The following is a 144,179-nucleotide window of genomic DNA, read 5'->3' as shown; positions in this document are numbered from 1 at the left end:
ACATCATCTAAATTTGAGAGCTCAACATTGTCCCTGATCCCTCGTATTGCGGCCAGTGTAGTTTCATCTTTCGATGCTTTCCATACACTTCTTGCAGAAGGACCCTCTCCGAGCTTAACGGGTCTAGGAATTCGATCCCAAACTCGTCTTTTCCCGATATGTTCATTTCCACTACCTTCCATATCAATATTTGACAGATGGCTAGTAGATGTGGCATAGCCATTCAACATATAAGCTCCCCCTATCTTTCCTAGGGGACCCCAATGCATCGTCTCATCTACATCCTCATGTATTGAATCTTCGAAGTGCATGTAAGCTTTCTTCACAACCTGAGGTGTGGAGATTCTGTCCGAAAAGAGGCGACCGCTATCGGAGTTCTTGGTAGATCTAACACCATCATTGTTACCATAATGTTCTTTGACACCAATATTAAATTTATTGCCAGAAGAAACTCCTAACTCATTCTCCAATTCACGAATCCTCTCCTGAAGCACGAGGTTATTTTGCTCCGAACTCACCATGATATGCTGCAAAGAGGAAACATTAAAAGTGTTTTGACAACATATTGAAGGATATATATATATAGGCAATGTCACATATCAGCTCCTACTTGCAAGTACAAAGTTATCAACAAGAAGATCCAGAAGACTGAACAAATAAAACAAAATTCCATAAAAATACAATATACTGTAATGTTAAAACATCCAAACGTGGCCAAGAGCATTCATTCTACACATAATTCATCATTGTTCAAATACCTGAATCATTTGCATGAGAGTTGATTGTTGTTGCTCTATTTGGACAAGCCTATTGTGGATGAATTGCCAATTTGATTCTTCATTTGCTTTCTCACTCATGGATAATATTGAACAAGAGTCATTATTCAGGTTTTCACCATTCTGTCCACCACTTTTAATCTCTTTGCCTTGCTCAAATGGATTGTTTTCTGATTCTTGTGATATTGATGGTGGAGAATTATGCGGCACTGCAACTTCAATCTCTGTGGCAAGCTTCTGGAAGAATTCTGGATTCAACTTTTTGTCAATAAGAGAAGGTGCTCTTTTCTTCACAGCTTCTAAGGGTTTGTCGAGAGATGAGACTTGTTCTTCATTCTTGTTCATCCCTCCTCTGGAAACTGGAGTATGCAACTCAAGTTTTTGCATTGCAAGAGCCAATTCAGGACCATCTGTAACAAGAGTATACATTCCCATTATCACTTAAAAACAATCCCAAGTATTTGGAATATCTATCAGAATACAACTCCAGTTAAAGAAATTTAACAGAATACATTGTACTACAGAGAGATAGCCTACTAAAATTTCAAAACCAAGGGGTATCATTATTGCATATACCAAAAGTTCAGAGTAGTTTTGGTAATTTTTTCCAAAGATGGCTATTCCCTATTTACTGCAAGTCCAAAGTAGTACCAGAATTATCTGCTGAATGAGGGGAATCTGGCCCACTCCCAGGCAAAGTCTTCCACAATTGAATGGCATCATGCACACTATCCCTTACTGGCTTGACCTGCAAAGCATTAGAAAACAATCACGGCCCAAGCTGAAGAAGAATTCTAGCAATCTGTTGAATTTTTTTGTCTTTCAAGTATATGATATTTTTCTTGTTGTAAGACCAAAAACCCTAAATTTCATCATTTTGGTAACAAAGGTAATTGAACATCATTGTCTTAATAGAAAGATTTTGCAAAGAGTTCAAGGCATTTCAGCAGTAACTAGCTGACCTTATCAAACCGACATGATTCCAATGCAGAAAGAGTTTTTGATTTGTAAAATGCTAATGCGGATCCAAGGTTGGAGCCGATACGGCTAAGAGTTTCCGCTGAAGCTTTCCGCGTTGCCCAATCACTGTTTTCCAAGGCCTCATAAAGACAGGGCATCAAGATGGCTAATTGTTGTTGTCCAAGAGCTCCAACCTAAAAATTGACAAAGATAATGCAGAAAAAATAGTTACACCTTTCTTCATGTCATCCTTAAGCTATGAATAGCAATATGCTCTTCAAATTAGCCTTAAAATTTATGTGCAAGAACATGTACACTACATATATACATCTACATTTATAATTTCGAAACAGGTACAATCCCATAGATAAAAGACCACAAAAGTAATTTTACCATTAACAATGATTATGCTCTCTCTTCTAAGCAAAAGACAGAAGCAAATTTGAGTGACAAATCACAGATACAATTGGGCAGCACAACAAATAATGTGGTGGTAACGGAAACATGCATATCAAAAACATAGGTCCTTGATGCATCATGTTTTATAATGAGGTGGACTACATATAGAGAATTCTATACACATGTGTATGCATGTATCCAAAATTCTAAATTCCTTAGAATTGTTTTTATGCAATAATTGGCAAATATGTGTTCCACATAGAACTGTATGTATCTCACCCATGCCATTGAATTTCTTTCATGCAATAACTATCACCTATGTGGGGTTGTACATATCTTGTCTCGCTCTCCATGATGATTGACCATTGATCATTGATCATCAATTATTGATCATTGAGAATTGAGTATTGAGGATACAAAGATTCAGGATTGATGATTGACAATTGATGACTGAGGATTGACAATTGACAATTACCTGAGATAAGCTTCCAATTACACCAAGAATAGCTGGTCTAGCCAAGAAATTAGGGTTACTTAGAAGCTTCCCTACACGAGGACAGAGCCGAGCCATGGCAGAGAAAGGTGGGTTTTTTGCACTCTCGATAACACCAGCGAGACACATTGCAGCACCTGTTTGAACACCTTTATTCTGCTCACTTAATGCATCAAAAAGAGGTTTGGAGAACGTAGATATAGTTATTATAGGAACCAAATGTGATGAGCCATTTTCCTTCTGAGTCAATTGGGATGACCCATTTGAACTATTTTCTTTTTTAACCAATTTTGATGACCCGTTTGAGACATTGTCTTTTTTAATCAGATTTGATGATCCATTATCCTTATGGACCAAATGTGACCCATTTTCTGAGCCATTTTCTTTCTCTTGTAAAGAAGAAGAGGAAGAAGAAGGGAGAAGATGTGAAGACAGCGTAGACATGGTCTCAACGCAAGCATCTCTCACACTGCTATCTGGATCTCTGAGCCTCCTCATGATACTAGCTATGATTTTGCCCACATGAGGAGTAACCAAGTCCGAATGTAACGATGCTAGAGAAGCAAAAAGCTTCACGCATTCCTTCTTCACCACACTTTTCTGATGAATGTCTGAGTCGTAGAAGCAAGAAAGACAGACAGAAACACAGTCAGAAGAAGGAGGGATGGTCTCTACTATCTTCTCGAGCTCTTCTGATGCGATCTGGTGTGTATCTCTGTCTTCAAGCTTGGCCATAGCTGTGAGGATCCTCTGCTTGAGTTGTATCAGGGAGTGTTGAGAATTAGGGTTAGGGCGAGGGAGCTTGAGGGGGCGAGATGGAGCAGGGACAGGGGGAGAAGGATCCGATGGGGAGATGAGGGGTTTTAGGAGAGATGGAGATGGAGATGGTGAGAGCTTCTGATGAGGGAACGCCATAGCCAGACCAGAGGGACAGAAGGAGAAAGGAGAAGTTTGAAAAACAACAAGCGAGAGGATGAAGAAGAAGAACGAAGAAAGAAAAGAGAGAGAGAGAGAGAGAGAGAGAGAGAGAGAGAGAGAGGTGGGAATTTTGTAGAGGTCAAAAATCAAAAGCCAACGCCCACTTGTCTCCTTCCTTCCAACTCTTTTCTTCTGTTCTGCTCTCTCTCTCTCTCTCTCTCATTACTAATTTAGCCATGACCCCATCCATATAAGACACTCAGCTATGGCTTGACTCTGAAAGCCCACTACAAGGCCCACGATATGATCTCTCGCACGCAATATACATTTTGCGACCAACCAACTAAACTTGTACAAATCTCAAAATTGTCCTTGTATGGTCTGCCTGATACAATGGCAAATACTCGCACACGGAGTCCGAAAGTATGCAGATCGAAAACACCAAACAGTTCTTGATCTCGTTTCAACAAATTCTGTCAGGACGGAGATCGTGTTTATGCGTCATTTAGTTTCAATACAATCAGCGATAAACAAGGAAAGGTGAAGATTTTAGGGCACGAATTATCGTTGTTGTGAATGAGAGCCTTAAGTAAATAGTTGCTAAATTCAATGATGAAGTTAGAGTGTACAATAGCTTGTTTAGAAACAAATGAGTGTTTCAACAGGTTTTGAACTAAAGGAAGCATTGATGAAGTATGCGCAACAAAGTCATAGGTTGATGGATGTGGTAGTGACAGTGACTCTAACACTCGTTTAATGCATGTGATGAATCGAGAAAATAATGTAGAAAATATGGGTGTCCAAGAATTGAACGAATGTGAACTCTAACTCTCGTTTAATGCATGTGATGAATCGAGAAAATAATGTAGAAAATATGGGTGTCCAAGAATTGAACAACAATCAAAGAACATTGTCATTTGTGGGATTGAAGGGAAGAGTATAGAAACATCCACATCCCTCATCAAAGAATTCTTTAATATCCATTGTGACATGTTAAATATGAGCATGAATAAGACACGCTAAGTTGGAAAACAAGGTGTTGTTCATTTAGGAGAAAGGTTTATTCCTTGCACAATGCTTGAGACACAAAGAGGATGATCATACTCAAAAAATAGGTTGGTGTATCTCAAAGGTACGCAATGCTTTGTGAGTGTATTATTTTGCAACAAAATGCTTGTCATAAAGCATATGAAGAAACATGGAAAAATAAGGTTACAAATGTGTCCAAAGGGGGAAATCTAGGTAAATCAGTATTAGGGACGTAGCGGAGAACAAGATAGAATGAAAGAAAAGAATAAGGAAAAAACAAAGATATAAGATTATAATGTGCCCAAGACTAACATTGAACCATAATGGTTTTTTTTTCATAAAACATATCCTCCATTGGTATTAAGGAAACTATATACATATATTGTGTCGCATCTATTGAAAACTAATACAACCCCTCCTCGGCATATCCATAGTCTCTATAACCTCTTTTTAGTGCATTCCATGAGACGATATTTGAAAGCATAATCGTGCTAAACGTTGACCCATAATGGTTCAACAATAACTAATGCATTTACTTATATAGCATCATTGGGAACATGCATGGTTGCCATCTTGCATTTATGCTTCATCATCACTTGCCATTCAGGCAAGCATGGGCGATCATGCATTAGCTTGCATGAGGTGGCGACATCTATAACCAAGAGTATGTATAAAATTTAATATTGTATGTAAATTAATAGTCTATTGGTTAGATGTATATAATGGAGATTGTAAGTTCAAGTATTTTCATGACTTTTTTGTGATCACATGAGGACTATGGTATTATGTATCTATGTTAATGACACTACCTCCTTCATATGACAATGAGTTCTATGAGTCCCAATGCATAAACTAGAACTTGTCTTATTAAGATACCAATGATGAAATTCAACGGTAACAACCTTTGTGGCGTTGATGAGGTTTTCCATAGGCTCCCAAGTTCAATCATAAGGTGCATAACTTAACCAATTAACCAAGTAATATCATATATTGAGTATAATATTAGAGTTCAAAATGAATTTCACCTTGTATTATGCACCATCAATGAGCAAAGAGGAACATCATAACTTGGAATAGAGCTTGAACATAAGGTCCAAAGGTGACACATGAAACATGGTGTCACGTAAACACACATGCATGTGCTACTCGAATGGGAGCTGTGGGGTCTTGAACTAGTGAGCACATGAAGATGTGTCAAAAGGGCATCGTGAATCGTATTTCAAACAAAGGTTATGTGGCAACTAGTCTAACGAGACGAACAAAGGAGGTGAACGTTGGAAACAAATGAAGGAAGGAGGAGAAATGAAGGAGAATGAAGGAGGCGAATGAAGAAAGAGGTGAACAAGGAAGGAGGTGAACGAATGAAGGCAAATGAAGGAAGGAGGAGAACGAATGAAGGAGGCCAATGAAGAAAGAGGTGAATGAAGGAAGGAGGCGAAGGCTCGTCAATTGACAATCTTTTAACCCTCCTCACTCACACACTCTCTCAAGGTAGTTAACATATAATTAACATCAATCATACAAGATTAGCACTAATGCGCTTGACTAACTCACACACAAGAATGACTTATGTGTGAGCTAGTTGGAACCTTCCTCGAAGTCGTCAACATGTGGTGAGCTCGATGGTGATGAAGATTGGAAAACCCTCGAAGTAGAAGTAGAAGAGGAGGTAGAGAAGAAGAAGTGAAAACAATAACAAAAGTATACCTTAACCCCTCAAACTCCTAAGGTAGAGCTCCCAAAATACAAAAATGATGGACTCACTGGCACTTCATTTTGCATTTAATGCATACCTACCCCTCTTACATCGAAAATGAAAAAGTAATAATTCCTTTATATGCACTATAGAGATTTAAACACAATACCCCTTTATACATAGTTAATTGCACTATATCTTATATTTATTTTCATAGTTAATGGCATTAAGCACAAACCCGTTTATTTTAATAGTCAATGCCCTTAACCAATAACATATGGATCAAGTCTTTGATGTAAAATGTTGCAAACTTGAGGTTTTTCTATTGATGAATTGAAATTTGAGATAATGACAATATACAAATTTTGATGTGTGTCTTAAGCATCGTTTGATTGGTGAGAAAGCGTAGTGTGAATTACTTTGAGTTGAAGTAGACAATTGTCAACAACAAGATTCAAGATTTTTAGATGTTCAAGCACCGTCTAACAAGGATGAGATCCCTAGGTGGCAAAGAAGGGATTAAATCTAATAGAAGAATTAACCAAAATATTGTAAGCAAACTCAATTAAGTGCAAGAAGTCACCCCAATCATCATGTTGATAGTTAATGAAATAACAAAGATATTGTTCCAATGTTTACTTGGTACATTCAATTTGACCATCGATATCTAGATCATAGCTTAAAGAGAGTTTACAAGAATTTTAGAGGAGCCAAGCAAATGTTTCCAAAATTAAGAGATAAATCATGAGCCTTGACCATTGATAATATCATTGGGAAGATCATCAATAACAACGACGATAATTTTGTTTGAATTGGACCAAAGCACGAAACCATAGCATAACTGCGTAAAGGTTTAAACAGTTAGTTAGGTTTAATTCAACTTTGGATTTCTATCAACTTAATTGTTTTAGTTAAAACAATTTGAAACTCTGGTTTAAATGGTTTAGGGTGACACTTTTTAAATATTTTCTTGAACCACTTTTTTTAAAGGTTACTATCATTTTAGGAAAAATTGAATCTTGATTTGAAACTTTTTGAACTAACTTGGGAAAACACATAAACGCTTATTCTTCTTTTGGAAAAAAAGTATCTCCTCTTCTTCTCCTTCTTGTGCAGGCACCAACATGCTAAGTTCTTTCTCTTCTTCATCTTGTTGTGTAGGCAACAATGTGCTAAATTCTATCTCCGTTTCTTCTTCTTCCTGTGGTAAGTATTTTGATTCATTACTGTATATACATTTTTTCCCCTTGACGATTTGCATAGTTCGTCACTTGTGTTATACATCCTCGTCACTTGTGTTATATATCCATAGCCTTCTCGATACCTATATATACATGTGTTATATTTTTTGTGTTTCTTTGTAATCGCCATAAAAAAAGTTGCTCTTCTTCTTCTTCTTCTTCTTGTCCATGCAACAACATGTTAAGTCCTTTGTCTTCTTCTTGTGTAGGCACTAGCGTGCTAAGTTCTTTCTCCTCCTCCTCTTCTTGTATAGTTCAACGATGTGCTAAATTCTATCTCTTGGTCTTCTCCTTCATGTGCGCACATATATTCTTCCTCTTGATTGTTTGTATAATTCATCACTTGTATTATTTGTCACATATGACTATACCAAAGAAAGATATGATAATGGAAGCAACTGAAAAATACTCTGTATTGATGATGAAATGAATGCATCTCAAGGCTAATTGTCAATATGTTTTTGCATGTTGATCAATGTGCAAAACTTAACCTTTTAACTACTTATTTTCAGTAGCCTTTTTATTGGTACATGCATTTAGATTCTACTCTATTACTCTGTTCTGTTGAGTGTCTGTATATGTGAGGGTTCAAATAGTAAATATTCAAAAACCTGAAATATTTTGTTAGTAATATATGCTCTCCATTTTATATATCTCATCCAAATATACCACTAATAATTGTCTTCATTTTCTTTAATCCATTTTTCTAATTCGTTGTATAACATGGAGTCAAGTGTGGACATTCCTTTATTGAACTCTTTATCGCCCATGAACTCAATGGCCTCAACTTCTACAAGAAACACATCCTATAAAAGTGCTCTTTGAGCACATTGTTTGTACAGAGTGATAATTTGAAATTGAGTTTATGTTGTTTTGCTCTCTCTATCTCTCATGTGTACTCTCTATGTGATTTTAAGCTTCCATTAAACCTGTGTATATTTTCTTTTAACATCCGATTCAAGCTTATGCACGTAATTCTTTTCATGGTATCAAAGCGCGAGGGTTGAGAATCCTCTACTGCCGACAGAAAGCCGAAATAGACCCAAAAAATAGGTAGAGGGGAGACAATGTAGTGTGATTTAAGGAATTTTATTCCTTTTTCATTGAAGACAAAATTGGCGACCCCCCTTTCTTTTTTCCTATAAAAGGAGGTCGAGGGGGGCTCATTCGGGAGGACGTTTTGGGAGGAAGAGACTATCGCCAATTTTCCTTCGAAGCTCTTCATCTTCTTATTCACCACTTCTCTTCATCTCATACCCCTCATCCCCCCATTGCCACGTGCTCGTCTTCTTTGCGTCGGCACTCGAAGTGCTCATGAGCCCAAGCTTCGTTGGTTCGACGTTGCTCCGCCCCATTCATCGTTGCGAGCCCGTGTGTTCGTCATTCGGAAGGTTGAGGTTTGTTGGGATTGGCATTTTGGTGGTGCTCATGTGTTCATCTTCGTCGTCATCAGATTTGCTTTTGTCTCTAAGGGCATTTAATATTTATGTTTTGATTGAGCTTATGGTTAACTATAAGTTGCCATTGTAAACAAAACCCTATTTTATAAAGGGCCCTCTTGCGTTGGAATCGAACACGTATTTATCTCTTTGGTCGATATCATTCGTGTTTCTTTCTCTCCTTCTTTCTTTATTCGTGTCTTCCTTGTACATTTGGCCGTCTTGTGATGAGGGAGTGTTTCGGGCGTGCCCATGAACCTCTCCTCCTTATAAAGACGTACGAGCATTTGTGTGTGTGTTTGTGTCTTCCGTGTACGTTCGACCGTCTTGTGACGAGGGACCGTTTCAGGCTCGCCCATGCACCTCTCCTCCTCATAAAGGCGTACGAGCATTTTGTGCGTGTGTTTGTGTCTTTCTTGTACGTTCGACCGTCTTGTGACGAGGGGACCGTTTGGGCTTGCCCATGCACCTCTCCTCCTCATAAAGGCGTACGAGCATTTGTGCTTGTGTTTGTGTGTTTCTTGTACGTTCGGCCATCTTGTGGTGAGGGGACCGTTTAGGCTTGCCCATGCACCTCTCCTCCTCATAAAGGCGTACGAGCATTTGTGCGTGTGTTTGTGTCTTCCTTGTACGTTCGGCCGTCTTGTGACGAGGGACCGTTTCGAGCGTGCCCATGCACCTCTCCTCCTCATAAAGACGTACGAGCATTTGTGTGTGTGTTTGTGTCTTCCTTGTACGTTTGACCGTCTTGTGACGAGGGACCGTTTCAGGCTTGCCCATGCACCTCACCTCCTCATAAAGGCGTACGAGCATTTTGTGCATGTGTTTGTGTCTTCCTTGTACGTTCGGTCGTCTCGTGACGAGGGAGTGTTCGGGCTTGCCCATGTACCTCTCCTCCTCATAAAGACGTACGAGCATTTTGTGTGTGTGTTCGTATCTTCCTTGTACGTTCGGCCGTCTTGTGATGAGGGGGCGTTTCGAGCGTGCCCATGCACCTCTCCTCCCCATAAAGGCGTACGAGCATTTGTGCATGTGTTTTGTGTCTTCCTCGTACGTTCGACGTCTTGTGACGAGGGAGCGTTCGGGCGTGCCCATGCACCTCTCCTCCCCATATAGACGTACGGACCTTCGTGTTTGTGTTATCGTCTCCTTGTGCGTTCATGTTGCGTGCTCATCTTGCTTGTACCCTTTTGGTCACTTGGCTCGTGCGGTGATCTCGAAAGGTCGACGAGTCGTGATCAACGAGAGCTATCGGCCTCACAAAACAAAGGGCAACGAGACCTTGCTCGGGAAGGGGTCGGGAAGTAGTATTGTCGTAAAGCAAACCTCGAGTTTTCTCTATCCCTTGAGTACTCCCTAGTCCAAGACCCTCGTGGTCCCGCCCAAGTAACACACGTGCGCGAAACTTCGCAACACCAGAAAAGAGAACGAACCGAAGAAAGAATGGACAAAGGGATGGCAAGCTCGCTTCCGACAGAGAAGCTCGATAGAAGCCATTATGCATCTTGGTCTTAGAAGATGCACCATTACCTGCTCGGACATGGTTATTGGAGCTATGTCGAGGGAGCGAATGAAGTGGCATCGGAGCCGGCACACAAGGACTTCCCGGTTTGGGAGCAAGGAGTGAGCAAAGTGTTTAAGTGCATCGTGTCTTGTGTGCACGACCAGATGCTCGACTACATCAAGGATGCAAAAACGGCGAACAAAGCTTGGGATGATCTGAAGAAAATTTCTCGTTAAGCACAACGGCCCAGAAGTTGCAGTTTCGACAAGAACTCAACAACATCCGGCAAAGGGACATGTCAGTTACCAACTACATCACCAAGATCAAGGAGATCTGCACGCATTGGGTTCCATCAACACGACAATAGACGAAGACGAGATGGTCCAGATCTGCCTCGGTGGTCTAACACAATAATACTGGCCAATCTAGATGACGATTTGCACCAAGGAGAAACCACTGTCCTTCTTTGACCTGCAATCGATGCTGATGGTTGAAGAAAACCACACGAGTGGGTCAAGGACCACTCAACCGGACAACCAGATGTTGTACACGGAGGTGGATCGGCCCCGTGGGCGTGGAGGACGAGGTGGGTCGGCACGCAATAATGGAGGCACCAGTTTATTCGCAAAAGGACAGAAGGTTGAGTTGGATATCGACCTGTGGCATAACCGGCTTGGCCACATCAATTATCAAAGGCTTCAAGACCTGCAATTGAAACATGTTTTTTTCAGATTGCCAAAATTTAGTGGCCTTAAGGCCCAAATTTATGAAGCCCACTAGCTTGGGAAGCAACATCGGCTTCCATTCCCCAATGAAAGAAACTGGCATCGTAACAAGCTTGACTTGATACATTCGGATGTATGGGGATGACACAAAACGTTAGTCTTGGCTGGAGTCGATAATTCATCTCCTTTGTCGACAACTATAGTCAACACACATGGATCTACCTGATCGAAAGGAAAAGCGAAGTTTTTGATTGTTTTCGAATCTTGTAGAGGTTAGCTGAACGGGAAACGGAAAGGAAGATCAAGTGCCTACAATCGGATGGCGGAAAAGAGTATTCTTCCAGCCAATTCAATAGATATCTGCAACACAAAGAAATTAGGAGGGAATTCAACTACCGATATACGCCGGAGCAAAATGGTGTCGTGAAGATTTTCGGCAACGGTGTGAAAATTGCATGGAACGTACAAAATCAAGCGTGGTTCTTTACACGAGACATGAAACAATAATAGGGATGATACTATTTTAGATTAGCTTAATATCTTGGTACGGGAAGATGGAGGTCTTCAAGAGCTTTCGAATGCTTTCTACTACATAAGAAACAGACATCTAAGTGTCAAGTTATGTGGGTATAAAGTTTTGCAAAAGAAAAAAAAGAGAAAAAGAAAACTGTGAAATATCCCACATAGATAAGAAAAGTTTAGGCTCCAGCTATATAAGCAGATTGAGATCCATCATATTTTATCTATGTCTTAAGAGCACATAAGAAATAGTTGGACTTGAGCCACTTTTGTCTAGATGGACATATGTGGCTAAGTCGCTGGATGTGGCTAAGTGCCCGAACCGGCCGGTGAAGAAACTCAAACTGGCTGACGATAGAACCGGAAATCGGATGCATCCGGCAACTGGCGACCGATGAATGGCAACCGGCGACAGAGCCGGTGACCTGGCGGCAACCGATGACGGAGCCGGTGACCCGACATTTGGCGAGGTTTTAGCCAACCAAAACTGGTGGCAACCGGTGACCGGCATCCGGCGACGGATCCGGTAACGGACGATGACGACATTCGACGACGGAACCGGTGACCCGGCATCCGGCATCCGGCGACCTTGGGATGTGGACCAAACCGGCTCGGGATGTGGACCATACCGGGCCAAACTGAACGAATGCAAATCGGTCGGGTCGGTTGATCACGATGCATGGTGTTTTAAAGATATTTGGTCCTGTTGAGAGATCAAGCTCAACTTAGTTTAGTTAGTTAGTCATCCATGTAACTTCGTAGTTACCTAGATAGAATCTAGTTAGAAGTGTTGACTATAACACCTTAAATAGGACCTTGTACTTAAGTGGGATATTGTAAATCCTCCACTCCTAAGTACATTTAATATAGGACTTACACATTAGTACATATATTCTATTCACACATGTGCACCTTTGCACATGAGATGTATATATACCTAATTGTGGGTATTTTTGTATTTGATGATGATAAAGCTAATTTAATATAGTTACTCATCCCCCATCTTGTGTTGTTCATAAGTGTATCTCTCTCTCTCTCTCTCTCTCTCTCTTCCTCTCACACACATACACACACATATCACATAATCTTTCGCTTATCAACTAATTATATAATTAGGTACTAATTAATCCCTGCTTAATTACTTACCTAATTCTTAACAGGTCCAAAAGCCTAATAGTATTTTGTGCTTTAAAAAGGATCCGTAGAAATGTTTTTCCTATCATTATACTTTTCATGTAAATTCTCATATTAGAGCTTGATTGAGTGACATGTGATGCATGAGCGCCAAATGGCAAACATGCATCACATGCATTCCATGCATTGTATGCATGTCTTGTACCTTCACATGCATCATATGCATGGGAGCATCTATAAAAGGATGGATGAAAAAGATCAAGGGGGCTATGTAGTATTCAAGAATTTAAGAAGAAGAAAATTCGTTATCCAATTGATGTATTAATCTTGTTCTTCAAATCTAAAGTCAAGAGTTCAATCTTAATCTCTCGTTCTATTTCAATCGTTCTGAATCTGTTTTAAAATTGGAATCTTAATCTCAATTTTTCTCTTTCAATCTATCTTAAATACTTTCTCGCTAAAGCTTGTGCAAACGTCGAATCCTTCTGGTCCAGAACCCCGGCGGTTCCGCCTCACGATCCGCGCGTAGTGACGGATCTTCATGACATAATTAAGTGGTGAACCCGATGTGAAAGAGGCGACATGAAGGATCAAATCGAGGATAAACCGATACTTGGAGATGGAATCCTCAAGCAACCAAGAGGGAAAGTTCGAAAGGATGATGCTGATTGTCGAACAAATGATGAGATCTCGAGACAACGATGCGAGCGCGGAGAAGGCTGTCGACCGTGTCATTGAGCTCGAGGGTTAATTTGACGGAAGGAACATTACGAAGTTCCTTGACGCATATAGAATGGAGATGAATCAAAGGGACATGTTTGAAGCGCGTCAAATCACAAGTTTCAAGAGAGTGGTCGCCAACAACATCCAAAGGCGCGTCATCGAGCTTCAAGAAGGGAAGACAACGTGGTCGGAGTTCGAGAAAGCGATATTAGCGGAGTTCGCGACGGAAGAATGGTCGAGGATGACTCAACATGTCTTGATGAAGTGGATAGAAAAGAAGAATAAGAAGATGAGCGCCTCGAGGGTGTACAACGAATTCGACCAAATGTTTCGTCGTCTCCCCACCACAGACCAAGTGCTACTTGAGGAGTACAAAACTTTGTACTTCCTAAAGGCTGTGGATATAAAGGATAGACGAGAACCGGGTACTCTCCTCGAAGATGATACCCAAGCGAATGAGCTTGTGGCATGCAATAGGCTCGACACGCGTCGTCAGTTGGTTGATGACACCGACTTGGCGGGATTGACTGTCGCGGAGAAAACAAGACAACCGAAAGTAGCTGAGCCGCCCAAACGAAGAAGCCCAGAAGAAAATAAAATTGATGACGACATCATCGAAGAGCTAGCGAAGAAGTTCGAGATGGTCACGCTAGCCAACATGAATCGTCGGGGCCCCAAAGGAAAAGAACCCTTTAGATGCGTGTGGTGCGATAACATGGACCACATGAGAAGGGATTGCGCGAGCCTTCGAGAGGCGATTCGACAAAATATCGTATACATAGATGACAACATGATCTGCTCGACTGAAACTCGAAGACCCTTGCGGGTGAATTTCGGAAGAGGGGGAATGAAGAAATCTATGGAAGATGTTGAGGCAACTCATGTGGATGCGATGCACTATGCTGCAACGGCCAGAATAAGAGCCGGGAAAGACAAAAATGAAGCTGCGAAAGTGGGAGCAAAGTTTTGGTCTCCTGTTCTCGAGTATGAGAAGATGGGGAAGGTCACATCGAATGAGGTAGAGCTTGCGAATTGAAGCATGCAAAGCATAACTGGGTGGATGACAACACCATACTCGCGGAAGTGATGTGCGACAACCACGAGGTGTGCGTCGAATAAAAGAGAAAAATAATAGAAGAGCAAGGCCCATAAAAAAGACATGGAACAAGGAACGTGAAAAAGAAAGAAGATGCAGAAACAAGTCGATCTTTACAAATGGAGGAAGGAGATGCTAGTCGAAAAGCGGAGTCGGTCAAACGAGTCGAAGAAACGATTCGGCCTGTGAAAATTGGTGTCGAAGACCCCACTCGAAAGACAAGGACTATGCCTACCTATAAGCTAAGGTGGGACATAGAGCAGACGACAGACTTGAAGAAGATTCTCGAGGAACGCATTCTTGATAGCCATGTGACTTTGTCCTTGAGGGAACTACTCAGCATTATGAAGGAGTTCCATGACACGATCGTGGACCTTGTAAAAAGAAAGAGGCAACAATCAGACGAGGAAGAAGAGAAGCCACAAAGAGCAAAAACAAATGCCATAACGATGGCAAGAGACGAAGTCGATGAAGATATGGTGGACAACCACTATACTCGACCTCATTGGGCACGAGTGACAATGAAGACGCTGGTGAAGATCGAGGAGAAGAAAGAGACCGTGGTAGCCTTGATCAACCATGGCTCGGAGATCAACCTCATGTCAACCGAGTTCTACAAAAAAGGAAGATGGCCAATCAATACAAACCACGGATGGAAGATTCGAGCGGCAGCAAAGTCTATGGAGGACTTGTACGGAGCTTGTCCCAATGTTAAAGTCACGATCGGGGATGTGGAGATGGATCAACACTTCTTCATGCAAGAATCAACGTCGCATCCTGTCATCCTAGGAAAACCATATATCACATCATCCCGGATGGAGACCAAGGTGTTCGATAATGGAGCAGCCTTCGCGCGAATCAAGAGTCTTGACAATCAAAGATCTGTTCAATTCCTAACGGTGTGAGCTAATCATGAAAGAAATCGAGATAGTCTTGGCGGCGAATCCCCGGATTTTTAGAGCGGACTATTGAAGCACGGGGCACAAATAGTCCGAGCGATCAAAAGTCCCCACAAAGGAGTAGAGCTCATGGATTGCGAGGAGAAGCAACATGTGTCACACCTAGTGGCGCATGTAAACTAGTACTACCTGACAAGAAGGACAAGCATCGGATACAAGACTTTGAGAAGATGCTTAAAGAAGAAAACATAATAGAAGAAGAAGAGTTCGTGACTCATATTATGGAAGAAGCCTCATTTAACGACACCATAGACAAAATCGAGGAAGTCGTGGACTTGAGCTATCTTCATGATCAACACGTGATTTCAGTTAACTCCATCAACATGTACGCTACCATCGATGAATACCATCATGGCATCTTGATGGAGGAAGTTGAAGTTAACACAAAATATAAAACGGTGGATAAGAAGATCAAGCCAATTGCGGTTCCGCTACCGGAAGATAGCTAGCAAAAGATGAAGGAAGTCGCGAATGATCCAAGCTTTAAGGGATTTGAAGGCAATAGGTCATGTCTTCACCGAAGAGACGAAGGGAAAGCTACGAGTTGGAAAGGAGGATTTCCTCCTCCTTGAATAAGAGCGAATGTTTCGCGACATGCTTGAGAGACATGGGAAAGTTTTCGCATTTTTCCCACAAGAAATCAGATGTGCTGATCCAAGGACGATAGAGCCGATGGTGATCTTCACGGTACCGCACGTACCTTGGAATTTGAAACCGATACTGGTTTCGAGAACACACCTACCAAAGCTGATCGAGCTCTTAAAGGAGAAGGTGAATATGGGAATTCTGGAACCGTTGAATGCTCCTTATGATGGGAACTACATGCTCCCTATGCGCAATGCTCGACCACAACCGAGCTTAGAATCATAAACAGAAAACGGGAATGAATGCACAACACAAAGGAGAGAAGAGTACACAAGATGTTTTACGTGGAAAACCCAAGCATACGGCCGGAAGCCTTTGCCATCCAAGGTGAACGCGATCCAAGATATGAAAGAAGAATGAGTAAACCAAACGGAGGTTCAAAGGTTCCTTGGAGCATGCGCGTTTTATCATGTCTGGATTCCGCACTACGCCCATGTCGCCAAGCCTTTATATGGGTTGCTAAAGCAATGAATGAAGTTCGAATGGTGAGACGAGCACACAAACGCGATGCGAAGATTGAAGAAACTACTTCTTGAAGCTCCAGCACTAAGAAAGGCCGACTATACCAAAGGGAGGCCGATTTATGTAGGTATAGATACGAGCCCAACTGGAATTGGGTGGGTCATCAACCAAGAAGGAGAAGATAATGCGTGGTATGCCATCCGGTTTGGAGCAAAGGTTCTCAGCAAACGACAACAAAGATATGCCCAATTCAAGCGGGAACTTTGGGGTATTGTGTCGGCAGTGAAGACAGACAAAGACTACCTGATCGGATCGGAAGTAATAATTGAGACAGATTGTCTCCCAATCCTCGGGATGATCTCAGGATGTGTGACACCAGATCTAGTTATGCTAAGGTGGATCACTTATATCAAATCTTTAAACCCAGAGATCCGCCATATTGTAGGGAAGAAGAATGCCATGGCTGACATGCTGTCGAGGGCAAGAATTGAGAATGAAAGTGACATGGTTTTGGAAGATGAAGACGTCACCCTCGACTTCTTCAAGATGGCTCGACTATAGGCGGAAGACAAGGACACGCTAACCCTCCACGCCTTCAACGAGGTCGAGTACGAAGGAGAGTGGTTATTGATCGGCCGATTCCTAAAAACAATGACGGCGGATACTTCGTTGACGAAGGAGGAGGCCCTACGAATCCGGAAGAAAGCTTATCAATTCTTCTTGAAGGGAGGCTTCCTTTGGCGATACCCAAAAAGAAGGACAAGAATATCACGTTGAGTGGTGGTGAAGAAAGAAGAGCAAGTGATGTTAACGACCGAATTCCACGAGAGTGCCTAGACAGGTCATAGAGGAACATGGGTGACGTTCGAGAAGTTGAAGGAGAAGTATTGGTGGCCAAGCATGTACAAAGATGTACTCCATTTTGTGTCCACATGCGAAACATGCCAAGTATATTCGAATATACGTCATCGTGTTGAGCTACGACCGACATACCCGCTCATCATATACTTCAAATGGATGGTGGATCTGGTCTCAATGCCAATGGGAGTGGGACAAATGAAGTACTTAGCTCTGGCAAGAGAAGACTTGACAAATCAAGTGGAAGGACGGGCCTTGACAAATAAGACAACATCAGCTGTTTGCAAATTTCTACTCGAAGAGGTTGTCTACCAATACGGATGCGTGGGAAAGATAGTTGCCGATGGAGGGGAGTTGGATGCACACGAAGCAATGGAGCTTTTCGAACGACTAGGCATGAAGCTCTCCCTCACGACTGCCTACAATCCAGAAGCGAATGGGAAGATCGAGCGAGGGCATGGACCTCTCGTCAAAGCCATCATACGAGCATGCAACGGTCGAGTCGGGAATTGGCCACGACTATTGCCCTATGCCTTGTGGGCTGACAGAACGACACACAGCTCGGTGACAGGGTATATGCCAACGGAGGTTATGTATGGACAAAAGCCGGTAATTCCCATCGAAAGGACGATCGCCTCATGGGTAGCGAAACCATGGGAGAACGAGATGAACCGAGAAGAGTTATTAGTGGCACGGATAAGGCAACTTGAAAGAAAACCTGAAGATCTAGAAAAAGCGCGAAAGATGATGGAGGCAACCTGAGTGAAGAACAAAATTTGGTTCGACAAGATGCATTGATTGCGTCCCAAGAAGATCGAAGAAGGAGATTGGGTATTTGTCTACGACAACAACCTTGACAATCAACACAGTACAACAAGAAAGTTCGCAAGAAGATGGTTTAGACCGTATGTGGTGACAAGTGCCAACGATAATGCCACATACCACCTTGCGGAGCTAGACGGATCAAAGTTGGCCGTATCCATTGCGAGGAAAAGAGTAAAGATTTTCAAGAAAAGACAAGACGAGGATCTTGACCTCGATCACCTCGACGATGAAGATAATAGGGCGAATGTGAATGAACACGTGGAGGAATCTGATTGATCACCGTTGCCGAAATCTCACACTCTCTCTTCTTGGCACATACCGAAGGATGTGCGGTTTGGAGGGGCTGGATGTCGTGAAGATTTTTGGCAACGGTGTGAAAATTGTGTGGAACGTACAAAATTAAGCGTGGTTCTTCACACGAGACATGAAACAATAATAGGGAAGATACTATTTTAGATTAGCTTAATATCTTGATACGGGAAGATGGATGTCTTCAAGAGCTTTCAAATGCTTTTTACTACATAAGAAACAAACATCTAAGTGTCAAGTTATGTGGGTATAATGTTTTGCAAAAGAAAAAAAAGAAAAAAAGAAAACTGTGAAATATCCCACATAGATAGAAAAAGTTTAGGCTCCAGCTATATAAGCAGATTGAGATCCATCATATTTTATCTATGTCTTAAGAGCACATAAGAAATAGTTGGACTTGAGCCACTTTTGTCTAGATGGACATATGTGGCTAAGTCGCCGGACGTGGCTAAGTGCTTGAACCGGCCAATGAAGAAATTCAAACCGGCTGTCGACAGAATTGGAAACTGGATGGAGCTGACAATTGGTGACTGGACGGAGCCGGCGACCGGCGGCCGGATAGATCCGGCAACCGGTGTCCGATGACCCGGCATTCGGCGAGGTTTTGGCCAACCAAAACCGGCAGCAACCGGTGACCGGCATTCGACAACGGATCTGGTAATGGACGGTGACGACATCCGGCGATGGAACCGGTGACCTGGCATCCGACATCCGGTAACCTCGGGATGCAGACCGAATCGGGCCAAACCGAACGAATGCAAATCGGTTGGGTCGGTTGATCGCGGTGCATGGTGTTTTAAAGATATTTGGTCCAAAAGCGTAATAGTATTTTGTGTTATAAAAAGGATGTAAGCAAGACTTGAACCTTGCACCTCCAAGATAGGAGGCAATAGACTTACCACTAGGCTATGTTATTTCCTTAGAAATGTTTTTCCTATCATTATACTTTTCATGTAAATTCTCATATTAGAGCTTGATTGAGTGACATGTGATGCATGAGCGCCAAATGGCAAACATGCATCACATGCATTCCATGCATTGTATGCATGTCTTGTACCCTCACATGCATCATATGCATGGGAGCATCTCTAAAAGGATGGATGAAAAAGATCAAGAGGGCTATGTAGTATTCAAGAATTTAAGAAGAAGAAAATTCGTTATCCAATTGATGTATTAATCTTGTTCTTTAAATCTAAAGTCAAGAGTTCAATCTTAATCTCTCTTTCAATTTCAATCGTTCTGAATCTGTTTTAAAATTGGAATCTTAATCTCAATCTCTCTCTTTCAATCTCTCTTAAATACTTTCTCGCTAAAGCTTGTGCAAACGTCGAATCCTTCCGGTCTAGAACCCCGACGGTTCTGCCTCACAATCCGCGCGTAGTGACGAATCTTCATGACAACGGCGTTGCCGAGAGGAAGAAACAATCAATTATGGAGGCGGCACAGGCGATGATGGAAGAGAAGAGCATGCCCAAGTTCTACTAGATCGAGGCGGCCTGGACGACCGTCTATATCCAAAACCAGATCGGGGATAAAGTGTTAGCACACAAGCTATATTTTGGGTGTAAGCTGAATTTACGACACCTTAGGGTATTCTTTAGCATTCCCTATGTGTATGTGCTGGATGAGAGACGGAGAAAGTTGGACCCGAAGTCAGAGAAGTGTATCCTTGTCGTCTACTCACATGAGCAAAAGGGTTATAAGTGCTATAACCCCCGAATAAAACAAGTTCGAGTGAGCCAAGATCTTGAATTTGACGAGTCGACATCATGGTATTGGTTACCGACTCCGAGCCCCAACTCCGACCCATCCGGAATATGAGGCCAGTGAGCCCGAATCGATCCGGGGCAGAAGAAGAAGAAGATTTCGGTACTCTGGAAGAGAGTCAGATCTCATTCCGGGTGAGCGGGTCGTATGGTGATTGAGTCAGAACGACCGGTTAGACGATGAGCCGGTGAGTAGTAGAGACTCGACCATGCTCTCCTTGCACAAGGAATCGAGGAGATGGTTCACGCGCAAAGAGAGGGGGAAGAAGAAGATGTCAATATATGACATCAACAGGGAAGAGACAGATCAAAGCGAATTCGACTCTTGAAAGAGTGAAGATGGACCTTCGGAGACAGAGTCCGAGTCGACCAAGAGGGCCTTGAAATTGGCTAATGAGAAATTATGCCAATCGACCCGCCCGAAATGGTATGGGTATAATGAGTACATGGCGCATCACTATGCGTACATGACAAAAGTGGCGGAAGTGCGTGAGCGGGAGAGCTACGTAGAAGCGACGAAGGACGCAAACTAGCATGTTGCAATGGAAGAAGAAATGCGGTTACTCGATGCCAACAACACATGGGATCTTGTTGACCCTCCCCGACACCGATCGGTTGTAAGTGGGTATACAAGGTGAAGTATAATGCCGACGGTTCGGTCAATTGGTACAAGGCCCAATTAGTGGCCAAAGGATATGTGCAGACCCGTGGAATCGACTACGACGAGACCTTCCCTCCAGTAGATGACAACGGTTCCTGTGGTACTAGCGGTTGCTGCAACAAGGAGGTGGCATCTTCAACAAATGGACGTGAAGAATGCGTTTCTTCAAGGTGACCTTGAAGAACGGGTCTACATGATCCATCCCTCGGTTTTCAGTCGGAGATGAACAAGTCGGTAGTGTGCGACTCAAGAAGTCACTTTATGTCTTGAAGCAAGCCCCCCGAGCTTGGAATTCGAAGATCACGCACCCTTGTGTCAGACGGGGTTTGTGGCCTTCAAGTCTGACTTGTCGTTGTTCATCCGGAAAGGTCCGGAAGGTCTGATATGTATCCTGCTATATGTGGATGATCTAGTCATCACCGGACCCAAACTCCCTGAATTTGGTCGAGTGAAGTCCCAATTGTTGGATGCATTTTAAATGAAGGACCTGGGGGACCTTCATTATTTCCTCGGGATCGAAGTGATCCACACCCCCGACGACATATTTCTCTCACAACGACAATATGTGTTGAATATGTTGTACATGTTCGGCATGACCGACTGCCGACCAGTGTCCACACGCCAAGACCGGAACCTGAAGCTTCGTCCTGATTCCGGTCCGGCCTGCAATGAGAAACGGTTTCGACAAATTGTTGGAAGCCAAATCTATCTAGTTATCAGCCGACCCGACATCAGCTATCCGGTTAGGGTGATCAGTCAGTTTATGCAGAAGCCGACCGTGGAGCACCTTTAGTGCGCACACTAAATATTTAGGTATGTTAGCAGCACTAAGGATCGGGGATTGTTATACCGACGCGGTATAACCGAAAAGCTAGTCGGATATACAATTGTCGACTGGGCCGGTGATGTGTCCGATTGTCTCTCAACATCCGGTTTTTTGTTCTCTCTTGGTAGAATGGTTGTTGTGTGGAGCAGCAAGAAACAACCAACAATGGCCCTATCAAGCACTTAGGCTGAGTATCGGGGTGCTACCATTGCCACTTGTGAAGCCATTTGCCTTCAGCGGTTGCTGCAAGACCTCTGGATCGAAGTACTGACTCCGATCCCGATCTACTGCGACAACATCAGCAGCATGCAACTCGCCAAAAATCCTGTGTTCCATGCTCGGACAAAGCACATAGAAGTGCACTATCACTTAGTGCGCGAGCAAGTCCTCAATGGTGAAGTCGAACTTCGGTATGTTCGGAGGGATTGGCAAGTTGCTGACATCTTCACCAAGGCACTTGGAACCGACAAGCTGCAGCATTGTTCGGAGATGCTTGGGCAACATCATCTCGACATGTCGCACTTGAGGGGGAGAACCAGAACGAAAACCGGGAAAACTAGCAAAGACACCGGATAAGTAGCTGGAGAAAAGGAAACCGAAACGAGGGGAGACAAGAAGAAAAAGGGAGCCGAGTCGACTGAAGAAGTCGGCACACCCGAACAAGTTGGAACAAGCGGCGATGGCAGCACAGTCAAGAAGGACAAAGTTGACAGAAAGACGAAGGCCAAAACTTGGACGTGGTCCGATGTTGTGAAGTGCCAGATGGTTGAGGATGAATTGGAGACAACCAATTCAAACAAGAGCTGGAACGAATCGGAGGCACCCGATTCGGAGGAGTCGGATCAACAGAGGGCCAAACGTACTAGAAGGTAGTAGAAATTGACACCGACATGGAGGAACCGATGGGTCGAGAAGCACAAAAGTCAAAGCACCAAAGGAGCTGAGATGGGCCTTTTGAGCAGACGTGTCACGAACACACCAACCCTAGACTACGACGGAGCATGAATGATGAGGCTATGACCGATAAGGTTACAAACATGGAACTCAACGTGATGAGGCTAGAAACTCGGGAAGTTGGGAGCAACAAGATGAGGAACTTAAGACGCTAGGAACAATACAAGAGCATAAAGACATACATGTAAATCAAGGAGAGAAGATAGGGCTAAACAAGAATACTAGATTGATGTGCAGTGACTGGTGTTGAATCCTTTGAAAGGGACCAAGAAGGTTACAAGTATTTATACTCTAAGTTGAAGTACATGCATTAGAATATTTTGAAGACTATTCTAGAACCTTCTAGAACTGTGGAACTTTCTAGAACTTTGTAGATGTCTAGAGAGTATACCTAGATCATGTACATCTTACACAATGATATGTAGATCAAATGTATTTTATACAATACTTATATGAAGATGGTTGAGCATGATGTATTGTTCATGTGAGGTTGTAAGTTCAATCCTCACCAACCATATATTTCATGTCATTGTATCGTGACATTATCCTCCCCTTTACGACCGCCTTTTCGAAAGTGTAGTGTAGGGGTGAACGGAGACTGGAACACCAACCAGCATGAGCCACCATGTGTTGTTCTCACCGGAGACTGGAACACCAATGGACGCGAGTGACCATGTGTGGTTCTCACAGGAGACTGGAACACCAATGGATGTGAGTGACCATGTGATGTCCTCACCGAGAAGTGGAACACCAATGGACGTGATCGACCATGTACGGTCCTCACTGGGAACTAGAACACCAACGAGTGTGAGCGACCATGTGTGGTCCTCACCGGAGACACAAACACCAACGGATGTGACCGACCATGTACGGTCCTCACTGGGAACTAGACACCAACGGGCGTGAGTGACCATGTGCGGTCCTCACCAGGCACTAGAACACCAATGAGCATGAGAGACCATGTACGGTACTCACCGGGAATGCGAACACCAACAGGCGTGAGCGACCATGTGCGGTCCTCACTAGGAACTGGAACACCAACGGATGTGAGCAATCATGTATGGTCCTCACGGGGAACTGGAACACCAACGGGCATGAGCAACCATGTACGGTCCTCACCGGAGACGATGTTGCGGTAATCCGCGCTTGTAATGTTGGATCCAGGTGGGACCACCGAAGTCATGGACCAGGAAGGGAGGACTTCCCGAGAACCCGAATCCTCCGAAGCTTGCCGGGTTGCCGGCCGGTTCGACCCCAGATACTCTTCGGACACGACCGGTAACCGCACAGGAAGTGAGAGAACGCGCCCTCGTCCTTGCCGCCCCTTTCGCCCATATGTACAAGGGGCCCAAAAGAGGCTCGGGACACGGCCCGGTTAACTGCGCCCGCGCACATGCACACACACACATATACACCCGGTTACAATCGGCACCTTTGCACCGGCGACCATGCACGCACCCTCTCTCGTATCCTACGCTAACCGGAAACACACACACGCGCGCGCGCGCGCGCGACGCTCGCTGTGACGCCAGTTCCACACGGAGAGGAAGAGGGAGCCTGCATCCTAGGGCTGGTCGGGGAGCTCTCAGGGTCGTTCGCGTGATGGGACCCTCCTGAGCCTCTTCCAGAACGACCGCCTCCTGAGCCAAGTCGCCTTCAGGGAGCGCACGGGTTTACTGAACTGAGTTGGGTCTTGCGTGCCAAGAAGGGGAAACTGCCAACAAACCACCTAGCGCGCGGGCTCTTCACAAGCGACAGAAGCCAACACCCACGCACACACTGACATACCGGACCGTGGAGTGTTGAGAACCAACAAACAGGAGCTCAGGGGAGGCGCAAACAACCCGCACACCGCCTGCCACAACCGAACACACCACCTACGCATGCACACAGATGGCACCGAAACCCTAACAGAAAAATAGAGACAACACACACACCAAGATGAAGAGAAGACAGAAATAGATGTTATACACAGAAGTTTATTAACAAAAAAAATGGAACCCACAAAGGGGAACAATGAAGAACAAAACAGTTTGGGACCCAACGGGTGGGAACCCCTGTACAAGAAGCGCACCCTCCCTTTTATAGAACAAGGTGAGGGTCGTGTGGCTATGTGGGATAAATCCCGTGATACATGGGATCTTCCGTCCCGACTTTATTGCCGCTCGGCGTCATAAAGGCGCCCCCACATTCCCCTATACAAGTTTACAAGAGTGGGTGCACATGGTGCACCTTGCCGATTCCTCTGATATTCCCCGGTTTCTCACTATGGCCCGGAATCTTTATGACAACGTGAACACCAACAAGCATGAGCAACCATGTGCGGTCCTCGCCGGAACCTAGAACACCAATGGGAGAGAGCGATCATGTGTAGTTCTCACCGGGAACTGGAACACCAATGGGTGTGAGCGACCCTGTATGGTCCTCATTGAAGAAACAAACACCAATGGATGTGAGTGACCATGTGTGGTCCTGACAAGAGACACGAACACCAACGGGCATGAGCGACCCAATATGGTCCTCACTGGGAATTGGGACACCAATGGGCGTGAGCGACCATGTGCGGTCCTCACTGGGAATTCGAACACTTCATGTCGATGAAGGCTAGGCAAAATAGTGTTGATGACGACACCAAGAGGTGCTGAAGATAATGATGTCAAAGACGAAGCAATGAAGACAATGATGTTGAGGAAGCGTCTCTAGAAGCAATGACCGTGACTATGGCAATGATGGAAATAGAGACATAGATGAAGAGGAGAAGAAACACAGAGTTCGAGACATTGAGGATAAAAACAAACACAAAGACAGAGATATAGAGGATGATAGAAAACACAGTGACATGGACGAAGATAATAAGAAACACATAGATAGGGATGATGATGATAAGAAACACATCGATAGAGATGAAACTGGTAGGAAACACAGGGAGAAGGATGACAATGACAAAAAATGCAGAGATAGGGATGATGATTATAAGAAACACGCAGGTAGATATTGAAGGATGAGAAGAAACTAAAAAACAGTGAGGATGACGAGGAGAAACTAAAAGACAGAGACAACGATGAGAAGGAACTAGGAGATAGAGATGATGAGGAAGATAGGAAACAAAGGGATGTTGATGTTGAAGATAGGGACGATGACGAAGATGGGCGATGATTCTAGTTGGAAGGGATTCAAATTGTCACGGAGACACCAACCCTAGACTATGATGGAGCACAAATTATGAGGCTATGACCGATAAGGTTACGAATGTGGAACTCAATGTGATGAGGCTAGAAACTCGGGAAGTTGGGAGTGACAAGATGCAGAACTTAAGATGCTAGGAACAATACAAGAGCATAAAGACAGAGATGTAAATCAAGGAGAGAAGATGGGGCTAAACAAGAATACTAGATTGATGTGTCAGTGATTGGTGTTGAATCCCTTGAAAGGGACCAAGAAGGTTACAAGTATTTTTACTCTATGTTGAAGTACATGCATTAGAATATTTTGAAGAATATTCTAGAGCCTTCTAGAACCTTGGAACTTTCTAGAACTTTGTAGATGTCTAGAGAGTATACCTAGATCATGTACATCTTATACAATGATATGTAGATCAAATATATCTTATACAATGCTCATATGAAGATGGTTGAGCATGGTGTATTGTTCATGTGAGGTTTAAGTTCAATCCTCAACAACTATATATTTTATGTCATTGTATCGTGACAAGACGAGCCGACCGAGAAGGTCGAGGTGCGCGGAATCAGACGGGTCGTGGAAAGCGGGGCCGGACGGTTCGAGCAGTGGGAGCAAGGTGGGAAGATGCTAGGAGCTTGAGAAAAGGACCAGTAGACACTGACACCATGATCTGACCTCAAGTTGAGCTTGAGGGGGAGTGTTGAGCGGACACACTCAACCGGATCCGAATTGAAGTCCAGAACAGAGAACCGGATCGATATCCGAAACCAAGAGCCATATCTAATTGTAATTGGTGGGTTGTTAGAGGCATACGGTCCTAGCCTAGTACGTAGGCATATTTCTTGGAGTTAGTGTCAGTTGCTCGTATGAGCATTGAAGTACATGCCAGTACTTCTATCAATCTTTTTAAGGACTTGTATAAAAGTGCTCTCTGAGCACATTGTATGTAAAAAGTGATATTTTGAAATTGAATTTATGTTGTTCTTCTCTCTCTGTCTCTCCCGTTTACTCTTTGTGTGATTTGAAGCTTCCATTAAACATGTGTATATTTTCTGTTAACATCTGGTGAAGTCGGTTAGGTCTTCAAGCTTCTGCACGAAATTCTTTTCACATCCAAAGGCAAATCAAAGAGACAATGAACTTCATGGACGAACCACACAATGCATATCATAGAGAAGGTGTGTTGAGTCGTTGATGCTCACATTGTTGTAGTACTTGGTCCAACAATACATCCAAGGATACTGCTACAAAACATTTATAAGAAAAACATCTTATTACTAATGTATCTCGACCACATGGTTCAAATATTATGAATCCAACGTTTGTGATCCAATATCTTTTCTTCCTTTCTTTTTTTCCAAAAAAGATCGAGTATCTTTTAGATACTTTTAAGTTATTAATATTGTGGTGTGCATATGTTCCTTTGTGCCACCCTTTTAGCACACCCTTTTTAGCTAAGCCAACCCAAATGGGTACCTTTGTATCAACTACAAATTGAGTAAGATGTAAGAAGCTAACTAGGTTGGTTTTGATCTCTTATATGCATTTCACATATTGGTGGAGATGACGGCACCAGTACCCCACATCCAAGTATCCACCTCTTCCCCCTCACCTTAGGTTGCCCACTAACTTCTTGTCCCACGAGTTTCTCCGATCCCCTTCCTACATGATAGGCCTCCTGTCCCCCACCTTAGTCAAGTCCAGGTGGCCCTCAGTCCACAGGAGCGATTGATCTCTATCCGCCTATAACCCTCCTGTCCCCCATCTCAGCCAAGTCTAGGTGGCCCTTAGTCCACAGGAACGATTGATCTCTATCCGCCTATAGCCCTCCTGTCCCCCACCTCAGCCAAGTCCAGGTGGCCCTCAGTCCACAGAAATGATTGATCTTTATCTGCCGATTGCTAGCTCGTACACGATAGCCCTCATGTCCCCCACCTCAACCAAGTCCAGGTGGCCCTCAGTCCACAGAAACGATTGATCTTTATCTGCCAATTGCTAGCTCGTACACGATAGCCCTCCTATCCCCCACCTTAGCCAAGTCTAGGTGGCCCTTAGTCCACATGAGCGATTGATCTCTATCCTCCTATAGCCCTCATGTCCCCCACCTCAACCAAGTCCAGGTGGCCCTCAGTCCATATCTGAAATGATTGATCTTTATCTGCCAATTTCTAGCTTGTTTTCCGTCACTAGCCCCGTCCAACTATCATCTGATCAGGGTCGCCAGTTCCACGGGGATATCCTCAACGTCATTCCAACTCAACTAGGTGTCCAATAGGTGTTTATATCCTAATACTGAACGCCTCAACTAGGTGTCCAATGGCCTCACCGAACGCCTCAACAAGACCCTCAAGCATGAGGTTGCCGCACGAATTAGCCCTTTTCAAGCACTTTATGGGCGTGATCCTCACCTCCCACAAGAATCGTCCATTGATGTCCATTCAAAACATGCCACCATGATAATGCCACTTGGGAGCTCTATCTCCAACAGATGCACCTGCTCCTTCGACAAGCCACTGCTCCTATTCCTGCTCCTTAGTCTCTTGTTTTTCTCAAGGGGGAAATGTGGTGTGCATGTGTTCCTTTGTGCCACCCTTTTAGCACACCCTTTTTAGCTAACCCAACCCAAATGGGCACCTTTGTATCAACTACAAATTGAGTAAGACGTAAGAAGCTAAGTAGGTTGGTTTTGATCTCTTATGTGCATTTCACAATATTTCGTACATTGGAGAAGAAAACTCATAACTCTATAACAAAATATATAATCACAAAAATATTACCTCATGTGCATGTTGAGTCCTTAGGTTTTAAGCAATTCATGCATGATGGCTTACCAGGTTATGGGCTTAGGTCAACCTGTACATTAAAACGATCAATATGGCAAGTGTAAGTTAAGTTATCATTTGTTAATTAGTTATGTTTGATGGGTGGTCAAATAGTAGTTTGAAAGGATTTTGTCCAATGACATTACAATGGATATGTAGAGAATATGCTAAGACAATTGCTCATTTATTTTTTTCATGTATTTCACGGTGATGGTGTAGGTAAGCTTTGTGATCAAGCTTTCTTTATGCGCATGAAATCCTTTAGTATTTCTTCGCATATTTTATCCATAACATCAGATGGTGCTAGTGATGCTATTATGGCCTCAAATGAGTTGGGTAGATTAATACATGATATGCATGCAAATGTTTTTTGTCATTTCCGCGGATATCCACGCCTTGCGGGTCGGCTCGGGCGGGACCTCAGGGGTCTCAGACCAAGGAGGTGAGGATGAGCAACTACTAAGCTTGCAATGGCTTGTCCGGCCTGGTTACCAAAGGTCGGATACTAACCACATGGGCTTAGAGAACTGTATCTGATTCGACACTCCTACCATGATCGAGCAAGAAAGCGCAGAACAGAGAAGGGAAGGACGATACCTTCCCGCACCGCAAACCAGTTAGGAATAAGGACACGACTTAGAGAAAGGGCACCTGGATACGACAATGCCAAAGTTAATCGATTATAATAGAAACGAATACAAGAATGGCCTTGGGCCGGAAATAGAGCTTCGAGCTCGGTGTACACGCACACACTCCACAGACAAGTGAGCCTCTGGTTGAGAGCACAGGGGCTTCCTATGAGAGTAGTGCCCTCACACCACCGATCCAAAAAAGAAGAACAAAAACTCTTTGTGCTCAAGATCACAATCCGGAAACATCTACCTCCTCCCAAATATTGGATCCCTTTTACAGTTTCAATCCTCTCCTTTTATAGCACAAGGAGAGGTCGTTACATCCGTAGTAATGACAACCGCTTCTGTTCGAGATTCCCTCACGATTTTCTGCCATCAGTCACTATGATTCCCCTCTATTCGCATGATCATGAAGTACTTATTAAATACTCCTACCTTGTACTTATTAATACTCTCTTTATTACATTATTTTAATACAAAGACCGAGTTCATGTGCATACTTGCACACCCTTGTTCACACGCTTCCGACGGTCCTTTCTCCTAGTGGCTGAAATCCTCCATGACACCGTCATCAAATATGTTGGGATGTATGGTTCATGTATTTCAATTTGGCATTAAGCTTGCATTAGAGATCATCTCACCTTACATTATGAAGTTTAGAAATACTTTGTTATCCATATGTTCTAGTAAAGTTCATTATCTATATTTAGAAAATATTCCAGACCAATGTATGAGCATGGAGAGTGAGAACGACCTTGCCTTGATGTTATTACTAGATGTAATTCCACCTTAACAATGTACAAAGAAGCCTTGAAACTCAAATATGTTTTTAGTTGCACTTTAACCAACTCTATTATTGTTGTGGATTTCATTGATACTGTAGAAAGTAGCATGCGGAAGCAAGTATGAAGACCAGACAGAAGGAAGAATGCTCAGGTTTAATGGAGAGCTTGAGCTTATGTAGTATACGCGGGAGAGACAGAGAGAGTGAGAGAGAAAGAAAAACACAAGAACTATATTCAACAAAGAAGTACTCAATCTCTATTCACTATTCTATACAGATGTGTGCTCAATGAACACTTTTATACAAGTCCTAGAAGGACTGACCGAAGTACTGACAATACTTCAATGCTCATTAAGAGCTCCTACACTAACTCCCAAATATATTCCTCACGGAATATCTTTCCTAACGGCCTCCCGGTTTACGCACCGATCCGGCCCTACCTACGCACCGGTCTTCGTACCGGTTTACGCATTCGGTCTAACCGATCGGTCTCAACCGATCCGGTCCTCGGCTTCTTTAGCCGATCCGGACGATGTTGAGCTTGTCTCTCAACACTCCCCCTCAAGCTCAACTTGAGGATCTTCGGGATCTTTGGGCTCATAGCTCCGGTTCCTCCTGGCTTCACGCCTCGCTCACGCTCCTCGACCTGTTCGACTCCGCGCGCTTCGACCCTTCCGGTCGACTTGTCTGCTCATGTGGCCCTTATCAGCTCTTTTGCTATTGCGGTGTTGACGCTTCTCCTGCTGCCTTTTCTTCCGCTTGGGCCTCGGTTGATTTAGCGTATCTGAATCAAACATCCAAACCGACTCAACTACCTCCGATCGGTTTTCGCTCTCGTCTGAGTTGGCTGTCTCCAACTTGTCTTCAGTCTTCTTGCCCTCGATGGCGTCATCTTCCCCATGCGTGGTTGGCTTCGGCTCTCTCCTTCGGCTGCTCCCCTTCTGTCCGCTTCCGAACTTTTCCGCGGGTCTGCCCTCGGTTGATTCTCCAGCTGATCCGAAGTTGAACTCGACAACCGAGTCAACCGACTCGGTGTCGCGGTCTCCGCTCTTTTCCTGCTGCCTTGCTTGGTCGTTCGAGACTGTTCTCCCCCTCAAATTTGGCACGTCAAGGTGACACAATTCGAGCGCACCCGAGAATTGCCGCAACTTGTCCAGACCAAGAGGCTTAGTGAAGATGTCGGTAGTCTGCCGATCCGTCAGAACGTACTGAAGTTCGACTTCACTGGAAAGGACACGCTCACGGACGAAATGGTAGTGCACCTCAATGTGCTTGGTCCGTGCTCGGAAAACGGGGTTTTTCGCGAGCTGGATGCTACTGAGTTTGTCGCAGTAGATCGTCGTCGGATCTGACACCTCCTCTTGCAGGTCCTTAAGTAGCCGCTTCAACCATATGACTTCGCATGTCGCGACAGCCGCTCCTCGGTACTCAGCTTCGGTGCTCGACAGGGCAACTGTTGGCTGCTTCTTACTGCTCCACGCGATCGCGGCACTCCCGAGGGAGAACGCGTATCCGGACGTGGATCGGCGATCGACGGCATTGCCAGCCCAATCAACATCGGTGTAGCCGACTAACGGCGCGGCTGCACCGGTCCGATATAGCAGTCCTCGGTCCTTAGTTTTGGTGACATACCGAAGTATGCGTTGCGCACATTGAAGGTGCTCCTCGGTAGGTCGCGCCATGAACTGACTGATCACTCCGACCGAATAACTGAGGTCGGGTCGGGTGATGGTCAAGTATATGAGGCTTCCAACAATTTGTCGGAACCTCGTCGGGTCGCATACCTTTCCCGTATCGGGACGAAGCTTGACGGTTCTGTCCAGAGGAGTCGAGACGGACTTACAGTCGGCCATCCCGAGTTTGAAGAGCATACTTAGCACGTAATGACGTTGGCTGATCAATATGCCTTCGGGGGTACGGATCACTTCGATCCCGAGGAAGTAGTGAAGGTCCCCTAGATCCTGTTGAGATTTCGGTCCCTCCGGATGGGATGTCCGGAGATGAATGACGGCAAGCCCGGTTGCGGTTACGGAGCCGGATGATGAAGACCCCGGCTACGGAGCCGGATGACGAAGACCCTGGCTACGGTGCCGGATGATGAAGACCCCGGCTACGGAGCCGGATGATGAATACCCCGGCTACGGAGCCGGATGCTGAAGACCCCGGCTACGGAGCCGGATGATGAATACCCCGGTTACGGAGCCGGATGATGAATACCCCGGCTACGGAGCCGGATGCTGAAGACCCCGGTTACGGAGCCGGATGACGAATGTACCCGGAGGGAGATCCGGATGCGGGGACATATTTTTGAATATGTTTTGCCAAGAGCCCTTGAGGCTATATTTGTAAATAGCCCGAAAGTCATATGTGTATAAATATGACTTAGGGCAAACAGTTTTTGTTGTTGCTCATCTTTCTGTTTTCACTCAGAGGGAGCGAAGTGAGAGCAGCCGCTAGAGAGAGAAACGAAGAGGTCGACGCCTCTGTGTAATACCGCCGCTTGTGGCGAGGACAGCGAGCTCAAGGTCGTCGCCTTGCAGCTCGCCATTGTATATTCCAGTGTAGAGTGATAGTTGGAGTCGTGCACTCCTGTGGTTTTTCCCGTTTAGGGTTTTCCACGTTATACCCTGTGTATTCGTCTCTCTCTGTGTCTTTTTCCCATTTTCTGCTGCATTGATCCGTGTTGTCTCGGTTGTGGCCGAGAGGCGAAAGATTTGATAGCGTCAAATCCTTACAAATTGGTATCAGAGCACGGTAACACAGAAAATGGAAGGCGGCGGTAGTGGGCCTCCGGGCATGATGGTGTTGAACTCACAGAACTACGCCGACTGGAAGATAAAGATGGAAGACCTCCTCATCGTCCGAGACCTGTACGAACCGATCGACAATGCCGAGATACCCAAGGGGGTAATAGAGTCGGAGTGGAAGCTCCTGAACCGGAAAGCCGTAGCGACGATCCGGCAATATGTAGATGTAAGTGTTCTGCAACATGTGGCGAACGACACCAACGCATATGAGATGTGGAAGAAGCTGTCGGGCCTCTACGAGAGGAAGAATGCGTTGAACCGGACCTCCCTGATGAGGAAGATAGTGAACCTCAAGTACCGGGACAGCGAGAATATGGTGGAACACGTGAGCACGTTCATGGGATTCGTGAACCAGCTTGCGGCGATCAAGTTCCCGTTGGAGGATGCAATGCAAGCCATCATTCTGATGTGTACATTGCCGGAAAGCTGGGAGAACTTGGTGGTGACACTCAGCACCTCCTGCACGGAAGATAACTTGTCCCTACAAACGGTAAAGACAAGTATTTTGAACGAAGAAGCGCGTCGGAGAGATAAAGAACCGGCCTCCGACTCGAAGGCGCTGCTTACCGAATCGGAACGGGGAAGACAATGGAACCGGAGTCCGCAAAGACGGGAGAAGTCGGGGACCCGGTCGCAGTCAAGAGGAAGGCCCACGTGCTTCCACTGTGGGAAGCCGGGGCACTTCCGGAAGAATTGTCGGCATTACCGAAAGGACAACGGAGCCGACGACACCGATTCGAAGAAGTCACCGGAGAGAAACGGTGCATACCGGGGAGCCACGGACCGGAGAGGTCCGGATCGGCGAGGGCAGGACCGGAAAGGAACGACGGCACTCGCGGCAAGTGAAGAAGAAATCATGCTCATTACCGAAGAGAGGGAGCTGAACCTTGCCGGTGTAGAGATGACCTGGGTGGTCGATTCCGGAGCGTCGTTCCACCTGACCCCGGAGAAGAAATACTTCTCATCCTACACAACCGGTGAGCACGGCTGTGTCCGGATGGGAAATGAAGGCACATGCCGGATTGCCGGCATAGGAGACGTGTGGCTGATGACATCAACCGGATGCAAGATGCTGCTGAAGGATGTGCGACACGTTCCGGAGGTCCGATTGAACTTGATCTCGGCCGGGAGGCTAGATGATGAAGGCTACACGGGTAGCATCCGGAACGGTGTCATGAAGTTCAGCAAGGGGAGCCTGATAGTGGCTCGGGCCCGGAAGGTCAACACACTGTACCTGATGAATTCCCGGCTATGTCCGGAGGAGCTGAACGTGGCAGCCGACACTGCCGGTGAGCTGTGGCACAAGAGACTGTGCCACATGAGTGAGAAGGGGATGAAGAGGCTTGCAGAAGACAACCTTATTCCGGTGAAGCATGTGCACCTGGAGAAGTGCACCGACTGCCTGGCCGGTAAGCAAAACCGGACCTCCTTCCACTCAAGGCCACCGACGAGACGTAGTGTACCATTGGAGTTGGTGCACACTGATGTGTGTCAGGTAGAAACGAAGTCACATGGCGGAGCCCAATACTTCGTAACATTCATAGATGACCATAGCCGAAAGTTGTGGACGGCACCGTTGAAGACAAAGGACCAAGTATTGTCCGTCTTCAAAGAACTCCACGCGAGAGTGGAAAGGGAATCCGGCAAGAAGCTGAAAGCGATACGAGCGGATAACGGAGGGGAATACCGGGGGCAGTTCCAGGAGTACTGTCGCTCGAAGGGAATCCGGCTCGAGTTTACTGTGCCGAAGACGCCGGAACTGAACGGGCTGGCCGAGAGGATGAACCGGACCATAATGGAGAGGGTCCGGAGTATGCTGGCGCATGCGAAATTACCCAAGGGGTTTTGGGCTGAGGCAATGTCGACGGCGACATACGTGATAAACAGATCACCCTCAGTACCTTTGGACGGGGACACGCCGCAGAAAGTGTGGACCGGTAAGGAAGTGTCCTACCGGCATCTGAAGGTGTTCGGGTGTCTCGCATACGTGCATGTGGCAAAGGACCGGAGAGGAAAGCTAGATCCAAAGACCCGGCCATGCATATTCCTCGGTTACGGCGAGACGAGTTCGGCTACCGAGTATGGGACCCGGTCGACAAGAAGATATTCAGGAGTCGAGACATCATCTTCATGGAGGACAAGACACTCGCCGACTGGGAGTCGGAGAAGAAGATGAAGAGCTCCAAGTCGACCGGTGAGGATCAACTCTACGAGGAGCAGTCCCGACCGGCATGGGACCGGTTAACACTCGAGGATCCGGCCGAAGACTATGAAGAAACAGAACCGGCCGAAGAAGATGAAAATGATACCGGAACCGGCCCCGATCCCGAAATGGATTTGGACGAAGAAGAATCGGAAGAACCGGTTGCCGAAGCTCCGGAACGGAGATATCCTCTAAGAGAGAGAAGGGCCCCCCGGAGATTTCCGGAACCAGAGCACGTGCTGCTAACCGACGAAGGGGAGCCGGAGAGCTTTGAAGAAGCAAAGCATGACACCCAGAGCCGCAGGTGGTTGAGTGCCATGCAGGACGAGATGGATTCCCTGCATGAGAACCACACATATGAACTTGTGGAGTTGCCAAACGGAAAGCGGGCACTACGAAACAAGTGGGTGTTCAAGCTGAAACCGGGAGATGCCGGAAACCCCCCGAGATACAAAGCCAGGATCGTGGTGAAGGGGTTCCAGCAAAAGAAGGGCGTCGATTTCGACGAGATATTTGCCCCGGTAGTGAAGATGACCTCCATCCGGACGGTGCTGAGCATAGCGGCAAGCATGGACCTCGAGGTAGAACAGATGGACGTGAAGACGGCATTCCTTCACGGTGACCTCGAAGAAGAGATCTACATGCAACAACCGGAAGGATTCGAGAAGAAAGGGAAGGAGCACCTGGTATGCCGGTTGAAGAAGAGTCTTTACGGACTGAAGCAGGCTCCCCGGCAATGGTACCGGAAGTTCGACTCCTTCATGACCGACGAAGGGTACCACAAAACGCAGTCCGATCACTGCGTGTTTGTGAAGAAGTTCGAAGGAGGAGACTCTCTAATACTCCTCCTGTACGTGGACGACATGTTGATCGTCGGACGGGACCAGGGCAAGATACGGATGCTGAAGAAAGCACTTCACCGAACCTTCTCAATGAAGGACCTGGGTCCGGCGAGGCAAATACTAGGGATGCACATCATCCGAGACCGGAAGAAGAAGCAGTTGTGGCTGTCACAGGAGAAGTACGTAACAAAGGTGCTTCACCGGTTCAACATGTCGGAAGCAAGACCAGTCGGATCAACTCTCCCGGCAAACTGCAAGTTGTCCAGCAAGCAAAGCCCCAAGACAAAGGCTGAGAAAGAGGACATGATGAAAGTACCATATGCCTCTGCCATCGGAAGCTTGATGTACGCAATGGTGTGTACAAGACCGGACATAGGATACGCAGTCGGAGTGGTGAGCCGGTACATGAGCAATCCCGGCAAAGAGCACTGGAACGCGGTCAAGTGGATACTCCGATACCTGAAGGGCACGGCAAACGTGTGCCTCCGATTCGGCTCCGGTAAGCCCGAACTCGACGGCTTTACCGATTCGGATATGTCGGCTGATGTAGATACCAGCCGGTCCACATCAGGGTATGTGATGACGTATGCAGGGGGAGCTGTTTCGTGGCAGTCGAGGCTGCAGAAGACGGTTGCGTTGTCAACCACGGAGGCGGAGTACATGGCGGCTGTTGAAGCCGGCAAGGAAATGATATGGATGAAGGACTTCATTAGAGAGCTCGGTATCCGGCAGGAGGAGTACCGACTCTACTGCGACAGTCAGAGTGCCATCCACCTTGCGAAGAACGCGGCCTATCACTCCCGGACGAAGCACATCCAGCGAAGATATCACTGGATCCGGGAAAGGATAGAAGACCAGGAGTTCGTGCTGACGAAGATCCACACGGACGAGAACGGCTCAGATATGCTGACCAAAGTGCTCACACCCGACAAGCTGGAAGCATGCCGGAAGAGGATCGGATTGGAGAGACATCCCATGCCGAAGTGAAGGGGGAGTTTGTTGGGATTTCGGTCCCTCCGGATGGGATGTCCGGAGATGAATGACGGCAAGCCCGGTTGCGGTTACGGAGCCGGATGATGAAGACCCCGGCTACGGAGCCGGATGATGAATACCCCGGCTACGGAGCCGGATGACGAAGACCCTGGCTACGGTGCCGGATGATGAAGACCCCGGCTACGGAGCCGGATGATGAATACCCCGGCTACGGAGCCGGATGCTGAAGACCCCGGCTACGGAGCCGGATGATGAATACCCCGGCTACGGAGCCGGATGCTGAAGACCCCGGTTACGGAGCCGGATGACGAATGTACCCGGAGGGAGATCCGGATGCGGGGACATATTTTTGAATATGTTTTGCCAAGAGCCCTTGAGGCTATATTTGTAAATAGCCCGAAAGTCATATGTGTATAAATATGACTTAGGGCAAACAGTTTTTGTTGTTGCTCATCTTTCTGTTTTCACTCAGAGGGAGCGAAGTGAGAGCAGCCGCTAGAGAGAGAAACGAAGAGGTCGACGCCTCTGTGTAATACCGCCGCTTGTGGCGAGGACAGCGAGCTCAAGGTCGTCGCCTTGCAGCTCGCCATTGTATATTCCAGTGTAGAGTGATAGTTGGAGTCGTGCACTCCTGTGGTTTTTCCCGTTTAGGGTTTTCCACGTTATACCCTGTGTATTCGTCTCTCTCTGTGTCTTTTTCCCATTTTCTGCTGCATTGATCCGTGTTGTCTCGGTTGTGGCCGAGAGGCGAAAGATTTGATAGCGTCAAATCCTTACAGATCCTTCATGTCGAACGATGCCGCAAGCTGGAGCTTCACGCGGTCGATTTCACCTAGGTCGGCGCCGGTGATGACCAAGTCATCAACATATAGTAAAATACTAACCGGTCCGAGTCGACCTTTCGGGATGAACAGGGAAGAGTCCGATTTTGACGTGGCGAAGCCCATCCGACGCAGTTGTTGCGTGATCTTTGTGTTCCAGGCACGCGGGGCTTTCTTCAGTCCTTAAAGGGACTTCTTCAGTCGGCATACTGCCGAGGAGTTCGATCCAGAGTGAAATCTGGGGGGCTGTACCATGTACACCTGTTCCTCAAGGTCACCTTGCAGGAACGCATTCTTTACATCCATCTGATGTAAGTGCCACCCCTTCGCCGTAGCTACTGCGAGCAAAACACGGACAATCGTCATTTTCGCGACCGGCGCAAACGTTGTCGTGAAGAAAACCGTCCCTTAGCGCAATCGGTGCGTAGCGCGCGTGAACCGGCTCTTCATGCGTGCACGCCCTTAATGTATATAATAGGGATTAAGTACGTAGGTATATCCTGGGAAGTTAGATTCGGTAGGTGGGACGTAAATGAGGGAGACGGCTCCCTTCTTGACTCTATAAAGGAGAGGGAGACGCAGGGAGAAGGCATTGCGCATTAAGGAGGACGAAGTGCTGTCGGACTGTAACCGAACGCTTCTCCTCTGTTCGTTCTCGATCGCTCTTCTCTGTAGGGTTTCGGGAGGCTCGCGCTGCTTCGAGGAACGCCCGTGTGCTTCCGGCAGCACCTCCACCCCTTTTCTCCTTTCGTGCGCAGACGAACAGGCATTGGCATCTGTTCGCCGGCCTGTTCGCTTGTAACCGCTCGCGTGCTCTGTTGTGTATTTGTTATTAGTTAATCTACAAAAACTTGTGTCTCCCTGTCTCCATGTCCATTTGCGTCTTCTGTGTTGACGGGCCGTGCCCCTGTGTTTCTTTGCCCATACGTGACCGGGCATCTCTCTCTTTCTCTTTCCCCTTCTATCACCTGCTCTTTGGTTCAAGACCCCGGTGGTCCCGCCTCGTTTCTCCACGCACGCGCGTAGTAACGCGACATATTTGGTGAACCCGACGTGAATGGCCGATCAACACTAAGCACGGGTGGAAGATACGGGCGGCGACGCGCGCCACCGAGGAACTACACGGGGCTTGCCCAAACGTGCGAGTCAAGATCGGCGACGTTGAGATAGACCAACACTTCTTTGTGCAGGAGACGTCCACGCACCCGGTCATACTGGGAGAACCGTACATTACGGCTGCGCGAATGGAGACCAAGGTGCTGAACAACGGGTCGGCTTACGCGAGGGTCAAGAGTCAGGACGGGCGTCATTCGGTCCAGTTCTTGACGGTGCGACCGAACCACGAGCGAAACCGCGAGTCCCTCGGTGGCGAGAACCGAGAGGATTTTTAGAGAGGGTTGCCAAGGCGTGGGGCCGCGGCAGTTCGGACACTCCGGGAAAACCCCACAAATGTACGATAGAGGCGAAACTGAAGAAACCTTGTACCATAAGTAGGAAGTTTTGTTTCTCCGACAACGGAGGGTGTACGATAGTCGGCATCGTTGGCCGAGAAAAGACAAGGGCGGAAGAGCGACTTCGGGCGTGCGGAGTTCTCGAGCCCAGCGAGGAAATCAATGGTGCCATGGAGGCGGTCTCCTTCGACGACACCTTGGGAATGCTGCGAGAGGTGGTCGGAGAGGGCCTTAAAGAGGACTGGACGATACCGGTTTGTTCAGAAGAGATGTACGAAGTCATCGCGGACTTCAGTCGAGGGCTTGAGTCGGATCGGACGGCCCGGGTTAACACGAAGTACAAGACTGTGGACCGGAAGGTAAGGCCAGTCGCGGCACCCTTACCGGAGGGCAGCGAGTTGCGAATCAAGGGGGTCGCGTCGGACCCCAATTTACGAGATCCGTCCTGCATAGGGCATGCCTTCACCGACAGAACACTACGGGAGCTCAAAATCGGTGGGGGCGGGTTCCTACTGCCGGCGGAAGAAGACCGGTTTCGGAGAATGCTCGGAAGGCACGAGAAAGCCTTCGCATTCTCACCGGAGAGATCGGGTGCGTAGACCTGACAGTCGTGAAGCCGATGGTGATATTCACGGTACCGCATGTGCCGTGAATCTCAAGCCAATTTCGGTACCGAGAGCTCACATCCCGGAGCTGATGGAGCTATTGAGGCAGAAAGTCGATATGGGCATCCTCGAACCGTCGAGTGCCCCGTACTCGAACCGGTGGTTTACCGTACCGAAGAAGAACGGGACGTTGCGCTTCATTCAAGACCTGCAACCGGTCAACAGAGTGACCATTCGGAACACAGGAATCGGACCAACGATAAACGAGTACGGAGGCCTTCGCCGGAAGGTCGATCTACTCGGTCGGTGATCTGTACTCGGGGTACGATCAGTTCCAACTAGCCGTAGAGAGCAGAGACATTACGCCGATGCGGACTCCTCTCGGCCTAGTGCGGATGTGTACCCTGCCACAAGGAGGGACGAACTCGGTGGCCCACATGGTGAATGCGATGAACAAGGTGCTGAGGGATTGTCCCGGACATCACCATGCCATTCTTGGACGACATCCCGATCAAGGGATGTCCGGTGGAGGAAAAGGACGAAACGATCGGACCGGATGGATGCCGGAGATTCGTGGCGACACACATTGACGACTGCGAGAAGGTGCTGCAGAGGCTAGAGGACGCGAGGCTCACCTTCTCTGGGGAGAAATCGGCCTTCGGGCAATCAGAGATCATGGTCGTCGGACATCTATGCGGACCGTATGGCCGGAAACCGTCTCCGGCTAAGGTGGAAGCCATCTCCGCAATGAAGCCCGACTGTAACTCGGTCACGGAGGTACGGAGGTTCTTGGGAGCATGCGCGTTCTACCACATATGGATCCCGCACTACGCCCACGTTGCCGAGCCGCTATACGGATTGTTGAAAAAGGGGCGAAAATTCGAGTGGTGAGACGAGCATACGGAGTCAGTCCGAAAGATGAAGGAGGCTCTTGCTGCAGCTCCAGCACTCCGGAAGGCTGTCTACGAGAAAGGCACTCCCATCTACATAACGGTAGATACAAGTCCGACCGGGATCGGATGGGTCGTCAACCAAGAAGATGAGGATGGCATTCGGTTCCCAATCCGGTTCGGCGCGAAGGTCCTCAGCGAGCGACAGCGAGGATACGCCCAGGTTAAACGCGAACTCTAGGGTATCGTTTCGGCGGTGAAGGCCGACAAAGACTATCTAATCGGGACAGAGGTGATTATCGAGACGGACTGCCTGCCGATTCTCGGCATGGTTTCCGGATGCGCAACCCCGGACCTGGCAATGCTCAGGTGGATAGTGTAAATCAAGTCCCTGGATCCGGAAATACGACACATTTCCGGGAAAGACAATGCCATGGCCGACATGCTTTCGAGGGCGCGATTCGACGACGAGGGCGGAATGGTTTCGGAGGACAAGGAAGTCGGCGTAGACTTCTTCGAGGCGGGTTACGTAACAACCGAGGGAGGGAGCACTCCGGCGCTTAACGATTTCGACGAGAGCAAGTACAACGGGGAGTGGCTGCAGATTGGGGAATTCTTGAGGACGATGACGCCGGACGCGTCATGGACAAAGGACGAGGCCAACCGGATCCGGAAGAAAGCGTACCGATTCTTTCTCCGGGACGGACACTTGTGGAAGCACCCGAAGAAGAGAAACGGCATCCCGCTCCGAGTAGTGGCGATGAAGGAGGAACAGGAGGAGTTGCTGAAGGCCTACCACGACAGCCCCTGGGCTGGACACCGCGGGACGTGGGCCACGTTCGAGAAACTAAAGGGGAAGTACTGGTGGCCAGGACTGTACCGGGACGTACATTGGTTCGTGACAACTTGTGAGAGCTATCAGATGCACTCCATAGTCCGACATCGGGACGAGCTTCACCCTACATACCCTCCGGCCATCCACTTCAAATGGATGGTAGATTTGGTGACGATGCCGATGGGCGTAGGGCAGATGCGATATCTGGTGCTGGCCCGGGAGGACCTGACGAACCAGGTGGAAGGCCAAGCCCTGCAGAACAAAACGACCACGGCCGTGTGTCGGTTCCGGATCGAGGACGTGATATGCCGGTACGGGTACGTCGGAAAGATCGTGGCTGACCACGGGGAGTTGGACGCTGAAGAGGCCGAGGAGCTATTCGACCGGTTAGGGGTCAAGCTCTCGCTCACCACAACGTACAATCGGGAGGCAAACGGGAGGGTGGAGCGCGGGCACGGACCGATCGTCAAAGCGCTAGTCCGGGCGTGCGAAGGACAGGTCGGGAACTGGCCACGACTGTTACCCTATGCCTTGTGGGCGGACCGGACAACGCATAGTTCGGTAACCGGGTTCATGCCGTCAGAGCTCATGTTCGGACAGAAGCCGATCATGCCGATGGAACGGACGATCTCCTCTTGGGTGACAGTAGACTGGAGAGACGAGATGAGTCGGGAAGAACTGCTAGCCGCGCGTATACGGCAGCTCGAGCGGAGGCCAGAGGACGTGGAACGAGCGGCGGAGAGACTTCGGACGGCGAGGATGAAGAACAAAGCCCGGTTCGACCGAACGCACCGGCTCCGACCGAAGAAAATCGAGGAAGGCGACTGGGTGCTAGTCTACGATAGCAGCCTCGACAACCAGCACCGAGCAACACGGAAGTTTGCGAAGCGGTGGTTCGGGCCTTACACAGTAACGAGCGCCAATGACAACGGGACGTATCACCTAGCGGAACTCGACGGTACGAGGATGGCGATACCGGTAGCAGGGAAGCGGATCAAAGCGTTCAAGAAGCGCCACGACGGCGAACCAGATCTAAGAGGCCTGGACAGCGACGACGAACAGTCCGAAACGGAGGACGAACCGATGGACGAAGAGCCGGAACCCGGACCGGTTTTCTCCAACCAGAACCCAATTTTGGCGCATACCGGTGGATGCGCGGTTAGGTGGGGGCGAATGTCGTGAAGAAAACCGTCCCTTAGCGCAATCGGTGCGTAGCACACGTGAACCGGCTCTTCACGCGTGCGCGCCCTTAATGTATACAATAGGGATTAAGTACGTAGGTATATCCTGGGTAGTTAGATTCGGTAGGTGGGACGTAAATGAGGGAGACGGCTCCCTTCTTGACGCTATAAAGGAGAGGGAGACGCAGGGAGAAGGCATTGCGCATTAAGGAGGATGAAGTGCTGTCGGGCTGTAACCGAACGCTTCTCCTCTGTTCGTTCTCGATCGCTCTTCTCTGTAGGGTTTCGGGAGGCTCGCGCTGCTTCGAGGAATGCCCGTGTGCTTCCGGCAGCACCTCCACCCCTTTTCTCCTTTCGTGCGCAGACGAACAGGCATCAACATCTGTTCGCCGGCCTGTTCGCTTGTAACCCCTCGCGTGCTCTGTTGTGTATTTGTTATTAGTTAATCTACAAAAACTTGTGTCTCCCTGTCTCCCTGTCCATTTGCGTCTTCTGTGTTGACGGGCCGTGCCCCTGTGTTTCTTTGCTCATACGTGACCGGGCGTCTCTCTCTTTCTCTTTCCCCTTCTATCACCTACTCTTTGGTTCAAGACCCCGGTCGTCCTGCCTCGTTTCTCCACGCACGCGCGTAGTAACGCGACAACCTCTCATCGTAGTCGATGCTGTGTTTCTGCGCGTAGCCCTTTGCCACTAACCGAACCTTGTACCGGTTGACCGAGCCATCGATGTTGTACTTGACCTTGTACACCCATCTACACCCGATCGGTTTTACCCCTCTTGGTGCGTCAACCAGGTCCCAGGTCTCGTTCTCCGCCAATGCGTGCATCTCTTCCTCCATCGCGGCACGTCAATTCGCGTCTTTAGCCGCTTCTGCGTAGCTCTCTAGCTCACGCACTTCCGCTACACGGGTCATGTACGCATAATGATGCGCCATGTACTCGTTGTATTCGAACCGCACAATAGGATTCTTCTGGCGGGTAGATCGGCGTAATCTCCCATTAGCCGATGTCGAGGCCTTCTCGGTCGACGCGGACTTCACCTTTAAGGACCTGTCACCGGTTCCCTCGGAGTCGGACTCGCGTCGGTCTGACTCGATCCTATCCGTGTCGGAATCCGACACCTTCTTCTTCCCTTTCTCTTTGCACGTAAGCCATCTCCTCGGCTTCCTGTGCGGGGAATGCACGGCCGAGTCTCCACTATTCACCAGCTCTTCATCGGACTGGTCGTACCGACTTAGTCGTCCAATCAGTCCACTTAAACTGAGTGAAATTGGACTCTCTTCGCGGGTCTCGATTTCGGGCTCATCCGGAGGCATCTCGGCCTCGCTGACCTCATCGCTAGAGCTCTGATTGGAGTCGGGTTTCGTAGTCGGGGGTTGGTACCAGGACGCGGACTCGTCAAACACAACGTCGTGGCTAACACGCGCTTGTTTGGTGCGAGGGTTATAGCACTTATAACCCTTCTGCTCATCCAAGTAACCGACGAAGATGCATTTCTCGGCCTTTGTGTCCAGCTTCCTCCTTTTCTCCTTCGGTACATGCACATACGCGATGCTACCGAACACCCTCAAGTGTCGCAAGTTTGGCTTTGTTCCGAAATATAGCTCGTGCGCCGACACTTTATCTCCGATCCGGTTCTGGATGTATACCGCGGTCCTTATGGCCTCGGCCCAGTAGAACTTGGGCAAGCTCTTCTCCTCCAGCATTGCCCGTGCCGCTTCCACAACTGACCGATTCGTCCTCTCGACCACACCGTTCTGCTCCGGCGTGTATCTACAACTGAATTCGCGCCGAATTCCCATTTGTTGTAGATAACCGTTGAATTGACCAGAAAAGTACTCTTTCCCGCCATCCGACCGCAGGCACTTGATCTTTCGTCCCGTTTCCGTTTCCACGAACCCTTTGAGGTCCCGGAAACAGTCGAAGACTTCGCTCTTCCTCTCAATGAGGTAGATCCATGTGTGCCGCGTGTGGTCGTCGATGAAGGAGACGAAATATCGGCTCCCGCCAAGACTAACGTTTTGTGTTGGCCCCCATACATCGGAGTGTATAAGGTCGAGCTTGTTCCGGCTCCGGTTTCGCTCGTTGGGGAAAGGAAGTCGGTGTTGCTTCCCGAGCTGGCAGGCTTCACAAATTTGTGCCTTTCAGCCACTAAATTTGGGCAATCCGAACACTACCTGTTTCGATTGCAGATCTTGAAGCCGCTGCTAGTTGACGTGGCCTATCTGCTTGTGCCACAAGTCGATGTCCAACTCGGATTTTTGTCCCTTCGCGAACATTGCGGTGCCGCCATCAGTGGAGTCGAGGATGAACATCCTCCCGTCTCTGCGCCGTTGCGCAATCACACGGCCTTCTTCCTCAATGAAGCACCCGAGGTGTGTAAACCGTACCTCCATCCCTTGGTCGACGATCTGTCCGACCGAGACCAAGTTTTTCGTGATTGTCGGAACGTGCAACACGTTCATGAGTTTCCCTTTCTGCCCGACATGGCTAAGGGGAACTTCTTCGACATTCGCGATCGGATGCGGAGTGTCGTCTCCAGTTGCGACTACTCCAAGTTGTATCGGTTTTTCAAGGTACGAGAACCACTCCTTATGGCTCGTCATGTGGTTTGCCGCGCCGGAGTCTACGTACCACACATCGTCCGATCTCGGGGTGGTCTGTTTCATTGAGTTTGCTTCGTGTCTCGTCACGAAGGCAGACCCTTCTCCAGCTCTCCCGGAGTCTTTGGCGTAGTGTGATCGCTGCCGATTTCCCTTGTCGGTATGTCCGGAGCCGTTTCCGGAACCGGTTCTCTCCGAATCGGCGCGCTTCTTCCAGCACTCACTTTCCCTGTGGCCTTTCTTGCCACAGTACCAGCACTCCGCGATGGCCTTCCCTTGCCGGTTCTCATCACTTCAACTCCCCCTGTTTCCGGAGGGTTCAGAGTTGCTGTCGGCATCACTTCGGTGCCTTCTTTCTTGATCTCGTTGGCCGCCTCCATTGCGTGCCGACTCGCCTCGTCCTCCACGTCCACGAGGCCTATCTCCCTCCGTGTACAACATTCTGCTATCGGTGTGCGTGCTTGTAGACGCACCCGCGTGGTTCTCCTCTACTAGGAGCATTGTCTGTAAGTCGAAAAAGGACGGCGTATTCTCCCAGGTACACACAACCGTTCGGAACGCTCCAAACTTCGACGCCAAACCTCCGAGACAAATCTGGACCATCTCGATCTCCTCGATGTTCACCTCTATGGAGGCGAGGGAGTCGTAGATATCCTTGATCTTCGAGGTATAGTCCGCCACCGACAAGTCGCGTTGTCGTAGGTTGCTCAACTCCTGTCGGAGCTGAAGCTTCCTGGCTGTGGTGCTCGCGGCGAAAATCTTCTTCAGATTTTCCCACGCACCCTTCGGCGTCTTTGCATCCCGAACATAGCTCAATAGTTGTTCGCCCACACACGACGCGAAGCAGTATAATACCCTGCTCGCCGATTGCTCCCACGACGGGAAGTCTCTGTGTGTCGATTCGGGTGCCGCGTCATTAGCTCCTTCGACATAACTCCAGTAGTCGTGCCCGAGCAGGTACTAGTGCATCTTGTAGGACCAAGACGCGTAGTTGGTTCTGTCGAGCTTCTCTGTTGGAAGCGAGCTCGCCATGCCTCTATCCATCGGTCTTCTTGTTCTTCTTCGTCAAGTTGTGTCGGCTGCAGAGAGGTTTTCAACCCTCGCGCTCTGATACCATGTAGAAAGTAGCGTGCGGAAGCAAGTATGAAGACCAGACAGAAGGAAGAACGCTCAGGTTTAATGGAGAGCTTGAGCTTACACAGTATACGCGGGAGAGACAGAGAGAGTGAGAGAGAAAAAAAACACAAGAACTATATTCAACAAAGAAGTACTCAATCTCTATCCACTATTCTATACAGATGTGTGCTCAATGAACACTTTTATACAAGTCCTAAAAGGACTGACCGAAGTACTGACAATACTTCAATGCTCATTAAGAGCTCCTACACTAACTCCCAAATATATTCCTCATGGAATATCTTTCCTAACGGCCTCCCGGTTTACGCACCGATCCGGCCCTACCTACGCACCGGTCTGCGTACCGGTTTACGCATTCGGTCTAACCGATCGGTCCCAACCGATCCAGTCCTCGGCTTCTTTAGCCGATCCGGCCGATGTTGAGCTTGTCTCTCAACAGATACTATGCTTACTATAGATGATTTGAACTAGATAGAAACAATGTAATAATGGCTACTTCTACATGCTAGAATTGGTAGGAGTGAAAGGATATGAATATTTAGTGCTTAGCATTTATCATTGTACTCAAGTGAAATATTAAGGGGGAGAAGAAAACTCAAGTTTGAGTTATAGGAGGAGATCAAAACTCAATAGGGAAGAGGAGCTACAAAGGTCAACACAAGTGGCTTTCATAGCATTTTACAAGGATGTTTGGGCTATCAATTTAGGGTGGCCATTTTATTTAAAGCTTTGAAGAAAGTTTTGTTCTTTCCCCCTTTTTCCTCTAAGTGTTTCTTGGAGATTGGTGTCCTCATCGGTGTTGATGTCTTCATGAATCATTTTGCGAGTGGTGAGTATTTAACATATGGACATCCAAAGTATCTACTAGGGTTTCTTACGTAAGGCCATTAGGGGTTTAGAAGTAAAAGGCATGCTCACTAGGTGTTATCATTCATTTACTTGTGTGACACCAATCTTGTGCCAAGGGACACGATTGACTTTGTGGGGTAGTAACCATGCATGAACAAAAATATGACTTGTTGTTAGAGTCTAACTAATTAATTAAACAAAACATAAGGAGTTCTAGGCCAAAGAACGGAAAGAAGGGTGGAAAACCACCGAACAACCCCCTAGCAACGACATTAGATGGACCCTATGTTGCGAAGTTACGTGCATGCATGTGAAATATGAGCGGGACCCCTGCAAGGACTTGAACTAGAGAGAATAGGTTTATTCGAGTTTTCCAAATCCAATGTTCAAGGATGCTGATGTCCTGATTAGTTTAAGGTAAGTGAGTGTTTTAAATTGTAGGTTGATTGTGTAGGTATTTGACGATGGGATAGGTAGGTCTCAAATTTTTAATCTTAATATTTAATTTAATTTATTTGATTTATTTATTATTATTACTACTACTACGTTACCATTGTTGTAGATGTTATTGTTATTATTATTATTATTTAATAATAATGATAATAATTAACTTTGCTTCTAGTACTATTCTTGACAGTATGTTAGGATGGTTGAATATGGTGAAAGGGAACCCCCAAGGCTTGATGTTGTTACCAGATAGAATTCTACCTTGGAAATGTTTAGGCAAGTTATCGAGGATAGAGATGTATTGCATTTTACAATTTCATATTTAACAATTTTAAGTGATTTCAATGTTATGTTTTGATTGGAGAAGATTGGAGTCACATACATACCATGGGGGAATGGCTAGATACACCTGTAGAGGTTTCTACCTTTCTGGGAGGATCAAGATATCCCACATTATCACTAGTATCGCTAGCATATACTTGTTTACTAAATCATTGTAATTACTTTTTAGATTCTGCAGTTCTAGGATCATCTAAATTCACACAAGAAAGAGCATCTGAGAACTGTTTACAATGTTCAATCAAGTATCAAGGATCTCTAAACTCTATTCCATCTCACATAGCAATGTTTCTTAATCCCAAGTAAAGCTTACATTTATGTCTTACAATTGTCATAATTCTTTTTGAAGTTTTTTTTGAGTTTAAAAATATTTTTTATTTGTTGCATAAATTGCCTCTTCCAAATGATTATATTGAAAGAGAGTTAGATATTAAGTTCATTGAAAGCATGATTCAATCCCATTACCAATTGTTCTCGAGTGATGTCGAACCACCTTCAACCACAATACATCCAAATGATACTAGCTCTAAGATTTCGAGGTTAATGGGTGTAAGTAATAAAAGTCTTATTTCTAATTCACGATCAAATAAATAGCACTTCATAAGACTTCCGTTAGCTAGCATAGAAAATGATCCTTTAAAATGGTGGCATGATAATAAATCTACAATGCCACAACTATATAGGATGACATATGATTACCTTGTTATACCAACATCATCAATACCGGCTAAATAGGCTAATTCAGTAGCAAAAATGACCTATGATGACAGGAGCAAACTACATTAAACCGAAACGTGTATTCGATCATGGGTGGAAGTTTTACAAGAATTTGAAGTTCAGCTAATAAATCATTTTCACACGGCTTATGAAGAACTAAAATTAATTTGGATGATCTTGTTGGTGAAGATGAGGTAATGGATTACATATATATATATATTTCCAAAATGAAGCTACTTTCCCATTAGTTAGGATAATGGATTACATATTACGTGATAATCATGGGAGATAATGTGTGCATACTTTTTTGTTATTTTGTTATTTATTTCATTATTTGATTTTATTTTTTATTACTAATTTATTACTTATTTTACGTATTTTATACGTACATGGTATAGGAATCATGTTACTTCTTAACAAGTTAATGACAATGTAGATTGCAATTGGAGATCCTCGAAGACATTGTAATTTTCCAGTGCATACTTCTTAACAAGTTAATGACAAGGCTGTGATGGAATGGTGAGTGGTGGAAAAAACCCATGTCCTTCGAAAAACATCATCGACACAAAATCCTCCATCGCCTATGAGCCCCAATCGATTTGATCTACTACAAGCGCTCCCCCCCACAGACGAGCATTTCCCTAGTTCTTTCTTAAGCCCCAAGGAACGGCCTAAACTGACACCAAGCACACAAGAGAAAGTTCTCGTTAAAGCTTACAAAACAGGGAAGCGAAGACTAATAAGTCATGTAAAGACCTTAATAAGGAGCTTGAGTGGAACGACACCCAATGCAAAAGCAACAAACCAAGGCAGAAGTGTGAATGTGATGCCTCAAGTCATAGTCGTCTCAGACACAAATGAGTGTGCTTCCTCTGGCCAAGGCCTTGAACCACACCTACAAAACGCTTTGAAATGGCTAGGTATAGGGCTCAAGACAGTGGAAAAAATAAGGGTACATGTATCAGCGGTCCACAATAATGGAGTTCCGACAACCTCAATCTCCTTTCCACTCTTGCTTCCGACACAGGAAGATTGGTCAAAATCCAAGATTAAAGATACTTTATGTAGCCAACCAACGTGCTTTGTAGCACAAATAAGAGATGAAGAGCTCATGAATGAACTAAAGCAACATTGGCATAACACTGAATTCTGGTGCACCATGGATGAAGAGGAACCTCATCTTTGCCACATCCACCTGCGGACTATCATAGACACCCAACTAACTCCAAGTTTTTTCTATTTCCATGAGAAGCATGAAGGGGAGATTGAAGCTCATAGGATAGCCCACAAACTCCACTCATGGATGTGGACCACTATTCCATCCCTGGAAATGACTGGATGTCTAAATGGTGAGTGCTCCCCACTCATGATCTGTTGTACAAAGCACCAGGAACAACTAGCAATCTCCCACCCCATTCCATGAGTATGAAGATTATAACATGGAACGTGCAAGGACTCAGAAGTAGACTAGACTAGCAAAATAGATGGAAGCTGAGAAGGGATCTTGAAGAATATTTACTAGGGAGTGGTGCTGACATCATCATGTTGCAGGAACACCACCTCGATAGCACACAGTTAAAGGAAGTCGGAGACCTTCTACCAGGATCATGGCGAACGATTTGGGAGCCAACAATTGGGGATGATGGAAATCATGGTGGTATTTGCACTTTGATTCTGGAACATCTAGCCCAAGGCTTAATACACCAAGAATCACTTATACCTGGTAGGGCACATTTTTGCACGTTGGCCATCCAAGGGCAACGATGGAACTTCATGAATGTTTATGCTCCAAATAGCAGAACAAAAAGGGCAACATTCTGGGACCGCATCTGCCTACAAATAGTGGGTGCGGAAGAGTGGTGCATTGGAGGGGATTTTAATATGATCGAATCCATTCACGATAGCTCCAACAACAACCCCATAGTTCTACAAGGAAGGGAACATAAACAATGGGAGAAGCTATGTGTCCACCTTAACCTGTGAGACATCTGGCATTTTGCCAACTTCCAACGAAAAAGGGATTCTCTCCTATTCTCCCAATTAGACGGGTGGAATAGTGGACCCACCCTATCTCGCATTGACCGCATTTATGTGGGGGAGGCTCTAGAAGCGAAGGGAGGGTGGTGTCGCATAACTCCAAGCACGACTTTCTCTGACCATTACCCGGTAGCTGGTCATTTTCAATTGCACCGAAAATGGGGCCCATTCCAGACTCGCATCCCACACACTATTTATAGATTTATAGACGTGAAGGACCAACTATCCAGCCAATGGTCATTACCCGTCAATGGCTCATCAGCATCGGACAAACTTTTAGCTAAATTAACAAGATCTTCTACTCTCCTATATGAGATTGTCAAGACTAGAAGCAAGAATGCTCAGGAAAACGACAGAGGACAAAACGGGGACTAATAGCCTTACAATGACTCCAATAGAGATACCCGTCCTGTATTTGGATCGCAAGACAAGTCGCCACGGTGAAACATGAACTTAGCATGGCGGAAAAGGAAATATATGACATGGAGTTTCATGGAAGCATGGCGCGATGGATTCGAGTAGGGGACAAAACCACAAAGGAATTCTTCCGCTCCAAAGGCATGAGGCACGCTAGAACTGTGATGTGCAACCTCAACCGAGAGGATGGAAGGACCATTGAGGATGGCGCCTACTTACCGAAGACATTATAGCTACAGGGGAAGACATAAGAGAAGATATTATCCTCCAAAGCATACCCGAGAAAGTCACACTGGAAATGAATACATGGCTCATGCGTCCCTATCAATCATCGAGATATGGGAGGCCCTCACTTATTTAGATTCCGATAGCTACCCCGGAATCGACGGTCTCACCCCACACTTTTTCACATGCCTTTGGGGCACTATTAAAGAAGACCTTCTCCAGGCATATGAGGAGATCATCACCTCTGGAAGCATGCCACAGGAATTTGGATAGGGGATGATACATCTCATTCCTAAAAGTGGTGGGAATGCCAACGACATTAGCCAATGACATTAGCAAGTGGCGGCCCACAACTCTTCTCAATACTGTCTATAAGTTGCTCGCAAAAATCTTGGCACGCCGTTTAACATCACTTCTCCCTCAACTCATTCATCCGTCCCAAACAGGTTTCGTTAGAAATCGGAGCATCCTAGACAACCTTTTCTCATTCTGGGAAGCAGTAGCCCTTGCCAAACGTACCAACAACAAGGTAGCGGTGGTGCTACTAGATTTTGAGAAAGCATATGACATGGTATGCTGGAACTTTCTAGAAAGTGTGATGAGAAAACTCGTCTTTCAAGAGACATGGATCAAAGGCATTGCAGGACTTTATAGGAATGCCAGCAGTTGCGTTTCACTGGTAGGTGAAAGGGGCCCCTTTTTCCGAATATCCCGATCTGTACGGTGGGATGCCCACTAGCTCCATCCTTATTTCTATTATACTCCGAAGCACTCTCTTGCTTTCTCAACTCGCGACATCTCAACCTACGTGGTCTTCCCATACCTCATTCTCACCAAAGCATCCTCAATATAGAATTTGCAGATGACACAATAGTCTACTTGCAAGGGGACTTGGAAAACCTCCAAAAGCTAGAAAGTGGGCTAGCTGTATTTTGCAAGAGATCCAACGCCATGATCAATTGGCACAAATCCTACGCAATATGGCTCTCTCAGCAAACACATCCGACGTGGCACCCACATCCCGCTTTCAAATGGATCAATCAAGGTGCGAGCACCAAATATTTGGGTTTCCAAATTGGTTTCAACATACTTCTGGAGACTATGATTGCACACGTTATCCATTCCATTCGACAAAAGTTGATACATTGGAGCTCGAAAAAATTGTCGCTAGCGGGTCGCATCATAGTGGCAAATCAAGTACTACTCGCAACAACATGGTACAGTCTATCATGCTGGACAATCTCCAAGGAAAGTATACATCGGATTCAACGACTGGTCCGCAACTACATTTGGTCTCGTAAGGAAGACCATGTAGCTCGCACCAAGGTGGCGTGGGCTATACTCACATCGCCTAAGTCGAGAAGGGGATTGGGACTTATTGATCCCCTTTCACAATCAAAAGCCTTACTTGCCAAATTTGTGGTGTGAGGACTTCAACCAAGAAATGATTGTTGGAAAATGTTATTGAGGTTATGTTTCGTTTACTTTAGGCCACGAAAAGGGGTCAATTGGGCCCCCCAAACCGGATAGATTCTAAACATGGATCTCAAACCTAGTTTCTCCCGCCAATTGGAGGATAGATTCAGTGCATCCATGTGGAAGGCATGGTGTGACATTCGTCGAGGGCTCAAGTGTGATCAACCGAGATTCGAACCTGCCTGGCTTAGTCAACGTATCCTATGGAACCCATGTCTCAAGGATGAATCTAATCAACTACTGGGATCACGTAAGGGGTTGTCATGGGGATACATTGCAGAAGGTCCAAGAAAAAGTATAGAATGTTGGTGACGGTCTATGTCAATGCCACTACAAGATCAGGCGAACATACTCCATGGAATCAGGGGCGGATGGACTATGAGATCGGAAATCATTAACGCTCTACTGATTAGGGAATCTGCTACTCAAAGGACGACAATGGAGAAATGGATAGGCCACGAGGAGGAGGGATCTCTGATCCCGAGAGGTAGGGGACCACCAGACAGACTCGAAGGCTCTGAATTGCGAGACACTGAGACACCAACACAGAATAACGCAATTCGAGTACTTGCGTATACTGGTCATAAATGTATTGTAGATCTTGATCTGATCAAAGTACAACCCGATTGGCATATATGTACTCATGAAAACACATGGCTATGTAAGGCCAGTTGGGACCCTTTGCAATGGACATGGCGTGATCCCTACGCAAGGCAAGGAAGCAAACCCATCCCTTTCTTCCAATTCACAACTAGATTGGGTCGCCACATTCTAGCTACTCAAACCGCCCGAGAACCGGCTGCTGCGAAGGTTTGGCACACATTTCAAGTTCCTTCCACAATAATCACCAAGTTTTGGCAGAAAATCTGGAAACAACAACACCCGAGGTGAATTACCACGTTCCAATGGCTATTAATACATAAGTCCCTACCGGTGGGAGCATGGCAACGTGGGAACCTTAGCTCTCCTAATTGTGTAGAGTGCCCCCATGCAGTAGAATCAATACCACACGCTCTGTGGGACTGTCCAACGTCCCATCGAATATGGCGGGGGGTTTGCTGCTTGTTGCAATTATGCCAGGTGCACGGCTCAATCAAGTGGGGAAATATATGTTGGCTATCATGGCAGACCGCAATTGGCAGATACGAGCATTAGGAGGAGGGGATGACTTTGGTGATAAAAGCACAAGAAGTCCTTGTTAGGATTTCGGTCCCTCCGGATGGGATACGAGTACCCGACAAGGAAGACCCGGTGAGAACCGGATGACGCAGGCCCGGTGAGAACCTCTCACCGGATGAAGGGACATATATGTAAATATGTTCTAGAGAGCCCAGTAGGGCTATATTTGTAAATAGCCCGAAAGTCATATTAGTATAAATATGACCTAGGGCAAACTCTTCGTGTGTGGGGTTGTTATTATTTTGTATAGTGTTATCGGTGTAACTACGGTATAGAGTGTAGGAGAGAGAGAGAGAGAGAGAGAGAGAGAGAGAGAGAGAGAGAGAGAGAGAGAGCGATACAGAGCGTGTCTCTGTTGCAACCGCCGCCAAGCGAAGATCGAGAGCACGAGGTCGTTTCCTCTATGCTCTTCTTGTTGTATTCTTCTTACATAGTGATAGTTTGGAGCCAGTGGGTTCCCGTGGTTTTTCCCTCTCAGGGTTTTCCACGTTAACATATTGTGTACCCTCTCTCATATTGACTGTGTATATGTGCATTTACCCTCATTGCCCATTTCTTCTGTGGTTATGATTCTAACGAAGTGATTGAAGTCTCGGTTGTGGCCGCGCATTATTCCGCACATTCCTGTCAATCTGGTATCAGAGCGAACGACACAGAAAAATGGAAGATTCGTTTGGAGGCATGTTCAAGCTCACCGGCTCCAACTACTCAGTGTGGAAGTCGAAGATGAGGGACATGCTCGTGGTTAAAGATCGTTGGTTTCCGGTTCAGTTCGGGGACAAGAGACCGGACAAAATCGATGCCATGATATGGGAGGTGATGCACATGAAGACAACAACATACATACGGTGCTTCATCGACATGAGCCTGTACAAGAACTTCAATTAGGAGAGTAAGGCTCATGAGCTCTGGGAGAAGATCGGCATTATGTTTCAAAACAAAAATGATGTTAATCAGGTTTCAATATTTCGGATGCTAGTAAGACTCCGGTATCAAGATGGCTTCAGTATGGCGGAGCACATGAATGCCTTCCAGGGGCTGATTCACCAGGCAACATCGTTGGAAGTACCTCTCCCGATGAGGTACTAGCATTGCTCCTGCTCGGTTCCCTCCCAGATAGCTGGGAGACGTTAGTTGTCACTTTGGGCAAGTCGAGGTTGTTAGATGAGGAGTCGCGTCGGAATGACAAGGATACAAGCTCTGACTCCAAAGCGCTCCTTACCGAATCGGAACGCGGAAGACAAAGTAACCGGGGTCCCTAGAACCGGGATAAGTCGGGGACACGGTCAAAGTCAAGGGGAAGGCCCACTTGCTTCTACTGTGGAAAACCGGGGCACTTCCAGAAGAACTGTCGGCATTTCCGGAAAGAGAAGGAAATGGTAAAGACCGGAGAGGACCGGACCGGAAGGGAACGACGGCAATCGCGGCAAGTGAAGAAGAGTTGATGCTCATCACCGAGGAGAGTGAGTAGAACCTTGCTGGCGACGAGACAACGTGGGTTGTTGATTCCGGAGCGTCATTCCACCTTACCCCGGACCGAAAATGCTTCTCATCCTACACAACCGGTGATCACGGATGTGTCCGGATGGGGAATGAAGGCACATGCCGAATTGTCGGCATAGGAGACGTGTGGTTGACAACACCAACCGAATGCAAGTTGTTGTTGAAGGATGTCGGACATGTTCTAGAGGTTCGATTGAACTTGATATCAGTCGGTCGGCTAGATGATGAAGGCTACACTGGTAGCAGCCGAAACGGTGTCATGAAATTCAGCAAAGGGAGCCTGATAGTGGCTCGGGCCTCGAAAGTCAACACGTTGTACCTGATGAATGCCCGGTTAAGCTCGGAAGAAGTGAATGTGGCATCCGACAGAACTGGTGAATTGTGGCACAAGAGATTGTGTCACATGAGTGAGAAGGGGATGAAGAGGCTTGCTGATGACAACCTCATTCCGGTGAAGAACGTGCATCTTGAGAGATGCACCGACTGCCTGGTCGGTAAGCAGAACTGGACCTCCTTTCGATCAAGGCCACCGATGAGACGTAATGCACCATTGGAGTTGGTGCACACCGATGTGTGTCAAGTGGACACAAAGTCACATGCTGGATTGCAGTACTTCGTGGCGTTCATAGATGACCACACCCGGAGGCTATCGGCCACACCGTTGAAGACGAAGGATCATGCGTTATCCGTCTTCAAGGAGGTCCACGTGAGAGTGGAAAGAGAAACCGGCCGAAAGCTGAAGGCGGTTCGAGCAGATAATAGAGGAGAAAGGGGGGGGGGGGGGGGGAGTTTGAGGAGTATTGCCGCTCGAAGGGAATCCGGCTCGAATTGACCGTGCCGAAGACACCGGAACTCAACGGGCTGGCCGAGAGGATGAACCAGACGATAATGGAGAGGGTCTGGAGTATGCTAGCACATGCTAAGCTACCCAAGATGTTTTGGGTTGAGGTGTTGTCGACAACGACGTATGTAATAAACAGATCACCCTCAGTGCCCTTGGATGGAGACACGCCGCAAAATATGTGGACCGGTAAGGAAGTGTCCTACCGGCATCTGAAGGTGTTCAGGTGTCTCGTGTACGTGCATGTTTCTAAGGACCGGAGAGGAAAGTTGGACCCAAAAACCCGGCCATGCATATTCGTCGGATACGGCGATGATGAGTTCAGCTACCGAGTGTGGGATCCGGTCGACAAGAAGGTTTTCCGGAGTCGAGATATTATCTTCATGGAGGACAAAACCCTTGCCGACTGGGAGCTAGAGAAGAAGATAATGAGCTCTGAGTCGACCGGTAAGAATCAGACCGATGAGATTCGAACCTACCTGGCTAAGAGTCGGTTGACACTCGAAGAACTGGCCGGTTACGGTGAGGATACCGAACCGGCAGAAGAACAAGAGGAAGATGAAATCGGAACCGGCCAAGACCCCGAATCGGATTCAGATGAAGAACAAATAGAGGAGCCGGTTGCCGAATACCAAAGACGGAGATATCCTCTCCGGGAAAGAAGAGCCCCCCGGAGATTTCCGGTTGCTGACCGATGAGGGGGGGCCGGAAAGCTTCGAAGATGCGAAGAATGACACCCATAGCCGCAAATGGTTGAGTGCCATGCAGGACGAGATGGATTCCTTGCATGAGAACCACACGTATGAATTGGTGGAGTTTCCGAAAGGGAAGAGGGCACTCCGAAACAAGTGGGTGTACAAGCTAAAACCGGGAGATGCCGGTAACCCCCACAGATACAAAGCCAAGATCGTAGTGAAGGGGTTCCAGCAAAAGAAGGGTGTGAACTTTGACGAGATATTTGCCCCGGTAGTAAAGATGACGTCCATCCGGACGGTGTTGAGCATAGCGGCAAGCATGGACCTCAAGGTAGAGCAGTTAGACGTGAAGACGACATTCCTTCACAGCGACCTCGAAGAGGAGATCTACATGTAGCAACCGGAGGGATTTGTGAAGAAAGGGAAGGAGCACTTGGTTTGCCGGTTGAAGAAGAGCCTCTATGGTTTGAAGCAGGCTCCCCAGCAATGGTACCGGAAGTTCGACTCCTTCATGACGGATCAAGGATACCACAAGACACAGACTGATCACTGCGTATTTGTGAAGAAATTCGACGGAGGAGACTTCTTGATATTGCTCCTGTACATGGAAGCCATGTTGATCGTCGGACGACACCAAGTCAACATACAGATGTTGAAGAAGGCTCTGAACCGGACCTTCTCAATGAAAGACTTGGGTTCGGCAAGACAGATATTGGGGATGCATGTCATCTGCGACTAGTCAAAGAAGCAATTGTGGCTGTCATAGGAGAAGTACGTGACAAAGGTGCTTCAGCGGTTCAACATGTCAGATGCTAAACCGGTCGGATCGACACTCCCGACAAACTGCAGGTTATCCGGTAAGCAAAGCCCGAAGTCGAAGGCAGAGAAGGCGGATATGATGAAAATACCATATGCCTCTGACGTCGAGAGCTTAATGTACGCAATGGTGTGTACCCGACCGGATATCGGATAAGCAGTCGGAGTGGTGAGCCGGTTTATGAGCAACCTCGGCAAGGAGCACTGGAATGCGGTAAAATGGATACTCTGGTACTTGAAAGGCATCTCAAGTATGTGCCTCTGATTCGGCTCTGGTAAACCCCAACTTGACGGTTTCACAGATTCGGATATGTCGGCTGATGTGGATACCAGACGGTCAACATCCGGATATGTTATAACATATGCAAGGGGAGTTGTTTCGTGGCAGTCAAGGCTGCAGAAGACGGTTGCGTTGTCAACCACGGAAGCAGAGTACATGGCAGCTATGGAAGCTGGCAAGGAAATACTATGGATGAAGGACTTCATCAAAGAGCTAGGGATCCGGCAAGAGGAATACCGGCTCTATTGCGACAGTCAAAGTGCCATCCACCTTGCAAAGAACGCGGCGTATCATTCCAGGACCAAGCACATCCAGCGGAGGTACCACTGGATCCGGGAGCGAGTGGAAGATCGAGAGTTCGCGCTGATGAAGATCCACACGGAGGAGAAAGGGTCAGATATGCTGACCAAAGTGCTAACACCCGAAAGCTGGATGCATGCCGGAAGCGGATCGAATTGACGAGGCATCCCATGTCAGAGTGAAGGAGGAGTTTGTTAGGATTTTGGTCCCTCCGGATGGGATACGAGTACCCGGCAAGGAAGACCCGGTGAGAACCGGATGATGCAGGCCCAGTGAGAACCTCTCACCGGATGAAGGGACATATATGTAAATATGTTCCAGGGAGCCCACTGGGGCTATATTTGTAAATAGCCCGAAAGTCATATTAGTATAAATATGACCTAGGGCAAACTCTTCGTGTGTAGGGTTGTCATTATTTTGTATAGTGTTATCGGTGTAACTGCGGTATAGAGTGTAGCAGAGAAAGAGAGAGAGAAAGAGAGAGAGAGAGAGAGAGAGAGAGAGAGAGAGAGCGATACAGAGCGTGTCTCTGTTGCAACCGCCACCAGGCGAAGATCGAGAGTACGAGGTCGTTGCCTCTATGCTCTTCTTGTTGTATTCTTCTTACATAGTGATAGTTTGGAGCCAGTGGGCTCCCGTGGTTTTTCCCTCTCAGGGTTTTCCACGTTAACTTACTGTGTACCCTCTCTCATATTGATTGTGTATATGTGCATTTACCCTCATTGCCCATTTCTTCTGTGGTTGTGATTCTAACGAAGTGATTGAAGTCTCAGTTGTGGCCGAGCATTATTCCGCACATTCCTGTTAGTACTTTTCTCCTCTAGCGGCAATGTCCACTCCACTCCTCTTAATGACAAATCTCAAGAGGTGCTGGAATTGGTCAACCCAATAACCCTTTGGATTCTATGGAAACAACGATGTAGGCAAGTCTTCTCCAACCAAACCGCAAATCCAACAAGGTTACTACAAGAGATATGGAGTGAAATTGTATCCACTCTAAAGAGCCAATATGATGGCCTTAAGGGCGGCCCCGAGGGAGTTCAATGACAATGAATAGCCTTCATCCAACAATGGTCGTCCTCTCCCTTTCTTGAGTCAGTGGGCATCCACATAAGATGGAACTATCGCGTCCCTTCAGGGATTTGTACATAATCATCTCATTTGTAAAATTTTATAACTAATGGAAGGAGTTTTTTTTGGAAGAAAAAAAAAACATTGAAAATGTGGTGTAAATTTTTGTTTTTCTGTCTCCGCCGCTCTCTAGTACTAATCTTTGGTTCTGTTTATTATGTATAATCTTTGATTCTGTTTTAGATAGAGCATACAAATCAATCTTGAAACTGTTTACCATAAGCTGAACTAGGCAAACAACTAAAAGCATAGTCAAATAGAATTCTTATGCTGATATTTAATATTCGTATTAGACCAAAGAGATCAATATCTTGCATCTTTCGGGTCATTCTTACACAAATTTATAATAAATATGATGATCTTATTAGTCATGAGTGTGAAAGAAAGATTTCACTTGCTTCTCATTGTTGTATACTTCTCACTTTTTGTATGCATTAGGGTAGCTTGTATGGAATGCACAATAAAATATCATGTTATATCGAGTGTAACATTAGATAATCCTTTGTTCATCTCATTCTAAAAAACTTTGCAAAAACATTGATGTGTTAAAGGTTTTTGGTTGCATTCAGTAAAATGGGTTCGTTTGGTTTTGATTTATGGTAAAATGGTTTGGTTTAGGTCTAAATTTTTTGTAAACGGTTTAGTTTAAATGGCTTCATAGTTTTTAAATGGTTTGGTTTGGTTTTTATTATGAATAAATGGTGTGGTTTGGTTTCAAGACCAAAAACCTGAACCAAGCCCGTTGCTACTTCCAAATGTTGTTTCTTTTTTTCTTTTTTCTTTTGTTAATTGAGTTTTTTTTGTATTATTTTTTGTATTTTATTGTGATTGTTTTTACTTTTTAACCCTCTTGAGGGGAGGGTGGGGGTTGAATTTTTTTTGTAATAATTTAACCCTCCCTCATGGAGTAGGGTAGTTACGGAAATTATGTCCCGCTCTTGCCCATGGGTGCCTTCCAATGGACACGACATGTCGGTTTCAACTCCCCCCAGTTGTAACTTTGCCTCCCAAGCTCATAATTCTTTGCCGAAAATCCTAACACACTCCCAATAATGATTTTAAACAAGGATTGGCACAAGATAATGGAAATATAAATTACGTTAAAATTTTGTAAATAACAATAAGTTCATGGGGTGTAAGCACAACAAGAAAATCTTGGCTCTGTTACATAGAATGTTCTCGAAGGCAAAAGACAGATAAGTAGATTGAAAATTATATAGAAGAAAAGATCTTAATCGGAGCTCCAAGAGGGGAGAGATCTTCGAGTTTCGGTGTCATAAAGATTGTGGTCGTGTGTCACAACCGTCGGGGTTTTGTGACTCAGGAATGATCAGTATGACAAAGCATAATCACAGATGGTGCAATGGGAGGGAGATAAATGCGAAGTTGTCGAGGAAAGATAATTAATTGATTAAAAAATGCTTATATAATTTGAACTTGCCAAAGTTGCTTTGACAAGACTTGAACCTACGCCCTCCTCTCTTTTAGGAATAAGTGCTTTTGTGGTAAATTAAATCAACTCTTTGATGAAACATCAAGTTGTCTAATACACATATTTATTACATGGTTACATAATATCATAATCGGTAGTACCCTAGAACATTCTAGAACTTCCTAGAATTTCCTCGAACATTCTAGAAAACCTTTGAATGCTCCATGACCCACTATATAATGAAGCCCCCTCACTCTTGTCGAACCATTCTGGTTCGAAACCACTCTCGAGTCCTCTAAGTAAGTTATAGCTTGTATTTGTTTATCTTAATACATACTTCCTTTGCAAATATCTAAGAAATCCTTTAGAAGAAAGACACATGTGGTGGTGAGGAACTACACTCACACACTTGAGAATCAAGGTTCATCTTTACGGGTTAATGCTTCAATGCTCTCTTCAGTCTTAGAAGCCTAGAAAAGGGTGCGTAGAGGCTCATAGGTGGACATTTACAAAGATGGATCAAATTTAGATATTAGTCTTCATGCAAATAAGCATGGCGGTGATACTAATATGCAATCAGCTTAGTATTTTGCTTTGTTTTATATCTTCAACCATATTAATCATGCATCAACAAGTCAAATGTGTCTCCTTCAATATACGGGGTCTTTGTAACCCTAGTAAATGGAAACTATTTTGGAACTATATTACCTCTTCTCAAGCAGATGTAATTTGTGTTCAAGAACATAAACAAGTTGAATTCAGTGGTCAAGTTGGTTCATTTGGAGGTTTTGACATCTCCTATGCAAGTCAAGGTACAACATCTAGAGTGCTTATGATAAGAAAACATGAGCTAAATCCTACAGATGCCTATAATGATCAACGTGGGAGGTTGATGGTTATGCAATGCATGATAAATGGTGAGACATATGATTTTGTTCGAATATATGCCCCGAATGCCTCAAGGGATAGAGCTTTAAGGGTTATATTTTTATCACCAATGTTACATGTAAATTCTCATGTGTGAGAGCTTTGATGATGACATGTCAAGCATGCATTGTGCGCATTGCATGCATTTCATGCATTGTGTGCAAGTCTTGCACCCTCACATGCACCATATGCATGGGGGCATCCATGAAAGAGTGGAGGAATCAAGCAGGGAGCTATGTATTAATCAAGAATTTAAGAAGAAGAAAATTCATTATCCAATTGATGGTATATCTTGTTTCTTAAGTCTAAAGTCAAGGGTTCAATCTTAATCTCTCTCTCTACCTCTCTCTCGCCATATCAATCTCTCTCTTTCAATCTATCTTAAATACTTTCTCGCTAAACTAGTGGAAGCTTCGAATCCTTCTGGTCCAGGACCCCGATGGTTCCACCTCATGATCCGCACCTAGTGACGGATCTTCACGACACCGAAACTCGGAAGGTATAGGTTGTCCCGATCAGTCTTCCACGTAACAGTTAGAGAAAGAGAGAGAAGAATATTCATATAACTTAGGGGAGATGTTAAGAGGAAATAAATCGATATCTAATTGCGATGGGTTCATTATGTTCAATATATTATTGTAAATGGTTGTACTCACTAACTTTTCATATGTATTATCTAACCATGAAAGCTTAGTTTATAATCTTCTAATATTTATTATTTCTAATTAAATAATGTATAGCTTAAGTAAATAAAATTTTATATTATTTCGGTTTATGAAATTCATGTCAAAACAATTATATTGGGAGATGGCGAGGTGATAGAAAAATGGGATTTATTCAAGAGATCTTAATGTGATTGCACTATCACGTTATTTATGTTCTCAGATACTTTTGTCTACAACTTAAGAACTAGGGACGATGAGGTGATAAAAAATTGTTTTTATTCATGACATCATAATGTGATGGCATCGTCCAAATTTATTCATTTATTTAATACATTTACGATAGAGACAATCCCACCTATATAGAATACATGAAGGTTCCAGTTAGAAATGTTTGATTAAACACTTGAAAATTGAAGCTATCTGTGTAATGAGTACCATCCCAGGATATGTAGTTTATTGGGTTCGGACAGACATACAATGATTCTGTCACATTTGAGCATTCGAAAATTGTGTCATTATATCCGTATGGATATCTATTCCCAGCACCACAACAAGCATCGAAGGGATTGGTGAATCCTGCAATGCGAAGGGAAATGTTATGATTCAAAATCACGTACTTAAAGATTAATTTAGAGGGCATTATTTTCTTTACGTGATACCTTAATCTGATCATTTATTTACAAGTATAAAACATGTACGACTATCCAAATTAGTGTAAATTGCCAAACACTTGAGGCATGGGATTAGTGTCAAGCATTACTTATTCGAAAAGAGTCAGGTTTGTTTGTTTTCAAAATGGGAGTAGTCGTCGTAATCAATAATAAAAAACTAATGTATCATTTTTTAGCTTGTATTACACAAGTGTAATGGCATAAAGTATGCATAATTGGGACATCCCACAACGAACTACATGTATTCCATACATATATGTAAGTCTTTAGGAATGAGCACATCATCTAGGGCAATATATGCCAAAATGACAACATAGGAATATACCATTGCAAATGTGAACCTCCCAATGTAAATTTTACTACTGGCATTAGAGTCTTTAACACATTTTGAAACTTGGTCACATAAAGTTAGGTGTTAAGGTAGCATCATGGCATCATCACCCTAATGTGAAGAATGCAATGAAAACCTACTAGTAGCGTCAGAGGATGATGATGATGAATATTACTTACTTCTTGCATGCTCAGTGAATAAGATAATTCACGAGAATGACTCGGAACTAGATGTGCATGACAATTTAAGAGTCATACGCAAATAGCCACCTATGGGAACACGTGCATGTTTTCATGTACTACAGAGTCATAGCCCCCCCCCCCCCCCCCTTCTTCTAAAAGAGAAACATATAAGATGATTATTACATATGTTTATTTGGTTCCATACCTTGGATGCTAGAAAACCTAGTCTAGTCTTCTCTATATGGTATTGATCTATCTTGCTAGATATAGTAGATACATTTCCCTTATTGGTCGATATCATTACCTATTGTACATGACAATGATGAATAACATATGCTTGAAATGTATGGATGGAAGTGCATGATTACCAAACTCGTCTCTATGGTCAATGATATAGTGGGTGGCCGAGTACAAATCAACAAAATTGTAATTGGCGTCGGGGTGTAGTTGGTGAAGGTTTTCAAGCATCACGAGCGTTTGTTGGCGGCTGTTCCATGAGATGTCGTCAATGGGCTTAACACAACCACGAGAATCTCGGGGCATATTCGGGAAAAGGGCCAATGTGACAGAATGGCATCCTTTGGCTCCCACGCCGACGACCACAAACTTCTTGGCATCCCCTCCATTGTAGAGTGTCTGTCTTTCATGGTTATCAGCCAAAAGCATTTGAACAACAAAATAAAACCCAAGGTTTTAGGTCAATTCTCAATTATTGGACTCCCTAAGGGAGGGAGCAACCACTTTTATATGCCCATACATACATACATACATACATACATACATTATAATTTATACATATATATATATATACATACCTTTAGGGCCTTCCTCAAATTAAAAGTCACACTAACTAATACATAATGATGTCTATAAAATAAATACAAATATATAAGAAGTGGAGAACCCAACATTACAATTTACAATAATATAGTAAGTAGTATGTAGTATGTATAAATAAATCATCATCATTATATATATATTGATTTATACCTCCAACGCTATTCGTATTTCGTCCACAACGAGGGGCACAATTGTGGCATTTACCAGCTCCGGAGAAGAATAAGCGACATCAGACTCGTCAATCCTGTAATCTAATCCTCCGATCTCTATCACGTACAGTGCGTCGCCCAGTGATTCAACAGTGGGTAACCATTTCCGACGTTCTTGGCTCTCATGTTTCTGTTTCTGGAGCTCCAACAGCATCATCCTCGTTGATGAGGAGGATGTGGTCCTGTTGTTGTACACCTCATGAACGAGGTCCAGGTGCCATGCGACCTGCGTCGCCAGCGGAAATGGCATTGATGCTAAGGCGGTTGCCCCAGGGATCGCATAATTTGCGCCATGCTCAAAGTTGAGGAAGACGTTAAGCCATGGATTTACAGGCGGAAGCCCCAGATGCTCGGCTGCACAGCACAGTACAGCACACAGCACACAGACAGATATATATATAAACAACAAATAGTCCAGATAGGCATCAGAAAATATAAATATAGACTTGCAGACTGACTAGCCTGCTACATATAGATATATATATATCATTCAACTCACTGAGATGGATGCATTCATTCCTTCATGAGCCGGTGTACAATAATAATAATTTATGAGTTATATACCTAGGAAGTCGGAGACAAAGGTCCGACCGTCAGAGAATCGGCCATAGGGATATCCAGGGAATGTCTCCCCGAAAGGAGGAATGAAGGCGGTGAGACGGTTAACAAACCATCCGTTCCCGGTATCGCTCTGCGAGTCACCGAATACGAAAACTGCCGGAATGTTGTTGTTGTTGTTGTTGGTACCTCCTCCTCCTCCAAAAGAAGGCATAGTTACAGCTGATGATGATATAATGCGGGCATCAGCAATCGTGGATCCATCAACAACAATAACAGATTCAGCACTAAGGATGGAGGGTGGTGGTAAGAGTAGTAGAATTAACAGATTCACATGAGGAGGGAGTAGGAGTAGTAGTAGGGTGCGACTTTTACCACTATTCTGGCCTCCCATTTTCTATTATAGATCCACGAGATAGCGGCTATGATGCACGCCGCATGGTCTGTATTATACATACATACATTCATACATATACAATCGTCAAACACATAGACACAGAGAGAGAGAGAGAGAGAGAGAGAGAGAGAGAGGGGGCAGAAAAAGGGAATGGAGTAATTTCCGTTCAAATGTGGTTGGTGGGTGAGACTGACTTCCCGATGTAATTTAACATGTGGTTGCTTGCTTTTAATAAATTTAACCTTTTTTGTACGAGGAGAGGGAGGGAGGCTGCTGTTTCTCCGTCCCTCTCTTTTTTTTTTCACTACATACTCTTTTCTTCTCTTTTTGGCGAGCTACTAGAGTGGTGAGTAAGTGAGTGAGTGAGTGTGTGTGTGTGTGTGTGTGTGTTTTGTCCCTAAACCGGCTGCTAATTCATTTTGCGTTACTTCCTTGGTTCAAGCTTCCATGGAAGGAAGGAAGGAAGGATGCAAGGACGGGTGGCGCAGTAGTAACTGCTGATGATATATTTATTCTGTATGTATTTATGCATGATATGATATGATATGATATGCGACTGAGAGTAACAACTACATAGTATACATGTACATACTAATACTCCCTCCCTCCAGTCCATGCATATATGCATAGTAATAAGAGCAATCATGCCCAAGAACCACCCTAATTATCATTGTGATGGGTTTGTTTGAAAAAATCAGTCATCCCTCACGCCTTCAATCAATCTACATCCATAACTTTATATGCATTCTTTGGAAACTTTCTTCTGGCAGATCAAAGGGAACGTAAAGCCAACTAAATGCACAACACTCTCTCCACACGCAACTTTATTGTCCACAAGAAACGTGAAATACCATCCATTATGTGATTGAATATGATGGGGTGGTAAATATTTACCCACTCATTCCTTGAAATTCCTGTACACGTGTCGTATTCTTCTTTAAATGACCGACATAGAAACCTCCATGAGGCTGTCACTAAACAAACATTTCATCAAACTATTAACGGGCCCCAATGCACAGTGCCGAAGTTAGATAGTAGTAAGGGTGGAATCAGAACAACAAAAGAGTGTTAAGACTTATTTAAAATTACTACCCTTCCATTTTTCACACATCCATAATATAATTGTCATAGATGATGCCCTATATCCAGTTTCCAAACACGCGCGCACACACAAACACACACCGCCACAAAAGAGGTTGAGATGTGGAGATACCAAGCAGGAGGATAGTTAGTTATGACACGTTCATAAAAAAAGGTCCTTTACGCACGCGCACACACAAAGTTATTTTGTATTTGGGACGATCTCGACGTTCTATTTTGAGAGAGAGAGAGAGAGAGAGAGAGAGAGAGAGAGAATCCCAGATGGATGTAGCTCAATTGGTAAGGTTGCCCAATGGAGACCAGGTGGTCATGGGTTCAACCCCTACATTCCACAGTGGCATCTAGTGAATTAAGAGATAGAGAGAGAGAGAGAGAATCCCAGATGGATGTAGCTCAATTGGTAAGGTTGCCCAATGGAGACCACGTGGTCATGGGTTCAACCCCTACATTCCACAGTGGCATCTAGTGAATTAAGAGATATATAAGAAGTATATAATAGAGAGGTGAGGAAGTTGGGTTTCGAACCTAGAACACAATGCTTGTAGTGCTAACAACTTACCACTAAGGCGATAAAAAGAGAGAGAGAGAGAGAGCAATTTTAGAGAGGAACTTCTTCTATTGTTATATTTCATGTCCCATGGGTGGGGTTTTTATATGTACATTGTTAGCTGGTCGGATCGACCGACCAAGCTAGTCAAAATATATAGGTCGAAAAAATAGTATAATGATAGTCGAAATAGTAGTCGTAGTCATAGTCTTCGTCATAGTAGATAAACGTGAAAGGAGATAGTCGAACAATTATTATTATCGCCAAGTAGAAAAAATATCTTGCCGAACGACAATTGTAATATCTTGGTAAAGTCTCTCAGACCACCTATAAAATAGGGCCGAGAGCACTGTAACAATATCGGTCTGTATTGTTATAAGTTTTCAATATAATTTTGCTAGTTAGAGTATATTCTATGTCTTGAAGTACTATTTCATGTCTTGAATTTCTCTTGCTCTGAATACGTATAGTTGACCATCGATCGTACTTTAGTTAGTATTTTCGTAACAACAGTGATTAAGTATGGTAATCTGAGTATATGTGTTTATGTTGATTGTGTTTAAGTAATCATTTAGCAAAGTTGAACGACTCCAATCTCCAACCACAATCTCATTGACAGAATGTGTTCGATCCTTTGTATTTGTTGACCAAGACAACAGAAAATTTGGCACGCCCGGTGGGACGACAACTGCACATAATCACAGATCTCAGAATGCAAATTAATGTTCAATAAGGCATTTGTATAGAGCATTATGAATGATTCAATAGGGGTCTTGAGCAATGTTGGCAAGAATTAGACTTGGAGCAACAACGTTTTAGCCGGCAACTACAAATGCTCAACGAAGCCCAAGAAAAAGAAAGAGATTGCATGGACACATCGGTTCAACTGATCAAAGCCCAACATGATCATAAATTTGATACCTTGAACGAGCGGATTAAGGCGCTAGAACATCTGCTGGGTTTAGGCAATGGGTGAATTTGGTCGATCATCCAAGCACAGAGACAATGGATGAATAAGCGGGTTGCCGAAACATTAGACAAAGGGTGGAAAGACTAGTCTAAGCATGTGGTCGAACTTCAGTTATTTCATGCCGACCAAGAAAACCGACGAAAGGAAGGCCACGACTTTTACAAGCTCGACGAGGCAAGCATCACTTCCATTCGTTAAGAAATGCTAGAGGACTTTCAAGCTCTCGCTCAAGGCCATTGTACCGAAATTCGGAGGATGTTGGAGGAATTTGAAGACAAACACCTCCAACTTGCTTTCACTCCTGAAACATACAAAAAGGAGCACCTACACGCTAACAAAGACGAAAGAGAGGACGAAGACAAGGTCACCCACCGACTGCCGACACCACCATTGGAACCGGGGACACAATCAAAAGGGTTAAGAACAACTGATGGAGGCAACATTAGATATCAAATCGGAAGCAAGTATCCTAGAGGAACCAAGGCCATAGCCTTTTGAGCCACCACACCTTCCTAGTCCCCAACCGGCCTACAATCAAGAGGAGCCATTGGTCAAAACCACTCAAGACGACTAGCAAGCTGAATATGACCTCATACCAACGATGGAACTAGAGGAAGTAGAAGATACAGAGCAGTCGGCACCAACACAGCAACAAGAGTCAAAGGAGGAGAGACAAGATCACGACGAGCAAGAAGAGCTCCATTTTGGGGACGACGAGGATTCGACATAGGATGAGTCGAATATTTTGGAAATTTTTGAGGAGGTCGGCGACTAGGCCATTTTTGTAGGTTCGACCATGCAACACACTGTCCCATAGGCTTGCCATGTGTTAGCTGGTTGGATCAATCGACCAAGCTAGTCAAAGTCTACAAACTAACTAGTATAATGATAGTCGAGATAGTAGTTGTAGTTGTAGTTGTAGCGAACAAGTGTGAAAGGAGATAGTCGAACAATTATTAATATCACCAAGTAGAAAAAATAGGACAATTAATATAGGATCTTTTCGAACGTCAACTGTAATACCTTGGTAAAGTCTCTCAGGTCGCCTATAAAAAGGGATTGAGAGCATTGTAACAATATCGTTCTGTATTGCTATAATAAGTTTTAATATAGTTTTGTTAGTTAGAGTATATTCTATGTCTTCCTGTCTATCTTCATCCGCTCCTTGTTTGTCTGCTCCTCTTTCTGTCTCCTTGTGCAATTTCTTCTTCATCATCTTTTTCTTGTTCTTTTCTAAGAACACTTTTCTTCAAGGTTAATTAGAAGAAGAGGTGTACATGGTACAACCACCCGACTTCAAGTTGAGTACGCATTCGACTGTTATATGCCAACTCGAAAAGCTTCTCTCTACATCCTCAAGCAAGCTTCAAAATGTTCAAATCTAACAATTCCCTGTTCATTTGGAGCGATTCTAGAGGACATCTATTCATTATAATATATGTTGACGAGTTGGTCATTGAAGGAGAGCACATTGCCGATATCAATAACACCAAGAAGCTCCTCTTCAGTCGATTCGAAATGAAAGATATGACGGAGCTCCATTACTTCCTTGGTCCCGGGGGCTTCACTGTCAAAAATTGTATGATAGCACATGAGTTCATCAAAAGGGGTTTAAATTAATCACTGATATACAAAATGTATATATAAGGGTATTAATAAAGATTTGAAAATAAACACTACACCCATTTATACATGCATATTGATTAAACATAAATATATATACAAATATATATTACCATATGTACTATCTATCCTTTAGGGATTGGGACCCAAGGAAGAGTGTAACATACTAAGGGAAACTTGACGATAGGTCAACATTCTTGTAACAACTGTTTTTTTTTAAAGATTCTTGTAACAATTGTTTATAACTAATGAAAGGATATTTTCAGGAGAATCAACCATATATATTGACATTCATATATGCATATTACATATTACAAATTTACATATATACTTACACATTCTTACAAACATATTTTATATAGGGAAAAGTACCGGGATACCCCTGAAAGTTCGTCTATTTACCAGAATGCCCCTGAAAGTTCCAAATTTACCAAACTACCCCGATGTCCAATAAAATACACTTTATAAAATACACTTCAGCCGAGGGCACATGCGATTTGCACCGTCCGATGTGGGGAAAAAAAACGCGCGAAGAAATCGTCACTTATTGGGGAGCCCGACTAGGAGCCTTGTTGTCTGACAACCTTCGTAACTAGGAGCCCGACTCTGTCAAAGGGAGCCCCGCTACCTGACAACCTCTGTCACCAAGAGCCCGACTCTGTCAAAAGGAGCCTCGTTCATTATTAATGAGCACTTATTATAAAATCCCTGAACCACTCATTTTGAACCTATTTTGAAAAGAGAGTTTTAGGGTATTTGGAGGGAAGATTCAAAGAGGAGCACCACTTTCCACCAAAATCAGAGAGGCACACCACTTTCCACCAGCGAGCACTTCCCAACCTCCTACATTCAATCAAAATGAAGGCAATAATAGGTATGTATTTTCATGGTTACTTTTATGTTTTACATCGTTTAGGGTTTCTTTTCATTTACATTTGATCACAAGGTTCCATATTCTAACATGGTGAGAGACTTAGTTGTTCCATTTTTCAAATGTATCATATAAATGCATTGTTATAATTTCAACATCAATATGAAGAAATGTTGAGGAGGAGCCCAATAGTCTATTGTGACCAATTGAATAATCCACCGACGGTCAGCTTGAAGACATCGGGTGATTTGGATCCGATTCAACAGATTTTGTAAGTATGGCCCAAGCATTGAATAATGGCATTTGTTATTGTAAGAGCTGCAATAAATGTGTGCATTGGTGTAGGGTAAGGAGCAATGGTTCAGATTCGAAGATGTGGAGCTCCTTCGAAAACGTTGGCCAAATGGGCATGCCGGATTTTGGGCTTTCCCATATATTAACCGGAGGAAATGTTATACTTCGTAACATAAAATATATGATATCGGTGTATTATCAAGCTTTTTTGTATCAATTTTTTGTAACAATGCTATAAATCTTTTTAGTACGTTGGAACCAAGGCTGCCAACCTTTTTTGCATATTGTAACCAAGGCAACTTGAATGATCGTGGCCTGTTGTAAATGGTTGATTTTGTAATATGGCATCTATACGTCTTGTGTATCTTCTTCTTGCCTCTTATTTGTAACATGGATGTAAAGCTTGTTTATATGAAATTGTTTGTATACATGTTGATGAGTTTTGATTCTGTTCAGAGGATGAAGTTTTGATTTTTCGGTTTTTGTATGTAGTGGATTTTGTTTAGAGGATATGATTAATGCAATGGATTTACTTATGATACACTCTTATGCCAATGGATTTACTTATGATCTACTCTAAGGGTGATGATCTACTTTTGTATAACCAAAACTGATGATGATGTATATGGATTTTGTAATATCAAAATCAATATTTGAATCTCATTTTGGTTGTATCTGACTCAATGTGGAGTCTGATCTGTTTTATAGTTTTGTTTGGTGTTCTTTGATAGGAAAGTCCAATAACTTGTGCCTTCATATATTTGTCTTTATTAAACATTAAATTGAGTAAGATCTTGAGGAGTTTGAGATATTGGATTAAGCCTTCTATTTGATTATCACTTTATTATACTTAGTCCATGATACATATTGTTAATATAGTCTCATAGGTTATCAATCTCTATGCATAAAAAATGTCACTAGATCTTCAATGGCATTACGTTTCAAGTTTCAAATAAGGGTTAATGTTGAAAATTCTGTTTGAAATCCTCAAAAATCATTATGTTCTGTGTATATTTTTTTTACACAAGTTTGTATCTATGAACTAAAACTACATATTGGGGCATCTTTATATGACACCTTTTTGGTCATTTTTTCTCACATTGTTATATTTCTTTGTGAAGCGAACATAAATCACAACTTTGTTACGTTATACATGTAGCTGCACTGAAAAGGCCATCATGGTAATATCTCAATGTTCTTATATGAATAGCCATTAATTTACTGTATGGATCTTGGGTGTGTTAAACCAAGGATTTTCTGTTCAATGCTCAAAAAGGGTCACAATTCAATCTTATAGACAATCCTACAAGAATACTAACATATGAGTTCAATACATGCTAAACTTGTCCTATTATCATGAGATATTGTAGTTGAGTAATGTTAAGAGAGAATGGAGTATAATAGAATCTATTCTTATTTTCCATTCAACAATTAAACATGTCATCATATATGTGATCCCTTGTGAAGGGGGTTTGCTATTTTGTAGTTAAAAATTGTGTGAAGGTAATTAATGTGCTTATATGCTCATCCTTCTTGGTGGGATTTGAGTATCATGCTTCTCTAGTACGGCATCATACTTATTGCATCCGATGAGCATGTGAGAATGATATTCACCATCCGCAAGGTTTTCTATGCATACCTTGTATATATTCAAAATTGGGTAGTATTATGTATATTGATACTAGTACTCTAGAGGGATGTATGTATGGAAATTTATTTTTACACCCTAATAGGGAATCTTTCATGTGGAATTAAAACGTTATAAGTGCCACTCTTTTTTGTACTCTTTAGTAGTTGTTTGCTATGTCTATTTAACCTTGGAAATTCCAAGTGGTGTCCAATGCTTCCTACAAGTTTGAAAATGTGAATGTGTTATTGTGTCATTTCTTCTTGTGTTGATTGATGATCCATAGGTAGTAGTATTCCATGGTAGAAAGTCAAAGAACCAAGAAAATGCCCAAATTATGAAAGCTAACTTTACATGGAACATGAGTGAGTTGCATACTATTGTGAATAGAGTGAACGAGTGAGTTTGAAAATGTGAATGTGTCATTGTGTCATTTCTTCTTGTTTTGGCTCATGATCCATAGGTAGAGTATTCCATGGTATAAAGTCAAAGAATCAAGAAAAAGCCCAAATTACGAGAGTTAACTTAACTTGGAACATGAGTGAGTTGCATATTAAAGTGACAATCAACATAGCCCAAATGGTAAGAGCTAATTTTACTTAAGCAAAAGTGTTAAGGGCAAGATGCGGATTAGAAGGATCATAGGGTAAAAGATCTACAATTGCAAAAGACAAGAATTCATCACATTGTAACTTGTAAAGATGACAATTCAATACCACTATTACGACCCTTAAATGTAAATGAAGTGTAAAGTGACTAACCAAATGTTGAAACCCTAATAAAGAAAGTAATCAAAGAAGAAAAAAAACCAAAGAGAAAGAATTAAAAAGAAGAAGGATTTGAACCATAAACCTAGCAAAACTTAGGGATAACTCTAACCAATACCCTATTCATTTTTATTTTGTTGTATTGCTATATTATTCTTTATTACTTTTACTTTTTTGAGAGTCAGGCTTCTACTCATAGTTGGTCAAGCTCCTGGTGACAGAGGCTATCATACAACGGGGCTCCTTATGACAGAGTCGGACTCCTGGTGGTAGAGGTTGTCAGAGAGTTGGGCTCCTTGTGTCAGAGTCGGGCTCTTAGTGACAGACGTTGTCAGCTTTTTATCCAGATTGGACGGTGGAGATCGCACGCGCCATCAGCTGAGTGACTTGCACCGTCCGCGCCCGCGATTCCCTCACTTGCCCTCTTTAATTTTTGGTAGTAGTTAGTCACGAGCCAATACAATACATACATATGCACACATACATAAACACACACACACACACACACACACACACACACACACACACGTGTAGAATATATGTACATACACATATGCACACATATATATATGTTGTATGTGTCACGACACAATGGTGTGTCCGTGACAGTATGGAACATACACACACACATACAAACATAATACACATCACACATGCCATACATACAATAATATATACAATAAATGCAATTAATAAAATACAATACATTATGTACATACACGCACATACCTACATACACATGTAATAAAATACATGCAATACCTATATACACATATACACACATTCCATACATATAATACAATACAATATGCATACATACACACATAGAAACATAACACACATCACACATGCATCCCACATACAAATATATATGATGTATGGAACATATATCATTAGTATTGGTTGTACAATGTACATGTAATTGCTTCTATTCAGATTTTGTAAAATGCCAATGGAATGAAGTGGAAACTCTATGATAAAAACACCTCTCCACAAGTATTGGGCCAAATTTTGGACATGCATCGGATGGAGATAGTAGGAGAAGAAAGATTATGCTTCAAGTTTACTTAACCCAAGCATATGCTTAAGATATAAGTTGCCTTGGGATGGTTGGATCTTCACAAGTAAAATGCATAATGATATGGTAAGTTGTCTTCATGATCAAGATTTCATCCATAATGGAAAGAAACTTGTGAATGCACTAGATAATCCCTCAAGACAATTAGTAATCAGAGATGTATGGATCATATTGAATCATGTGTCATTGGTATATAATAACATCTCCATCGATGCACATGGCTTAAGGGAATGTGATATTACGAGAGAAGATAAACAAAATTGGGCTAGAACCCAAAGAATTGCAAGTAGGAATGTTACTTATAGTTTAAAGATGTTTTGAATTATATACTTGCATACATGTACATATATAGTATGTATATATTAAAGTAACTTAATGTTCATGCTTTTTATTTTATTATAATAGGAAAAGGAGAAAAGAGTAGAAACCAAATATAAATCTAGGGTATTCCGAATATATTTTCTGATTTCTTTAAGGTATGGTTTACTTCCTTGTATATTAAGATTTATTGCCTTTGTTGTTATATGTTATAATACATGTCCAACATTGAAGATGGAAACAATATGAAATTGATAGCCTAAAATCAACTTCCTAGGGTTTTCTATTTATATAGTTTGTATTTTTTTTCCACATAAAATTATCCTCCATTGGTATTAAAATTAGAGTAGCTAGAGGCAATATACAAAATAGTCCACTATTACAATGAACATTGAATATCTTGTAACCTTTTTCCCATATCTCCTAAGCTACCACAAGGCTTCAAGAGGCCTATGAAGGTGATAATGTCTCGGGAAATATATAGTTTGTATTTATGAGGGTAACCTTTATTTTAATATGTTTTTTAAGTAGACATTGAAATAACAAAATGATTTATTTTATTTCATTTTGATTTGGGTAAGAATATTTGCATAGATTATTACATTTCAAATGGAAATATAAAATATATTGTCATTCGTTTGATCAATGTGATTAAGAAAAAATAATGTTGTGGCTTCGTATGAGTCTATCCATGAAACCAAACATAATGTTAATTTGTTAGTAATTTCATTATTGATATGCATTTGGATTGTTCCATGTGTGCTCTTTGAGATATATATGTCAAGTTCAAGATTGTTTTTTCTTAAATTACATTGTTTTTTATCGTGACTTTATATTCTTCATATGTCTCAATAAACTATAAAAATAAACTTCTATGTGGCTTATATATGTTATACCTCTAGTGTTTTTGGGTAATGTTTCCTAATTGTGTGTGCATTACTTTGTACTTTACACATTGTTGTTTCAATTTATATGGTACTTGATGAAGCATTTCTAGGAATTTGCATATGATGTTTAATGTTCATTCATAATTTTGCGAGTCATGAATTGTAAGGAGGTTCATTGATCCCTTCTAGGATTGGAAACTATGTGTGCATGTATATGTATTTATATGTAAGGGTATTTAAAATGGGTGGTTATAAAAAAAAACATTGGTAATAAGGGGTATTTTTATTAATATTTTTTCTACAAATAGGTCACTAAAATAGTAAAAAGCATACGTATAAGGGGTTTATAAATGATATATCATGAATGCACGTGATACAACCTTCTTATATATAGTGGAGTCCCTGGGTCCTTGGTATAGAAGTAATTGAGACCTCGAACAACATCATTATCTCCCAATGACACTGCATTTTGAACTTAATGTATAAGTTCCGAATGATTGAGTGCAAATCTGTGGCAACCCCTCTTGATCGAAACCTGAAACTAGATGTCGACTTTGGCATAGAAGAGTGCGAGCTAACTTGTTAATGGCAACTAGTCGGAAGCCTCATTTACCTTACCATTACACGACCTGATATCAGCTATCCGATCGGCCTCCTTAGCCAATTCATTAAAACATCTTGCGACATTCGTCTAGATTGTGCCAAGCGAGTGCTAAGGTATGTAAGTGGTACTATGAGTTACAACATCCTCTACAAATTGGCAATGCCGATTTGACTCGAGGGGTACACAGATGCCAATTGGGCCGGCTACAAAGTCAATAGATGATTGACTTCTGGATTCGTCTTCTCCCTTGGCAGCGGAGCCATATCATGGAGCAGCAAAAAGTTGTCGATAGTCGTATTGTCGAGCATAGAGGCAGAATACAGGGGCGCAATCGTTGCTGCATGTGAAGTCATTTGGCTTAAAAGGATACTGAAGGATTTGAACATCTACATTGCTGATCCAATCCTCCTATACAACGACAACCTCAGTAGAATTCATTTGGCTTGAAACCCGGTGTTCCAGGCCCAGACTAAGCACATCGATGTGCATTGCCACTTTATATGAGAATGCGTGCATCCTATCCAGAGATGTTGACTTGCAACATATCAACGCTAACCTCTAAATTGCCAACATCTTCACTAAAGCCCCCACCTCTTTCCCAAGAGCTAGTAAGAGAAATTAGAGAGATGGTGACTATATAATCACCTTCTCCTCTCCTTGTATTATGGTTGGTTGGTATTTTATTGTGATTATAGTTTTCTTGTTTTCTGTCTATTATGTGTCGACTCTCTCTCTCTCTCTCTCTCACACACACACACACACACGCACCACACACATTGGAATAACATATGTGTGTGTCCTATTGGTATGAAAACTTAAGTGACAAAAGCACGAAGTGGTCACATATATATTGGTATGAATCATTACTAGTCACTTATTGTTGAACAAATGGAGTTTTGGATAGTGTGGTGCCCTTGGAAATGAGAGGACTGAAGAGTATGTGAAAAGAGAAATGGCAAAATTTAGATCTATCCTTAGATTGAATGAACCTTGTCAAAAGGAGTTTCGGAATGTGGATGGTAAGGTAGTATGCATTCTTAGAGTAGTAAATTTGCACTGGCCGGGAATCGAACCCGGGTCTGTACCGTGGCAGGGTACTATTCTACCACTAGACCACCAGTGCCCTACAATGTTCTTCTCAAAAAACTCTAACTATATTTACAGAAACAATAGAACCACAAACAACAAAAGGCCAAAAAAAGACGAAAGGAATACCGAGAATGAATGAATGAATGAATTTGTAGCGATTGAGACGCTTGGCAAGGCACAAAGAGACGAAACTCAATTTGAAGGTGACTTGGCACCTCTCTCACCCCTCCATGACCTCTTCCATTTTCATTCTTCTCCGGGTGCATCGAAAGTGCTCCACTGCAATTCCAATCCGCAAACTATAGCTTTCATTCTAATGTCTGAGAAGCTATGAATCCCTATTCCATGGCCTTCTCATTGATAACAACATGGCTACCTTGGTAAACAACCTTCTCATATTCTTGCATGCTTGTGTCATCCCAGCATTATAGCATATATATTTTCTATGGTTAATTTACATTGAAAATAATGCGATCATCCAAACCTTAAATAGTATTGACTCATTGTTTAAGAAAGGCGATTCTTCCTATATTAAAACTTTGTAATATATATGACTGCTCAAGCTTTAGTGGGGTCTTTTCCGACTGTCTGTAGTGGGGTCTTTAGTGAGATCATTTGTGAATGGAGTTGCTTCTTCCTGCCTGTACTCGAAGCTTGCTTAATTGAGGGTGGAATTCGGTGAGTTGGGGATGCTCCCGACTCAAAGGCCGAGTCATCTCACTTGCCTACTCCACTCTTTATCAATTGTAGTCTGCATAAGAGCGATTGCTGATCCTTATACATGTTCTTTAATGACCTCCATCCACCTCTCTTTTGCTTCGATTTACATTTAAGTGCAACCAAGAACATGTTATAGCACCAAAAATAATCATGAATGCAAAAAGCCAACTAAGATTTTAATGACAAGTGCAACTCAGATATGAATCCAAATGATATCTTCTCTCCATTGATGATGTTAATCTCCATCTATATACACATAGATCTAAGCTATATATCTATATATACATATATCTACACACACACACACAAGGCATCTATTTCATGGGGTCTTAGATGGGTCCAAATGATATCCTTCCTCCATTGATGAATACAGAAAGGAAAACCGAAGTACCTGTATAGGAATACAACTCATATATGGATACTGAAGGAACACAAGTGAACAGAATCAAGTAAGTATACACACAAATAGATGTGTCTATTTCTGTGAATGAATATGCAAAGGTGAAAGAGTAGGTGGAGGAAGGAACAAAACATAAAGACAAAAACTTAATAGATTAACTAGTATGGATGAACATACATGAACGATAAATCTGATTTGCAATATGTCTTTCAAGCTACAACTGAATCCTAACTCACATAAGTCACTCAAGCTACTACAGAGCTTGTATATATCATATAGGAACTCAATATAAAGCATACATTGATTGTATCAAAAACTCTAACCAACACACTGGTAGCATATATTGCTATCTGAAATAACAACCAGAGAGAACTAAGATATGCCTATACAACCAGAGAGAACTAAGATATGCCTATGACCTAAAAGGGGGATTCACTACCGGATGCACAGAGAGCATTTGCAAGGCTCTGCCTTTTTCGTCTTCATAAACCGCCCTTTTATACCTTTATGCAATTTGGACGAAAAAGGAAAGAGAGAAAGAAAAGCCAATTGAGGGCTATGATTTAGGGAGGAGAGGAGATTTAGATTCTGCGGTGGCACACCTTTAATCTTGGCATCATCCACGGCAAAAAGGTGCTTCAGATACAGATGGGAAAACAACTGATACAAGGTCTTTTACTTGATGATTAATGCAAATCCATGTTTCAAGTCTCTTTTATAACTATTACTCAAACCTTGTATCAACTTAAACAATCAGTCCAATATGGACAGGACAAAAAAAGACTCCATCAAACATAAGTTGGCATGAGCCCAATTTCGGTGAGGATTCTCCAACACATACATATACAACAGAATAAATGTTTACTCAATGAATTTCTTTGATCCACCTTGCATTCTAATGTTTTTTCACCTTGCAAACAAACGTCCAAGAGTGATGCACTCTTGGAGGGTGATTAATCATTCATGTCAATCTGAAAATTAAATGTAAATTGGACATATTCGTCGTTCCACCCTGACATCTTATAAAATGGGATTTGACAGATGATCTGGTAAAATCTTCTTTGGTTTCAGTTGCGTTTTTAGTTGGGGCCTCCGAACAGCCATGAAAGTAAGCGCCTCACTTGCAATCTGGTAGAAGAAACAATCCCAGACTGCATTATTTGGGGTATGCCATATCTCCTCATCTTCAAAATGTGCATCTCCTACCAAGCTCAAATGGGCACACCAAACATCTTTAATGTCAGGTTCAATAAATGCAGCAATAGCAATACAACCAAGTGCTGTATATCCATCCGGAGCTCTAGGAGCCCAGATACAAATAGGATCAAGAAATCCCTCCTTCCAGCTTCTCCATACCTGCATTCATTATGAAAGGAAAAGGAAAAATGAACATCTTCATTGGAAATGCAATTGCGTCTCTTGTAGTAAGGTTTGGTCTCCATACAAATGGCATTGGTAGTAACGAATGGAAATCAAAGATAAATATACCCAAACATGAACAGGGACATCTTATTCGTTAGTCCATTTCAAGGCTAGATGATGTGTGAATTAATTTTCCTGCATTTTCATGCTACCTCCCATTGAATCACAGACCCGAGATATGTTTAGAGAAAGTTGCTATGCATATGAGCGAGGAATGTTTATATTCATAGGTCAACATCTGACTTACAAGATCAAATCCAATTGGGTGTGCAAACATTCCAGGTTTGTCAATGTATGAGATAGAAAGCAACGGTTGATGTCTCCCTTTGTGTGCAATATCTCCAATAGAAATGTAACTGTGCAAGAAGACAAATTACAAATAAGAAATAGCCAGCATGGAAAAGACATGAAGGTTATTTATCTTTTATGTAAAACAACTATAGTACTGTAAATCTCGCATACCCTTCTGGCACAATGGGCCGCCAAATGGTGATGATGTTTTCTTTTGTGGAAATCTACATCAGTGCAAAATAAATAACCAGGGACGAATCTCACAATTTTACACAAAATATACTACAGAAAAGTTGCATACCGAGTCAACACAGCATGATGCATCTTTCTGCTCACTTGTCCATATCACCATGAAGTTGAAAACTTGTTTAGTATTTCCAGAATCAGGAATGAACATTTTCCCTGGAATCATTTCACTTGATGATCCAGGAGCAGTCATTTCATTGCTTTCACCATGTTCACTACTTTCATCTTTATGAACTGATCGTATAACCCAGTTTGATGTTGAAGGTACAGAGGATACTCTATGTTGATGCTTTGTTATCAACTTTATAAAAATAATACCAAAACTGAATTAATTTAGCAAGAAAAATTATAATATGAAGGTGCAACATTTTTTAGTTAGCCACATAAATAACAATAATAGCCTGCTATAATTTTCTTTCTAAACAAACGTTCTTTTAATATATAGACTTTCTAAACAATAATACAGTGTGAGAAAACCTCTTGTAATATAGCTTCTCTTGATGGACGATATTTTTTCCATGACTCTGAAATGGATCCAAGGATCACTCTTGTATGTTCATATTCATCTTCTGAATTGTTGGATGAACATTTTACAATATGTACATGCGATGCGGTCGCACCACGCAGATGAAGAACTGCATATATTGGGCTATGCGGGATTCCTGAGCATGCCATCTCCAAAGCCAGGAGATCTTCCCATTGAACATCCCACAAAATAAATGAATGTAGTGGTATCTGAGAATTCTTCAATACCTTTGGGCACTGTATTTTGAGATTTAAAGGTAAAGAATAGAGAGGTCATATACTATTAGTAATAACATCTTTAAAATCTATGTAGCTTAAAACTTACCTGCAACAACATTATACGCTTAGTTGTGATCATGACAATTCTTTGATTCATGATGTAGAAATGGTCCTCATACATATCCGACCATGCAAACTTGGAAGGCTCTCTAAAAAGTAGTCCCTGAACAAAACCTGCTCTCCCTTCAGCAAGTTGCAGAATGAACTGCACATAATTTACAGTCACAAGGAAGTTTCAGAATGAATTATCATGTTGCTGTCAAAATTCAATAGCTGAAAAAACAGAGGATGAAACCATTGCTTCAGATAGACATCATTTTAAGATGGGCGACCTTACAATTACAAGAAAATGTCAATATTAAAAAAGATAACAAAAAGCAGGTGCCGTACCACCATCACAAGTTCCACCACCACTGCCACTACTGCCACCACTGCAACCATACTACTATACTACTGCCACTAGCACTACTACTAAATAATAAAGCAGAATTCTGTGCCATCAACAATACGTGATATCTATACTACAATTCAATAGAGGTTGAAACACTTGAAGAGTTTGGTATTAATGAATCTCGTATGGATGTTAAAAAGAATATCCTTCTATTATACTACTACCACTATTACTTCTATCACTACAAAATAGTAGATTAGAATTCTCTGCACAATCAATAATATATGCCATCTATATTAGAATTCTATAGAGGTTGAAAGATTTCAAGAATTCAGTATCTTGGGTGTACCTGTCCTTTTGCTGCCTTCTCATCATAGCAATGTAAAATCCCATCTGGAGAAACAGACCTTGGAGGACGTATCCTATCATAGGCCGGTTTCTGTTGGAAAATATCTAGACACCTCGTGTAGCTTGCACCAACTCCATTGACAGTTAATGACACAAAATCAAGTACACCACTCATGGGTTCCATCACAACACCAATAGCAGCTTTTCCAAGACCTTGAACAAACCCTGCAAGACCTTTTTCTTTTGCATTTTCTATTGGTTTACTTAACATTCCTGATACACCAAATGCAACACCCTGTGCAATTGCTTCAGTTCCTTGTACAATCCCATCCCCAACACCAGCAATGCGCCTTGACCGATCCTGTAATATTTAGAGCACATGAATAATACCCTGTAAAAATACAAATAGACAGTGACATTATAATTTAAACTTGCCTGCTTTGAACGCAGTTGGAGGAACTTTCCGTCACTAGAAAGCTGCGCTACAGTTCCACTCAATGTTGCCAATGTGGAGCTAGTAATACCAAGTACATCGAGCCCAGAAAGAAGCATCAGTGGATTGTGTATTAAATCTCTGCGGAGACGGTCCAATATAGCTGCTGTAATTGCACTTTTATGCATATATCTGTTCTTTCGATTGATAGCCCTCAAATGGATCTGAAATTGGTGTTAGCTCACTCTCTCTCTCTCTCTCTGTCTCTGTCTCTCTCTCTCTCTCTCTCTCTCTCTCTCTCTCTCTCTCTCTCTCTCCTCTCTCTCTCTCTCTCTCTCTCTCTCTCTCTCTCTCTCTCTCTCTCTCTCTCTCTCTTTCTCTACCTCGCACAAAGTCATTTAGCAAGTAAGATATGAATTGAACCTATGCAGAAGTTAGGTATGATGATGGCCCTTACTGACACTATCTTCTCTACATCAACGAGGATAGATTTATACTACAGCAGTCACAAATGTATAAAACTGACATAATTGTATCTCATCACAAACAAATAGATACAAATTAAAAACTAAAATTGGATAGATACAATGCATGTCTCTCATTGCTAAATTTTAGAACAAAAGGGTTGTAACAGTGGCCTACAATGGGCAATGTAGATTTTGGCCAAAAATTTACTTATTTTAGAAAGAAAAAAAGAATTAACCTATTTTAAGAGGCCAAAAATGGCCTATAAGACCAAACAAGAGATTACATCCCGAGCGTTGTCTCGTCTTTGAGAACAAATCAAAATAAAATAAATATTACTAAGTAAATATGAAAGTAAATAAGATAAAAAGAGACTAAATTGCTACTGCCCAATGTATTGTAACCCCCTTATTATGTCCTGGTTGGGAGCTCATTTGTGTAGTCCTTGACTGACTTGTAGCATTTGTAGGAGTAGTTGGGCTAAAGAAAGTTGTAATCGTTCTTTATTTATGAGGTTGTCTGTCCGTACTGTTGTACTTCAACAACTTTTCCCTGTGTCTCTTGAGTTCTAGGAAGAAAAGTCCCAAGTACTGTTGATCCTCATGTTCCATTATCTTGCGTAGTGGGCCAACGCCTTGTTTAAAGAGGCAATGGTATCTCCTCCCTATTTCAAGGAAAATACTATAGTGGAAAACATGGTGTTCTTCAGATTCCACTCCCCCTGATGACACAATTGGCAAATTCTTTCTTCTAGAGAGGTATGTGGCACAGTGTCAATGTCTTTTTGTAAATCTAGAAAGCAACAATAAATCCTCATATTATGGGCTCTGCCCTCAATAAGAGCTCAGAGGGTCAATATGTGATCCTAAGTTGTGAACCCCTTCCAAAAGCCTGCCTCTCCAGCTGAACGGCAGCCAATTCGCTTTGCCCACATACTCAATTCTGACTCTAGGATCGAGTCATATAGTTTAACCAAGTTTTCTAGCGCTATACTTTAAGAAATATGGAAATAGAAAGAAAGAAAGATATATTAACGTCTTAAAAAGGATGGATATATCTAGTCGGTGATTTTTTTGTCTAATCCGATTCACGTACTGAGTAAAAAGAAGTTGGGGGTGAGTCTATCAAGACTGTCGCTTCTTCGTTCCTCGCCTCTGATGAAAAACTAGCAGTATTGAGAGATGCTTTTGTCATTCCTAGGACAGGACATTCTCCTGTATACCCAGACGTGTTTAGCTCCGTATGTTCCAACATTCTTGCTAAGACGTTATCCTTGTTCTGTTCCGGATCATAATCCCAGATAAAGAATATAGCACCATGCGCAAAAGCTCCTGTCATGATAACTCCTGATTGGTCATTGATATGTACGAATCATGGGGAGGGGGACAACCAACCAGATGGATAACATCTATCACAGCCGGTTTCACAGCATCTTACATGTTTCGTATTTACTTTCTGACCTTCGAGGGCTTTTTTCGTGGTGGTACTATCCAAATAAAAAAAGCTCAAGTTTCTGAATCCTACCAAATAGAATTTTTTCTGTGCCAAAATGGCCTACAAGACCAAACAAGAGATTACATCTTAAGTTTTGTCTCGTCTTTGAGAACATCAAATCATCTTAAACTAAATATTACTAAGTACATAAGATAAATCCATGGAAAGGCAATTGCCAATGATCTTTCTATATACAAAATTCCGGATTATAGAACAAATTTAGAAAAATTCAGACCTCCATCGTCCCAGTGGTTATTTTTAGGGATGTTCTGTCAATCTAGTAGGTCACACATAGCTCTATTATTAATGATGTATGTTACCAACATTGGGAGAAATATGTCATTGGCATAAATAAAGTGCTCACCTACCAATCCATCATGATCCTGGGCCTTCCCAAATCGTAACCAATCAATGATATTTCTTACATTTTGTGGAGTAAAAAAGGTGCATTCACGTGGGCATGAGCCATGTAGGTGGGGAAGTGCAGATAGATAGATAAGAGCGTAACATGAGAAACATACAACACGGAAGTCAAGAGGGTCCACAAAGACCCCCATTCAAAGCTGACACCAATATCCCTGACCCGGATGTGTAGTGTGTGTGTGAGCAAGAGAAGGAATCAGAAAAAATAACCAGACATAAGAAAATACACAGTACGGGCATGACAGCACTGAAGCCAAAATGGCCTATAAGTCCAAACAAGAGATTATATCTTAAATGTTGTCTCGGCAAATATAAAAGTAAATAAGATACGAGGGAATCTGGTTTTCGGCACATGTGAGATTCTCAAGTTAGATATATATTGTAACTTTTGTCTTCAAAAGATCTCTAACATAGGTTGATCCATAATGGAAAGGTCTGCGAAGCGAGGGAAGCACCTGCAATGGTGGGAGATAATGGCCTTTATCTGTCAATGACAAGGGTGTTGAGGTCATGGTCAATACAGCTGGGGCCTACGTGCATGAAAAAATGCTATTGTCCAATGTTTTGTAACCACTTGGTTATGTCCTGGTCTAGAGCCCATTTGTGTATCCCTTAATTGACTTGTGGCATTAGTAGGAGTGATGGGGCTCAAGAAAGCTGTGATTGTTTTTTGTGGATAAGCTTGTGTGGCTGTATTATTGACCTTCAACAACTTTTCCGTATGTCTTGAGTTCTAGCAAGAAAAGCTCTAGGTACCGTTGGTCCTCATAATCCATTACCTTGCATAGTGGGCCAAAGCCTTGTTTAAAGAGGCAATGGTATCTCCCTCTTATTTCATAAAAGACAATACATGGACCAACATAGTGTTCTTTGCATTCCACTCCTTGGAAATTCTTTCTTCTACAGGTATTCATGTATATCTGCCTACCTCAATCTCTAACTGATGTGATGAAGTTCGCAGTTGCCCTATCACATTGCATAGTGCAAGGTGGCCTGATGATGAATCCATCCTCCGATGTGTGTAAGAAGTGTGTCTTGTAGTGGGCCATCTACGTACCAAGTGATATTTTGGGGCTGATCCATGTTATCTTGTTTTTCAAGTTAATAATATCAGCACGGATCACTCTATTCTTTTCCACTTTGGTCATATTTAGATGGGGAGAGTCCAAGCTATATTGGAACTGGGGTAAGAAGTGTGTCTTGTAGTGGGCCATCTATGTACCAAGTGATATTTTGGGGCTGATCCATGTTATCTTGTTTTCCAAGTTAATAATATCAGTACGGATCACTCTATTCTTTTCCACTTTGGTCATATTGGAACGGGGGTAATGCATTTATGCTTACGCCATGTGACTCGAACCATTGCTGCATTTCAGCATACCAACATTGAATGTCTCCATTTTCAGCCAGTTGTCTTGATGACATAATGCCAACATTGGGCACCTTTATTTAGGGAGCTCCCAAAGATGTTGGATACTTGTCACTGATTGAAACAATGTCTCGGTGATTATAGGTGCGTTCTCATGTCTGCCCGGATTATATTGTGGCGCCGATGCTTTACTCCTTATCATGGGGGCAATCATTGACACTAAAGGTCTCTCTAAATCTTTCCAATGATTTCCCTTGTTAAGACCTAGTTTACAACTTGGGGCTGATCATTGATTATATCTAACAGGTTTTCTATACAAGCTGTCAAGGGACTGCCACATCAAGTGTGGTTGATGGAATCTAATCAAGATATCCACTCGAGTATGATTCTGTCATAAGAATATCTGATATTCTTTGACCACATTTACATTTGACAACTACACGGTTACAATAAAGTGTGCTCATGCATTGTGTTTTTCTTCATAAGCGCATGTTCAATTGAGTTGAGCTTGATTCTCAACAGACTTCTTCCAATATCCTAAGCATATAGAGTTCACATTCATGTAGTAGAATAGCTGGTATGATGCAGCATGACTGATATGTCATATGAAATTCACAATAAAAAATCTTGCAGTAAGGTGTGGATGTTTATTAGATGTATCAATATCCCAATTATGGTATGACAGAAATAAAATTGAAGAACGAAACTTACCAATTGTTTATCAGTTATAGTTCCAACGAAACAGGAATTATGAGTAACATTCTCTATCTCCACACATCATCACCCAAAATTCACATGAGGTATCCAGGAACTTATATAATGTACTATGGTAAACAATGCCATGCTCTTCTAGATCTACTTTGCTCACAGTAAGATTCCCAAGGAGATTTTTGACAGATTGTGAAGGGCATACAACCTTGAGGTAATTGAGGATTTTCTAAGATTTCAAGTAATACACGTCCAAAGGATTTCAACTCTACAAAGGAAAATACAAAAATATTGAACTTACAGGCATCTTTGATGTATTCCCAAGAGCAGTAACAAAAGGGCTCCATATTCCGAGCATGCCCCTTGGTCGCTGCATTGGTGCTGTTTCCAATGTTAGTTTCAGCCTAGTTTCCGATATACTCATATACCTGCAGAAGATTAAGTGTTTCAGACACATCATCACATTTCTGTGGAGTGTATATAACTGAGTACAAATGTATACTTACTCAATTCTGACTTCTGGATCTACAAGGCCAATATCTGAACCTGCAGCAAATTTACCCAAACGAAGTTCTCTGTAGAAGTCAAGCACGGCCCAAATAATGGGTTCATGTATATTTACTCTCCAAGAATGCCTCGTCACCTAATAGCACCAATGAACTAAATCAGTACAGTGTCTCAAGTAGATTTGCTAATAATCAAGTCAAAACTTATTTCATAAGATCAATCCCAAAGAAAATGAACACTAGAAGCATCACCTCTACTCCAATATAAGGATAAACTTCATCAGTAGTCTCCGAATCTGAATCAGAGACTTTAACAGATATTTTCAAGACTGGATTGGCAAGGTCATGTTTCCCTTCAGGAGCAAAGATAACAGGAAGGACACTCATTGGTAACTGGTTGTCAAGCTGCAGGTAACCAAGAAAAAACTTGAACCTAAGAAACCAAACAAAACACAGTTTTAGCCAGTAGGTACATTTCCACTTTCAGTTTGAAATATGAATACCATGATATTTTCAAGTACATTGTCTCCAAGTAGGTCACTGCACCTAGGCTATTGGAAACTAGAGATACTATACCAAGTTTAAAACTAGAGATACTATCACCAAGTTTAAAACTAGAGCTACTACCACCAAGTTTAAAACTCGCAATACTATCACTGATTTTTAAAATACACATACTATCACTGATATATTCACACACACCAAGTTTAAAAGTAGCGATGCTATCACTGAGTTTAAAACTAGACATACTGTCATTGATATATTCACACATGTAGAGATTAAATAAAACATGCTTTTCATTCAAAATGAATCAATGATCTACTAATTATAGTAAGAAAAACGCTTTCAAATTGTTATGTAAAAATTATTAATGTTAAATCAACACTGCAGACCACTACAACAAATCTAGTACATGAAAATACTATTTTGTCGACGTTCTTTCCCATTTTGATTTTGTATGATAGAATCCATATGATTCCAAAACCTAACATTGTTTAGGTAGTCTCATGCATATCTTATAACGGACAACCAACAACAGAAAAAATACATATGAACCTGTGTCCTTTTCCTGCATGTGCTGTTGCATATCTGAATGAAATGCCCTCCATGCAGAGGTATAATATTTCATGAAGCTTCAGATTGATGACAGAAATTCCAAGTTGTTTAACCTCCAGCTGGACAGCCATTTGGAAAAAGGATTTCTCCCCAATTGAGGATGTTTCTTCTATCTCTAATGATCTATTTAGTTCACAGAACCTCACAACTTTCAGATTTCCAGCAACTTCCAAGACTCGACAGCAGACGTTGACAAGATTGTCATTTCTGCTAGAAAAATGGTTTCCAAATTTGTTTATATCAAACTCATCACTGGTTGAGATGCCATTTTGCACAATCAACACCTCAAGAAATTGTTTCTCATGGGGATTCTCCCATGTGTATAGATTTGTCGAACCAGGTTGCAAGGACTGCCATAAACCATCACTGAGCCCACTTTGACGGTATTTCAGCTCTGTGTATCTCATATGATTTTCCAGCCTAGAAACAATAAATAATTATCCAAGAGTTGCAAAGAAAAAATCACAACTAGCACATGCCACAAAATATACTCTGCCCATGCTGTTTGTACAGGCATGCTTGCACATGATCATGACACACAGATGCCCTTCCCCAAGTGAGACAGAAACAATAATATATACAATGAAAAAGGAAGCACCATCGACAAGAATACCTGTAAGGTCCAAAGCTAGAACCTCGACGGAATATAACCAGGAATCTTGAACCTTCTTCATAACCTCTTATTTCAATCCTTATAATGTTTCTTGAAGTAGATTTCCACAAGGGAATATGCAAGGTCTCTTCTTGCATGATGACAAGAGGTAATGACCAATGTAAACCATCAAAGCTCACCTACAGATTTATCAAGATATCAGAGCAATCAGTGCTCACAAAAAGAAAAACACAATAATGGCAGCCAAGAAATTGCTTGTCATGGATTAGGACTTACGATACACTTCCCAAAACACATTTTTATCAATTACAACTAGCATTAAATGTATATAATCTTAAGGCTCTAATTATTTATCAGTAATTATATCTTATCCCTAAAATTATAAAAAATTAAGAAATATATATATTAGGTTTTCACTAACCTGAAGACCTTCAGATTCATCTGTTTGTGGGCATGGAAAAATAGTTCGATAATCGAAAGGGTTTAACATTTTTGGCTCATCAATATTAGTTTGTTTCAAGAATATGACCTCACCCAGCCTATTAGTAAATGTCATATAAGGGCGTAACATCAAAACCTGCCAACACAGAAGAATGCTCAACTGTTCGGTTAGAACATTTAGTTTTGCATTGTCAATAAATCACAAAACTTTCCATTTAAAAATGTATAACTCCCAAGTCTTCAATGCAAAGAAATAGTCAGGACTTGAAGCAAGAGGCTTAATCATTTACCTTTGTTGGAACACTTGGGTAAGGACAGAGCTTCAATGAAGCAAAAAGTTTGTAGTACACTGATGCTACATTATTTAAAGCTCTCAATTCAACAAAACCATCCTGAACATAAACAAAAAAATAGACAAGACATAAATCTATCAATGGAATCAACTGCCAAATCTTATCATAGTGCACAGAGTTTTACCGCTTGGCTCAGTGTCTTAAGTGACTTTGCATCGCCAATAAAAACCTCATTTGTTCCAGAAAGATCAACAGATATGCCCATCTTTTCTAGACTCAAGTTCGACACCATTGCATATGGTCCATTCATCTCTTCATGTTCTATGACCTCTATTTTCTTGTGTAACCTTGATTTTGATTCAAAACGCCACTTGTCACTTACAAGCTCTGAGAAAATGCAACGTAATGGAGGAACATTCTTCACATCAAGCCAGCAAGGAACATAAAATCTTATCCTTTTCGCACTAAACTCCTTGGCGTCAGAGCAATCATCCACAAGGACACGGAGCAACCTACATTTGAACAAGAGCATTAGCAAGCCAGTAGCAGGTAAAACACATCATTTGCCATCCTTCTGTCCATCAGAACTTGAATGCTGCTCCCTCAACGTGAGGGAAATTTGGGTGGAAAGACATCAATTTGCCACCCATGTTCAAGAAGGGAACGTAGGTACAAGATAAACAGCAGAGAATAGCTGTAAACGTACATGATCATTTACATATAAGCACTTTCAGTTTTGACTAGAGGAAGGAGGTAGACAGGATAAACTGAGGATATTGATATGTTTGCATTTCCATATAAAAGTATTATGAATCTACTTGATTCTACTGTGTACACAAGATGCACATAATTCAACAAGGTGGATTCGGTAACTGGTTCGTTCTGATTCTTACAGGTGCATCTGATTCCGCCATTTCTATGATTAAATAATATTCTATTTCGCCAGACCTTTGGGTCAAGAAATCTAGATTCCAACAAAGAAATGTGCAAATGATAACTATTTCATGCGCAAATAACCTGTGCAAATGATAAGTATGTCAATGTCCAAAATGTATATCCAATACTCCCTAAATCTACTGCAATAAATAAATAAGAACAACAAGCCAGATGCTAATAGTATTTACTTCATGTAAAGGCAGTATGTATGAATTCCCAAGATACATGTCCAATGATAAACCAGATGCATCACAATGATCCAACTGAAAGACATTTCCCCTGATGCTCACCTTCTTTTTCCTAAACCCGAGGTTCGGTTGATTTTCTCAGCTGGTACTGATGCTACTCATGAAATCTCAACTCAATTACAATTAAAAAATGGCAGAAATTAGCATATAATGGATTTGTATTGGTTATGTTCAATAGTTTAGGGTTTAGGGTTTAGGAGACTGTAAATATGTCTAAAAGGAAATTGAAATGTTATTAAGTCCCTGATATTGGTAGACCATTTATATCCACTTTGTTGTTTGTGAATAGTGACCATGACACAATATTGATTACCTAAAAACCTTAATGGAAACTATTATCATTCAATAATAGTAATATGTTGAACACGGCGCCTAATCTACTGTAGGTCTAAGATGAGGGAATTGTCAGACAAATGGATATGGTTACAGAATGTACCTTCCTGTCGAAAAATTCTCAAGGTATATATGCTTAACTGCTGGCTTGAGCGGGTGAGAAATAAGTGCAGGAACCTTCATAGAGTAAACCAATATGATGAGTGTTGAATGTACACAAACACATGAACAGAAGCATAAGATAATTATAGCCATACTTCTTCAGGTTGCCAGCCTCCTTGAGGAATCCATGTCAAATATATCGCTTTCCTAATATCAGTAGTGTATACATGCGCTTCTTTTCCAGGTTCAATAACTCCATTTTCTCGAAGGATGAAACCATTCCCCTCACATTTTTCAAGCACAGAATACTCAGACAAGACTGGCAGGTAATTATGCAAGATCAGGGGTGCCATAACAGAGATTTTCCAGTCCTGCACTGGGTCCAACTGTGAACTTATCCCTCTTTCTCTTGCTTTCACATCAACAACAAACCAAATACTTTTCGAAGGTTCAGAGCTAGATGCCTCCTCTACAGATGAGCATATCAGTTCTTCCAACTCTACTAAAGAATGCAAACTAATTTCGGATATAGGCTTCTGTTTCTCTATAATCTCTGAGTGCACTTTACATAATACTGTATTACTCCATTTATATTTGTTCTTTCCATTGCTGGTTTTTGCTTCTGGCCTAAATTTAAGGATGTAATCTGGAGCCTCTGGCCACAAGCATCGGATGGGTAGAGGATTTGTCTCCCCAGGGTTCAACGTTGCAATAAGTAATGGTGCAGTGCTGCTAGATGTGCTAACACATTTTCGTGAACGAATCCAGCGCCGTCGTCTAATAAATTTGGTTGCACCTATCTTGTTGTCCTCTGGAGGCCAATTTTGCGTGGTAAAATCAAATGCATATGACCAGCCATTTTCATCTGCTGCATCCCTCATATCTACTTTCCAATTCTCTTCCCATTGCCAGCCCAGTGGTAATGGAACTTCTGGAAACTCCTGTATTACATAATTTTAAATTGCTAGCTATAGATAATCAATTATATTGTTGAATTTAAAACATTTAAACATCACATACCTTTGCAGAGCAAGAGCCATCACGCTTACTCCAACGCTGGGGATCCATTGGGAGGAGGTGACCAGGCCAGGAACTTCCCCATCCAAGAAGTGGTTGATATCGCTCATTTTCAAAAACTTCATCTGTAATTGATGGAACTTGGCCATTCAGAGGAATTTCTTTGTGGCATTGCTTTGAAGACAAAGCGAAATCGAGGGCAAAGTCTGTAGCATTCATTACAACAGCTAGAGATCTAAATGTTAATTGCTTTTCCATATCATCAATAGCAGTGTCAGTTGCTATGGTGTCATTATCCAAACGCCAACAAGTCGCACTTGCAGCATAATTCAAGCCTATTTGTGTCCAGGATTCTTTAGCTTTGAAAGATACTTTAATTGTTCCAGGGACTAAATCTGCAGCTTTTTCCAACTGATTTGTATACTTTTGACGTAAAACAGGTTTTGTTTCCTCATCATGTGCTATAGATGTATGAATACCATAGTATATCTCTCCGAACCTACCTCCTTGAGTATGTTTTTCCTGCTAAAGGAAAAATGGCCAATAAATTGTCAAATAGACATAACACAAAGTAGGGCTATGATATCTAAAACACTTTGAAGTAGAACCTAATAACCTGAATCTAGAAAACAAAGCCATAAGGTATGGAAACAAAAACGCCCCAATAATTACCATGTCATTTAAGAGATTTTTCTAAATTGGCTTCAATTTTACCTGGTCTTTATCATACTGCCACAATGGCTCCCATTTCATCCCAATAACGAACATTGCAGGAGAACCTCCTTCCATCCCCACATCAGATACTGTTTGTTCATCTGCCGATAAATGAACCAAGCAATTCCCCACTGCTGACCCTGCTTAATAAAAGAATTTGAATAATAGCTTTCAACCCAAACAAATGACATTATTCAGTTCCAATAAAGTTAAACCTGAGGAAATTTCTGTCACTGTAATTTCCACTGTGTAGTTGTCCTGGAAAGAGGAAAAATGATGTTACACGAACAGAAAATAGAGATTAAAACCCGGTTAGTATAGATTATTCTCATCTCACTTGAAATAAATAAAGCTTTCTGGAAAGGTAATCTTATCATCTCAAGTGAGACAAGGATACTTTCTCCTTTACAGTAGCAAGTATATAGCCAAGTTTGAAATAGGTCGAAATTTCAATATTATATATCGAAGCGTTCCTAGATATCAACAAGCCATAACGCAGAAAAAGGATAAATCCTATCTCTAAATATTCTAGCAGACACCTCAATCCATTGCACATGTTCACACCTAGATTGTTCAAGCATTCTCTACATTAGTGTTCATGGGGCAAAAGTTGCGGTTGGATAAAGAGCAAAAATAATTGCTTCGTGATATCTTATTGATCATTTCTATCTGCTAGGAAGACAACATATCTTACTAAAGTCTCAACTCTTGGACTTGCAGCACATGAATAGAACATTAGGCATTGCAAATCCATGTTTAACACAAGAACTTACAGACCATAGAAAAGAACATTGCTCATCGCATGAGACTAACTCTAAAATACTTCAGCAGCCATATTTTATCTTTTAATTCAAGTACAAATTACTCTGAAATATGATTGAAAGAACCAATTAAATTAAAATTTCTAGTTATTTTTAACTGATTAGAAATACAAAGTGCAGAAACACAAAAATAGCTGTATGATAGAAACTTGATATCTAGACATATGAATGCTTAAATTGTGAATGCACATTACGAATATGAGAAGGAAGAAGAAGACTAGTTTTTCTACAAGAGACAGAATTAGTCTGGAAAGGCATGGAGCAAATTTGTAAAAGATATTACCCCATCCTCTAATTTGAAGAGAAAAGCTTCATTCCAACAGAGAGCTTGATACTCGGAATTTGAAATAAGCACAGGATAAACAAATCGAGTGTGTGCACTTTGTTCGTTCAACTGGCATCTGTCTGAATTCTGAAACTGTGGGAAAATTCGCAGAGCTGCCATATATTTTTGCTTCGTAAGTCCACTCGTATGAGGAATCTGTATAAGGAAAAAATAAGGACAAATGAGACAGGTTTATGTAACATAGAGGAGAACAAACAAAAATGAAAAATGATATATTAACATCTTTTCAGGAATCAAAATGAGTCTAAATGACATTACATCTAAAAATATTGTCCCATCTAGAGAAGAACAAAACCAGGTAAATATAATAAATAGAGAGAATATTTACCCATACACGGGGCACATACCTTAGCCGAACCTATGAAAAGTGTTATCACTCTAACCACAGACTTTTTTATATTTCCTTTCCAACGTGGATCCAGAATACTACTTGGTGTAGGTAAATTTAAAGACATTCTACATCCTGAAGGCAATGTAATCGTTTTTGGCTGACCACTTGACTCCATAAATTGAATCAATATATCTTCTCCCAGCTTATTGTGATGAATAACCTTGAACGTCTTATTTCTGTTGAATTCCAACACTGGCCTTTCCAAGTAGTCACTCTGAGTTCTAAAACCCTATGAATCAAATCCGATAGAAAATGAGTTGTCCATCAAGAAATTTACTGAGAATAGAAATCTAGCCATACCATTGTATGGTGCTTTGAACGTTCCATCAGCTTGGACAGGACGTTCCAGCTTTCATAGGCCTCCAATAGCATGTTTACATTTGTCACTGAAGCGTTAATGTTAAGTGCACTAATTGACACAAATCTAATCTCTGATACAGTTGAAATTTCCCCATGTGAAGAAATACTTTGATATTTATGCCTGCTCCAAAAAAATCTAGCTGTTAATTGTACATACATATGAGTCTGGACTTGTCATCCTTCAAAACATTAACTGTATGTCAAAGACTATATTGTAGATTTCCATTATACACTATTATTCTGTTACTGAGACTTGATCTGGCTACTTCTGTTCTATTCCTTTTATAATATATCTGACTTCAGAATCTTACATGTACCAATAACAAGATTCTTTAGTCTCTTTATCTTATTTTGATTTGTTGTTATCAAAGATGAGACAACACTTAAGATGTAATCTCTTGTTTGGTCTTATCGGCCATTTTCGCCAATTAAAAGATGTTAATATTTCTTTCTTTCTTTCTATTATGGAAACTTCACTGGTTTTTCTATTCACATGATACTATATAAAGGATGCATCGTAACATATCCAGAATAGAAATAAAGATACACCTTTATTTCCTATTATAAGTAGATACACCTTACCATTTGACTTCAAAACACAAATAGAAATAAAGATATATTAACGCCTCTTACAATTCCTTAATGACTAATGAGACCAAACAAGACACTTATGACTGAAACTGTTTTATCTTGGAGAATGTCAAACAAGCAGAGAAGAGTATACAATACCTTACAATAGCTTCAAAAGGCTCTACCACTGGTTCCCATGCAAAACATTTTGTATTATATGTTTCAGCAGCAAATGAGAAATTGATGGATGACTGTAGGGAATGACTATGACCATGAGCACTTGCATTTACACCAGACAATGTTATATTTAGGATAGGTGTCATCTGAAAGAACACAACTGGATTTGAGAAAAGTAATTCCATTTATCTTCGTCATAAACAACAATATAAGTACACTAACCAATCCACAAAAGTCATCATATACTACTGCTGAAAATGTTCTGAGTTTTGCATCTGCTACAATATTATTTGCACAATTATCTCCATCTAATTCTGCAATGCATAGAGCAAGTCTTCTTGGCGGAGCCTTTAAACCTTTTTGAGCAATAAAAGTTCCCATCTGGAAAAAAAGCAGCATTATGATCATGGAAAATTTCAACATAGGAAAGTCCGATCAAGATTTTTTTAAACACTGTTCTAACCTTGTTCTTCACACACCAAATATTAACCACCTGAGTAGCATCTCTGGCTTGTATACCTTCACCAACTTTTCCCCCATACTGAACTGGCACAACAACATCATTCCGAATGCATCGAACTGAACTTAGAAGTTCTGGATCAAGCCTAGAACTATTACTGCAAATGCATCCAAGTGCAGAAAATCCTGCAGGTGCGATAGGGAGCCAAAAGAAGACCTCACTGGAATCCCTATCCTTTCGGATGTGTGCCAATTCTTTAAAATACAATGGTTTCTTAAGTAAGACATCATCATGTTGTGATCTCAGGATTATTCCCTTGTCAGGAGACTCATGTCTGCAAAACATTGAAACATATAATCAGTACGAAGTTGAATCGCAGAGCCAGGAATCTTACCTACTTAAGCAACACCCAATGTTCATGTTTCACTCCCAAACCATAATGTTTCTTAACCAATTCAATAGCAAATACTCCCTCAAATCACCCATGAATCCCAAACTGCCTTTTCTCATGATGAGACCTTATGAAAGCAGCAATTTCAGTTCTAGTGATTTGGCAATAGTTCCTCAGGATTATATATATTCAAGCCATTGATATACATTGAATGCTACAGTAGGCAGAAAATGTAATATGTTGAGCTTTAGAAAACAGAAGTAAAAGAGAGAAATATATATTAACATCTTTTAAGAGGCCAAAATGGCCTATAAGAACAAACAAGAAATTACATCGTAAGTGTTGTCTCGTCTTTGAGAACAACAAATCAAAATAAAATAAATATTACTCAGTAAATAGGATAAAAAAAAGAGATGAAAGAATCTGGTATTCGGCACATGTGAGGTTCTCAAGTTAGATATATTATAACTTTTGTCTTCGGAAAATCTCTAGCATAGGTCAATCTAGAATGAAGAGGTCTCCGAAGCAAGGGAAGCACCTGCCGTGGCGGGAGATAATGGCCTTTATTTGTCGATGACAAGGGTCGCGGTTCGTGGAGCCGGGGCCTATATGCACAACAAATTGCTATTGCCCAATCTATTGTAACCCCGTTGTTATCTCCTGGTTGGGAGCCCATTTGTGTATCCCTTGATTGACTTATAGCATTACTAGGAATGATGGGGCTAAAGAAGGTTGTGATTGTTCTTTGTGGATGAGCTTGTGTGGCTGTACTATTGTCCTTCAACAACTTTTCCCTATGTCTCTTGAGTTCTAGCAAGAAAAGTCCTAGGCACCGTTGGTCCTCATATTCCATTACCTTGTGTAGTGGGCCAAACAAAGCCTTGTTTTAAGAGGCAATGGTATCTCCCTCTGATTTCATAACAGACACTACAGAAAATTACACCTGTATAGATACATTAAAATATATTGCTTTGTCAATAGCAAATATAAAGGACGAAAACCTAAAGGAGAGTCATATAGAAAAAAGAAATACTTCGCATCTCATGATCTCTACCCCTGCCTCTGCCTTCTTTGCAGTTGTCCCTCTCACCACCCTTGTTATTTGACAAATAAAGGCCATTATCTCCTGCCATTGTAGGTGCTTCCTTCGCTTAGGAGACCTCTGCATTTTGAATCTACCTATGCCAGAGATCTTTTGAAGACAAAAACTACAATATATCTGACTTGAAAATCTTCGATGTCAAGATTCTTTAGTCACATTTTAATCATATTTCTATTACTTCTTTTATTTAGTTAACTTGATTTTCGTTTGTTGATCTCAAAGATAAGACAACATTTTACGATGTAATCTCTTCCTTGTTAATATTTCTTTCTTTCTTTCGTCTTTCTTTCTGTCTGTGTGTGTCTGATCCAGCACTGCCTGATTTGCTTTCGTCTCCCTATGCTAGAGATCTTTCAAACACAAAAGCTACAATATACCTAACTTGAGAATCTCACATGTGCCAAAAACCAGATTCCCTCGTTTCTTTTCTTTTCATCTTATTTACTTTTATATTTACTGTTAAAATTTATTTTATTTTGATTTGTTCTCAAAGACGAGACAACACTTAAGATGTAATCTCTTATTTGGTTTTATAGGCCATTTTGGCTTCTTGAAAGACGTTAATATATCTTTCCTTTCCTTTCCTACAAACTGGTATCAGATCGAAAATTAAGTTGTGCATCTCAAAGTCCCTGCAGTGCACAGGTAACACTTTTCTAGGCAGGAGACAGGCAGGGAGCTTTGACAGTCACCGCAGCACCACAGGTCAGGACAGGTAAGAGATAGGCAGGGGGCTGCAATAATCCGCGCAGGAAGGAGACGGGCAGAGGGCTGTAGTTCATCCCGTTTTGCCCATTCATAGGTTCTCTGTAAGAAAATCTCTTAAACACTGATGGGAGTTCATATGGTTTTGGCATGCATTTGCTAAATTTTCTGGTCATTTTTTTCGGGCTGAAAATTATAAACTGGCAGGCAATGATAGCAGCCATCTCATGCACATCAAGAAGTTTCTGAGGGTGCACAAAATTTCGCAATTTGGCAAAAGCACTGCTACAATATCCTGTTGCAGAAGTAGGCAAAAGCCTATAAAGGTCAAAAGGGTAAGGACTACAGATGTGGAACAAACCTTGTCCCCATGAAGTAAATTGGATGAACAGTATATTTGCTATTGTACTATTCTTTATGAAATAAGGGGGAGATATCGTTGCCTCTTTAACCAAGGCTTTGGACCCCAATGCAACATTCTTTAGCCCTATCATTCCTACTCATTGTGGCAATTCAATCAACTATTTGTCATGTATGTAGACCTGGAAAGGGTTTATACCACAACCACAAACTCCCTCACCCAAAGCAGTAAGTTTGGGATACCTTTAAGAGGGTAACCAGTCTGACACAAGAATGGATCATCCTCTTAATTCTAAGTTTAGTTGAGAAGCTATGATCGAAGGCAAGGGCCCAAAAGGTACTGAAGCATGATTATAAGACTTGCTCCCTGTACAGGTTGATTAATTGATTCCTGCATTTTCTCAGTTTTTCTTCTCGATGTTGGCAGTATAGTAATAATATTCCGAACACCAGTGTGTCATGGCTGCTTTTAAGGTATCTTCTCCCTGACTAAGGTGTAATCTGACATATTAGCTCCTGCTATTACAATGGGTATCTTGAGTTGATTTCCCGATTCTGGTGCTATTCCCTCAAAATCCATCTTTATTATTTCCTACATGTGCCAATCCACACAATAATACTAGGGTTTCTATCTTTTTATCTAAAACTTCCTGATCGTTCAATTGAGCTGATATATCTCCCTCTTTCAATTCTGCCATGCATAATGAGGTTCTGCAAGGATCATAACTCCAAGAGCCTTCTGCAGGACATAACCACAAGTCTTCGTACCAATAACAAAAAAGAAACAATCTTCAATCTTTTGACATAACCAAGCTACATAACTGATATGACAAAATGTGTAATAGTTCCCGGTTTCACATTCAAAAGCAGGAGTTTTAGTTCTCATGAAAATGTTTCCTGTGGACCACACTCTCACGACCCTTGTCATTGAAACACTAAGGCAAAGTGTGTCCTCGTTTTGGAGATCTCCCCATTCTGCAGATCTTTTGAAGATAGAAATTACAATTCATCATACATGTATAGATAACAAGATTATTTTTGCACTTCTTTATTTCCTATTTATGCAGTTACAGTTATTTTGTTTGTTGTTCTCAAAGATGAAACAGCATTTAAAGATGTCTCGTTTTTGGCCTTATGTTCTATTTTGGCCTCTTAAAAGACATTAATATATATTTCCTTTGTATTATAAATATTATAAGGTGAATCTGGCCTGGGAACATGTATTGTGGAGTCTAATTTCATTTAAATAAAAAAAAATTCCCAAAATGTTAAGAGTTACATACCCCTGAACTGCAATATCACCGACAAATGTACAACCTGCGGGAAGTTCTGGTCTCCAGATAGAAATTTGGCCACTAGAATCACTGGACTCGCTGGACCAGACAAGATGAAATTCTGACAGAGTTTGATAGAGTTGTTCAACTGTAGGCTGTGTCATAATGGATGATTGTCCTTGCTCTGAGTCATCCTCATTTGAAATTAATTTGGACTTATGATCAATCTTCTGGACTCTAGGAAATCCTTGAGTGGATGCAACATATAACAACTCAAATGGCAAGTCCTTATGAGGTTCTTTCATTCCATGTTCCACAAAGAAAGAACCTAGAGAATTATCCACTCTCCAAAAAGATCCATATGCATCAACGCCATTCCTGCAAACATAGTGGTTATGGAATATTATCAAAATAAACCATGAATAACATAAGATATTAGCAACATGCTACCTCTGAAGAAGAATGCAGTCCATCCAAGATGAGGATGTCACAACCCTTTCCTTCACACAAGCAACAGAAAAACGTGACGGTTGGCCAACTCCTTGCATTGCCACACAGCCCAAAGACACATATCCAGCTGGACAGATTGGTTTCCATATACAGCAACCACTACCCGAATCACTATCCACAGATGACCAGACCTTCTCAAAACCTGTAGGTCTCCTAAACCAACTCAAACTCACGTTGACTGCAAGAACCCCTTTACTTAGAGGTTCATCCCTGCAATAAACAAAACCTTTGGGTATCATATAAACTCCCAAGAACGAGATAAGTCAATCCACAGCCAAACTTCACTAAGTAACATTGCAAGAAGAAGTGTATTGTTGTCGGTATTTCTCACGAGGGTGTTATGCAGTCACCAAGAATGGTGAATCCAGGTGGAGGACGTGCACGCCAAAACGTCACCTTTTGATCTCCTGAGCTTGCTGCAATTTTCAGTCGGAGTTATATGTTCAAAAAACTGCTTTTAAGTCTCTCCATTTAATTGGTTTACTGGAATCAAACCTTCCATTTTTACATACATTCTTCAGTCCAGATTTTGTCAAACTCGTAACATTGAATAGTAGCTTGCCGGGTCGTTATGCGTAGAAATGAAGAAATATCTTCTTGCAATCTCAAAATCAGTTGCAAGACACTGAATGACAAGTTTGTAAAGACATTGGACAACATTACGTGGATATCTTGCTTCCCAGACACAGATGAGTAGTTCACTTCGGCATCAACTGGTTCAACCACACAAAGCCCGCTGCTTGCATCTAGTGATAGGCTTTTTAATTTAGCACTTAGTTCCATATCACTACCCTTCAAAATAAACCTAGAAATAGATAAAAATACAAAGTATTAATATTAATTAGATAAAGAGTTCAAGACTGCCTGCAGTAACAGCAACAACCTTGAGAAGGCATCCACTTTAGCACGAATAAGCCTCTCTATCACCTGTGGCCTTTGATATTGACTTCCACTATCATAAAATGTTAGCTCCAATCCAATTGCCTGTAAAAATGATCAGATTTGAAGTTCTCACAGGGAATGGAGCACAGGAAATGTAGCCAGGTGTACCTTTCAGGATTTACCATGATGGAATGCTTACACCTCTCAAATTTCAGAATATTCTGTAAATTATTCTCAATTCTCACAAAATATTAGCTTAACGTCACATAATTAGTCTGTTTCCATCTTCTCCAATGCCATCCAGTACATTCTTGATTTGTATTTTCAGACTGCCATGGCATCCAGCAAAACTTTTATGTGGCTCATTGTAATTTTGGATTTTCTAACGTGTCTGATTTAAACTTTTGAAAATGTAGGGGATATCGACGTGCCCAAATTTTGCAAGGATAGACTAGATGGAGTAAAAATAATAATAAATCAATCAAATCATGCACTTACTTGAAGGTCAAACATCATCTCTTTTGTAGAGTATTCCATTTGCACATCCTTTTGGCCCTTGATTTTATCATCTGAAACAGAAGAATATGGTTGCAAGATAACTCCATCGGCCTCAAGAACAGAATAGTGACTGTTAATCCCGAGCAAGATGCATGAATCAAGGAGCTCTCCTGACTGACACACATGAACACAGATGATGGACTGTCTCCAATTTAGCTTCAAATAAAAATGGGCTTCAAATCTTTACAGTTTTAAAAATGTAGATGATGCACACTGAAAATACTTCAAAGTTTCCATCAAAATATCTGCTCCAAATGATTAACAAAATAGAACATAATGGATAGCAGTCTTAAGCGTAGCTACTTAGATAACCTCACAGAAAATTACATTCTGAACACTCACTACACCAGATAGTCAGGCTGCAAATTTGTAATGATAGGTGAAATATAATCGCTAATATATGATGATCTAGACACATTGGAGCATCTGCTATTTATTGACAGGTGGAAAAGCTGTCAAAGCATACTGTTGAGAATCAAGCTCAACTTGTGTGAACATGTGCTTATGAAGAAAAGGACGATGTGTGAAAAAGTGTGTGAGCACACTATATTGTAATCCATGTAGTTGTCGAGTGTTAATGTCGTCAAAGAATATTAAATATTCTTATGACAAAATCGTACTCAAGTGGATATCTTGGTTAGATTCCACCTACACATTTAATATGGCAGTCCCTTGAGAACTTGAATATAAAACCCCCTTTGCCCATTCTGTTTTGTTGATGATCTTTAGTTAATTAATATAGCTCTCTTCAGCGCATAAGCTGTCATCCCCCTACTGTGTGTTTTCTTATTTTCTAGTTATTCTCTCTGATTCCTTCTCTTGCTTATACACTCACTCTCACACACACACACTACGCTTCTGAATACTCAACTGTACTAGAGTTGGATTCTTTACACAAACACAATTGATCAAAGGCAAGGGGTGGGACCAGTAATATCCCTACTTTCCTGAGATGGAATATACTTTGCAGCATCACCTTATTATCTATACGACTTCCAGATGCATGATGGCCACAGAGCAGACAATGGCATCTACCTAAGGGACAGTCACGAAGGACGGATACTATCCATGAAAAGCAAGAGGAGAGCAATTGCAGGGAGATGTCATCAAATAAAACATTAAATTATTTCCTTGAAAAGGCCAAAGTGATCTAAACAAGAAATTGCTAGTTATAGGTTTTTTTTACGATGATATAGAGAAACATGAGTACAAAATTCGGTTCAGAATAAATAAGCCTAACACAAGTCTCACCGAGTACATTGTATTCCTCCATTTTTACATTCACAAATTCCGTTATGATTGTTCTTATAGACTTAGAATTTATGTTAGCGCTAGTCATGTAGATCTGTGTTCTTTATGATCAATCAGTGCAAGTGTACAGATGCACGTCCAAAATTTCTAATAATCAATGACAAGAAAATCCATCAATACCAGTACTTGCCTGAATCGTGACATTCTTGAATCTTAAGTACTTTCCACTGCCTATAAGAATACAAGGCCCTGGAGGCATCTCGTGAAGATTTGTTCCATCATCGTTCTGCAGGCATATTGATCCACCTCCACCATCATAAATGTACTCATCAATTGAAAAACAGTCAACTATAAGTGGCCTTCTCGGTGATAGGATCATTTCTCTGTCCTCTTGTCTAAACATTGGCTGATCAAGGTAAACTCCAATCTGAAGATTCATAGGATCCTCCTCTGTCTCCATCGAATCAGAACCCTTAGAAAGAAGAGATGGGACGAAAAATTCAGCTATAGCCAACAGGAAATCTACTGCAACCAGCAATTTTAGCTGTTGTACACGCAGTGAAACCATCTGCATTTTAGAGCTAAGCTTTGCATCCATCACAAGCATATTTGAAGGAGAGGAGGTGTCAATATCACCAAATGAGCCACATAATAACACTTGCTCAGAAAACTTGTCTTTCACATGATATTCCATGTCATTTGTCTTCCCAATCATATATGCCAGGACTGGATCTGTTCCTTCACGATCATCCTTCAGTGTCAAAGATTTTAACAATGCCATGATGTCAGATTCTTCATTTGAGTTTGATTGAAAAGAGATGCACACTCCACTCAGCTGCATGCCATAAAGAGAAACATGAAAACATCAATATACACTCCAGAAAACACTGAGCTAGATGCCCAAGTATTCTTTTCTTATTTTTTTATCATAATATTTACCAAGTATTAATGAGCAGCTCACACAAATATGGTAAGAACATGACATGCATTTACACACATACAAAAATTCCAAAATCAGTATATGCTCTAGCAGACACCATGGTAGACACTCAAGTATTCTGTTTTCTACTCTTTGATCATCACATTTACCAAGTATTATTTATTTACTAACTCATGTAAATACAATGAGATATGTAAATATGCATCTGTGAAGGGAATATAATATATACATATGTATACCTTTGTAGCACCACTTTTTAGCATTAGTTCAAATAACTTTTTATTGTATTTATCTGTGTAAATATGTGGTAGGAAGATGACCCACTATAAGACACTTTTTACACATAGCGGAAGACAGATTCACCATCAGGCCCTCTTATATGTACATACATCTATCCTACGTACTGCACAGTGTAATAGGGCAGTTGGAAACTTCTTCAAATCTGTTAGATAGAAGTAAATTGCCCTTATATATGTACATACATCTATGTTCACTGAAGCAAGAAAGAAAGAAAGAAAGATACATTAACGTCTTTTAAGAGGCCAAAATAGCCTATAAGACCAAACAAGAAATTACATCTTAAGTGTTATCTGGTCTTTGAGAACAACAAATCAAAATAAAATAAATATTACTCAATAAATATAAAAGTAAATAAGATAAAAAGAGACGACAGAATCTGGTTTTCGGCACATGTGAAATTCTCAAGTTAGATATATTACAACTTTTGTCTTTGAAGGATGTCTGGCAGGAAGCGAGGGAAGCACTTGAGAGGTTTCTGATGAGAAAACTATATTAATCAACTAAAGATCATCAACAAACACAATGGGCCAAGCGGGTTTTATATACAAGTCCTCAAGGGATTGCCACATTAAATGTGGTTGGTTTACTCATAGACATTCACTTGAGTACAATTCTGTCATAAGAATATCTAATATTCTTTGACCACATTTACACTTGACAACTAACTCCATATCACAATCTAGTTCTTGTAATTATCAAACAGATTACAATAAAGTGTGCTCACTTTTTCACATTGTACTTTTCTCCATAAGACATGTTCACAAGAGTTGAGCTTGACTCTCAACACCCCACTCTAAGTTCAATGGTGTGACCTCTTAAGCTTAGTTGTCAAGGTGTAGTTGAAGACTCAGTCCAAGTTGCTCGAATTGCTGGACTGTGGTTTTCACGTAGCAATTTTGCATGCATGTAGGCCCTGGCCTCGTGGACTATGATCTTTCCACCCTTGTAATTGATAGAAAGGCTATTATTTCCCACCATCCCAGGTGCTTCCCTTGCTTAAAAGTTGTCTTTATTCTAGATGGACCTATGATAGAGATCTTTAATAGAAAAAATACAATCCATCTAGCTTGAGAATCCTACATGTGTAGATAACGAGATTCTTTAATAATTTTTATTTTTATTTATTTGTTGTTCTCAAAAACAAAACATATTAAGATGTAATCTCTTGTTTGGGGTCTTACCAAACCACTTTGGTCTCTTAGAAGATGTTAATAAATTATGGACATACATCTATCCTATGCGCTACGTAGTGTGATAGAGCAGCTAAGAACTTCATCACATTAGCTACAGATTAAGGTAAGCAGATATACACGACTACATCTAGAAGAGAGAATTTGCCAATTGTGTCATCAAGGAGTGGAATCTGAGGAACACTATGTTTGTCATTGTAGTGTCTTTTATGAAATCAGAGGGAGATACCATTGCCTCTTTAAACAAGGCTTTGGCCCACTACGCAAGGTAATGGAATATGAGGACCAACGATGCCTAGGACTTTTCTTGCTAGAGCTCAAGAGACATCGGGAAAAGTTGTTGAAGAATACAGCCACACAAGCTCATCCACAAAGAACAATCACAACTTTATTTAGCCCCATCACTCCTACTAATCCTACAAGTCCATCATGGGATACACAAATGGGCTCCAGACCAAGACATAACAAAGGGTTACAATTGATCGGGCAATAGCAATTTGCCGTGCACGTAGGCCCTGACCCCATGGACCACGACCTCGACACCCTTGTCATCGACAGATAAAAGCCATTCTCTCCCGCCATCGTAGGTGCTTCCCTTGCTTCAGAGACATTTCCATTCTGGATCAAACTATGCTAGAGATCTTTCGAAGACAAAAGCTACAATATACCTGCCTTGAGAATCTCACATGTGCCAAAAACCAGATTCCCTCATTTCTTTTCTTTTCATCTTATTTACTTTTATATTTATTGTGTAGTATTTATTTTATTTCGATTTGTTCTCAAAGACAAGACAACACTCAAGATGTAATCTCTTATTTGGTCTTATAGGCCATTTTGGCCTCTTAAAAGACGTTAATATATCTTTCTTTCTTTCTTTTTCTTTCTTTCTTTCTTCTTTGTATACATATATCGATGCTCATATGTATTTATGTATGTATGCATGTATATATGTATTTGCATGTAGATATATACATATATACATATATAGACAGATAGATAGAAAGATAGATATAGGTACACACACATAGGGCTCTCATTCATAATACGGAAATAACCTGAGCAGTTGCCAATCGCTGCTCCCTTGCAGTTCCTTTAAACAAGCTAAGCTCCACCAAATTTAATTCTACGGACACCATAATAGTGGTCCAGGTAGCATCAGTTGATTTTTCTTTAAACAAATCATTATTTCCTTCTACTTCCTCATCTTTCTCTTTCACTGCATCTGAATCTGGTAATGAAATTGCTGGCGGTAAGTTTGCCTTCTCTGATAGGTTACTAAGTGCGCATTCTGTGATTACTTGATATTCTTTGTCAGATATATCTGCCTTCAGCTCCTCGATCTAAATAATGCCAACCAAACACGTAAATTATTAATCACAAACAACTATAGTTCCAACAGATATAAGTCAAAATCTACAGTATACCTTTATTGATGCATCAACAATGGGAACCTGATGCCATAAGTCTCGTAACGATCTAGTGACTGTTAATGATAACCCATTAACTTTCTTTATAATCCCTTCCCCTGATATACCATGAAGACCAACAGACAAATGTACATCTTCTATCTGGCCATAAATAGAATGCACCAATACAAAACACTCTTTTAAGACGTAGCATGAACATCCCAAACTCCTTATCAAGGAGAATAGGATATGTAAAAGAAAAAAGACAACTATAGGAGATGACTGAACTAAGTCATGAACTGGAAATTTTTATTACATGCAATACTGTGGTATCCAAGCGAACAGCCGCTGGATCCTCTTGACCACCGCCAATCCACTGTACTGAATTTGTTACTTTGATGTGTAATACATCCAGCTCCAAAAAGCTGAAAGATATTTAAACTATGAGCATGAAACTCAAAAACAATAAAGTAGTCATAATGTCATTTGGAACTTCAATATCATAAACTATGATGATGACTTTGGTGGAACAATGCTTTACTCATGTAAGCAAAAGAAATAAAGTACAGAACTTGAGTGTTGAGAACAATTACCAAATACAGTCAAGTAACACTCAACCCGAGATAAACAAAGTAAAAAATCAACAAACATACTCGATACTACTCGTATCTCGTGGCATTATTAAAATTGGCTTTGTAAGGGTAACATCAAATCGAATTGCTGGTGATCCTTCTACTTCAGACTGTGTAAAGAGCTTCTCAACATCTGTGACTTTATTATTGATTTTGACAATGTTCCCAGGGCTTTGTGGAGCCATACCCATAAAATAGGTTGAGATCTATAAAATAAAATAAAATATATTTGTCCTGCAGCACCCACGAAAACATGAAACTCTTTTTGTGAATACCACTTACCTCCTGGATGAAGCGATTTAGGTAAACAAAACGAATCTCTGAGAGCTTTCCAACAAGGCTATATTCATAACCTTCATAATCATTATCATCCTTGCTGAAGGAACAAAACTCCATCTAATAAAAAGATTAGGCATAGTCTTTAAAAAAAACAAATAGTGTCATAAATAAAATAAGTCGATAAATATGGCAAGTGCAGCAAAAGACAGTACTCTCATTAGCTCCCCTTTCTAATCATTTCTGCATATAATGAATCATATATGCATTGAGCACATGAGATAAATAAACATGGAGTTAGATCTTTAAATCACAAACAGAAGTCAAATGTCACATCCTGACAGATGATCAACTCCATTAACATCAGAGCTGGATATATAATGTTCGTCTATGCTCCATTAACATCAGAGCTGGAATCTTGATCACCTCACGCATGGCATGAATATGCAAAGCTACTATATGATATCCTGGGGCAGCCTCCACTTCCCCACCCACATGGCTCACTCCCATATATTAACTCTCCGAGCCCTTATTGAGGAGGGCAAAGCCCATAATAAGAGGATTTATTATTGTTTTATCGATTTCCAAAGAGCCTTTGACATTGAGCCTCATGCTCAGCTTATGCAACGGCTAGAAGCCCTTGGTGTCCCTATAGGCTATAGATATACAATGGGGAATCTATGCATTGTATGAGTCTATGTCAACAAAAGTGGTCTCCCAATCGTTTGTCGGAGGCTGTGGCTAGCACAATTGGAGTAAAACAAGGATGCCCACTATCACCCACTCTTCAGTCTCTATATGCCGAGGTATCACATTACATAGAGAGATTCACGGGTTCAGGGGCATTCCTCGCGAGTATAACTGTACAAATATTATTATATACTGATGACATTGTGCTGAGTTTTGACTCTCCAGATCTACAAAGACACCTAAATGCCTTAAAAGTAGTTTTTTACGTACAAAGGTCTCCAGAACTACAAAGACACCTAAATGCCTTAAAAGTAGTTTTTTACGTACAAAGGTAAAAATTGATAAAACTAAAGTTATGGGTTAAAAATTATAAACAGTACCAAATAGCCTTGTTAGCTAAGCGATGTGGGGAGAGCATAGGGGGAAATAAGTTAAATGAGGAATATCAAAAAGGTTGAATGATAAAGCAAGGGTGTAGTAAGAAGGACATAACGAGTTGGAGCTAAATATAGTAAATGTTTAGCTCAATTGAAAAGAGCTTGTACTTTGTGTTGAGAATCAAGCTCAACTTGTGTGAACATGTGCTTATGAAGAAAAGGACGATGTGTGAAAAAGTGTGTGAGCACACTTTATTGTAATCCGTGTAGTTGTCGTGTATTAATGTGGTCAAAGAATATTAGATATTCTTATGACAAAATCGTACTCAACTAGATATCTTGGTTAGATTCCACCAACACATTTAATATGGCAATCCCTTGAGGACTTGTATATAAACCCCCTTTGCCCATTCTATTTTGTTAATGATCTTTCGTTAATTAATATAGCTCTGTTCAGTGCATAAGCTGCCATCCCCATACTATGTATTTTCTTATTCTTTTTTGGTTATTCTCTCTGATTTTCTTCTCTTGCTTATACACCCACTCTCCCACACACACTACGCTTCTGAATACTCAACTCTACTAGAGTTAGATTCTTTACACTTTGAGTGGGAGGTCCACGGTTTGAGTCTTACTTGGACCACATGAGACTAATTCGAAGAATGAATGGAATGGTGGACCTTATCATTAGCTTTATTAGCATCAAGGAGCCAAGGGGAAAAGTAGAGTATGCAAGTAGGGGAAAAAACGTGGTGAGGGCTAAAATATCAAAGCACCCACTAATTTTACTTCTAGGAGAGCCTCTTGAATCCTATAAAAGGATGAAGAGAGCTCATTGTTAAGGGGGGGAGTTAAAGACAAGAAGTAAGTGTTGCCGAAATCCAGAGAGAGAGCTAGGGTTGTGAAACAAGAGGGCGTGCAAGAACATCAACAAAAGGCCATGGCCAAGGCAGAAGCACTGCTGAAATCTACAGAGAGAGCTAGGGTTGCAAATCAAGAGGGCATGCAAGACCAACATCGACAAAAGGCGACGTGGCTGGGCCGTCATTCATTGGGACGTTGCTCTAAAATTTGAGGATCTCCCCTTGAAGCTCCACTTGTGTTCTTTTCCTCTCTATCTATACTCCGCTATCTACCTATTCATCTCTCTTTTTCTTCTTTAAACCCTAAACCCTTCCATTCTGGATCGACCTATGCTAGAGATCTTTCGAAGACAAAAGCTACAATATACCTAACTTGAGGATCTCACATGTGCCAAAAACCAGATTCCCTCTTTTCTTTTCTTTTCATGCTATTTACTTTTATATTTACTGTGTAATATTTACTTTATTTTGATTTGTTCTCAAAGACGAGACAACACTTAAGATGTAATCTCTTATTTGGTCTTATAGGACATTTTGGCCTCTTAAAAGACGTTAATATATCTTTCTTTCTTTCTTTCTTTCTTTTTCTTCTTTGCCACTCCATGTAACAGAGCCAAGAGATTTTGTCGTCACATTTACACATTCTGGTGAATGTATTATTACTTACAAAATTTTAATATAATCTATCTTTCAATTATTGTGCAAATTTATGTTTAAATAACTGTGTTCAAGCAAGGAGTGTGTCGTAATTTTTGGCATGAAATTCTGAGTTCAAGAGATGAAGTTACATGATTGCTTTTGAGAAATCTATGAAAAACGAATCACCAATCTGCCTTGCTGGGCACTTCTCACATCAGTACAAAGGCTTTGTCACAAAGGTTGTGACAGATTTCTGGGATCTCAATTCCAACCGACCAAGGAATTACATCTACCCATAAATTTTCAGGCAGCGGGAGTCAAACCCACCACGCCGGCCAAAAGTGACATCCCGTGCCGAAAGATAAAAAGAAGAAATAAAAAAGAGAATGAATTATTAATGTCTTTTCTCAACCTTAGCAACTATGCATTGACCAACAATTAGCATGTCTCACTAATATTATTTTTCAAAGATGATCGTCCCTTAATGCCAGAATATTTTTAAAAACTATAACAATATTGCATCTAAATTACCTCAATGAAGGATGAACTATCTGGGTTTCGGGTGTCACAAATAAAATTGTATGGATGTTCAGCACCCACACTACCATCTGATATTCTTAGATTTCCAAGGGAGGCAGCTATGGCAAAGGAAGATGGAAAAACCTGTGAAATAACAAAAAAGCATATAAATGGTAGTCACATACAGCTGTTCAGTTTAGTGATGATATACCAAGTGCAATGTGCTGAAATAACAAGAATAGAAACCCAAAATAAATCAAGCTAAGGAAAATTAGTTAAAATTTTGCACCAGATGCTTGAAAGTGTGACAAACTTCTGATAATTTATTTCCAATCGGTCTTTTATCGTCCTAATAGTAAAACTGGCTGTAAAGTATGGACTTCCAAGAAACTAAAACAGCACCACAAGGCTTCCAGGGACCCTCAAATGTAAACAGGAGCTAAAATGCATACTGATGTTCTAAAATACAAATATGTCTTGAATTAGAAATGAACAGAAACTTACGAGAGATGTATATCCATGTGAATTAGTTTCTTATATGAGTCTACATGTATAGATGAAGAGAAAATATCTTAACATGAAATCTCAAGCTCATCAACGAACATTCACATCTTTCTTTAGCCACACCATTTACTCATGCTACAAGTAAGGGATAGACAAATGGGCTCCCAACCAGGAAATTGCAAAGGCTTTGCAATATATCAGGCCATAGGATTTTTGTACACATACTCACCGGCCTACTGGACCACTATCTCACCACCCTTGTCATCAATAAATAAAAGCCATTATCTCCCAACATCGCAAGTGCTTATCTCACTCCAGAGATCTCTCCAGTGTGGATCAACCTATGCTAGAGATCTTCCATTTAGAAAAAAAGTACAACAAATCTGATTTGAGAATCTTACATGAATAGATGAAAGATTCTTTAGTCATGTCTTAATTCTATTTCTATTTTCTTTTTACCTGTCTACGTTTATTGTGGTTCGCTGTTCTAGAGGACGACGCAACATTTGAAGATGTGATCTCTTGTTTAGTCTTATAGGTAATTTTCGCCTCTCAAAAGATGTTACAAGTCAATCATGGGATACATAAATGGGCTCCAGACCAGGACATAACAAATGGGTTACAATTGATCGGGCAATAGCAGTTTGTCGTGCACGTAGGCCCCGGCCCCCTGGACCACGACCTCGACACCCTTGCCATCGACAGATAAAAGCCATTATCTCCCGCCATCGTAGGTGCTTCCCTCGCTTCAGAGACATTTCCATTCTGGATCGACCTGTGCTAGAGATCTTTCGAAGACAGAAACTACAATATATCTAACTTGAGAATCTCACATGTGCCAAAAACCAGATTCCCTCGTTTCTTTTCTTTTCATCTTATTTACTTTTATATTTACTGTGTAATATTTATTTTATTTTGATTTGTTCTCAAAGACGAGACAACACTTAAGATGTAATCTCTTGTTTGGTCTTATAGGCCATTTTGGCCTTTTAAAAGACGTTAATATATATTTCTTTCTTTCTTTCTTTTGTTATTCTAAAAGAGGCCAAACCAGCCTATGAGAAATGAAAAAAAGTTATATTGAATCTTCAAAAAGGCAAGGTGACCAATGAGAAAGAATTAGAGATGCACCTGGATGTTGCAGCTCATGTGTTCTTGAGCCAGACTTGCAATCTTCCCGCCATCATCACTATTCAGTATGAACACAGCATGGCGTATGTTTAGCATAAGAGAGAATAATGTCCGTTCTTTTCCAGATCCAAGCAGTCCCTTAACAACTGACTCTTTCTGGTCTACTGAAAGTTGTGGCTCCCCATTATCACTAGCAATGGTTTGATTGGATATAGTATCTTTTTGGTCTTCCCCTGAAGTAGATTCCAGGACATCTGTTGTTATTGCATCCATGAAGTTAAGCAATGCCATGATTGTAGGTCTGATGCAGAAAAAACGCAACGTTGCCAGTGAAATCATTATCTACAGACCACCCAGGAAACAACGTTTGAGGCTTCCACATTTCATCAAATCCAAAAGTTAAAAATTAGTAACAAACGGTAGAAACACCTGTTTATCCACATGTCTATACGCAGGTGAATCCAAAGAATATATGGTGATTTGAGCTTTCACAAAGCTCTCCTGAATTTTATCTTCAGGGTATCCCTCCTTTGGACAACTTGGATCTGGTAGCAGACTAGGAATTCGTATGAATTTGGGAGGATCATTTAGGCTAAGACATTCTGGATCAAACTCTTCTGCATCATAAAATATCGACATACTTCCAGGGTAATTACTGCGTTGCAGATTTTTCTCACCCAATTCTTGGGAATCGAGAAAGGTCTCCTCTTCTTGTTTCGATGCCTTTCCTGTTTTAGATTTTTCTTCATCAATTTTTGGATGGACGTAGTCAGGTTCCTTTATGTCAGAGCAAGCTAAATAGTAATGCTCTGAAGTCTCCTTTCTAAAGTACTTATCTTCTATCTCCAACGTCTGAAGGATGGCTCCAATTGCCATATCATGCTTTCTCGTCACAAATTCTACCTGAAGAAAGAAAACTGTGTGATGAATTACATTCAGTTTGCAAAAGAATGTCTGATCAAACCTCCTGATGTCCATTTTTAAGTGGTTTTACCTTACTTCCTGATGCTCGTAACTCTAGCAATGGCCTCTCAGTTACCAGAAGAAGATGTTCTTTTGATTTTTGTATCCCCTTCAATGAAGTATTCGGAGTTCTTGGTTAGCTGCATGTTAGAATATTCAAAGAAAGTTCAAGAAGCACACTGGAAGTATAATTTCTTACAGTAGGCCCACTGCTAATAACAATCTTCAGCTCATCAAGAGCTCCAGCCAAGAAAAATATCTCCTTTTCAGCCGAATCCAAAACAGAGCTCTGATATGACTCTAGGAGGGCTTCCTTTTCAGAATCTTGCTTCTTCTCAGCTCGCAATGTTCCATTAACAGACGCTGGAGACTACAAAGCACAAAACCTCAAATAAGAACTAGCATCAATTACAAAATTGTGATTGAAAATGGAACTGTTTATCAATCTAATAAGAATTAGTGATGACCCAGAGTTTAAGCTGATTGTTCATGATTTAAAATTCTCTTTTCGCCAACTCATTGTTGCTCATGTTCTAATATCTTACACAGACCTAACAGCCAAAGGCATCATTGGTTTCTCCGTGTCTCTTGATTTCTAGCAAAACAAGCCACAGGCATCATTGGTTCGTATAATTATTACCTGACATAGTCAGCCAAAGCCTTGCTTTAAGAGGAAATGGTATCCCCCTCTTATTTTCATACAAAAAGTACAATCACAAACATAGTGTTCTTCAGATTTTATCCCCCAATGAAACAATTGGCGAATTCTTTCTTTTAGAGTTATTCGTGTGTATCTGCATACCTCAATGTCTAACTTATATGAAGAAGTTCACAGCTGCCCTATCACACTGCACAGCGCATAGGATAGATATGTCTGTATAAGAGAAACTTATAGTTGGCCATCTTCCTATGAAGAGATGTTGTGGGGCTGATCCATATTTTTATGTTTTCCAGGTATATCATATCAGTTCTGATCACATTAGTTAGAGATTGAGGTAGGCAGATATGCATGAATACCTCAGGAGGAAGAATTTGCTAATTGTGTCAGCAAGGAGTAGAATCCGAGGAGCACTATGTTTGTCACAATAGTGTCTTTTATGAAATATGAGGGAGATACCATTGCCTCTTTAAACAAGGGTTTGGCCCACTACGCATGCTAATGGAATATGGAGACCAACAATTCCTATGATTTTTTTTGCTAGAACTCAAGAGACACAGGGAAAAGTTGTTGAAGTAAAAAAGAAAGAAGGATATATTAACGCCTTTTAAGAGGCCAAACTGGCCTATAAGATCAAACAAGAGATTACATCTTAAGAGACAATAGGATAGACACACAAGCTCATTCACAAAGAACAAGCACAACTTTCTTTAGCCCCATCATTCCTACTGATGCTACAAGTCAATCAAGGGCTACACAAATGGGCTCCGAACCAGGACATAGCGATTTGTTGGCGCATAAGCCCGGCCCCATAGACCACGATCTCACCACCTATATCATCGACAAATAAAGGTCATTATCTCCCACCGTCACAGGTGCTTCCTCGCTTCGGAGACCTCTCCATTCTGGATCGACCTAAGCTAGAGATCTTTCGAAGACAAAAGTTACAATATATCTGACTTGGGACTCTTACATGTGCCAATAACAAGATCTTTAGTCTCTTTCATCTTATTTACTTTTATGTTTACTTAGTAACATTTATTTTATTTTGATTTATTGTTCTCAAAGATGAGACAACACTTGAGATGTAATCTCTTGTTTGGTCTTATAGGCCATTATGGCCTCTTAAAAGATGTTAATATATATTTCTTTCTTTCTGGTCATGGCTAGACGGGACAATCCAAGCTATATTGGAGCAGGGGTATTGCATTTATGCTTTTGCCATGTGATGCAAACCATTGTTGCATTTCAGCTGGACAGGCAGGCTGTTGGAAGGGGTTCACAACTTTAGCACATATTTACCCTCCGAAACCTGGAAGAGGACAGATCCCATAATAAGAGGATTTATTGCTGCTTTGTGGATTTCCAAAAAGCCTCTGACACTGATACCACATGCTCAGATCATACAGGAGCTAGAAGCCCTCAGTGTCCCTATAGATGTGCAATGAGGAACTGGATTGTCGCCATCCAGATGTGGCCAAAGTGGAAAAGCATAGAGTGATCTGAACTGTTCACGATGGCAAGTCACCACGAGCGGATAGATAGGAAACTGAAAAATTTACCATTATGTTTCCCACTAGGATGATTAGAACTTAAAGAATGACCCAGGTAATGTTTGTTTTCCAACTGGGATTCATGTTTAATAAAAACATTTTATCAATATGTGTCATATTCTAGAACCCAAGTCCCTTACTACAATTTATGTTGAAATTGATAATGTAATGAAGAAGATTCCAGATTATTATAGGAGCATGAATTTGGTAATGAGACCTAAATTGATGATTATGTAAGACAATAGTCCTTACCGATGAATGGTATATAGCTCCCTGAAGGCGTCCTTTCCACGCTTCTCTTAACTCATCACAATCAAAGCGTAGTAATAATGTGTTCAATGACTCCATCATCTAAAGAGTAGTAATTCAACAACACATCAAAATCTATGTTGTATTTATATTTGTCACTCATTGAAGGATGGATGTATACAAAATAATAAAAACTTGTCTTGTACTAAAAATCCCTCCATCACATCAAAATCTTTTGTGTATTTATATTTGTCACTCATTGAAGGATGAATGTATACAAAATAATAGAAACTTGCCTTGCTACTAAAAATCCCACCATCACACACTGCTAGAACATTTTGAACTCCACCAATATATTCAGGGGAAACTAGATGCACTTGTTTCCCAAATAAGCTGCAATTATAATCTTTGAATTATTCTTATATTATTTCTTTATAAGTCCGCTTAAATACTTTGCCAAATCTTAAATAATCTTACCCAAGTCTTCGTTTAGATGTGGAAGCCGAAGATGAGTCTAGTATGTACAGGAAAGGGCCAGCTAATGCAGCATATTGGTACTGCCATACAGCTTCTCTGTTTCCAACTCCCTACCCAAAATAAAATTCGGTAAAAAATGCACCACGACACGATGTAGCTAATACAACCTATAAAAAAGCTACCTTCCACACTAGGACAGATACTTCTCCTTCAAAGTCAGCAGGATCCCAAGGTCGAAACAAGTTTCCCTGTTCATCAGATGTGCTATCTTGGAACACTTTCAGAATCTGCAGGAGTCGATGATATCGAGCAGGTGAAAGATGAAATCCAAGAGATGGCAACCTCACAGATAATCTTGTTGCTGGATAATCTGGATGAGGTACATATATCTGAAACCAAAATGCAGGTAAATTGTAAATTTCACATTTTTTCATTGAAATCACAAACTCATATTAGTACATGCCATAACCTCTGGGTCTACAGTTCAATAATGAAACTGACCTGTTGCAATGCCATAGTTATCCCACATCTCTCCAGGACAGGAAGATATGAACTGGTTTCTTGGAATTTTACTTTCTCAGGACTACCACTTGATACATTATAATGTTCTCTCCAATTAAAAATTCCATCAACCAAAAATGCTTCAACATCTGTTAAACCAAGCTTGAAATGAATATACAAATCAAGTTCTTCATCGGATTCTGCAGCTCTCGTATCCTGAATAAAGAAGACACTATCTACAAGTCAGTTTGCCAAGACTAGATACCTACCTGGGATACATCTAATAGGAGTATATATCTACCTCTGTTTGCAAAGTTAGATGGCCCAAGTCAAGCAAAAGTTTGCTTTGTTGTTTGCCATCAGGGTAGAAGTCAGAAAGAATAATTACTTTTGGTGCTGCGATATCAAGTTGCAGAGAGAATCTGCAAGTTAAAATAATCAAAGATCCTAGCTTTATTTGGAAGAACCAATGAAAAACATGATGCCTAAAGCTTTTTTTAAATTGCATTCCCTATATGTATTCTTTAAAATTACATTTCCATATGCATAGAATCTTGATAGACTATATTTACCGTGGTTTTTGTTTTAATGCATCATTGAGCTGCTGCTGAGCATTCCGTGTCATTTCATCGAGAGTTGCCTACATGTGGATTACCAGGAAATACTCTGATGCCCCGATTGATAGCACTCATGACTAAATCAGTTTAGGAATTGAAGTACCTGTAGAGCAGCTGCTGTTTCTAGTGCAATTAATTGGCTAATAGCATCACGATTCTGGAAAAAACTTATAACTTCATCTATGCTTGCCTTCAGATACTGTAGTAGGAACAAATAAATAAAATGTCATTAATTTCATGTCAAGACTTGACACACCAAATTCTAACAAAAATATGATTGGAAGGGAGGGTTATCAATTCTCACACAAGAATAAACAGTCCATATACATTATCAATAAGAAATCATGGTGGATTGAATTACAATGTCAAAGGCTTATGCAACAAAACGGCATGTCATTTGTTACCTCATACTTGAGATGAGCCCAGATGAACTCTTGCGAAAACAGAATCAGGATTAATGTTGGAGGGAGATGGGGAATAGAAGAAAAAAACTTTAAAAAGTGACTGTTTATCATCATGATATCATTTATTAAAGAAATTCTTTGTTGATGATTGTGTTTATTTCAAATTACTGAAAGACCATTGGGGCCAAAAGAATTATACGTATGTGGTAGAGAGACCATTGGGATTTCTGAGAAATCTATCATACTGGGAAAATTTGGAAAACTGTAGAAAATGATGAGTCTCTTTTTTTGAACTTACTGAGATATAACATGGGGATGCCTTTGCCGACAGACTCCAATCTAGATTTTTGCCCAATGGCTGAAGGATGAATTCTCCACCAACAGCCTCTTTGTCAGCTTCACTCTGGAATAAAATATAAAAAATGACAAAATAAAAACATCACATTTATCTGAGATGAACAGTTCAGATGATGTACCTCTGCTAGCAGACCTTCAGGTGAAGACACCATAAACGATCCAAGCTTAAAGTCAATCATCTTCATTTCCCCGTAAATTTTAGCACTACATTTCAGGTCTTCAGCAGACAATCCTATGATATTGCTATAGTTCTCATCCAGAAGTTTTGTAGCATTATGTTCCATATGTATCTCCAGTACTGTATGGAGCATGTCAGGTGGATCATGACCTGGAAGAATGGAACTTTCATTGCCTTCTTCATATCCAATAAACTTATTGATCTGCTGCCAGTCTTCTTCAGTGAAAGCCCTTTGTTCACTGGATTCCTCTGACGACTGACTTCCCCTTTAGTATAAAAAAAATCAATCCATTCATAACTTTGTTGGATACCATGTTTAGAGATGAAACTCTATTTTTATGAAACGTTGCTATTAAACTTACCATAGAAAGGACCACCAACCACTTGACTGTTTCTGTCTTCTGTTACCATCCTGCCTACTTCTATCAACATATGAATGTGCCAACATTCTACAGATTCAAAGAAACCTCATAAAAAAGAAAAACATGAAACGGGCCGCGTCCTCCATTATGACAGTTATTAGACTATAATTTATTAAGGATGGACAAATGTAAATTGAAAAACGTGTATGATTACTAACCTCCATTGCACAGCAACATCAACATCGACATCACATTCAATCTCTTGAATCTCCTTGTTCTCATGACATGTTACCAAATTCAGGCTCGACTGAAGGCATTTGATGTATATAGACAAATATTTCTTACGTAGACGAGCAAAGTGCACAATTCTCTTCCAAGACAAGCGCCCACTGCGAAGGATCAAGTCCAATTAAGGAATTAGCATTCATTCAATGGTGTAACCATGCAATCGTAATAGAATCACCATGCAATCACTGAACCTGGCCTTAGTGACTTGTTCAACTGTCACTCTATAAGCATATTTCCACCACAATTTCGGGTCCTCCTTTATTTTACCGGCAGGTCTATACCCTGCATATTGTAGACGCTTCCTATAACTGCTGAAATTTTCAGCCAGTTTTAACATATCCCGGTATTGTGCCTGCATATGCATAAATCAGAAGCTGGCACGCCATTGTAACCTTGTATTTTATGTGATTCTCAGTATGTATGTTTGGCCTTCCACAGACATTAATATAGCATTACAATTACCATTATTACATCAAATACACACCTGTGAGAAGCTCAAAGTAACATCATTCAATTTGAAAACAGCTTTTTGCATCTCCTTATCTTTAGATCTTGCATCTCCCCTTCCTAGTTTTTTATAACTTGCTGATGCACCAACAGGTTGCAGCAAGTAATGGCATTGGGATTTTATTGCATCGTTATCCTGCCCTGGGTGAGCGTCTATATGTGGTTCAAAAAACTGAAGATGAAGTGCCGATACTTAAGACCATGTCTTTTGGAGAAGAAAACAAAACAGAATGCATTAGGGAGCTGAGAGCAATATGACATACTTTATCCCATTCTGACGGTGATAAATTCTCCCACAGCTGTTTCAAATCCCAAGGCTTAGAATCTGGATCCAGATACAAAGCCAACCCTTCAAGCTCTCCAGCCTAGATTAAGGATTCAACTCAATTAGATATTATTTTATTTCTGCTGATAAATATCAATGTTTACAGCACTGATCTGCCACCTTCTGAATGCGGTCTAAAGGTCCACTTGAAATAAATTTTTCCCTTCCATCTTCATCAACTGTTACAGCTGCAAGCCTCTTCAATGTCAACCCAATAGCAAATGGGTGACCAGAATTACTAGGTGTATGAAACAAAGAAATATTTTCAAATTATTGGTTTGATCATTAAGATTGTACAAAAACAATCTGAACAGCACTATCTACACAAATAGAGCATCAGGCCTAGATTTTTCTGTACATTAGTTTATATCACTCTTGCAGCTCAGTATCCAAGCATGTCCACAGTTCTCAAGCACGCCTGCATGCCCAGAAGTTTCCTTTCCTATCATTATGTGTCTGCATTTACCTTTGTGAGTCCTCATATCTGATATGTATATTGGTGATGGACAACTTCAAGTTTGCAATAACGGTACTGATAAGGGAACCCAGCCATGAATTGTTCTGCTAAGCATATTAGCCATTTATCTTCAGTCAATAAAGAATACTGATACAAAGCAGAAATACTAAGCACAGCATGAGTGAAAACTAAAACTGTGTACTAGCAGATTAATGAACTTTTACAGTGAGTATGACTCATAAGTCATTAGATAAGAATTTACCACTTTAGCCATATTATCAGTTTCCAATTTAGCATCCAACAAAGCTCTTTCAGTTTCCTGACATGTTCAGAGACATCAGCACTCGAAAAATAACCAGTCATAGGAACTCATACATTGGGAAGATAGAATCTATCGCACCTTAATCTTCTGCCGCTTGGATTCCTGAATTTTGATATCACTACTATACTCAACATCTGTTGGGGGTTCTGCTAATACATAGATGCGGTCAAGTAGCACAATCACAGGTTCGCTTCCTAGCTTACTCCATGGAACCTTCGATGAATAGAAAGTTTCTATCAGTGAAATACTAACTGACACTGCCTCAAAACTCTTGTTAGATATAGAATATTCGCCCACCTTTAGTTTCACTGATCCAAGAAACCCTGCTTTTACTTTGATGGGAAGGTTTAACGCATTAAGTGCTTCTGGCTTGAGCTGCATATTAGTAAGCTCGACATTACCTGAAATCATTCAGAACCTATGAGATGGAAATAGATATATATTTAACTTCTTTTAAGAGGCCAAAATGCCCAATGAGACCAAACAACTGATTACATCTTTAAATGTTGTCTTGTCTTCAAGAACAAAACAACCCAGAGAATTGTGTTAACTAAGCACTTGACATTCTAAATATAGATCGACAGAAAATTCTGCCTTCGAAATAACTCCGACAGTGTCTGCTCCTGGAAGGAAAAGACTCCAAAATGAGGGAAGCACCGTCAATGGTTGGTGATAATGGCCTTTATTTGTCGATGACACGGGTGAAAGGATCGCATAGATGGACGTGGCCTCCATGCACGACATATTGCTATTGCCCCATCTATCATAACCACTTTTGAGGGTTATGGTTGAGACCTACTTGTGTAGCCCTTAATTGACCTGTAGCATGAGAATGAGCGAGGAAGCAAGAGCAAGTTATGATGGTTCTTTGTTGAAGAGCTGTTGTGAATGTATCATTGTTCAACAACTTCCATGTTTCTTGAGCTCTAGCGAGAACATTCCCAATCACCATTCATTTTCTTATTTCATTACATTACATGGTGCCTTGTTTGAAGAGACCCTGGTATCTCCATCTTATTCCATAAAAGCAGTGTGATGGCAAATATCATGTTCCTCTAATTCCAATCCCTAACAGTTAATTGCCAATTCCATAAACTCGAGAGGATAATCCATTTATGTGTATGGCATGTGGTTGAATTCATTCTTGCATATCTGCATATCAGCAGTGATTATCTCCATGATCACCTAGTTATTTTGATAACATAAGTGCAAGTCTTGAGTACCTTTGCTGTGGGAGCTCCCAAATCCGTTGGATACCAGTCATTAACCGGTATATTGTGTCCAACACTGTTGGGGTTACTGTCTGAATGATAGGACGGGGCATTAATGCTTTGCTCCTTAGCAATGCAGCCAATCATCAAGATTAAATTTGTCTCCAAGGTGTCCAATTATGTGCTCTATGCCGGCTTGGTTCCCAAAGTTTCTACGCCATAGAGAAAAGTAGGTGCTACAAGTTTCTGAAACCACCACAATTTATTTTGTGGTTCTTGGAAATGGGATACATTTCCATAAGAAACTTGAACACAGGCATTCTTTCATTGGGAGAACCCATGTCCTATGTATGTAGCTCCAAAGTATGTGTAGGAAAAAGTGCATGCCATCTTTTTCTCTCTGGAAAAGATTTTGGTTCTTATATTGTTACCCATGCTTGAGTGGTGTTAAACACGATTATTTTAGTTTTACAAAGGTTCATCAACAATATTTGTCTATAAAAAATGACTTAAAAGCATCTAGATGTTTTTCTAATCCGTTTGGATAGTTTGAGATCCAGACAATGCCATCACTATGTGTCCTAAGCCACTCAACTTCTATATGTGATTGGATACCTCATCTATATGAATACTGAAGAGAGTCAAGTGAAAGTAGTCGGCATGTTTCATCCAACAACCAATACGGAATGCCATGACCACCCACTGATTCATATTATGCATAGATTCCCTATTGCATATCGATTGGAATTCCAAGAACTTCTATTCACTACATGAGCCATTCACATGGACCCATGTCAAGGGCATTCCAGAAATCGACAAAGCACCTTTTATGAGCTCTTCCTTCCTCAAAAAGGAGTCCCTCAATAAGGACTTAGAGGGTCAATAGGCGATCCAATGTGGTGAATTCTTTCGGAAACCTGCCTATCCAACTGTATGGCATCCATTTCTCTCTACCCCCTACATTCAATTCTCATTCTAGGATCTATCCAATTTTTGTTCGGCCAAGTAGCAGCTAATCATGATTGTCCTATTAATGTTTGTGACTGATAAATTAAACAATGTTTAAAACCTCAGATTTACATTATAGTCTGCCCCTGCCCATAATTAATTTCCCCTTCTCTTCTGCTCTCTCTAAAATGGATTGAATGGTTCAAACCTTGCCACGCGCTTATCTTCAAAGCTTCTTGGGATAATCCTTCGACATAATTGCCAAGGTACTTCTGCAGTAAAAATGCAATCTGTTCCTTCAACATTTTGAACCAATTTTCTTTTCGAAGAGGAAATGGTTTGATCCACAAGATTCAGAAATGTATCAGCGGAAAATTGCAGAAGAAATCCATGCAGAAGTTTCTTCGAGATTCACATCAAAGTAGAGGTTTGATCAAGGAATTCTGGAGATAACTGCAAAAAAGAAGCACACGAAAACATGCATATAATTTAACATTAATGAAGAGAGGCTTGATACTAAACAATAAAATTTTGATTGATCATCTAAGAAGGTACTTCCGAAGCATTTTCAAAATTCATAAAAAAGAAAAATAACAAAGAAATCCACGTCTATTAGCTATTGAAATACCCATAACAAAACTAACTACTAAAAGTAACACGAACAGGCCTTCAGATTTCACATAAAGAAACGAATCCTTTGATCAATGGGATTCTCAGATACCTGGAAAAAATAGCATAAAATGAAAAATAACAAATTTTTATACCTCAGATTGGAAAGTACCAACAAACAAAAACAGAACTTCTCGCAATAAAAAGAAACAAAGAAGCATGTTAGATGGAGAAATGCCCGCAAAATAAAAACGAGAAAAAGTTATGAAGAAGACTGTGAATTACCTAAAAATGTGCCTTCGAATTTAACACATCAAAGAAGTATGGTCCAATCATCAACGAGAGGTTCGCAAAACCCCGTCCACTGCACAGGAAGGAAAAGTAAAGCCCTTATAAATGTTTCTTTTGATATATCATGAAACAACAAAGAAAAAATGCTATTTTGATCCTTCAAAAATCACAAGCTTAACAAAACAAAACAAAAATGTTAGATGAAGAAAGAGTGCAAAAAGAAGCCTTACCTGCAAAGACAGATTTATGTGATGCTCCAAAGAATCACGAGCTCTTCGACGCAGAGTTTGTCTGCACAAGATGGAAGAAAAGACATACCTGCGTAATAAAGAAAAACCTTCTTTGTAGATGAGAGAGATAGAGAGGCAGAGAGGCAGAGATTATCCTAGAGAGAGACAGAGACAGAGAGACAGAGAGAGTATACTAGAGAGAGAGAGAGAGAGAGATTCTGCACCGTCCGATCATTGTTGATCGACGGCTCGCCAGACGCCACTTGACAGAGTAGTGCTTTTTCACACCTGGCATCATCCTCACCGTCCATCTCCGCGGGTCCATGAACCCAAAGCACGTTAAGAGTTGAAAGAAAGATACATACATATGTATTTGAACGTCCTCTAAGCGGCCAAAATGGCCCTATACAGAAAAGACCAAACAAGAGTTCTTACATCTTTAAGTGTCGTCTCACCTTTCACAATGACCGACCAAAATAAATGTCCCTAAGTTAGTGAAAAAAAAACTGTCAACAAGATCATAATAAAAAGAGACTAAAGTCTCTTTGTTATCAATTGTTAGAGATAACAAGATCATAATGAAAAGAGACCAAAGAATTTTGTTATCAATTGTTAGAGATATTATAATTTTTTTTGTCTTCAGAATCTCTATAGCATAGGTCAATCTAGAATGGAGAGGTATACAAAGTGAGGACAAGACAAGACAAGAGCGGCATATACATTGTCTTTTCCATTCGACCACATGCCCTGCCCCACACCTCAGCATTGGGTGGGACAATGGCCACCCCCCCATGGTAGTTGTGCCCACCAAACACATTGCATATCTTGTGTAGTAGTGGTCCAAACCTTCTGGCACCACCCCATTGTGCGTGCATATTTATTGTTCGAGGGCAAAGAAACCCATGGGAAATTTGTTATAGTTCTCGAGGACCCGTGAAATGAGACATTGTTAAGGTAGGAGGGAAGAAACAAGTAGTGTAGATTGTCCATTAAAGGAAAGTTGTATAGGCTTGTCGAACATAAGGCAATTTGTGTTGGTGAAGCAAAGGTTTTGGTGGCCTAAACGAGATCCCATTCCATCTACATGATATCAATGTATGCATGTGCACGCAACAAATATGTGACAAGCATATGCATGCAACACAAATGAAAAGTGTCTCGACTCTCAACCATGTTAAAACTTGAATCATCCAAATCCTACAAGAATTAGCTAGAAAAATATATTACCTTTTCTTTCAAACTATGTGTGTGTCCCTTATCTTTAACTAATAATTACTCATAAATTATTCTACAACTATTAATGCTTTAGATTTTCTAAGTTTCATATATTCTAACTTTTAGACGCGGTCGTGACAAAATTTTGACAAATACTCATTTTGCTTGATTGTCAACTCACCTGGATCTATATAGTATGTGTGTGTATCTATGTAATATAATGGAACTTTACTTTGCCTAATATATGTATCTTATATTTCAAAAAGGTTGCATTACTTTTCCCAAGGGTATCTTTCTCGCCTTCTAATCCCACGCTTGTATCCATGGATACTCCCTCTTGCTTAACACACACTTCGTGTTTTGGGCCATGAACCTTTAATATATAAAGTCATTTTAAATAGAGAATCTTTCTTCTTCCTTTTTAGTAAATAGTAATTGTGTAAATGTATAATCATAGATTGATATATTCGCATTTGTCAGGTTTCCCATTCGAATGTATACAAATACAAATACGAATGGGTGGTCAAGTATTCGTTTAACTCAAAAAAAAAAAAACTGTTTTTTTTAATTTCCTAGGATAAAAAAAAAGGAACTTGACAATAAATAGGGATAATAAAAGAGGGACTTGGGGATTTGTCCCTACTAAATTTTAATAATAAATGTATAACTTATAATTATAAGTATTCGTTTTATTTTTAATAAATAAATAAAATAAAATAGAGCCTCATTAATTTCTCACTTTTTATTCCCTCAAAATTTATGGATATTTTTATTTTAACATTAAAAATAGTACTTCAAACTAATTATATATTTAAAGTTTATACTAATCATATTTGTATAGTACATATAAAAATATTCGTTTTTTAAAAATTAATTAATTAATTGATTAATTAAAATAAGTTTCATAAACTCTCTTGACACTATAATCTATTAATGAATAATTGTTCTTTTTTTGGTAAAATAAATTTATTTAAATAAATAAATAAATATTTTATATCTATTTTGCAAAACGAATGGTTTTTTAATATTCTTCGGGCCATTTCATATTCTCGAATATTGAGAATATTGCGCATAGAGAATATCACAAATATCATGCATGTGTCAATCTATGTGTATAATTATAGTAGAAGGGGGTGCAATAACTATCAAAACCCATCAAATTCCCCATTCTAGATGAACTTGTTTTAAATTTTACCTAACAACCAATGCAATGGGTGGACATGTTTTCCTATAAGCCTTCGAGCATCTACCTAATCTCAAGTTAGCCTTTTGGATGTCGCCAATATGGAGAACAAACAAACCAATATGCTTTTTAAGTGTCAAATGTGTCTCTAAACTACATATTAGCATAAAAATAAAACCTTTCCGCATAGGCCAAGTATGCCATAATCTCAAGTTAGCCTTTTGGATGTCGCCAATATGGAGAACAAACATACCGATATGCCTTTTAAGTGTCAAATGTGTCTTCAAACTACATATTGAGCATATAAATAAAAACGTTTCGCATACTAGGCCAATATTGCCATAATCACTAGTACCAAAGAAACTTAAAGACAAATTAAAATTATGGATGGGGTTGTGCAATCTCACTATTGAGAATCAAACTCAACTTCCCTAGTGTGGGAACACACCCTAGTGTGTGAACACCCCACCACATACTATAGTAACTAGTGTGTCATAGAATCTAATAGTTCTATGACACATATTCAGTGTAATTAAGTCTCCACCTCCCTTTAGTTAAGAGGTGGTTGTAGAAAGAGAATATAGAGAGAAGGTGATTATATAAGCACCTTCCCACCTATTTTATAGTTGTTGGTCATTCTTGTCCTTCATAATATAGTCTTCACTGGTTTTCTGTATCGTCAAGATCTCTCTCTCTCTCTCTCTCTCAAATGCATATCTCTTCCGTTGCACGTAATCACTCTCGTTTCTTTACATGGCATCAGAGCGCGTGGTAGCTTGATCAAAGTCTATCGCCTCTGCATGTGTTGTGCCTAATCCCGAGTTTGAAAAGAACCGACTGATCATTGTAGCAGCAATCTGCACAGTTTGTATCAAAGAGAAGAAGAAGAAGTTCGACAATGAACACTCAGATGGGAAGCACTTATCCTGCTAAGAAGCTTGACAAAAATAACTTTGTATTTTGGGAGTACAAGATGCACCAATACCTTGTCAACCAAGGCTATTGGGGCTACATCGAAGGAGCACAAGAAACACAAGTTACCCAACCCGACACACGCCGACTACCCAGCCTGGGAGCAAGTTGCGAGCCATGTGTTGTACTGCCTTGCATCATGCGTACATGATCACATGCTTGGCTACATTCGAGAGGCAAAAACGCCGAAGGAGGCATGGGGGAACCTCAAGAAAATTTTCGCGGCCAATACGACTGCTCACAAACTTTAGCTCCATCAAGAGTTGAACAATATTCAATAGAGAAACATGCCAATCGGTAGTTACACCTTGAAAATCAAGGAGCTATGCAACACCCTCGGGTTCATCAATGTCAACATTGACGAAGATGAAATGGTGTAGATATGCCTTGAAGGGTTGGCACCTCAGTTAGGTGCAATAAGGTCGTCCATTCTCGTGAGAGGGAATCCTTCCTCCTCCTTCGATCTTCAATCAATGTTACTAGTCGAGGAGAATCACGTCCAAGCGAGGAGTAGTGTGCAAGAGGGACACATGCTCTATTCGAACTCAGATGGAGGAAGAGGACAAGGTCATGGCAGAAGAGGCTAACTCGGCCAAGGCCGCCACAATCAAGGGTAGTCCCACAAGCACAACTTCTACTACCGGCAAGAAGCCACAAACTCGCGAGACGAAGCCTCGGGTAGAAGGGGGAGCAATCATGTCGAAACCAGCCGGCATAACAACTCCGTTCAGTGTGGATATTGTGGCAAATTCGGCCACTACGAGGCAGAGTGTCAAAAAAAGAAAAGTGAGACAACATTCACAAGTCGACAACTCACTAATTACGCCTTGAATTCCGACTACAACGATCGTGACGAAATGTTCCTGATGCGACACAGAGCAAACTCGATGATGGAATTGTGCTCGACCAACACCTCTAGTCCCGAAGCTATTTGGTTTGTCGATTCGGGTGCGTCAAATTACATGACGTCCCATGTAGATTGGTTTCGAGAACTCTGAAAACCCGATCGACCATGTTGTATTGAAACCGGGGATGACACAATACACCCCATTCAACATGTCGGCAATGAGACCTACATCAAAAATGTCTTGCATGTTCTAACAATAATGAAGAATCTGGTCTTGGTCGGTCAAATCGTGGAACAAGGCATGCAAGTTCGGTTCAACGATGGAGGGTGCTTCATTTGGCTAGACAACACTCAGGTTTATTGTGGTCTTTCTTGGAAGTCCTATGGTACCGAAGAACAATGTTGACGGCATCCTCAAAAGTTGTAGGGTCCTTGTCATGGAAAATCCAATGGTAATCCCCATTGGGGATACTATTCAAAAAACGAGCAACAAACTATTTCTCACCTGTAAGTCCCGATTTTTGGACTGGGGTTCGAGCATGATGCACATAATCCTCGAGAGAGGTAAATGGCTTGCTCGACAACGTGAGCAAGTTTTGCACTAAGTTTGGTTTGAGAAGGTGGTTGCAAGAATTGTTTCTTAAAAACATCGACGAAACCTTCCCAAGTTGTGGGTAAGTTCTTTGTAAGCTTGGCCACCTAACTCACGACTGACATAACCAATTTTTACAGCATCGGGCTTGAGATGGATCTCAAAGTGAGACTCCCAACGACCAAGCCAAGTGCTAATGGCCTCCTCGGTTCTTTCTTTCTATTAAGAATTAGGTAATTAAGCAAGGGTTAATTAGTACCTAATTATGTGATTAAGTTAAGCACGGAAGATTATGTGATAAGTGTGTGAGAGGAAGAGAGAGAGGAAGATACACTTATGAACAACACTAGATGGGGGATGATTAACTCTATATTAAATTAGCATTATCATCATCAAATAAAAAAATACTCACAATGAGGTATATATACATCTCATGTGCAAAGGTGCATATGTGTGAGTAGAATATTGGTACTAAGGTGTAAGTCCTATATTAAATGTACTTAGGAGTGGAGGATCTAGAATATCCCACTAAGTACAAGGTCCTATTTAAGGCGTTATAGTCAACACTTCTAACTAGATTCTATCTAGGTAACTACGATGTTACATGGTTGACTAACTAACTAAACTAAGTTGAGCTTGATCTCTCAACACACCCCTTCAAGCTCAAGTGTGAGGCGTCCGACATCCGCTTTGACTTTCGTTGGCCTCGTGTGCTTCCATCCGGCCTTTGGCTTTCTTCGCCCTTTCCGAGGCAATCTCGGTTCCTCCCCCTCAAGCCGGTGACGAAGGCTTGTAGTGTGTGGGCGAAGGTCAACTACTTCCACCCATCGTGGGTTATGAACCGCTTTGGTGGAGCTCTTGGGCTCTTTTCTGGCCGCTACCTTCACCACGAAGGCATAGTGATGGGCCATGTACTTGTTGTAGTTGAGCCGAGTGACGAGATTCTTCTCTCTAGAAGAGCGTCGAAGTTTTTCGCTCGCCGATGTGAACGCCTTCTTTACTCCGGGTGTTCGCATGATGGGTAAACCGAACTCATTGTCTAGTGAGGGAGCCAACACATCCGAATCACTATCGTCGGGGTGATCGACTTCGTATTCGGGCATCTTAGCTTTGCCTTTGTCCAAGTCCGGACTTGGTTGCGACGTGCTTGGAAGTCTTGAAGGCTCGTGTGGTCCACTTAGCTCGGTAGAGCTTGGACGATCCTTTGGTGAAGGGCTTGGCCAAATATCATCCTCCGAGTTGACGTTCAACTCTTCCTCGGTCGGGTCGGGTGGAGTCGAATCGGGCTTATACCATAATGCTGATTTGTCGAAGACTACATCCCAACTTATCCAAACTGCTCGGGTCGAGGGGTTGAAGCACTTGTATGCCTTCTTCTCGGACGAGTATCATATGAGGATACATTTCTCCAACTCCCGGTCAGGCTTCTGTCGTTGTTCGTTCGGGATGCATACATTCGCAATGCTTCCGAACACCTTGAGGTGCGAAAGGATAGGCTTCCTTCCGATGAGGAGCTTGTATGGAGTTAGCTCATGCACTCCATTAGTGGTGCACCGATTCATGAGATAGACAGCCGTGGATGCCACTTCGGCCCAATAGAAGTTCGGCATGTGCTTCTCATGCATCATGGCGTGTGATACCTCAAGTATTTGCTGATTCTTCCTTTCGGCTACTCCATTTTGTTGGGGTGTGTGTCGGCACGAGAATTCTCTCCGAATGCCTTCACTTTGGGGATAGGAGGTGAATTCATTGGAGAAGTATTCCTTGCCTCCATCCGATCATAGGCATCGAATGTGCCAACCAGTTTCTTTTTCCACTTGGCCCTTGCTTTTGGAAGTGGGAGACCACTTCGCTCTTCTTCTTCATCGGGAAGATCCACGTGTAGCGGGAGTGGTCATCGATGAAGGTGATGTAGTATCGGCATCTGTCGATTGTCGGCGTTTGAGCCGGTCCCCATACATCCGAGTGTATGACGTCGAGGAGGCCTTTGCTTGCGTAGCTCTCCTTCGGAAATGGGAGTCGATGTTGTCTGCCGAGTTGGCATGCTTCACACACTCGATCAACTCGAAGGCCGGAAGTCCGATGAAGACTCCTTTTGATTGCATTGCTCGAAGCCGTTGGAGGTTTATGTGGCCGATTCTTTTGTGCCACAACTCGATGCTTGTCTTGGTTTTGAGACCTTTAGCATACTTGGCCGATTTCACCTCGTTCGAATCGAGGTTGAACATGTGACCGTCTCTTCGTCCCTTGGCTTTGAGTCGGTCATCTTTCTCGATGAAACAACCTTCGTTGTTGAAGCAGACTTACAAGGTCCTATTTAAGGTGTTATAGTCAACACTTCTAACTAGATTCTATCTAGGTAACTATGAAGTTACATGGTTGACTAACTAACTAAACTAAGTTGAGCTTGATCTCTCAACAAAAATCGAATCGACATACTCAGGTCCAACTCGACTAAGCTAGTGAATCGTAGTCACTTCGGGTCGAGTCTCCCAAATTTCTAATCAGATTCAGCTTGTGTTCTAAATCAACTAGGTGAGCGAGTCTACTGCACCCAACCACTGTTCGTAGCCAACCCCAAACAAAGCCTCCCAAAATCGACACAGATGGAATCAACATCTGGCTTGTCAGAGATGAGTCTAAGGAAGTTCGACGGATCGAACTTCAACGTCTGGAAGGAGTAGATGCAAAACTATATAATAGTCAAGGGGCAAATCGATCCCATCGAAAATGAAAATGCTCTAGAAGGATACAAGCCGCTAGAATGGGAGAAGCTTGACAGAATTGTCTGAGCCACTATTCGGATGCACCTATTGGAGTTAGTGTACTTTATGGTGCAATCGTGTTCAACTGCCTTCCAACTATGGAAGACACTTTCAGACACTTACGCAAAGAAGGTCACTGCCACGAAAATACAGTTGATACGCCGCCTCTATAACCTTAGGATGAAAGAATCTGATTCGGTTCAGGCACACCTCAACGAGTACGAAAGCCTAAGTTCCCAAATTTTGGCTCAAGGGACAACTATCGAGGATGAACTAAGAGCAATGTTGCTTATGAGTAGTCTTCCCCCTTCGTGGGAAACTTTCGTCACAACCGTGTGCAACGCATCGACTGCAGGTGTTAAATACTCCTCAATCACGAGCGCAATTCTGACTGAAGCAGCTCGAAGGAAATCGTTTGCAAACAATTCGGCCAATAACGCGTATGTAGTACAAGGTTCGACAGATCGACCGAACAACCGAGGATGATGTTCTTCACGGTACCTGAACAACTAGTGAAGTCGGAGCAAGTCCTGGGATAATCGAGTCTGCAATTATTGCAAGAAACCTAGACACATAAAAGCCGATTGCCGTGCACTCAAGGCCAAAAATGATAAGGCTCAGCAAGCGGATCAGAAGAGTGACCGGCATGAAGAGGTCAACTACGTCGGCTCCTCAACCGAAGTATTGTCAAACGACCTAAACATTTGATCCATTGAAAACCTAGTCGAATCAGAATTTTTGCTTACGACTGAGGAATCGAGCACATGGCTCTTGGACTCAGGTGCATCTTTTCATGTGACCCCTCATCGATCCCAATTTCGGCAATACTCAGCCCGACACTCCGACTTAGTTCGAGTCGGAATTTTGCAGTACTGTGCGATTATTGGAATTGACATAGTAGAGCTCAACCTTCCGGGTGGCTCTACATTGGCACTACACAATGTTTGCCATGTACTTGAGCTCTCAAGACCATTGATCTCAGTCAGACAACTAGACGAAGACGGCATCCGTGCTGACTTCTCATCAGGAGGGTGGACACTCCACAGGGGGAACCTCCTACTTGCTCGAGGACGAAAGTACACTCGTTGTACCCGTTATATGTCACACTCAGAGAGGGTCACTTGTTCTTGGTCGACATTCCTGCATCATCACTTTGGCATGGACGACTCAGACACCTCAGCAAGGCCAACATCACGCATTTATCTAGAGCTGGATACATCCCTGAACTCTCCTTCTCTGATAATCAGTTCTTTGAGCATTGCCAGTACGGCAAACAAATAGCCCCATCACATCCGACATTAGCACCGACAGAATCGAGTCCCCTCGATTTGGTCCACTTGGACGTTTGTGGTCCCATGCCACATCAGTCTCTTGGCGGTGTCGCCAAGTTTTGCGTGTGTGTGTCGTTTGAACGGGACCGTCGGGGCCTTGGACTTGGGAGACACAAGGGGTGAGGAAGTGGGAGATTCACCACCACGATTAGCAAATGTTTAAGGAAAATACGCACGAGGTTAGGGAGAAATGTAGACAAAAATATACAAGAATTATGTTGCAAAAATTAGGGTTTGTACAACGGTTAGGTTAGATATCATGATTTAGGTGATTCTTTTACATAGAAATAGTTTCATCATTATTCAAAAACAGTTAATCAACACACAAGGGGCTGAAAATAATCTGATGAAGGCGAGTCTAGTGGGATCCGAGCTCGACTACTTTCGACGGCTATGTTGCCTCGATTCGAAGTAGCTCTTGTGCCACTACAACCTCCCTTCCGCAACCGGCCACCGAGTTGACCACCATCGAGATGTTGAAGAAGTCGTCATATAAGGAACCTAAACCCAAACCCTAACTTACAAGTAGATGCAAAAATCACAATCCTAAAACTCATAAGAAAGAAGAACTCTACACACTCATAAGGAACATAAAACCCCTAAACCTTGGGTTCTCTAATATTTTGAGGAGAAAGATAGAAAAGTAGAAAGAAGAAGCTCTCAAACCCTAACCCTACAAGATAAAGAAGAAGGAGAAAGGGCAGCTACCAAACCCTAAAATCAAGAAGAAGAGGAGAAGATGAAACCCTAGTGGTACACCCCTAGAAGACAAAATGGGCGACCCCATAATAAGCCCTATTCCTCCCCTCTTATAGAGGAAAGAGACGCCTATTTTAACATTACAATGTTCTTTTCTTTTTTCCTTTATCACAAAAAGGGAAGGGGCGCAAAATATTTATTATTATTTTATTTATACATTATTTCATGAGATGTGTGTGAAACCTCGCTTTTTCTCACACTACACATGCCACACCACGACAACGGTGCCTTGTATTTTGTTAGCTTTATTGACGACTCGACTCGGAAGGTGTGGGTGTATTCGATAAAGACCAAAGATCGAGTGTTGTCGATTTTCTTCGATTGGCTCGATATGGTCGAGAATCTGTCCGGCCGAAAACTGAAATGCTTTCGAACTGATAATGGAGGAGAGTTCAAATCTGAAGAATTCGTCAGATTCTAACGACAACGCGACATACGACATGAATATACTGCACCCCATAGTCCGGAGTAGAACAGAATTGCCGAGCGGATGAATTAGACAATTCAAGAAAGGATAGTTTCCATGCTCAACACTCTGGACTATTGGATGGCTTCTAGATAGAGGCACTACTTACGACAGTACACATAATCAATATGTCGCTGAGTAGGCCTCTACAACTTCAGATACCTTTGGAACTATGGACCGACAGCAAGCCAAATTATGACAAACTAAGGATTTTCGGATGCGAGGCATATGCCTTCATACCAAAAGATGATAGCCGCAAACTTGCATCAAGGTTCAAGAAATGCATTTTCCTCGGTTATGGACCAAATGGCGAAATCGGCTACCGACTTTGGGACCCCAAGCACAAACAAATCGTCCGAAGTTCGGACATAGTGTTCAATGAGTCAACCATGCATCAATTGGCTGAAAAGCCGATCAAAGTCCGAAGGGTGTAATTTTTTCGGATGTGCCAACCCTTCATGAAGGCCCAACCCACAACACAAGATCGGCTTCATGGGTAACCGAAACCACTAGTACTGACTCGGTAGCATCCGACTCGGCACAACCGAATGTTTTGGTTTCTGACCATCCAACTTCGACACCCAATGCGAATAGTCTAGTCATACCTCGAAGATCCGAGAGACTATCGCAACCCCCGAAGAGATATTCTCCTGGAATCTTCTTTACGAACGCTGGAGAACCGACGTCATATGAAGAAGCATCGCCATCTTCTGATTCGGCCACCTGGCATCTGGCAATGGAGTCCGAGATGAACTCCATTCGAGCAAACCAAACTTGGAACTTGGTCGAACTACCGAAAAATCGACGTGCTCTTCCGTGCAAATGGTTCTATAGAATTAAAGAGACGCCTGATTTGGCCACCCCAAAATTCAAGGCCAGATTAGTTGCAAAAGCGTTTCGACAGGAATATGGTGTCGATTTCAACGGAACTTTTTCACTAGTGGTGAAAATGACAACCCTCCGCTTTATGTTGGGCGTCGTGGCAGTTGTGAATTTGGAGCTGATTCAACTAGATGTCAAAACGGCATTCCTCCATGGTGATCTAGAGGAGGAAATTTATATGGATTAGCCGAAAGGCTTCGTCGTAGCCGGCCAACAACATCTAGTCTGCCGACTTAGGAAGAGTCTTTATAGTTTGAAACAAGCACCGCGACAATGGTATAAGAAGTTCAATGACTTCATTCAGTTGGTCGGCTTCTCGAAGAGCGATGAGGACTACTATCTCTTCACGAAAACAACTCGAGATGGGTCACCCATCTTCCTCTTCATCTACGTGGATGACATCGAGTTTGGAGTCGTAGTAGTATTTATCTCCCTATAAGGGTTCTATACTTTGTATTATGTTAGTCATGGTGGTGTATTTTTCTTTTGTAATGAAAGAGAGAGAGAGAGATGCTTTAGCTTTAACTATTGAAACCTTTTTAGAATGCGGAAGAACCCTTGTAGTTTCACTTTTGCACTTCCTTCTTCATTTATCTAAACTACATTGATGTCTTATTCAAACTTAGGACTGTAGATATAAAGGTTTATAGGTAGGACCTTTAGAGAGAGAGAGGTTGTGAATTATCTAGCACTTGGTACACTGAATGCGAAGACCGGAACACCAATGATGGAGAACAAGCTAAATTTACCATAGGAAACAAGGGGATAGATCAAACCAAACAAGAAGTAATGTAAGCCAATGGGCAACCTAGTTTGAAAGGGAAACACATACCTTGTAAAAAGCTATAAAAGCCACCCTTTTGTATCTTTGGTAGCTCTTCTGCATTCTTAGGATTTCTCCTACCATTAGTGCATTAAAGCTCTTTTTCTATCTCCTTAAGCCTTCATTAGAGCTAAGAGAGACTACAATTAAGAGCTAACTGTAAGACAATCCCTAATCTCTCGGTCTTTTATGGTGCTAAACCTCTTTGTACCAAGGACTGTTAGATATAATCAATGATCAACCCCAAGTTGTAAATATATCCCCATATGTGCTCTTAGAGTGCACATTTTATGATAGCGCCCCAAATGAGGAGTGGCTAGTGTGCAACTCGACCATATGGGGCGATAATGCGTAGGACACAATGGATTTAGGAAAGGGCGAAATAGGTTATAAGATTGGCTAATCAAGTAAACTAGAATATTTTGTGGGCAAGTTACGATGTACTTAGTCTTGAAGTATGTGCCATTGACTTCAAGATAAGTACTATCTAGCACAAGCCTGTATCTAGGGAGTTGGGTCATATTAAATGACAAGCCAGTTTACAGAAAAAGGAATATCTCCACTACTATCAACTGACTTGCACATTTAGTGTTATACCTTTCTTACACAGTGGTTGTATTGATCATTCATCCCCACTAATTTTGTAGTGAGCTGGTCCAAATCCCATTTAAGCTCTAAGGTGTGAGTGCATGGGTCAACTACTGTTGTGAGCTACTCTCATATGTAATAGAAGTTTTGTTTTCATATATCCATCTGTGTGGTTGTAACTCTATATACCTATCTAATCGATTCTCAATATTTCTAATATGGTATCAGAGCTAAGAGGTTGATCTAGATTAGGTATATACAGGCAGTTGCTGTCTAGCAACACAAAGAGAGAGAGAGAGAGAGAGAGAGAGAGAGAGAGAGAGAGAGAGAGAGAGAGTATCAATGGCCTTGTCCATGAATGTTGCATCTGCTCCACTATGCATTCGCCCACCTCCATTGTCTGATGGAAAGCTAGATGGAACCAACTACACTCTATGGAAGTTCAAAATGTCTGCCATTTTGGACTCCTACGAGTTGTTGGAGACAATCATGGGACCGACAGGAGGAGACGTTGAGCCCATGGTGACCTTTGACCTTGCACACCCTACCACATCAATCCCTCCAAATGCTAATCTACTTCGAGCCTGGAAGAGAAGGAATGCTGATGCGTTGTGTACTAACATTAGTGCAACATACAACTAGGGCATATTGGCCAGCCAGTATGAAATCAGAAACTGTACAAGGATACAAAACCTCGAAAATCAGCTTGTTGCAGAGAAGCTTGCTGATGGAGAGAAAGTAGAATCCTTTGTAAAAAGGATTCAGGATATTCAAGATCAGTTGGCAGTTGTTGGAGTAGTCATCTCTCCAGAGAATATGGCCTGTCGATGCATTCAAGTTCTTCCTTCCAAGTATGATGGCACTGTGACAACATTGAACATTCAGGTTCGACCCACTCCTTTAAAATTTGATGAACTAAGTGCAATGCTGATTGAAGAGGAGCTTCGACTGAAGACAAGAGAAGGAAGGGAAAATTTGGCATTTGTCTCTAGGACTAACAGCAAAGGGGCGTCCAATTCAAACAATGTGAATAGGATACCAAAGAAGAAGAAGTTCAATGGATCGTGTTTTTACTGTAACAAGAAGGGTCACACAATCAAGGATTGTCGGAAGAAGATGGCGGATAAGAAGAATGGTTCTAGTAAGACTTCTTGGAGAAAGCCCGAGTCCGCAAACAATGTCGTAGATGAGCTTGAGTTATGGGTTGTAACTGAAGTTGACACTCAAGTTGTCGACAACTCTTGGATTCTCGATAGTGGAGCATCTCGACATATGACCAGTAATCATGACTGGTACATCTCTTGGACACCTCTACAAGAGCCCATCAATGTTGTGGTCGGGAACAATGCTCGATGTCCAACCAAAGGAACCGGAACCGTCTCCCTCAAAGCAACGACCGTTGGGACAAAGCATCTCTCTCAAGTGTTGTACATGCTAGATCTCACCAAGAATCTATTGTCCATTTCTGTACTGACCGACAAAGGTCTTGATGTTCGATTCAAGAAGTTGGGTGCAGAAATAACAGATTTTGTTAACAAGATTGTAGGAATAGGTGTAGGGCGCAACAATCTCTATGAGCTGAGCGCGTTTACAATTTCTACTGACCACATCACAAGTACTAACACAAAGCAATGACATGAGAGATTTGGGCATCTCAATGTTGCTGTGTTGAAGGAGATGAAGAAGTCGAATATGGTAGTTGGGTTGCCAACCCTATCTGACTTAAGTCATGTTTGTGATGCTTGTATGATGGGCAAGCATTAAAGATAAACCATTCCAAAAGAGGGTCAAAATCGGACAAATACTCCTCTACAGCTAATACACATCGACCTCTCTGGAAAAAGGTGACACTTTGATCGAGATGGAGAATTCTTATCAATAGAACTCTGTGAGTATTGCAAAGAGCATGGAATTAAGCGCCAACTTACAATGGCCTACACCCCACAACAAAATGGCGTTGTTGAACATCGAAACTGAACAATTGTCGAAATGACTGGGTGTATGTTGAAGGCACAAGCGATGCCCGACCCATTCTAGGCTGAAGCAGTAAATACGGTAGTTTACATCCTTAATCGGAGCTACACGAAGGCATTTCAAGGGAAAACACCCCAAGAAGCTTATTTAGGCAAGAAACCTTCAGTGTTGCACTTCAAAACCTTTGGGTGTACGTGCTATGCAAATGTTCTAGATGTGAGCAGAAAGAAGTTGAATGCTAAAAGCAAGAAAAGTAACTTTCTCAGATATAGTGAAGAGTCAAAGGCCTATTGACTCTACGATCCAGAGGCAAGAAAGATATTGACAAGCTGCGATGTGGTGTTCGATGAGGAACGGCGATTCTCAAGTTATCTCATCAACCGAAGAAGTATTTCACCCAATCCTGACCCACTATCCAGAAAAGGAAGTTGAACCATCTGATGGTGATGGCTCACTAGTTCATCCTAATGCCAATGCCACATGTAAAGAAAATACCTAAGTGGGCTCAACAACTCTTCAATGACCGTACTCCTAAAGTTGAGTTTCTTGAAACTTCAACTGATGGATTACGAAGATCAAGAAGAATACAAGAACAAGGGAGAACCTCTGACCACATTGTCAACATGGCTTTGATGGTGGACATCACAGGCTCAGTGAGTGAGCCGACCTCAGTGGAGGAAGCCATGGCCGACCTGAAGTGGAAAGAGACGATGATATCAGAATACGATAACATCACGAAAAATGACATGTGGGAGTTGGTAGAGAGGCCAACAAAGAGCAAGGTGATAGGCACCAAATGGGTGTGAAAAGTAAAGTATAAAGATAATGGTTCTTTGGAGAAATTTAAGGCCAGGCTAGTAGGGCAAGGATACTCTCAAATTGAAGGGTTTGATGTACAAGAAACATTTGCCACAACAACTCGCATGACAACAATTCAAATGGTCATAATGTTGGTTGCTTCAAGAGGATGGTTGATTTATCAGATGGATGTCAAATCGGCATTTCTGAATGGGCATCTCAAGGAGGAGGTATACGTGACACAACCACCAGGGTTTGAGATGTCGAATTCAAAAAACAAAGTCTGCAAGCTGAAGAAGGCTTTGTATGGTCTAAAGCAAGTACCAAGATCTTGGAACAAGAGGATAGACAACTTCTTACAATCAATCGACTTTAAGCAATGTGCTTCGGATGTAAGTATGTATGTCAAAATGAAGGACGGTGTTGTGGCGTGGCTCGCATAGAAGCGTAGCGTTGCGCAGACAAAAGATAACGTGAAAGTGATGAAGGAATCACTGGGATTATGGATGGAAGAGACGAAAGAGTAGAGATAGAGTAAATAGAGATCAACAAGATAAAGACAAGATTGGATATAGAATGATATTTGAAGGGATAAAAGAGATTTATGATTATTTGATGAAAGAGTTACAAATTGGTTGTGATCGTCGTTGATCCTTTGAACTTTGTCTCACAAGGTAACCGCTCTTCTCATTCTTGAGAGTAGATCACAATCTTCCCTTCTAGATTTCGATGAGGGTAAGACTCGAACCTCCGCCCTTTTGTTGTGAGTTGAGCACCACGACCGCCAAGCTAGTTGTTTTCTTTTGTTGTTTTCCTTTTTCTATCTTGTGATATCTCTTATGTAATATAATTCTATTTGATTTGATTGATATATCATACAATATAGTTCTTCGATTTCGATTCCTTCGATATCCTTGTGACTATACTCCTTCTCCTTTTATTGGAAAGGGATGGTTTTGCATGTGGGCCATATGTCACACATGCAAAGAGGGCTCTTCCATGTGTGCTATATGGTGCACATGTAGTACATTACATGGTTTAGAGTCTAGACTATACAATACTACTTCAAATAAAACAACACTCTTTTTCTTATATATATAATGGGTATTGGCTAAATGGTAGGCTTTGAGGTTCATAATGTGGAGGTTGTTGGTTCAAGTCTTCTCTTGCCTATGTAATACAATATATGGTGCACATATAGTACATTATATTACTTCAAAGAAAACAAGACATATAATTTTATATGTACTACAATGATAGGGTAAATGGTAAGGTTTTAGAGTCATAAGGTAGGGGTTATTGGTTCAAGTCCTCTCTTGTCCATGTAATATAATATAGGGAAAAGTACCAGGATACCTTGGAAGTTCGTTTATTTACCAAAATGCCCCTGAAAGTTCCAAATTTACCAAACTACACCTATATCCAAAAAATTACACTTTATAAAGTAATTATACACTCAAATCTACAAGCCCTATTTACCAAAGATGAAAGAAATGGAGCCAAACTAGCCTTATTTACCAAATATTTGAGTGTATAATTACTTTATAAAGTGTAATTTTTTGGACATAGGGGTAGTTTAGTAAATTTGGAACTTCCAGGGGCATTCTGGTAAATAGACGAACTTCCAAGGGTATCATGGTACTTTTCCCTATAATATATATATTTTTATTTGCCTCTACATATAATGTATAATATTATCATAGTGTAATTTTAATATTACCTTTATAAAACATTATCAAGATATATTTTATTTTACTTATGTATTTATCTTTTTGTAGACTTTTAATGTGAAGCTTTCGTACTTCACGACAACGGGAAACAAGTCATCATCATCATTTACGTGGATGATCTAGTACTTACTGGTATCCATGAAGAGTGTATTGGCCAAACACAAGAGTGTTTGAAAACGCAGTTTGAAATGACAGACTTGGGGATTCTACACTACTTCCTTGGAATTGGGGTTTGGCAAACCTCAGTTGGCATCTTCATGTCACAAAGAAAATATGCAACAGAGATCTTGAAGAACTTTGGGATGATGGACAATAAGTCGAAGTCGACTCCAATGGAGTCAAACTGTAATCTATCCCAAGAAGACCCATCACCAATGGTTGACATAAGGAAGTATAAACAACTAGTAGGAAGTATAATTTTTCTATGCAACACTAGGCCGGATATTTGTTTTGTAGTCGGTGTGGTGAGTCGATTCAGCAACAAGCCGAAGGAGACTCATAGGAAAGTTGCACTACGTGTATTAAAGTACATTATGCGTACTTTAAATTACAGAATCTTCTACAAGCCAACAATTGACGAACTTAGTGGGTATTGCGACTTAGACGGGGTTGGAGATAGTGATTCTAGAAAATTAGTTTCTGGATATTGTTTTTCAATAGGCTCTAGAGCTATTTCATGGAGTAGTAAAAAACAACCAACAGTGGCACCATCTTCAACGGCGGCAAAATACAAAGCAACATGCATAGCGACATGTGAGGTAATTTGGCTAAGAAGAATCCTTAAGGATGTGGCAGTTCCAATAAGGACGACAACGGTATTGAGGTGTGACAATCAGAGTTGCATGGCCATTGCCAAGAACCTTGTATTTCATGCACGTACTAAACACATAGAGATTCAGTATCACTATGTGTAGGAGCTAATAAATGATGAGACTGTGGAGCTTGAGTACTATCCGGCATCATAAAATGTTGCGGATATCTTCACAAAGGCGCTTGGAGCAAAACAACGACAACAACACCTTCGACGACTACGAGTTGGCCCAATTCCAAGTGAACTCAATGGGTTGACCATTGAGGGGGCATGTTACATATAATCAATTATCAGCCCCAAGTTGTAAATCTATCCCCATATGTGCTCTTAGAGTGCACATTTTGTGATAGTGCCCCAAATGAGGAGCGGCTAGTGTGGAACTCGACCATATGGTGCGGTAAGGTGTTAATCTAGGAAACCGTAGATGCGTAGGACACAATGGATTTAGGAAAGAGCAAAATTGGTAATAGGATTGGCTAATCAAGTCAACTAGAATATTTTGTGGGCAAGTTACAATGTACTTAGTCTTAAAGTATGTGCCCTTGACTTCAAGATAAGTATTATCTAGCACTAGCTTGTATCTAGGGAATTGGGCCATATTAAATGACAAGTTAGTTGACAAAAAGGGAATATCTCCACTACTATCAACTGACTTGCACATTTAATGTTATACCTTTCTTACACAGTGGTTGTATTGATCATCAGTCTCCACTAATTTTGTAGTGAGCTGGTCCAGATCCCATCTAAGCTCTAAGGTGTGAGTACATGGGTGAACGACCATTGTGAGCTACTCTCATATGTAATAGAAGTTTTGTTTTCATATATCCATCTTTGTGGTTGTAACTCTATATACCTATCTAATTGATTCTCAATATTTCTAACAAGGAGTGTGGTTAATAATCAATTGTCTTCTTTGTCTTCGCCTTCTTGTGTGTGTGTGTGTGATATATATATATATATATATTAAGTACTAGACCTTAAATATGAGTAAGTTAGTAGCTTGGAGATGTTTGACTACCACTTTTGCCCGGTTCGCCACCAAGAGAGAATACGTCGATTTGAACCCAAAGCCTTAACACACACACACACACACACACACACACACACACAACACATGCCATGCATGCATGCATGCATGCATGCATAAGAGATATGTTTAATCATGCATTGTAACGTGACATGCCCTACGATTGGACTGCGAATTAAACCTTCACACAAAGGTGAAGATATAAATAATGTGAACCTCTATAGAACCATCATGGTTGCCTCACTAATGACAAGACTATTTTGATGTATAATGGAATCAAAGATAAGTTCATGGGCTGCAAAAAATGGTAAGGAAATTTATGGAAGGGATAACTTTCAAAAACACCATAGCACCATCAATTAGCTTGTCACCCTTCAAGGGTCAATGGAAGAAAGTCTATTGAGAGGTAATTGTTTATATTATACCTTCATAGATTTCAAGAAATCTTTTGGCATTGTACCCCGTAAACATCTTTGAGGTGCATGGACGAACTTGAGGTGCCAAGTGAA

The 144,179-nt window shown here is 41.7% G+C and overlaps 3 protein-coding genes and 1 non-coding gene across 4 annotated transcripts in view; all 4 read right to left on the bottom strand.

The window, feature by feature from the left end:
- LOC147863033 (TORTIFOLIA1-like protein 1) overlaps window positions 1–3,558 on the bottom strand; it is a 4,624-nt gene extending 1,066 nt beyond the window's left edge. The window contains exons 1-5 of the mRNA XM_087321194.1: window positions 2,611–3,558; window positions 1,739–1,930; window positions 1,428–1,524; window positions 759–1,186; window positions 1–527 (exon numbers count right to left, since the gene is read on the bottom strand). The exon at window positions 1–527 is cut by the window's left edge and continues 322 nt beyond it. Of these exons, the coding sequence (XP_087177320.1) occupies window positions 1–527; window positions 759–1,186; window positions 1,428–1,524; window positions 1,739–1,930; window positions 2,611–3,543 (2,177 nt within the window). The 5' untranslated portion in view covers window positions 3,544–3,558. The remainder of the gene's footprint in view (window positions 528–758; window positions 1,187–1,427; window positions 1,525–1,738; window positions 1,931–2,610) is intronic.
- A 59,441-nt stretch (window positions 3,559–62,999) lies between these two features.
- On the bottom strand, window positions 63,000–66,244 carry LOC147863032 (GDSL esterase/lipase At3g27950-like). The gene is made up of 4 exons (XM_087321376.1): window positions 65,776–66,244; window positions 65,153–65,565; window positions 64,531–64,798; window positions 63,000–63,554 (listed from the first exon to the last, which is right to left on the bottom strand). The coding sequence occupies exons 1-4, from the start codon at window positions 66,161–66,163 to the stop codon at window positions 63,334–63,336; spliced, it is 1,290 nt and encodes a 429-aa protein (XP_087177502.1). The 5' UTR covers window positions 66,164–66,244; the 3' UTR covers window positions 63,000–63,333.
- An 11,661-nt stretch (window positions 66,245–77,905) lies between these two features.
- Window positions 77,906–77,976, bottom strand: TRNAG-GCC (transfer RNA glycine (anticodon GCC)). The gene has a single exon. It is a non-coding gene; the product is annotated as a tRNA-Gly (tRNA).
- A 1,747-nt stretch (window positions 77,977–79,723) lies between these two features.
- LOC147863030 (pleckstrin homology (PH) domain-containing protein) lies at window positions 79,724–125,023 on the bottom strand. The gene is made up of 68 exons (XM_087320729.1): window positions 124,908–125,023; window positions 124,672–124,750; window positions 124,385–124,498; window positions 123,986–124,230; window positions 121,916–122,019; window positions 121,697–121,831; window positions 121,559–121,615; window positions 121,306–121,403; window positions 120,960–121,077; window positions 120,778–120,879; window positions 120,492–120,686; window positions 120,199–120,359; window positions 119,938–120,108; window positions 119,720–119,806; window positions 119,299–119,623; window positions 119,121–119,225; window positions 118,522–118,617; window positions 118,374–118,441; window positions 118,103–118,223; window positions 117,802–118,017; window positions 117,483–117,689; window positions 117,301–117,410; window positions 117,120–117,216; window positions 116,827–116,925; window positions 114,563–114,733; window positions 114,395–114,472; window positions 113,830–114,303; window positions 113,401–113,742; window positions 111,778–111,909; window positions 108,684–108,797; window positions 108,423–108,607; window positions 108,086–108,194; window positions 107,788–107,931; window positions 107,419–107,703; window positions 104,120–104,768; window positions 102,623–102,792; window positions 102,126–102,226; window positions 101,755–102,047; window positions 101,574–101,658; window positions 101,183–101,452; window positions 100,742–101,110; window positions 96,904–97,234; window positions 96,663–96,821; window positions 96,423–96,586; window positions 95,634–95,814; window positions 95,290–95,562; window positions 94,880–95,077; window positions 93,991–94,033; window positions 93,776–93,915; window positions 93,065–93,583; window positions 92,200–92,985; window positions 92,046–92,119; window positions 90,610–90,937; window positions 90,423–90,524; window positions 90,113–90,268; window positions 89,692–89,870; window positions 89,019–89,498; window positions 88,215–88,395; window positions 87,963–88,099; window positions 87,758–87,884; window positions 83,000–83,221; window positions 82,566–82,925; window positions 81,872–82,030; window positions 81,499–81,783; window positions 81,077–81,322; window positions 80,947–80,999; window positions 80,732–80,840; window positions 79,724–80,418 (listed from the first exon to the last, which is right to left on the bottom strand). Exons 4-68 carry the CDS (start codon window positions 124,080–124,082, stop codon window positions 80,083–80,085), a joined length of 13,068 nt encoding a protein of 4,355 aa, XP_087176855.1. The 5' UTR covers window positions 124,083–124,230; window positions 124,385–124,498; window positions 124,672–124,750; window positions 124,908–125,023; the 3' UTR covers window positions 79,724–80,082.
- Window positions 125,024–144,179: the final 19,156 nt, after the last annotated feature.

This window comes from Azolla caroliniana, unplaced genomic scaffold (genome assembly GCF_043228905.1).
Source record: "Azolla caroliniana isolate FFs.n. ecotype wild unplaced genomic scaffold, voAzoCaro1.0.p SCAF_6, whole genome shotgun sequence".
NCBI classification, from domain to species: domain Eukaryota; kingdom Viridiplantae; phylum Streptophyta; class Polypodiopsida; order Salviniales; family Salviniaceae; genus Azolla; species Azolla caroliniana.
Note: the sequence above shows the minus strand (reverse complement) of the source record. Positions and strands in the feature narration are given on the sequence as shown.

What these genes read in the sequence shown, in the direction of transcription:
- LOC147863032 (XM_087321376.1), bottom strand. Translation starts at nt 66,163, where the DNA reads ATGGGAGGCCAGAATAGTGGTAAAAGTCGCACCCTACTACTACTCCTA. An exon ending in CTTTGTCTCCGACTTCCTAG is followed by an intron (nt 65,566 to 65,775) that starts GTATATAACTCA and finishes TGTGCTGTGCAG; the next exon opens with CCGAGCATCTGGGGCTTCCG. An exon ending in AAATACGAATAGCGTTGGAG is followed by an intron (nt 64,799 to 65,152) that starts GTATAAATCAAT and finishes CATGAAAGACAG; the next exon opens with ACACTCTACAATGGAGGGGA.
- LOC147863030 (XM_087320729.1), bottom strand. Translation starts at nt 124,082, where the DNA reads ATGTTGAAGGAACAGATTGCATTTTTACTGCAGAAGTACCTTGGCAAT. An exon ending in GGTGACTGCATAACACCCTC is followed by an intron (nt 101,453 to 101,573) that starts GTGAGAAATACC and finishes TGTTTATTGCAG; the next exon opens with GGATGAACCTCTAAGTAAAG. An exon ending in AGAAGGCAGCAAAAGGACAG is followed by an intron (nt 82,031 to 82,565) that starts GTACACCCAAGA and finishes AATTATGTGCAG; the next exon opens with TTCATTCTGCAACTTGCTGA.